General features: G+C 37.4%; 1 long non-coding RNA gene across 1 annotated transcript; it reads left to right on the forward strand.

The window, feature by feature from the left end:
* The first annotated feature begins 21,705 nt into the window (after positions 1-21,705).
* On the forward strand, positions 21,706-79,637 carry LOC310902785. Its single transcript, XR_014586999.1, has 3 exons — positions 21,706-21,969; positions 22,063-22,151; positions 79,076-79,637. It is a non-coding gene; the product is annotated as an uncharacterized lncRNA (long non-coding RNA).
* Positions 79,638-144,179: the final 64,542 nt, after the last annotated feature.

Raw genomic sequence — 144,179 nt, forward strand, 5'->3', positions numbered from 1 at the left:
TAAGAAAGAAAAAGAAAAAAAAAAAAAAAAGGAAATTACATAAGGAAATCAAGTGAGACTGGCCAAAGTGAGAACAGAGAGAAGGATTTGTTTTATGGAAAGCTATATGTAAACAAACAAACAAACAAATAACAACAAAAAACACAATGTTTTTAAAATAGAAGAATAATCACATGTTTATTATTAGCTTTTTAAATGGCCTGTGAGGAAAAAGAAGTGAAGGTCAATTAATATTGTATTAGATCTTCGCTTATTGTGGATGCATTTTTATTTGTTATTTCTACTTGGAAATGTAAGATCTGTTTTTGAACAAGATAAATAATGAAAATAAAATAAAATAAAATAAAATAAAAAATAAAATAAAATAAAAATAATAAAATAAAATAAAAATAATAAAATAAATAAATAAATAAATAAATAAATAAATAAAATAAAATAAAATAAAATTAAATTAAATTAAAATAAAACTCTGGCCTATGTAATTTACTGTCTAATTAAAAATGTTAAGAGGTAGAATGAGGTGCATAGTGTGGCAAACTGGCACAATGCAAGCACAAATACAATCCTGTTTTCTTTTATGATCTTAGGATATTCCAGTTTTTTTCATTTCAATTTTTGTAATTGAGGTATCTAAACAACATTAGTATACCTAAAAGAAATACCCAACCAGACATGTATGCTTCATAGCTGATGAAACACTCCTAATATAATCCATTTGTTTTCAAAATAAACTGTCCAGTGTCAATATGGTTTATAATCTAGGGATTTGATGATGTGTTTTAGGTTTAAAATAGCTTTCAACAGGTTTAGCTACATAGTGATATATGAGAACAGATGAAATAACTGCAGTGTGAGTAGAAGCACGCCAGGTCCATATACGGGCATTTTCAGTAATGAGTAATGAATTCTGTCATATTAGTACAGGGAATTTCACTTAAAACATGGCTCATAATCACATCTACACAGAGAAGCCATTGCCTTGTTCAAAGGTCGGTACTTCTCCGCAAGATGATCACAAGAGCATAAGTTCTGATCCTGAAAACATCCAGATGGATGGATGGGACCTGATAAGTCTCATTTAAGTCTATTTTTTTATATATATATATAAACATATTTTAATAGGATTTTTATGAGACCGTTTAGCAGTTCCATTAAGTTTAGTAGGGCTACACACATGCATGGAATCACATACTTACGTGTTTCCAAAATCACCTTTCTCTTACAATACACTTTTAAAATTAGCTTTCAAATTTTCTGTTTGATGCAAATTTGAGAGGAACCTTGTGTATAAAACCACCACTTTATCAGTCAGATATTACAAATTTTTTAACTTATGTTTGTACTACTGAGTTTCTTTAGTTTAGTTGGACTAAAAATATACTATTATATACTATTATAATATACTATTTTGAGATTATTATGTTTCTTTTAACATTTCTGATATTCTAGGTGGAATATATGAGTCTCTTTCAATAAAATGCTACTGTATGATGTAGTGGATAGGGCGAAGGTTTGCTTTAGAGTGAATCAGATCTACCACAAAATAGTAACAATGTGAACAGATAATTTTTCCAATTGTACTTCAGGACAACTCTCTGACACAGAGGAAAATTGCTCTAAAACTATTTTTAAAGCATGAGACCTATGATAAAAAGTGCTTTCTAATTAACTGATAGGTTTAATTATTTGAATACAGTTTTGTAGACTAATTTTTAACTGTTCTGGCTTCACAGACTTTCCAAGAGACAATACTGTGTAGGCTACCATATACCACATGTATTTTTTATAAAGATTCTTTAAAAAGCCTTTTTGCCCTCTGCAAATAAAAAAATTTTATCTGTACGTTTTTGGGTTTTTTTTTTGATATATTTTGTTTTGTTTTTAAGTTAGATAAGTCATTCAAAGATTGACAGCATTTTTCAAGTAATTGTTCCTTAAAGTTCAGGACTTTTTTAACAGCATATTTGACTTAGGAGTTCACTTCAATGACCGAACAAGCCTACAAAAAAGCATTCTTGTATCAAAAAAATTGCTTTATTTTTAAGTTGCATACTATTCACATTGTAAGGCAGCTATAGATTCTTACAAAATACCTAAGTGTCCTTTAAATTGACACTTGTCAAATTCAGTTAAAACCATAATAATCTAATTTGTCAGATATTCAGATCTCTTACGGGCAAAAGAGCCACTAAAAGACGTAAACAAAACTAAAATTAGAATTTAAGTTTTGTTTGGTGTCCTGATTGTTTTAATCTGCCTTCTTTTATTGGTTATATACTCTTTGATGTGATTGCATAATATTTGTTTATTAGAATGTTTCTGATTCCTCACTAATACAAAAGTATGAGTAAAAGTTCCAATTAAACGTTTCTGATGAATTTTAGATGGTGAGAGAGGGATTCACCTCACCTGACTTTGTACATCCGGGATTTGATTCAGTTGCCCACAGAGACACCAGTGGCCCTCTGAGATGTTCAGGGAATTCCAGCAAATTCACTTTAGGCTTCCAAATAAGACATGGGACACATAGGGTACTCAAGCCTTTTTGAAACATTTAGTATGGGATTAAGCTCATAGATTAAGGTACTTAAATGTATATATCCACATGTAAGGTGTCATTACAGTCTAGAATCTCTTTATAATCAAAAGAAATTTATGAAACTGATAGTTATTGAAACCCACAGAACTATTCAGTTTAATCTAATCTAAACAATTGACCAAATATATATTTATTGTAGAGTAATTTGCATAGCACTACTGATATCACTGTTTCTACTAAACTCCATTGACTATATATGAGGTTAGGTATCCAGTTACCATGGCAAGATTTTTTGTTCTGATAAGATTCCCTAGGGTACCATGTCTGGCCCACAGCTACTGCTGCAGAAGAACGTAAGTCACCTGTAGGTCTTGTGTCGTAATTGTTAACAGCACGTGGATATCACACAAACCTTTGGTCATCTAAGTATATACTTTTGAGGGTACATGTAGGCAATAGAAACAACCCATGCATACAGTTTCTAATGGCTCAGACACATAATCCTGGTTGTCTGAACCCAAAACTTATATTCCCCCATTGAGAGAGATGGATAAATTTCTTGATAATGCAGTGAAACAGGCTTTTCTAGAACCTTGCCCTCTGAAGTGGGGTGCATATACCCAAGGAGGTGTGCAAGAAAATCTGTTACGTGCATGAAGAAAATATTTTTTGTATTGTTAACAAATAAAGTGAAAATTAAAAATACTTTAAAAATAGTATTTATTTCATCTTTATCTCATTCATTTTTTGGTGTGCATGTATGTAGCTTTTATAATGTACATAAAATATTTGTACTCTAGTATGTGTATATATAATTTATAAATAAACTAATATGCATACATTGGGGGTTCATGCTCTTTTTTTTTTTTTTTAAATTATAGGTGTTGACAATCAAAAATGTTTGGATACCACTGTTCTAGAGTATTATTTATTTCATCCTCTAAAAGAGATCAGGTGGTTTGTGTCCTAAAGTTATGTATTTCAATCCCCTAAATCTAGCTCAGATGTAATCTTTCAGAGTTAGTTCTGATGAATCGAATTCAGAGGGCGCTTTCCCTAAACACTAAAAACTGGGCCAGGAAAAACGTGTCTGCCAGCATCAATTGTAGTCAACTGAGGCTTATGTTAGCAGCAGCTGTTTTAGTAAATTATTTGATTTGCTACAAACTCCTCACTCAAGAATCTATGCTAGACAAAACTCCCAAAGTAGATGAAAAATTAGAGTCAGAACAGCTTCAGAGGAGACAATATTTTTAACCATACTTAATGCCATACTTGGTGTTTTGAACTTTTCCTTCATCTGATCCACTATCTTTGGCACAATCTCTTCTTGGGATCTCTGTAGGGTACAGTGTCTGAAGTGTCAGCACCTTCTCATGTTTCAGTCCTATTCCTGGCACATAACATCTATCAGCCTTATAGGAGGCTACTCTGAAGACAGAATTCCTCACCTTATCTTGTGCTAAGATGTTCTTCTCTAATTGATTTATTTCAGACTATTTACATAACATGAACTAAGTAGAATTTTATTGAGTTAGATTCAGTATTTTTATTGTTCAATATGTTCTAAAATACAGTTTTAAAATAAAATTTCTTTTAAAATACAGTTAGACTCATTGATTAAAATGGTCATAAAGTTCACATGCATGGTCTACAGCATCCTCAAACTAAGAGGGTGTTAAATTTAGTTAGTGAGAGGTAAAGAAATAGTACTTTTTGTCTCTTCAGTACCTCATTTTCTGAGATTTTACAGAGTTTCACTAAGCTTGGAGTGAGAAAGGGTAGGTGCTTAGCAGGAAAAGACCAGTTAATAATTAATTGCAATTTTATAACTAGCTGCACATACATATGAAAAAATCTGCACTCATGGAAAAAAATAATTCAGCAGTTAAGCATTTACTAGGTCATAAATAAAGCACAGGTGCTAAAACAGTCCAACATGTTTCCATTAGCAATATTATTGCTATATAAATTATAACATAGTCTTTTTTATTTTTTTTTAAACAGATACAATTATTGCAATATTTGTGTCCTGTAATGGTCACAAAAAAATCAGTACTGTGTCCCTCTCATTGAAGCATGGAAGAGAATAGTCCAAGATTTACTAAAACCAAACTGGTCTGGAGCTACTGTGGTGCACAGAATAATCTTTCTTTGTAGGGAGAATTTATGCTGCTAAATTTTGTAGTGATATTTTGGAGATAATAGACATTAATTCCACATCACCTTACTTTTCCTTCAGAAAGCTCTTCTGATGCCTTCCACAGCAATCAACTGCAAGAGAAACATGAACCCCTCTGAATTTTCCTCTCTTCTTATATATAATCACAGCATGAGAGCTAGGTAAGCTTCTCTTTTAAAGAAATAAGATAGAAAGAACTCAATAGGTGGGAAAAGTCCTTAGTTTTCATTTGGCTGATCAACAACAGAAGAAACTAAAGAAGCATAGAAGCTAACAGGAAATTATTGATTAAGCATCATATCTGATTATTTAGCAAAAATGCAGATCGTAGTTGATCTTATGTCAGCAAAAATGTAAATTAATTCACCAAAATAAAATACAGAAGCTAAGCAGTAGATAGTAGGCTATGTGCTGCAATTTAATTTATTAACGTCAAGCTGGACAAAGTTTAAAATTTTTAAGAAAATATGCTTGCTCCCTTTTACAAATACTTCCAATTTGTTCTTATGAGTAACATCGTCTGCCAACAACAACAAAAAATAAAAATAAAAATAAAAAATAAAAAAATCCCCATGCTTTCTCAGTACAGATGTATGCAAATTATTTCTGCTGAAAGAATGTTCAGCCTTATTTTTCTACAGAATTTCACCTCAGTGCCTGTCAGCATGCAAATTTTGTTCTCAGTGGGATTACTCAGAACTCTGCTGCTGAGAGCTGTATTTGCTCATTAACTTAGGGCTGATTACCCAAGACCAACTGGACAAGGGTAAGAACAGATTATCGTCACTGTCCAATGTAGCTTAATAGTTTGTTTATTATGTAAATATAACTCTATACTGATGTAATTTGATATTGTGCTATTGATATAATCTATAATTCCAAACATCTGCTAGGAATATTATATAAAATTAAACCAGAAATGACTTAGACTGAAATGTGGCCTACTTCTCTGTTTTCGATGGTAGTAGGCATAACCTGTACTATGCATAAAGTGTTTATTATATGTATATTCCAACCTGTATTTTAAAATAAGGAAATCATGTAGCTTTAATTGGAGTACATCTGTTTAGTTAATAACTACATCAAAATGTTTCATCCCTGAAAAAATACATCTACCATTGCTTTATGAAAAAATTTTGAAATTCTCAATGTAGTCCCTTGGACTTATTTTTAGTTGTTTTCAGAAAATAACTGGGCTGTAAATGATCAGTGAAGAGGTCATACATGATTTTAACAATTTATTTCTTGGAATCTATTGAGTATTTACTTAGGTTATCTTATGCCACTTTGCTTACCAAGGAGCATAATTTACCTGACTAAGCAGTTTAGCAAGAAGTAGAAAATGTATGTATTTATAGCTAAGTATACAGTCATGAATACAAAAGCATTAGAAGGTAAACACTAATGTTCTGTCTCCATGAGTCAGTCTTGGACTCAAGCTAAATTTTGTGAAAAGTTAAATCAAAATTAACTTTCAAATGTAAATAACTACTACTTCAATTCCTTCTGCATCCTACGCTGTTTCCTCAGTCATAAAAGCAGATATTATTTTAAAAAATTGTGACAGAAGCTTTACTCACATGCTTAACTAACTTGAGCTGACCTCAAACATGCAATTACAAAGATAATTGGTATAAGGCTCATTATTGGGCAACAATATCTTCTTAAGGCACTCCTAAACTATTTCCCTCCCTGTCCTTCCCCACCTTCAGCTCATAGTTACTTGTTCCTGCTTGTGAATCCAAGCTTGTCATTCCCTCAGCTTTGTCAGATTGATTACTGGAGGAAGAAGGGGAGATGGAGACACTGCAATACATTCTGGACAGAAGAAAAATCTGCTATGAGGTTGTCCTTGAAAAGGAAACCCCACAAGAGCAGAATGACCAATATCAGATGGGAGCAACATGCAGAGCATGGGAAAAGTCTGTTGCCAAGATAAAACCTACATGGTCTGAATTTTACTAAGATTAAAGGTCTGATCTAAAGCTTTCAGAAGACATTAAACAAATTCCTGTTGTACCTTCTGATTTCTAGAAGAACTCAGCAGAAGTTATATATATATATATATATATATCCCCCTTTCTGTGTGACAGTGATTTAACACTGAAGAGTTCACCTTGATGTTCCCTCGCACCTCTATACCTGAGAGACATGTAGGAAATATTTTGACCAAGGCTTTCCAGAAGCCTCATTTTTACTTAAAGCAACTGATAACCTTCTTTAGAACATGAAAATCTGATCATTTGTTGTCTTATTTAAACATATAAAATATATAAATAAATATATAAACATATAAAACATATATAAACATATATAAACATATATAAACATATAAAATATATAAATAAAAATATATTTGTTGTCTTATTTGTTGTCTTATTTAAACAAAACTCTTCCTCAGAACCATAAACAGGGAGAGAGGAAATATCTCTTGGTAAACACACATGTATTAAGAGTTCTTTGCAGGAGACATTTGTTCGTTTGCTCTTAGCAAATAAATAGAAGATGACTCATTTCTTGCAAAGGCATCTCTCTCTGCCTCATAACTGTGTGATTACATGATTTCGGTGGAAGCAGTCTGAACAATGTTAAAGCTGTGCACAATGATTCCTTACAAGAGGGAGTCCCATGACAATTTGACATTGTGTGTGCCAGAAGTACCGTGAGCAGGAGAAGAGTGCAAAATAAGATCTGAGACATTCTGGGAACAACAGAAAAAATGTATATGTGCTGGTTTACAGTGTTTACCAATCTGAATTCATAGATAAAAACATTCAAACTTTCCTTTCTGAAGCATCCACAGGGTGAGGAATTGTAATATTACTTTTGCTTTTAAACACACTCATAGATACACGCCTCATATAACTGATGATGAGTAATAACCACAATACTTCTCTCTTTGTAATTGCTCTGTTGCAGTATAGTGAAAAATCCTAACCTGCTGCACAGTTTGAATGCTAAGAGCAATGAAGTGTTTGAATGGTGTTGTCAAAGTAGCCTCAGTAGGATTTTTACAGTTCTGCAGAATTATCTGGAATGTGAAAGCCCTTTAATAGCCTCAAGTGCCCTCTGGCAACCTTTAATGAGTTGAGATACCTCTGAACAACATCGATATCTTACAGATAGCATTGAGGTAATTTTTAGTTATATGGAATTCTTTTGAAAGTGATTAAAACAAAATAGTATAGGCTTGCTGTCTAAGTTATGTAACAGGCTCTCTACTATTTCATAGTTTCACAGCCCTTCATACATATAACTTGCATCAATGTGTTTATGTGATGTAAATCTGAGCAGAGGCCACATCTTGCTTCTTGAATTTACGGATTTTTAATTTCCTCTGAACATGAAGATTTGAAATGAAAATTGAGAGGTATTGGCAAAAACTGGGGAAAATATTACTTTGGTTATTTTTCATACTATAGTAGCACCTAGAGTATGAATACAGGGCACTCCACATGTATTTTGCTAGGTACTTTATTGTTCTGATAGTCTATCAGAATCTAGAATCTAACTTGCTGTACTGTCAGATAAATAAATGGATAACATTCGAAGGAACACTGGATGCAATCCTCAGACTGAAATCGGGGTGGGTTGTCCAAAGGGTCTGTCAGTGTTGGGTACAAGCTGCCCTCTGCAGTGTTCTGTTCATTCCTGGTGTGTCTTACATAATGCAGCCAGTATTAGACAGAAGAAAATAGGTTCAAGATTAAGTTGGAACTTACTTGTCAAACTTTTCTCCATTTTGAAAGCACGACACAGTTCAATTTTTGGTTTGTTTTGTCATGTGTGGATTTTAATTGCAGCTGTAGTCACTTTTCTCAATATATGGCTTATCACAATGCCTTTAATGCTTTTATGATAGTCATCATAATTGTTGGAGATATCTTCAGAAATCACTCACATTCCTTCAAGCTGGCAGCATTCCAGAGTTTGCATTGTTTTGTTATGAGAATAGCTACAAAAAGTGTTATCTGCTGTAAACATTTCCTTCTCTGTTTGAACTTTAAAATTGCTATCTGATTAGCTTGCTGTAAATTGCAAAATTAAATGCGATGCAATGTGCATAGCACTTTGATCTTTAGTGGTCATTAGAATTACAAATGCACGCTGTGTTGACTCCTGACCCTACTGCACATCTGAGAAATGGGTACTTGCTATTCTGTTTTGCAGATATCCTACACCCATATGAAACTTGGCTGACATAGAGACTTAGACTGTCAGCCCTGTAGTTCACAAACAGCTGTCTTTCCATGAAAATTCATTACTTTTAAAAATAAACGGAGTGTTTTTCTTGTTGAATTTGCCTTACTGGTAGGAAGGCTATCAGTTGATATTGCCTCATAATAAGCTTGTAAATATCTCCTAAAAGGCTTAGAAAGACTGAATGATCTGTATAAGGGATAGCTGGCTTAGCTACATATTTCATGACCCAATTCTCAGTCTGGCCCTGACCTTTCACAGGAAGGTTTAAATGCCCTTCACATTCCAGCTGTTTCAGCTTACTAATTATGTCAAAGTGCTGACTTCTGTTTTTCACTTACCTTTTATGCTTGCACACATGGAACCTGTTTTGTGCCGTTGGTTTAAAGGTTCACACAATGGACTTCCATGGTTTTGTAAATTACACCTCTTGGAGAGGAATTTTCAAGACAGGATCACTGAGCACTTTACTGGGGAAGCTCTGAAAAACATCAGGCAGTTTTGAACCACGTTAATTTTTGAACTACTGAATCTACGTGCTTCCAAGAAGGTAATTCCTTCAGGTGGCTGGGAAGTGCTGAAGACAGTATGACTCTATGGACACTGACCAGGCACCTTGCAGCAGCTCCTGCATGAGCACCTGTTATATCCTTATTGCATCAAGACAGCAGCCATGCACCCAGCCTTTTCCTCTGTGCATACAAATTTCAATGGTGTATTAATTAATGTCTATAATGCATCTTATTCTTTCTCCTTTACCAATCTCTGCTTGTGTAAACTAAAAAGCAATAAACCCCCTAAAGTCTTTGCAGTCTTATGCAATGTGAGTGACTTGGATGTTATAAACAGAAGATTATAATAATCTAAGACTGAACAAACAAGAAAACATATTGACAAATCATTCTGACACAGCTATTTATGTCAATAAAAGTTGTGACATAGGGAACAGAAAAAAGTGTTTAACTGGAACAGAATTTACATTCAAAAGTGGCTCTGGGCAAATTTCTTTGACCAAAATACAAAATTCTAAACAAAAAGAAACAAAAAGGAAAACACTATTAAGGGAGAACCATTCAAGTGTTGAGAAAAGTGAGAATTAAGATTGAAATCTTAATGCATTTCCTAGTATATTAAAGAACTGTTTTTAATGTTTTTCAATTACATGAGCATATAATTTTTTCACCTCATGAGAACTCTGCTTCAATAATTGCAAAGGATACATTGTGTTTGTTGTTGTTTGTTGGTTTTTTTTTTCGTTTTTTTCTTTCTAAATGAGAAATTATTTCATATTTTGTTTCATTGTTCATTGCATGGCCCAATACCTTATTTCATGAACATTATTCAAACATTGTTTTGTAGGAAAAATATTAATTTTCTCATGTGTTTCATTATATTTATCACTATCATATATGAATATATTACTAATTGAGGAATTAATCTTCAAAATGTTTCAACAAAGGGAGAGGGGATGATATTATTTCTTCTGCATAAATTCATTGGTTTACGTATTACAAGGTTAAATAAAGGTCAAATATTTTCACTAATTTAGGGTGCCTCATTAGACAATCCAGGGCTTGATTTTTTTGTCAGATAAATTAACATTCTTAAACACTTAAAATGTCAGCATGCAGCTCAGTTTAAATCAGGAGGAAGCTGTTAATGTTCATTTTTTTTACATATCTGGCACTGGGATATCATGTTGGATACCTGAAAAATGGTAAATACCAAATTCATTACTGTCTGTTAGAGGCTTGCATATCAGTATGTTGGATGCTTGGAGATGCCAAGATTCCCCTAATTTAATTGAAGATGGCCTCAGCTCTTTGACTTTTATTGTTTTGTCCAGTAAACAGTGAAGTTTCTTCAATTAAAAAAAATGGAGGTCCTTTCACTGCTCAGTCTTCAACTCTGTTTCACCTCTGTAACCATGTGACCCTAGCCACTGAAGTAAGCTGAAAAATAATGGCTGTGAAATAATTAAAGACTGTCAACATGTGCATACACACAAAAGTGATGAATTCAGATTGCTCAGAAAAACATTATTTTGATGTTTCTTAATCTTAGTTTGCAATCATTTGGAATAGGGTAATTATACTTGACTGTGTTTTGAAATAGTTGTCTAATATTGTAAGTTTGAAAAAAAAAAAAAAACACACAGACATACCAATCCCTAAAGCAGTTCCTATCCAGCAAAATTTCTATTTGATGACAAAATATAGATGGTCACATGCATCCTTTGTATGGTTGAAACCATTAAATTTGCAAATCTAACCACCAGCACATGAACTAATCTCTGATAGCAATAGGAAGCTGTCATTCCACCATCCCAAGAATATTTGGTGGAAACAGAAGGAAGCACAGATACTGTCCTTTTGGCTCCCATTTTTTGATCTAAACATTTTCAGTTTGACCCTTCTGTCCTGTTCTTTCCAGTCTATTCTGTTCTGAGATCCAACTTTCCTTCCTTTAGCGTTATTGTCCTTTCCAGCCATGCAACTTCATAGAGTTGCATTGTTCCATTCCTCAACAAGGGAAAATACTAGGAGTTTTGAAATTCTAATTAAGCTGTTAATATTTTAATTCTCAGAAAAATAATATTTGGCATGATTCCTATTTTCCTTTGTATCATGTCACCCTGGTTATATGCGTTGGTACATTTATTCAACTTGATTGAAAAAATATATATTTTTTAACTTTGTATGTTCCCTAGATTTCTTTTGTTTTCTCTAGAGTTAATGTTCCTCCATTCATCTGGTAGCTATAATATAGATAGCATTTACACTCTTGCATGAGAACTCGGATTCCAATTTTCATTGTGTATATATACATATATTTAGATTAATAATTGCTTGCATATATTGGAGCATTCAATAAAAGCTTTTATCTGCTCCAGTCTACAAACATCCTGCAGAGAAATTGAGTACAGAAACATGACCATTCTAAGTCTGCTCCTAACCCTAATGGATACTTTACGTGGAGTTTAAATACCAGTAATTTCAAAGCAGCATTTCTGAATGCACAAGAAAGATTTATGGTCACAGTTCTGTCCTCAGTGAAGTGCATGAGAGTTGAGAAAGGAAATTGGGTGTTCTACTGACAAAGAAAGCTCCATGACAATTCAGACTCCACACTGGTTCATTCTGTAGTAGAATTTTTATTAAACAGAAAGGATGTCATTAAGAAAAAAAAAAAAAAATCAAACAGCATGGGCATATTGTTAAACTGATATTATCTCTCCTTTTATGCTTCCCTTCCCTTTTCTCTATTTACTGGAAAACACACACTTGTTCTGTCTTGTCATGTGAGGCAATTGAAAGAAGACTAAAGTTGAACTTCTAAACCTATGATGGGACATCTATTTTTTTTTTCTAGTCTCATAAGGTCTTCCTCTGTTCTTTTGTTGCTTGTGAAGAAAATACAAGCAAGATCTGACATGTCAGAAAAAAAATAAATAAATAAATAAAAAAAAAGTCACTCAAGACCTTGCTAATGCTCACCGAGCCAAATTCTGAACTTCCAGGAAGTTCAGTTAAATTCCTGGAACTTTTTATGAGGGAGTTCCCCTGATTTTCACAGACTGTTCTTCCGTGTTACAAGCAGCATCAGAAGTGGAAAGTTATGAAACTACTCTGAGAGAGGATAGTGTCTCAATATTTTCAGTCACAGCAGAAACCGGAAATTCCTCCAGATATCTCATCAAAGAGGAACAGATAAATATCAAGGCTCACTAGATCATTTGAAGCCCATCCAATAGTAGTTTAAATTAAAGTTTTTCTTTTAGTACTTCTGAAAGCCAAGTGATGTCTGTAAAGAGGACAGGGAATCAACTGCCTGAGGTCTGATTTCATATCTGTCATGTAATGTTGAGAAAGCTTTTCTGCCGGATGAAAGTAATATCTGCATCACAGAAGTATCATTATCTAGAGGTGAATGCTTTCAGCTGGCATTCATTTTCCCATTTTTTTTGCACCCACATTGTAAAATAAAGCATGGTATTTGCTTTTGCTGCTTTATTATATAATTTCTTGTTTCTAAAGCAGCAACTACTATCTCATTCTGTTGCTATTCTTCCAGATCACATCTACAAACATTAGCTAAGGAATTGTGATTTATTTTATTTCCTGTATATTTTGATCCAAGAAATTCTGTAGAAAACAAGGTATACAAATGGCTTGAAGAGCACAGAATACATTAGTCTGGTGCTATGTGCTTCTAAAGACAACACATACACTGATAGACTCTCCAGACCAACTGAAATGAGATCATTCAATACAGGAAATACGAGGTTCTCTACTCTTCTAGATCAAATGTGCAAGAGTTGCAAAGTCAATCTGTGTTTGCAGAAGATATTTTATTAAGAATTTTCTTCTGAACGGACTGCTGGTTGACCAAACTGTACCTAGATTTTACAATTCCTACCCAAACAAATTTTTGAGGTAGAGAAAGAAAACTCATTAGGAGAAAAACGGATTAAGGAAGTTCTACCTATGAGACACCCCCAAAGCGACCTCTGCTATCATCTTCATTACCAGTTTGAGGAGTGACAGAGATTTAGCAACTGAAATGTATAAAGTGTTTCAGTTTATACTGTTTACAGTCTTATTTTGACACATACAGTGGCATAAAATAGCATGTTAAAATATGTAGAGAAAGCATGCCACCCTGCTGTATCAAAGAAAAATGGGTAGAGAGGAAAATTCTAGGGGATTTGGGGCCTTAAAAGAATACAGGAAATATTAGCTGGTGAAAGAATGCAGTTTTGCTGTGTAGTGTAGCTTTGAAAGCGTAAATGTGTTTCATGTTGAGAAGAATGTGATGTATATTTAGATCATGAATTCATCTTGATCTTCTGAATTAATTTATAACATTAGCAGAGAGGCAGACATGCTCCTACAGAAGGGTGGTGATTTGGGACTGGAAAGAGTTTCTGCATAACTGTGACTGTGCAGTGTTTTAACATCAATGCCCCAAACCCTGAGCCAGATGCATTCAAGGCCTTGCCTGTGGCTTGATGACACATACCCATTTCACAACAATTGGTGGATTTGTGGTAACAATCAAAAGGCATTTAAAATGCTTGGAATGTGGTTTATAAACCCGCCTTGGCATCCCACTTTTCATGTCTTAGCATAAATGTCTCAACTGTTTTTATTGTTCTGCAACTGCTCGTTTATTTTGAAAGAAAGAGCTTGGCCTGCAGTATTTGCATTCAACAATACTTGAAACAAGATGTTAAAGTCTTTTTTGATTATGCCGGTGAAATATTTCTTATGAATAATGCCAACAGCTGGGTCAGACCTTTTGGTTTTAAGTAAGAGTTTATTCCAGGGTTGCTAACAGAGAGGTTCTTTTTTTTAGAGAGGCAGTTTCTGATAAACTGCCAGCTTGGAAATATGTTACAGAACAGGAATGCCTTTTTGATATGTTTCAGTTGTACTATATTCATAATGTATTTCTGATTGTTTTTCCCTTTATGTCTGTATTTTAACTCTTTACATAATGAATTATCCTACAACTAGTGAAAAGGTACATAATTACTTTCAATAATATCAAGAAAAGAGCAAAGTTAATGTGAAACACATTTAGGAGAAAATTCTTTCATTTTTTATTGGGACAAGGCAGAAACAAAGATAGAATTATAGGTGGGCAAGGTATTATTCAGTGTGTTTAAGAGAGATTGATGTATTGGTTTATAGATCAGTAAATCAACAGATAGGAGGATGGAAATATCCTGTGTAATCTTACACTATAACATGTTTTAACATTGACAAAGCAGCCAATAAGCTTTCTCTCCTCTGGGTTGTACCTTATTTGGCAATTAGCTGTTAAGAAGAATCTTCTAGATCTTAATAAGTGAGAAATCAGTATAAGGATTTATGAACCCTCTGAAGATGAAAGAAGGTCTTGCTTAACATCAGAGTGAAAGGAAGTTTGGTTTAAGCAGCTAAACTTTATCAAAGACTTTAGTGGACAATTTCTCCTTTAAAACAAAAGAAGTCTTGAACAGTTTTCATGTCCAAATATTTGCTTTCTGGTATAGAGAATGAGATCATCAGCTTTTATGAATTCACTAGACAGTTAAACTCATCTGCTTTTAAATCAGAGGACCAGGACAGGGAGAACCACTATCAATTTTTTATCACTCTGCAACACATTTAAGTCAATCTATTGGCTTGGCTAATGGAGATGGTTAGCCTGGGGACAGACCTAGAAGTTCCTGCCACCTAGTGCCAATTCTGCTTCTCTTGCAGATGAAACTCTTGCTATGCATGTAACAGCTATTTAACATAGCATAATAAGAAAAATCTAAATAAATGGTCCTTCAGGTTAAGTGTAAAGTGTTTAAGTTGTAAAGTGTCTGGAGTACATATCATTAACTTCAGCAAACTCCAGCTATCTGTTTCTGTGTAGTTTTTGTAGTTTTTCTTTGTACTTTTTTTTTTTGTAGTTTGTTCAATACTTTTGTTCTTTAAAATGTGAGAACATGCCTTTATTCCTTTATTCTTCATTGCTTCATTCAGTTTACAAAAGAACTGAATTGGCCCCATTTTCCACAGTAGACACTGTGGTTCAAACCATTTTCATTCAGTAACTCATTCATTTGCTTTGTTCTATTCCCAGATCATGTGATTTTTGTTCCCTTTGTGAGGCTGTAGGACCAGTCACTTAAAAATTCCTTTTGTACTTTTTTTTCATAATATTTCTATTTTCTTTAATTTAGGCAGAAAATTTGTTTCCGATACTACCTCAGTCTGTCTGTCGATGCCCATATCAATGGCTGTGATTGTGTGTAGAAGGTCATTTTTGAATGACAAACTGTTAGACCTGTACCTGAGATTGCAAACAGTATTGACTGTGATTTGAACTAGATAATTTATTTCAACTATCCTGTCAACTTTTAAAGGTTGATATGAACTCTTTCCAAGAAGAATATGAACTTTAATAGTAGCAATTGAGAAATATAGCATCCAAGGCTGTTTTTCTTATTATTTTTTTTTCAATTACATCAGACATATGGCCTGTTCTAGAAATATACTTTGTCATGATATTACTACATCCATTGCTTCAGCACCCTCATGATGGAAATAGAAAAGGAGAAAGTTCTGTCTACCTTCTTTCCTTCTTTTGTACTATGTAGCACCTTCTCACGACCTGTCAGTCTGGCTCCAAGCACTTCTCAAGGGCTTTGTTACACATAGCGGCACATGGTACCATCTGTAAATATAATAAAACAATAACAAACCCATTATAAATATAATAATAAATAAATTCAATCTCTTCATAAGTAAAACTATTAATATGAAAGATATCAAAAAATAAAGAACTAAAAGAAATTGTAGACTGAAGATATAAGAAGTATAAATAGAAATGTGGTGTGCAGGTTGGAAATGAAATCAGGAACACTTTATACTATCTGAAATACTTAGAAATATGTGGAAGACAAACTACAAGGGAAGTGTCTTTAAGATAGGAAACTAGTAATTCCTAGTTTTAAAATACCTATGTCCATACTAAAATCTGAAAGCATCATATAATTAATTAACAGCAATTCATTTCCCGTGTGAAAGGCAAATAAATAGGAGGAAAGCAAAACTATGTTGCCAGCAGTAAAAGAAGTAGCGATGTGAGAATCTTCAGGCTACCTGCCTCAAGGACTTTCCACTAATTTTTAAGTAAATTTCAAGGATAACAATCTACTCTTTGCTGATCAAGAACTGGGATTCTTATTCTTGTAAATAAAGAACTTTCTCTGAAGATATTTTGATTCTCTCATAAACAGTTCAAAATTGACTCTATCACTGTACAGAAATGGACTTGATTTCAATGTCTCTTATTCTACTGCCATTTTTAACATACTTTGTGTGATAGCTTCAGAATGCAAAATTTAATGCATTACTGTGATTAGTACCAGACCGAAAAAATCATGTCTAAGCTGTCTACAAACTAGAATAACATTTCTGTAATTTCTGACACTGGGCTTTTCCAGTGAAGTGTTGGTGTAACTGTGCTTGTGCCAAAGCTATTCTGTTTTCCTGCTCTGAAGCCAGCTTAGAGTATTCTACCAGAAATGCGGTGGAAAACTGTAGTTATCAATAATTTATCTTCCACACATGTAGTTCAAGATCTGCTTGATGACTGATAATACCTTATTTTTTTAACAACATTCATTGCATTCATATTATAGAAATAAATGTCAAAACATGAAAAGATTATCCAAGTCATGTATTAATATACTTTTTCTCTGACTCTAACTAAAACACACCATTACTTCAGCAAAACAGTTTGAGGAGCTTAATCCAGCCACCTCAGCTGTTCATAGGAGTTGCAACGAGGTTTGTCTGTGCTGAAAATCATGTTTTTATTATTAATATTATTGTATAGTTAATATCCCCTCATACAACTTAAAGTGTTAATTTATTTTCTTTTTTTCTTTTTTTCTTGAAAATATAGAAGTGATCTGTGAAGAATTTGAAAACTTATGAGAATGGCTCTTATTAAAGCTCGAAACACTGTCCTGGCAAAGGCTTTAAAGGGAATGAAAGTTCAAAGTTTGTTGCAGCAGCATAAAATAGTTAGATCCTTATAGCATTTCTCTCCAAGGAGAAAAGCGGAGGGGAGGGGAGGGGAGGGGAGGGGAGGGGAGGGGAGGGGAGGGGAGGGGAGGGGAGGGGAGGGGAGGGGAGGGGAGGGGAGGGGAGGGGAGGGGAGGGAAGGGAAGGGAAGGGAAGGGAAGGGAAGGGAAGGGAAGGGAAGGGAAGGGAAGGGAAGGGAAGGGAAGGGAAGGGAAGGGAAGGGAAGGGAAGGGAAGGGAAGGGAAGGGAAGGGAAGGGAAGGGAAGGGAAGGGAAGGGAAGGGAAGGGAAGGGAAGGGAAGGGAAGGGAAGGGAAGGGAAGGGAAGGGAAGGGAAGGGAAGGGAAGGGAAGGGAAGGGAAGGGAAGGGAAGGGAAGGGAAGGGAAGGGAAGGGAAGGGAATCCTAGCATGCAGCGAGAAATTTAACTTTGACTTATTATTAGGCAGAGAAGTGTAACAGCATACTTGATATAAAATCCTTGTTAGTCTTAAACACTGATTAATAGCAACTTGTATGGCTATGGTTGATGTGGCTTCCTTTCCTGCCTGATCTTTATTAAATATAGATATGCCATGTCCTCCAGTCAGAAATGACTTATTTAACAAGATCGCTCTTGTTTACTGTCCCTTGAAGGATATAGTTAGTTTTCAGTTAATTACTTACATTAATTGTCTGTAGGTATTCTGGAATTATAGCTTCATTGCACAGCAACTACAGATTAATGCAACTTGAATTCTATGAAGCTACTGGGCTAAGTTCAGATATGGAGAGAATTACCCTGATAGAAGTTGCAAGCATACTTCTAAGTTCACTAGTCTACTGAATCCATCTCATTCTAAATGGATTTACCAGGATTTTTTTCGGTTTCTAGAAACAGCTGTCATGGTATCAGCTTATAATATCCTTCAAAGATACAACTATTTTTACAAATTGTGGATATTAAAATGTGAAGATAAATATAATGTTCTTACTGATTAAAAGACTGAAAACTATGCACAGAAAATATAACCTGTCATTTTGCTTACTGTTGAAATCAGTGGGACTTTGTGACAAGATGGAAGAACTGACCCTGAAACAGGTATTTCAGTGGTAACCATATGAAGACTAGCATTCTGCTTAAAAGATTTAAAGAAACCTACTAAGCCACGTCTTTTATAAGGAGACTAGTAAATGAGTAATTAACTGCTAAGCGTGTCAATATAAAATCAACTGAATTATCATTCTAAAAACTGTGATCTCCAGACAATGGACAACATACAATGCTGTCATGCATATTATTCTGAAAGTTGTTTTCCACCCCTAGTATCTCTGTGTGAACTATCAAAACAATTGTACTTACAGTAAAAGGATGTGAAAGATTAGGATTTATTCAAGTGTGTAGGCACAGTGTGATGACCGCATATTATTCTATACTGACTGTTCTGTGAAAAATGTAGTAGCATACTCTTGTATAGTTCAAGCAGAAAGATGCTGCAACTGGTTTGACATGTTAACATGACAGGGCAGCACCTTAAGCAACCTTGCATTATTGTTTTCCCTGACTTGCTGGCATTCAGTTACCATTTTGCAATGTCTGGTATGTCGTACTATCATTTGATTTACAATGAGGAGATGAGATTCACATGCTTGCTGCAGTTAACTCTTAGCAAAAGAGATCTGAGTGCCATAAAAACATCTAAAAGCCTCAGGTTTAGCCAAAGGGGAACTCAAAATATACAAAAAGCAAAGGATGTCAGTGTTTGCAAATCTGAATACAGAGCTCAAACTCATGAGTCTTGAACTGAAAAGATTGGGCTGATGCATAAATTAACTATCTAAATTTCAACAGGAGCTATTCTGGACCACTAACCAGCCCAGAGAGACTAGGAGACCGCAGACAGCCCTTGTAAACTTCCCCCTTCCTGGGCTGAGAGAGCTGTACAATGTGCTTGAAGTACAGTACTAAAAACTTCCCTGAAGGTTCGTCCTTTGCCTATAAGGAAATAGGTTTTAGTGGACCAGCATAGCAATTATTCATTTTAAAACTGCTCTATTTGGTGCTAGTCCTTGATAATTTTATTTCTGAGTGTTAAAAGACAGACAATGCCCATATTGTGATGAAGAATTCCTCTCCTATTCTTGCTGAACAGATCATTCTTAAAAAAAGTAGAAAGGAAGTTCTTACATAATCAGCTACTGGTTTCTCATCCAGGAAACACAACCTCATAGGAGAGAAGTTATAATTTTAAAAAATACTCTTCTGCAGACTACTTTGTGAGCACTCTATATCCACTGCAATGTAAGTGGTGGTATCTGCAATCTCTAACTTCCATGAATCCACCACTCATAGTGCTACTTCAGAAATAGCTTCCAACTTGTGCTACATAAAAAATTATTCTATCTATTGTGGGTTAACATCTGTTATTTTATGTACATAATATTAAGCTGTGTTTGAAGTGTTTCATAGCAATATGGTAGGGCCCACAGAAACAAACAAAACAAACAAAACACCTTTATTTCTGAAAAAAAAAAAAGTGCAGAAAGAAGATAGAATCTTCTGCTGAAGATGCTGAGGTGCTAACACATCCCTCCTCTGCATATGTTAATTCTCAAAAGCAATTTATGAATTCTGAAAATTACAGTGGACTCATAAGCGTTAGAACAGAGGTCCCTTGTTTATGGCTACAGGCAAAATGCTTGATCCTCTGACATTGTTCATTGCCACAGGAAATAGAAAAAATATATTTAGGCACTCATCCAGGTTAAACAAAATATGATGTCGCTCACAGCACACTTCTCGCTCAATATTGCTGTCTAGAGACAACAGAGCCAAAGGAACCACTGAGCTACCATTTAATGTGTTTCCATAAGAGGAAATGTCTTATAAGCACACTAAAAAAATGAGAATGGCTAACAGAACCCATAAGGAGTAGAGTAGTAAAGATTAGGATCTTAGATGTGATCTTTAAATATATGAATTGAAGAATCTTGGGTGAACCCCAAGATTACACTTGCCGAGTGTGGGATGCTGCTAAAGTTTTATGTCCAGTAGATGTATGAGGATTATAAACAACTTCAAATTAAGACTGAAATGCACATATTTAACAGGGCAATTAAAAACACGAATAACATGTCCAGACTTTGGATGATTTCTTTATGGTCCATGTGGGAAGGCAGTTATTTGTTCACCCATTTGATATGCAATCCAGTTCAAACTAAAAGTAGTTCAGCAATGTCTATGTTAGCCTGAATTAAGGAAGGGAGTTGAATAAAGATTGAAATGAATTTGTTCTGTTCCTGCAAGTGGGACAAATCTAAAGGTGAAAAGAAATCTCTGAGGTAATTTCCGTTTGTTGAAAAATTTCTTTCTAACAGAGGCTAAGTGAACATTTTTTTTCAGATGTAAACTCCTTCTTCAGGATTCCTCTTACACGTTAAACTTTCTTTTTTGATGGTAGTATGTAAAATTTAGGGCAAATAATGGTCTTGTTTCTCACATAAAAATCTTTGCTCTTTCTGATTTCCACCTCCTCACTCAAACCTTCCATCCCTCCCCCATACACAAAAACACAAACAAGTACTATGTTTTTCCGTTTTTCCTCAGCACTTGTTGCTTACTTGTCTGATAAAATCAGTGCTTTGGTATTTAATTTTTATTAAAATCTAGATTTCATGAGTTTTAATTCCTGAGTATACTTTAGGACCTTTTTTTTTTTTTTTTTCCTGGTGAAATTACTTCTTTGTATCATATCATATTTTGTTGATACTTATATCAAGTTTTATTTATGGCCAGATGCTATCCCAAAATCATGGATTACTTTAAGTGTGCATTTTATGCAACTATTCAGGTTCAATTAAAATAATATGGTATCATTATCATCTATGGTTATTTTCTGCTGTGTTCTTCCAAGTTGGATCTCTATGATGGATTCACTTGGTCCTACCATCTTTGCAGAATGTTCTCTGGTCACTGACAAAAGCAAAAGAGACAATGGACATGCCTCATTCCTTTCTGCAATTCAAACTAGAAAAAAAATATAATAACTTCATTGATTTAGGCAGAAGTTTTTAGTCTTAACTAAAGAGAAACAATCAATTCAATTAATTGGGGAAGTGGGAAAGGCCACATGGAATGGGACTTTAAACAGGATGTTCTGCTCTGTTCTATTATATGTATAGTGCACTCAGTGAAAGAAATAGAAATTGATTTATTTTTTATTTGGCACCATGAACAATTCTAGCTACACTGTGATTATTACTTGTGAAATGTCCTGTACTTTGGGGAGGTACTTTGAACTATGTTCAAATGAAAGGAGAATGTGGACTTTGATTGGGCTGGTAGTATTTTTCTGTTTCTCTTCTTGTAATTCACAGGTGATTAGGCCTGTTAAATCATCACTAGGTCAGGATTATTGTCGCTTTATAGAAAAGGAAAATGTAACATAAGGAAGGGATCTCCACAAGGGAACTCCTGAAACATCCAAGAAAATCCACAGGTCCTGGAGTCTTATTTTTGCTTCAGACTTGTTATTTGGCTTACATCTCTTTCTCAGTTATTTTATTATTTTTATTTTTATTTTGTAATTTAGAAAACACCCTGGGAACAGCCTGTCATTTCTAGAGATTTAATTCATAGTTTCAGAGCCTGGAATATCTGAAGTACTGAAACATTCATAAGGTAAGTAAAAGACTAAGACTTATTTGCATGCAAAGTTTACCACATTTAATTGGTGGGATAATCTGGCATCTTTGACTTTCTCTAGCATAAAAGTCATTCTTTTACTACTGCTATTTTTTTTTTAATGAAATATCTACTTTACATGTATACTACCTGTTTAGGTTTCCTTTCTCAACAGCATGTTCAACCTCTCCCCAATGTAGATAACTCGTGATAAACTCTATGATAAATCTTTTTGTTCACATTCTAATGTATCTGTACCTTTTTATCTCCTGGTCTACCTTGATGTTTATCTTGGTTCTTTATTCTTTTTCATCAAATAGGAGACAGTCTTCATTGACTGTATACAGAGATTTCCCTGTATGTTGACTTTGGGCAGTATCCCAGAATGCCTAAGTCAAATGCCTCAACTTGTCCCTTGCGGTGTAAGTCCCTTTGGGGGGAGAGGGGAGTGGGAAGAGAGGGTAGTGAGGGAAGGGGGAACAGGGGGGAGGAGGCATGGTGTCCTCATCATTCTTCTGAATTTCAGTTCTTTTCTATTAGGTATTTACTGGAAACTAAAAGGGTACAATTAAAATAATTGCAAAAAATAAAAATAAAAATAATTACTTTCTCTCTCTCTCTTTTTTTTTTTTTAACTGTTATTTTTCCAACATTTTTGAGATATATTTCAGAAAGCATTTAAGGTTTGCTTTGAATTTATTTTTTATTGGAAAAATATAGTGAGATCACAATTATTAATTACCTCATAAATAAGTAAACCCCATAATTTCTTCCTCACCTGTGAATGACAAATGCAGGCCTGGGTTACTAGTCCCCACAACCAGAATTTATTAGTTGTACAGACCACCAGCCTAGCTGAGCTTTACTGATTAAGGTATCCAGGAAGTTCTAACTAGTCTTAGCATTGTGTTTTTTTAAACATCACTAGAAGAAATACAGTCCCTCACTGACTCTGGATGAAAAATTAAAGTGAGATGGGCCCTGATCCAGGAAAATAGATTTAAGTAGACATCTTTCAAAGTTAAAGTTCTGAAGTAAATGTTTTGAAAATTGAAGTTCATGTTTTGTTTTTGTTGTCTTGGAATAAATTAATTTTAAAAGAGTAAGGTATACAAACCAAAAGGAAAAAAAAAAATTAATTTCTTTATCTCCTAAGCAAACGATTATATGTTCTACATGAATTAGGACAATTTGCTAAATTAGGATCAGATATGCCACCCAAGACTTTGTCAGATTTGAAAAAGAATTATTCAGACAGTGTGGAAATATAAAATTAGCTTATGCCACATTAATTTAGTCAATGATTTTTTCTGTCTCCCATGAGTGTTGTGAGACAATAATTATCTCATTCTCAAGTAGCCGGACATACAGTAATTTAAATATCCAATTTAGTTATCTTTGTTTCTTTGTTAATCACTTTAAATTATAACCATTAATTAATTTGAATATATCAGATGTGAATAGAAATCAGTAGTTTGGAGCAGTATTTTCTTTGTAATGTACAGTATGTTGTAATTAAAGCTAGATGAGCTCTTTAAAAAAAAAAAATCCCTTAATTTGTCATATATAAACACATGGTGAGCTTAATTAATGTCAGTAGGGTAAAATCGAGCATTTAAAAGTGCTAATTCAGGATAAGAGAATATGAGCTCCTGCAATTCTAAAATGTTCATTCATTTCTAATTGTGTGGTTTATTTCTGAAGCTTTTCATTGTCTTAGACGCAGAACAATTGAACTTGTAGGAAGAAATAGTGAACAATGTTTTAAGATACACTTTCTGGTAGTCTGAAAGCATAAGGGTCTTAAAAATTTCAGACAGAAATATTATAAATTACATTTAGCAGACTATAATCAGCTCTCTGTTATCTGGGGAAATGGAGCATAATTGGGGTAATTACTGTAAAGATCACTACAACAGGGTTCCACCAGATTCTGAGCAGGAGAACAGCCTTTGCTGCAACACTGTGCTAACAAGTTATCCCTGGGGTGGCTTGTCTATTCAGAAAGTTTCTGTCAAACCCATTTCAAGGACAAGTAATTTTTGAACTCTGTTTTCATTCCTCAGCTTTCTGTGTTTGAATTCCAGTGTTTCTGGATGCAAAACTGACTGAACAGCTGGGTCTAGAAGGTAGTGGTCAGTGGCACAAAGTCTAGTTGGAGGCCAGTAATGAGCAGGCTACATCAGGGATCAATTCTGTGTCCAGTCCTGTTTAATATCTTCATTAATGATCTGGATTATGGGGCAGAGTGCACCTTCAGTAAATTTGAATATGACACAAAACAGGGGTGAGTGGCTGATTCACTAGAGGGCCATGCTGCCATCCAGAGTGACCTCAACAGGCTGGAGAGGTAGGCTGACAAGAATTTCAAGAAGCTTGACAAGGAGAAGTGCACCTGTGGAGGAACAACCCCAGCTGGACCACAGAGCTGAAAGGCATCTTTGTAGAAAAGGGCTTAGGAGGACACCAAGTTGAACATGAGTTAGTGATGCAGAGAGCAGCCCTGCACAGAAGGGCTTGAGGGTTCTGGTGGATGAAAAGCTCAACATGAGTTGGCAGTGTGTGCTTGCAGCCCACAAGGCCAACTGCATCCCAGGCTGCATGAAAAGAGGAGGGGCCAGCAGGTGGAGGGAGGTGATTTTCCCCCTCTGCTCTGCCCTTGTGAGGTCCCACTTGGAGTGCTGCATCCAAGTCTGGGGTCCCCAGCACAAGAAGGATGTGGACCTGTTAGAGTGAGTCCGGAGGAGGGCTACAAAGATGATCAGAGGGCTAGAGCACTTCTTCTACAAAGAAAGGCTGAGAGAGCTGGGGCTGTTCAGCCTACAGAAGAGAAGGCTCTGGAATGACCTCATTGTAACCTTTCAGTACTTAACAAGGACTTACAAAAAAAATACAGAGAGCGGCTCTTTGCTCAATCAGATATTGACAGGACGAGGGGGGATGGTTTTAAACTAAAAGAAGGGAGATTTAGATTAGAGGTTAGGAGGAAATTCTTCACTTAGAGGATGGTGAGGCATTGGAACAGGTTGTCCAGAGATGTTGTGGATGCCCCATCCCTCGAGGTGTTTAAGACCAAGTTAGATGATACCCTGAACAACCTGCCTAGGCATCCCTGCCTATGGCACGGAAGTTGAAACTAGATGATCTTTGAGGTCTCTTCCAACCCAGGCCGTTCTAAGATTTTATGATTCTGTGTACCTTTGCTGCTAAGAAGGCTAACAATACACTGTGCTGCATTAGTATTGGCAGCAGGTCCAGAAAGGTGATCCTTCCCCTCTACTCAGTGTTGGCAAGGTTGTACCCGGTGTACTGTGTCCAGTTCTGCATCCTCCCCCCAGTACAAGCCATATATGGACATACTGGAAAGAGTCCAATGAAGGGCCATGAAAATGATGAAGAGACTGGAGCACCTCTTCTATATGGAGGGACTGAGAGAGCTGGGACTCTTCAGCCTGGATAAAAGAAGGCTCAGGGGATTCTTATCAGCATGTATAAATGCCGGAAGGGAGGGTACAAAGAGGATGGAGCCAGGCTCTTTTCAGTGGTGCCTAGTGTTAAGACAAGAGGCAATGGGTTCAAACTGGAACAAGGAATCTGATTATCAGGAAGCATTTCTGTACTGTGTGAGGGTCATGGAGCACTGGCACAGGTTGCCCGGAGAGGGTGTGTAGTTTCCCTCCTTGGAGATGTTCAGAAGCCATTTGGACATGGTCCTTGGCAACTTGTTCTAGGTGGTTCTGCTTGCACAGGTGTATTAGAGCAGATGACATCCAAAAGTGCCTTCCAACATCAACTATTCTCTAATTCTGTGACCATCCTTGATCCATCCCCCAGCCAGGTACCTGGGTGATTCTGTGATTCTGGAAACATGAAGAGCCATCCTTCCTGTGTGGAGCCAACTTCTGTTGTGCTGAGTCTGATACAATTATGACTATGTTACCTAGTCAAGTTAGCTTTACTTACGTGAAATTGTTTAGTAATTAATAACTCTACCAAAACCTAAACTGGCTTTCACAGTACAAGAATCACTATATATCTGTATTGATGGAATTCTCTGTCTGCCAATAGGGTAGCACACTTTTTAATAAAGAAGAGTTGTCTGTTCAAGGGCTGGGGGTCTACTGTATGGCTTGCTGCATGGTTTAGTGTATGTTTTATCAGATGTCTTACAAAGTAACCTCAATTTTAAATAACCTCTGTATCACTTTTATTCACAGAACCTTCCCCCCTCATCCCCCCCACCCCCCCATACAACAGGAGAAAAGTAGCCAGGAGGTGGATACCAAAAGCTAATTGCAGATCATAGCAGTTATTATTTTCAGAAGCATGTGAATTTGTACAATAAATATAAAGAGCTGTCTCACTGGCTTAAGATTGTTTATAGTAAGCAATACTGCCAATCAGCAGGTTCAAAATATCAGTAGTTCTGCAGTACAGAGTTAACCATATGATTCAGAAGAGATCATTCTTAAATGGATAACTGGAACAGAATGCACTTACTACAAGAATATCTTTCAAAACAGTTTCTAAACATAAGGTCTGATTTGTTCCATTTTGACACTGTGGATTTTCCTTAGAAATTTTCATGGAATTAAGTATATTTCTTTGGCTGAAATGTCCTGACTTCTCACTGTTGTGTTACATATTGTATGGATGAGTTTCCACTTCATTAGTAGTTGCATTTCAGTAGTGCCTTTTACACTTATTTGTAAAATTCTCTGGAAGCTACTAGAGAGAATACTGCTATATAATAGAGAAAATATTATTATCATTGTTTCTGGAAAATCACAGCAATCTTCACTTAAAATATTTCAGCCAGATCAGTGACTTTCTGATGCATGACTGGTGATACAGTTCACAAGAAGCATTTTTTCTACCACTGACAGCTGATGTATTTTCTCTTGTAATCAGAGGTCTGTGTGCTAAATAATATCATTTAAATTAATTTCTAAGGGTAAGATTTTGTTACCCCAGGAGAACAACTGAGAAAATGATGCTTTACATTGAGAATCTTGTTATCTTCTGGATATTTAACCTTGTTCACGAGAGTTATACTAGGGCTAAATAAGGAAAAGGCTCTTTAGCTCTTTTTTTCTTGTAGGAGATTCTCTTCCAGAATTTTGAGAAAAGGTAGTATTTTAATACATTAGCTGTCCTGATAATTAGCACCACCATTTCTTCAACATGGTTCAATAATAAGGTGTAATCTATCTCTCTTCTGTCAAGCCAGGAATGCTGTACTTGCTTTCTGTAGCCTGTTATTGCAATTTTCCCAGCTAAACAGAAACATAGACATCAGAAATTCTGCCACAAGCAGTTCTTGTGATGGTTCAAATGAGTTTTATAAATCCAAACATTTTGATTAAGACCAGGAAAAAAAAATCATATTTAAGTATTCAGCTGACATAAATCTCCCAAACTTTTGAAGTTCCTCCAAAATACAAAAACAAACAAACAAACAAACAAAAACAATAATTGTTTAGAATACAAAAGCAGAATTCAAAGATATTCATTGAATTTCAGGTGTAATTGCTTTCCAGGCATTAACAAAGATCTTTTCAGAAACTGATGATAAAACAAATAAGTCATTGATTTGTAGGTTTTTTGCTTCCTTAATGCAAATTCATAGAAAGCAAAATGAAATATCTTCGGTTCTTGTACTCATTGCTTGTGGAAAAATCGTGGTATGGATAAATAATTTGACTTGGTGATAGAAACACAGTAACTCTATTACAAATGGGATTTTCCTTAGGTTTGTATATAAGGGCAGTTTGAGGACAGATTTACCATTATGAATTCAGAGAAGCTTTTTAAAATTCTTAAATCCCTTAAAAACTTTTGTGTACACATTTATTTTAGTAGTCTATTTTTAATATATCTTAAACCAGTGAGTTAACAAACAAACAAATAAAGACAAGCAATTTTTTTTTCCTGCTGTTATAGCAGTCTGCACAACTGTGCAAGAGTGAGGTGGAGTCTATTTATGTGCCAAATTAATTCTAGTGCTGAACACACAGAAGCAACTTCTGATGGCAATAGGACTTAGTGCTAAATGAGTGTGTGGGGAAGGGGGTACACAGGGGGGATGGGGGGACGAGACAACATCCACAAAACTACAATTTTTGCATCATTTCCCACTCATTGGCCTTCCTGTGTTTCTCTGAGGAAGTCATGATAAGACATAGTTTATAATCAGACAAGTTTTAATGCAAAATTTTTCTGACATGAGCTTATCCACTTACAGTTTACCACTTTGTTACAATCAAGCTTTGTTAAAAAGTAGTAGTCAGTTTGCAGACATAGTAAAAAATAAGAACAATTATAGCTTTGTTTATTTCTTTCAAAATAAACTTTTTTTTTTATATATATTATTTGTAATTTGAGTATCTGTAGCCCAAAACAACTGAAATAATTCAAAAATGTTTATACCATGCAGATCATCAGCTTTGGCCCAGAGAAATTTCATTATGAATCTAATTTCTATACTTATTTTCAAACAACATGTTGATTTGATTTAGAAAGTTTTAAAATATTTTGGGCTTAATCATCACTACAAAATACCTTGCACTGAACCACTAGAGTTAAAACTATTAACTGACAACATTCCATAATGTTGCACGAAAGTGAGATAAAATAACCACACTAATAAAGTGGGTTGCAGTGCTGCTACAAAAGTATTATTTTTATTATTATTGGTTATTTTTAGACCACATGTTCATCTATTTTACCTCCAAAGTGAGAAATTTCAGTTATTACTGCCCCAAGAAATAAACCATCAAGGCAGTAAGAGCTCTTTAAGATCAGTATCAGAAAAGTGTTAAAATCACTGTGAAAATATCTCAATTTGGAAAAAAAATATGTAATAAATGACAGTACAATTATTTTGCTCATGGAAGGCAGTCCTGTGGAGCTGTACCTCATTGTTGACCAAGAAAAAGCTAGAAGAAAGACATAAAAGATTTTGCTACTAATTATCAGCCAAAGGAAAAATATTCCTTTGACAGAAGGAGATCCAGGAGCGAAAGGAGAAAATAATATTTATAGAGCTGTGAGGCAATAGACTAGTAACATTAGCATTTATGAAAAAATTTTGTTCTTCAGTAGATTCTCCCTTCTGATCTAATATAAGTGAATACTTTAAAGTACACTTAGCGACATTAATATGACTGACCAAAATTTCTCTTAAAAGAGAATTAAAAAAATAAAAATAAAATAGTTTTAACTCTGATGGTTTTAAACAGCAACTTTCATTACCTGAGGTTTGAATTTTCTATTAATTTTAAAAAGATGTTTGCTGCTGAAAACCAACCTTTTCTTAGAAAGAAAACAACAAAATAAAACAAAACAGAAACCTAAAAACAACCTGTACATAATTGCTGAACTATCAGTTGCCAATACCTCACTGGAAATGTCTTCTGGTTTTGTATCTCCTTCTAGCAGCCTGACCAAAGAAAAAAATTTTGCTTCCCAAGATGCACTGCAGCCATGTGTCTGTTGAGCTCACCTCTCCAAAAAAAAAAAAAAAAAAAAAAAAAAAAAGGTGGTAAAGAAAACAGAACATTAGAAGAAAGATGCTACAAAGAATTCAATTTAAACATTCACTCAGCAGTGTTATGGTTTGACATTTAACATGAAACATTATTCTTCCAGGGGAGATTTCTACTATTTCTGTAAGAATAAGATTCAGCAAAATATATTTTCTAATTTATCTTGTAGGTTATTAACTCCTGCTCATGTCAGTGATAATTTTAATAAACTGTAGAATCATGGAATGTTTAGGATGTAGTGGACCCCTGGAGATCATGTATTCCTTCTACTCCTTCAAAAGCAACTAGACCAGTTTGGTAAGGATCTTGTCCAGGTGAGATCTGAGTATCTTCAAAGATGTAGATATCACTGTTTTTTGTCCTGTATTTGGCCACCATCACAGTGACATTTTTTTTCTTTAATTGGATTTTTCTGCATCGCAGTTACAGTAATATGTAACATGAATGTTTCTTTGTGTATACATATACACATTTATATGCATATGTCTGCTTAATACATACTTGAATTGTCATGAAATATGATTTTTCCTGTTACCACTGTTTATCTCTAAAGGTTAACAGTTTCCTGTTGACAAACTTAATATCTTTCATTTATGAAAAATATTGTTCTGAAAGTAAGACTACAGCACACTGTTATGCTTCATAACAAATCTGCATATCTCTGTTTTCTGTTCGTTTAGCCAACAGTGCACAAAATGAGATTTTCAGTAGAGTTCTAGTTTCCTTCTTAGATCTATGGGAACATGGCAAATCTGTGATTTTTCAAATAGCCTAAGGCTTAAAGTAGATTAACACTTTACCAATGTTTCCATTTCCTGGAAAGTTTATTTTCTCTGTAACTGGATTTGAAGGCAATGGAAGGCTCAAGGGCTTGAGACAACACCTACAGTATACAAGAAGAGATACACTTTGTCAAAAGTGAGAGAATTATGATATTATTTCAAATACATATTAGTAAAAACAAAATATTAGAATGCCAACAATGTATTAAAGTACCAATATTGAATTTATTTTGTATGAACCAAATGCAGTCCATTCTACTTTGATAAATCTGCATAGTAAGTTAAAAATACTCAAAAGCAATAACTGAAATCACTCAGTTTGTTGCTATTGGCTCTATCTTTGTTTCTAACTGTGACAACTACCAGAACTGTCGGTTTGTATCTAACTTGTATACTGTAATATGACTAGTCTTAAAACTGAGACATAGCATGAAAAAGTGAGAAACTGCCCTGTTTTTGACCTGGGAAATAGAGTAAGAAAAAAATAGCTTATGGTAAAATTTAGAGGGATTGCTTGATTTTATTGTAGTTTAGAGAGATCTGAGGCTATGGTGTATCTATCCATATATATATATATAATTCACTGAAAAAGTAATTCACACTAGTGAAGGTATGGACTCAGCCAAAATTTAAACCCCATGTCTCACAACTGCACCATAATATAACATTAGAATAGGTAGGAAAATGATTTCCTGTACCTGGAAAATTGGGCTACTTTAAAGAAAATAATTACAGATTCAGGAGACCCAAATGGGAACACATAAAATCCTGATCATCTAACTGAACACTCAATTCACTGAGAAGCATCCTGAATTCCCACCACTTTATCAAGTACCTTTCATCTAATGAAAAGTTATTGCAAAATACCCAAACACTCCTTCAAAGTAAAAACAGAACCTCTGATGGCCACTAAGAACTCTGAGCCAGCCTGTCAAGACACAGTAATGTGATGAAATTTCAAATCCTTCCCTGTATGACAGTACTTTTAGTGTGTGTATAGAAAAGAAAACAAATCTGTCAGGGACTATTAAACACACAAGCATGAGTCTTATGAAGTTCCTGAACCATGAAGTCTTCTAGGACAATGTCACTGTATGCTTGACCTCTTATAACATTCTTTGCTAATCTTTCACTGTTGGGCACTGTCACAACTTCATGTGATATTCACCCTCACATTGATATGAAGTTTAATCAGTGGATTGTTGGACAAAAAACACAACTCTGTTCCCCCCCTTTTTCTTAATCTTTTTTTTTTAAAAGTAAAATCTTTCTTAATTTCCCATATAATCTATGGTAAGGAGCCAGTGTGGCTCCTTTGTAATTATGGATTTCACTAACTGACAATGAAATACCATGTTCAGAACAAAACAAAACAAAAAGAAACACAAATCTTTTGCAGAAAATGGTCCACCCTTGTGAAAGAGAAGGAAAACCTGTAGGAAGAAAGTTCATCAGTAATTAGGCTAGGAAGAGCTATTGGGGCAGTCTATAAAATAATTAGTATAGATTTATATCTAGTTCTGGACAAGCAAAGCTGTTCCAACTTTTTAAGGAGCGAGACCTAAAAATAACTAGTCCAAAGCTGTACAGTAAGCATATGGGTTGCTACCACTGCATAATTCATGCCTGACCCACAGTACTCTTCCCTGATTTTCTGCTTCAATGTGGGTACAGGCTAGGGAAACTGAGGAAGAAGCAGAAAGCTCAGAACATTAGCAGCCCATTAGTAGACATCAGAGTGCTTCAGATTAGTTTCTTGGAAGCTGATAGCCAAGCTACACTGGACTGCTAGACACTGAAATTCCTTGGTAAACAATTACTCTGAATTCATTGTATTTCCTATATGCATGTTGTATATGTTGCATATGAAGGATCATTGACTTGCTGTGGATGCATGGTTACTATATAAGCACAATGTAGGGGGCCATATGCATCTCAGAAATCAGATTTACATTGAAGATTGACACAGACAGATCCAATTCACCCAGGACTCACAGACATGCTGATAATTCATTATAAATTTGTGCCAGTCATTCAAAAGCTGCTCAAAATTTTGAATAGACTGGATACCTCCACACTAGCTGCTGGTGACATCCAAGGGGGACGTCATAATAGATCAGGATCTGTTATGGTTCTAGCATCATATCTCTGCATTCTATGTTGATCATCAAAATTCACACTAGTTATACCTAAGCATATACCACATCTCTACCTAGCCAATGGAAAGCACATTTCTATGGTGACACCCCAAATAGCCTTGTCATTACAAGCAGGTATCTGTTCATGTATAGAGAGCAAGCTGGTGGAGAAACATGAATAAAGTGTGCTTATCTTCTGAGAAAGGTACCTTGTGTCCATACTGCAAATGGGGTACTCTAGATGGTGACTCCAACCTTACTTCTACCAGGAGAGAAGCTGCAATGAACACACCACTAGCATGCTTAGTGTTTACAGCAAGGCTCCAAGTTTAAATGTCAAGAAAATTGCACCAGTGCATGAAGTTGCTAATGTAGATACACTCATTGATATTGACATATTTATAGCTATTTTGCTTTACATTAGCCATTTGTAGCTGTATTCCCTGGACAGAAATATAGGAACAATACATAGATGCACTACAAAACAAAATTTACAATTCAATTTAAATTTATTCCTTTTTTTTTTCATCTTCACACCTTTCAGATTCTTTTATTTTTGTTTGCTTCACAAGTGGAAAATAAAAATACTTCCCTCTTTGTGTTTTAAGCTTTTTTTTTTACAGTTTTTATCTTCTGTTATTTTAAAAAAGTGAGAAGTATAGAAAATATAAAAAGGGAAGATATCTAATACACACTTTTAATGTGTTTAATTATTTTTATCAGATTATCATTAAGAAGTCAATATTTGATTCTTTCACAAACTGTGATATGCAATATTATCACAACTGCAGCTGATATAAAAGTACATATGGTGGCTGCATGCTTACAGTTGGCAAATGTTATTTTCATGGCAGCTAGAGTTTGTGTTTAAAAAAGATTTGAAAATAAAACATTTACTATATCTATAGACATAATATGTCCTAAACAGTCTTCTGCCTAAATAAAATCTTCAGCAATGTTAAGTTTGCTCTTTTCCTTTACGGACGTGTTGAAATATTTCAGAGATTCTCTAGGTCAATAGTTCTACCTCTTACCTGAGCTGAACTACATTAGGTACATCTCAGTAAACAATACTAGCACAGTAGACCTAGCGTTCACTGGTACTTCTCTCACATGACCCCTATTTAGCACGGAAGTTAATCTGCTAAAAAACAGTGATAATGTTTACGTTAATGCAATTATTTAATTGTATTATTAATTAATTAATATTGTTAATTAATTAATATTATTAATTAATTAATGATTAATAACCAATTAGCATTAATTAATTAATATTATTTAATTAATGTAAACAGTGATAAAATACATTTCTTCTAATTGCGATATGGTGTTTAGGAACCAGATAATGGTTGAACATTAAAAATACATACCCTTTAGAATATGTGAATACATACCTTTTAGAATAACCTGAAAATTCAGTACATAATATATTCTGAAAATTATATACAGACTCAGTAATAAGAGCATTGAGCTGCAGTCATCCAAAAATGGTGCCATCACGTAATTTAGAAAAAAAATAGAATTTTCTAACATTTGGGGTTCTTAGATCCCTAACACAGCACATACAATCTATGCTTTAAAATAGTAATAAGAACATCTGCTAGCCTAGTGCATGGACAATAATTCCTTTCTTTTTCTTTTTTTTTTTTTTTTTTAGCGTGTAAACATATATGCTTTGCATCTTAAAATTTAAATTGAAACTGAAAATATATAGCAATAAGAATGTGAGATGCACAAAGCAACAAAAAACAAAAGCAAACAAAAAAGTGTTTTTTCCTTGTTTGCTTGTTTTATTTACTTAAAAACAAACAAACAAACAAACACAGAATAAAGGCCTCGGTCAAGTTCTGGTAAATAAATGTCCTTATGTTGGGAATGTGACTTGACATCATTCACAGAAACTAATTTCTTTGATATCAAATTAAAACCATGTGAAAACCTGTAGTCCAGAAGTGTAAAGCAGAAATTCTTAGGTCTTAAGAGAATCAAGTCTATGAATTTATCACTGAATATATAATCATAGAATTATTAAGGTTGGAAAAGCCCGCCAAGATCATCTGGTCCAGCAACCACACTACCACCAATATCACCCACTAAACCACGTCCCTAAGCACCACATCCAACCTTTCCTTAAACACCTCCAGGGATGGTGACTCCACCACCTCCCTGGGCAACCCGTTCCTATGCCTGACTACTCTTTCTCAGAAGAAATGTCTCCAAATTTCCAAACTAAACCTCCCCTGGTGTAACCTGAGGCCATTAACTCTTGTCCTAGCCCTTTTTATCTGCAAGAAGAGGCTGATCCCCAGCTTCCCACAACTTCCTTTCAGGTCGTTGTAGAGAGCACTAAGGTCTCCCCTGAGCTTCCTCTTCTCCAGACTAAACAACCCCAGTGCCCTCAGATGCTCCTCACAGGACTTGTGTTCCAGACCCTTCACCAGCTTCATAGCCCTTCTCTGGACACACTCCTGTGCCTCAATGTCCTTCTTGTACTGAGGGGCCCAAAACTGAACACAGTACTCGAGGTGTGGCCTCACCAGAACAGGGTACAGGGGGACAATCACTTCCCTAGTCCTGCTGGCTGCACTATCCCTGATACAAGCCAGGATGCCATTGGTCTTCTTGGCCACATGGGCACACTGCTGGCTCATGTTCAGGTGAGCATCAACCAACACCCCCAGATCCTTTTCCTCTGCACAGCTTTGTAGCCACTCTGCCCCAAGCCTGTAGCATTGCATGGGGTTGTCATGATCAAAGTGCAGGACCCGGCACTTAGCCATGTTGAACCTCATCTCATTGGCATCTGCCCATTGATCTAACTTGTCCAGTTCCTTCTGCAGGGTCTTCCTACCCTCTGGCAGATCGATACTTCCCCCCAACTTGGTGTCGTCTGCGAACTCAATTCCCTCATCCAAGTCATCAGTAAAGATATTAAAGAAGATGGGCCCCAACACCAACCCCTGAGGGACACCACTGGCCACCACCTGGATTTCACTCCATTCATCACCACTCACTGGGCCCAGCCATCCAACCAGTTTTTAATCCACCAAAGAGTATAGTTGGCCAAGCCATGAGCTGCCAGCTTCTCCAGGAGAATACTATGGGAGACACACTTACTAAAGGCCTTTATGAAATCTAGGTAGACTACGTCAACAGCCTTTCCTTCATCCACAAGGCAGGTCACCCAGTCATGGAAGGAGATGAGTTTGGTCAGGCAGGACTTGCCTTTCATGAACCCATGCTGACTGGGCCTGAGCCCTTAGTTTTCCTGCACAGGCCGCGTGATTGCATTCAGGATGACGTGTTTCATCACTTTTCCTTGTACCGAGGTCATGCTGACAGGCCTGTAGTTCCCCAGGTCCTCCTTACAACCCTTCTTATAGACAGGCATCACATTAGCAAGTCTCCAGTCATCCAGGACCTCTCTGGATGACCATGGCCGCTGATAGATGATGGAAAGCAACCCAGCAATCACATCCGCCATCTCCCTCAGCACTCTCGGGTGGATCCCATCCAGCCTCATGGACTTGTGACAGTCCAGGTGGAGCAGCAGGTCTCTTAACTGTTTCCACCTGAATCATGGGGGATTTCTTCTGCTCCCTGTCCCAGATTTCCAGTTTGGGAGGCTGAGTACCCCAAGGAGAAATGGTCTGATTAGTAAAGACAGACATAAGGAAGTCATTAAGATCCTCAGCCTTTTCCTTATCCTCAGTAGTCTTGTTCCCCCCGTGACCAATAAATGATGGAGATTCTGGACAAGTCTCTTATAGTTTCCAGGATGAACTGGTTTCCATTGTACCCAGAATAGTTCATTTTAGGACAGACCTTCTCCACAATGTCTGATCACAGATTTTCTAGACTGAGGTCCCCCTTTCTCCAGTGATCTCCTTCCAGTTTTAGAAAATAAGGAAGTTATCTTTGAGCAAGGGTCCTGAAACAAAACAAATAGATTGAAACAGGAATCTGACGGTACCAGAAGCTGGAGAAAGAAACAAAACTAGGGTTGACTAGCATTGTAGACAAAAATAGATTAAATTTTTGTGGCACATAATTGGATTCATGCGTATGGGGGGTGAATATTTGAAACTGAATTTCAATTGAATTTCTGAACTCTAAAGTAGAGATCTACTACCTGCTGGGTGCAACTGGTGCAAGTGGTTGAAAATTTTGGTAACACCTGGATGAAACACAAGTAACACATTCTGAATCCCCCAATTAGTAAAGAGGCATGAAACAGAATCACCAATTAGGAAGTGGATCATGTGCTGTGCTTCTGCACACACATTATTTTGGTGAGAAAAATCAGTACTTGAGTTCCTGAAGAAGAGATGTCAGAAAGGAAAATTCCTGAAAAAGAAGTGGTTTCAGAAAGAAAATGGGGTCTGGAAAAGGAAAATATGATAATACTGACTGACAGAAACATCCTGCAAGTGGGAGATGATACTGGCAACCAGACAGCTGAGTGGAGATGAACCGTAGCAGGTAGTGTATGGGACTGGTAGCTGCAAGCAGCTACACAGCATGAACTTCTATGGGCTTCTGCCCAAACTTCCTGGGCCAGCAAGGACATCCCAGCAAAGAAGGGAAGTCCAAACCTAGTGAATGCAGTACTGTGGGAGAACAAGTATGCAAGATCATCAAACTCTTAGAAGCTCTAATCTTGGTGGTTCTTAAATTTCAGTACCAAACTCCATTATGTGCTGTCATTCATTCCGTCTCATATTTGAAAGCTAGGCAAGAATGTGTGAACTGGGAAATAAAAGTAAACCACAAAAAGAATAAAAAAATTTGTTACCTGTTAATTCTGAAGTGTCACAGATTTACTGCAATCCACAGATGCAAACCTGCCAAGACTTCAGAAAAATTCTACTTTAAGATTTCTGCAATTTCACCCTGTTTTCTCTGTTTGCTTGTGTGTTTGTTTTGGTAGATGAAATACCACACAGAGGTACAGTAAAGATTTATAAAAGGATCAGCAGGTTCATTAGGTTCATAAGGTTTATAAAATTTAGCACATAAATGTTAATACATTAAAATTAAGATTTTGGGTGCATTCTGAATTTACCCTCTGTGGAATAATTGCTGGAGGTGACTTACTGAGGCTAAATGTTTGTCCACATCTTAAGAGAAGGTTCAGTGTTGAGGAAAATTCCAGGGTGAGATGTGGCAGATATGCAAGGAATCTGTTCCATGATAGTCCCCTTTGCAATATAGCCTGCAACCTTAGGTATCGGTGACACCAGCGAAGCTTGGTGTGCTGACTTTAAGAGATACGGTGCGGAGGGTGGAGAGGAGTGAAGACACTGTGGCCAGGCTCCATGCTATTACTGCAGGGATGGGTAACCGGAAGGTGTTACGGAACTGATAGACTGCATGGCCAGTCCTGTCTCTAACTGATAACCAAATCATGTCTTCTAGGTGAACTTTGCTCACTATAATCCCATTATAATGCCCAAACACACCTCCATCCCAAAGGCTACCCACCTACAAGGTGTGACCACCCCTCACTGAACATGTACTCTGAATTTGTCTGAGCCTATTCCTTTAAACACAGGCAAGAAAAATTTGCACCAATCACAATGAAGACACATATGACTAGGGTCACTCAAGCTCCACCTGAAAGCAAGAAAATAGTATAAAATGGCCCAAGAAAAGGAAAATATGAGAGAAGACACCATTGCAGAGAAGTTGGAAGGACATCGTTTACTTCTGGGATCAGCTGATGGGCTGAATGTCTTCCCCTTCCCCCCCAAGGATGCCTATTGGGTGAGATTCAAACTCTCCATTATACCCAGTGCTTCCTTGGGAAACCTAACATTCTCTATAGGGCTGTTTCATAAGTCAGCACATGTGTAGTTGGTTGTATTAGTCATATTCTTGGTATTTGCACATGCTTTGCAGACATTTGCACATGCTTTGTATTTATCACTGGCAATCCAAAATAACTTGTATTCCTGTTGTTTCAATAAACAACACCAGTCATTTACTAGACTGAAAGTGTATTGCGCTATTTGTGAATCTGTGATCATGATTAGTGAGACCAGATTTAAAGTGCCAACTGCACTATTTGTGCATCCATGATCATGATAATTCAATATACAATGAATGTGATCAGACTTATAGTGCCAAACTGGGCATCACTCAGAATCTAAGCCCGGCCTCCCCCAGCCCCTCTGATATCTGAGAAATTTATGTCCTGCCAAACTTCTTTACCCTTTAATGCACACCTTCCCCACTGTATGTAGTATGTTTACTTCATGATATGAGTCTTTTTTATCTATCTATTTATTTATTTGTTTATTTATTTGTTTATTTATTTATTCACAGCATGGGTATTTGAATAACCATACATCAGTGAAGCAATAGACGCTGTTCACCATGAAAGTCCTGCGGAGGTTAGGCAGAGTGCAGAGAATGGCAGAAGGGAATGGCTCTTCTTACTGGCCAAGAAAAGCTGTATCGTATTTGTGGGAGCTGAACATTGCCCCAGAGAAAATCCTATTCTATCATAGTCAAAACATTGTTGTGTGATGTTTTTTCAAGTCACTTAAACCAAACAGGTCACTCCTTTGGTGTCCTTCATTTTCTGGTTGCCTAGATGGTTTGCTGCTGATTGCTTCAGTTACAGGAGAAGTTAGGGGGAGATATATTTGAATAGTCAGAGCTATCATACAAAACTAGATTTAGTTGATAAAGAGTTCACAGTTGCTTGAAGCTGGCCATGCAACAGAATTGTTGGAACTGAATCCTTTCACATTTCCAGTCTCCATCTCTGATGGGGATGACATCATCCCCAGTATCACAGAGATCACAGAGTGCTGAGGAGACTTCTGTGGTATATTCTTATATATGATAGTGAAGTCAGAAGAGAAAAGTCTGTGAGGAAATGAATAGTTCTCAACAGGGATCTGGATTGTTAGTCTAGTAAATAACAAATAGAACCACACATGTTGAACAATGAAACATAAACAGAGTATTGAGCAGCTGCTCATTAAGTAATCATCTACTATGTATTGTGAATAAAACAGTGGTCCCTAGGGGAAAAAAATAATAAGGAAAGAAGGAAAGAAGGAAAGAAGGAAAGAAGGAAAGAAGGAAAGAAGGAAAGAAGGAAAGAAGGAAAGAAGGAAAGAAAGAAAGAAAGAAAGAAAGAAAGAAAGAAAGAAAGAAAGAAAGAAAGAAAGAAAGAGAAAGAAAGAGAGAAAGAAAGAGTTTAATTAAAATTGCAATTATTCATACAAATCAGAAATCTTCACAAAAGACTGCTGAATTAATAGTACTCGGGTAACTCACTTCCAGCATTTCCTAGTCTTCAAATATACGATTTTGCTTCTTTAATAAAGTAGTGTAACTTTGTGTGGTTTTGTGTGGGGGGGGGGTGCTGCATGTATTTGTGTATTAAGTATAAACGAGAGTTGATATATTAATAGGTTGTAAAATACAGAGAAATATACATCTGATGAGGTTTCAGTCCCTCTCTTTTCTGCCGGTCTGATTTTCTATGAAAGCTGAGCTAACTTCTCCATTTCTTGCTTTGTATCTTTTAACAATTTAAATCCACTTCAGTGGAAAATAGAAAGTGTAGGCTGGGATTTGGGGATAAATGTATTTGTGATCTCTATTCCATCTGTACCATAAAATTGGCATCAGAGGGGTGCATGAAGCAAAGTGTGTTTGCTGCAGCTTTGTATAAATCTATATTATTCCTGCTAAACACAGAAAAAGCATATTGCTTTATGCACATATTTATTCCATCTTAAATTCTGCAGCATGCGTTTCAGCAGTACATAACAGTGGTGATCATAGTTCTTATAAAATGCCAGCATAACAAGCTTAATTAATTCAGATTCAACAGATTTTTTATTTTTTTTCAAAATGGACTATGACACATGGAACTCATTATCGTTATAAAACAAGTTCTTTAATATAAGTCTTTTAATGTCATTGTTTCACATCTCATGTTTTGGAACAAAACAATGTTGTATTATATGTAGAACCTGTATCAAATCACAGTTATAACAGAGACAATTATGACTTTATTCTCTGTCTCATTGTGCCAAGGTACGGTACTGTAGTACTTTAAATATCTTACTTTCTGTCACATGGCCATAATACCAAGGCACTGGGCAGAGATCCAGGTCAAACTTAAGGGAGAAAAATCAAAGACACAGATTTTTTTGTCTTAAGTTAAGCCTCCTATTTAACTGAGATTAATAGAACTATCTCCATGCCAACAGACTTGTAGTTAAATGGTTAAATGCATTTCTTTTAATAAGAAGGAAAGAAGGAAAGAAGGAAGGAAGGAAGGAAGGAAGGAAGGAAGGAAGGAAGGAAGGAAGGAAGGAAGGAAGGAAGGAAGGAAGGAAGGAAGGAAGGAAGGAAGGAAACAAAAGAAAAAAGAAAGAAAGAAAGAAAGAAAGAAAGAAAGAAAGAAAGAAAGAAAGAAAGAAAGAAAGAAAGAAAGAAAGGAAAGAGAAAGAGAAAAAAAAAATCAGCCTTGCCTGACTTGACCTCTTACTTTGCTCTCGTGTCAGTTCTGTTCACTCTTAACAAATTTGCAAGATTATATAAGGTAGATGTAAAAAATGTCCAAACTAAACATAACCTTGTCTTCCTATGAGTTGATTTTAAACTGTGGTTGAATGTCATGGCAGGTCAGTATTAGGTTTTTATTTGAGTGTATGTGACTACAATGTTTTGTGATTCAACCTTTGAAAAATTTCTAAACCTATAAATCTGATAGAATTAAAAAGATACAGCTTATTGCTTAGTCAAGCAAGGATTGAATAAACTTATTGTAAACAAGGAATCCTCATTTAAACAAATTGGTGCTCTTCAGTCACTTCCTTGTTTGCTTAGCTGAGGATCAAGACAGGTCAATTGCTGTAACCCAAGTGTTAAGCCTCTTTCTTTCAATGTGAACAAGGTGTTTGTAAGTCTTAACCCTGCTTTTTAGAGTTCTGTATCAGCACTGGTAACCCATTATTCAGTTGACACTAGGCCAGATAGGCTTTATATTTCTCCTACTCCACCATATTTGCTGAAGTTTGAGTTTATGCCCATCTGTTTGCATGCACCTCATGGCATACCTGAGCTAACCTGAATGCTCATGTCCCAAGGAGCCATATTTGGCTTTCAGGTTCTCTGGTTCAATTCTTCGTTTGTGTTTGTTAAGATAAGAACTGTCAGAGTTATCAGTTATCTCAACTGACCTGCAACTTAGGTATACTCTGTCGGATTCAGAAGGAGTTTCTTAAGCATAATGATAACAAGAAGCTCTTCAAATATAAGTTGACATAAATAAAATGATAATATTATTCCTTACCCTACAAAAAAAAAAAAAAAAAGTGGAATTTAGTAAAAGGAGTCACAGAACTGCTCCAACCCAGAAACAGCCTATGTGAGCCATTCATTCCCTTCCTCTACTCCCTCCACTCTAGCTTTAGGGAAGAGGGATAAATTGATGAACTTTAGACAACGGTATCCATCTAAGCCAACAAACAGAGGGAGATGAACTAAATTCAAGGTCTTTTATTCACCACTGTTTTGCTGGGGACAGTTTTTGTTAAGGAGAACTGTGCCTCATGTTGGATCACAACTTCACATCAAGAGCAGAGACCCAGCCACAGTTATGTACTTGTTTGTAGCTCCATGGTTTTTTTGGTCCTTTGTTCAAGTAGATTCAAGGCGTTAATATTCATTTCTTGAACAAAGATCTTTACTGTAGGCAGGCATCTTGTTGGTATTGTCAATATTACTAACAGGAATTATTTCTCAAAAGTAATTATTATTTTGCCCACTTACAGAGGAGTAAATAAGGACATAGTCAAAGTTCTTGAAATAATCCGTATAGGAGGAAAATTGGAATAACCCACCCAAAATGACTTTGTAATTGGGTTCTTCCCCAGATGCATATCCTCCTTCCCATCACGAATTTTTGCAGATCATAGAACAGTGGATTGCAGGGCAGTAGTCTCATCTCCACAGGTGATCTTTCCTATATTGAGATTATTTCATTCTTACTTTAGTTGCTTTAATTTTAATTGTAGACTAGGATCTCCATAACTCAGGAACACCAAAATCTAGACCAAAATACCTAGCAAAAACATTTCCATCCACTTACTGAAGAGAAAGAGCATTCACTGCTTTTGGACCAGGAACTGAATTTGTAGGGCCCTGATTAACAAGATTGACAGTCATATAGCACCAATTCCTTCCTTTACACCACTTTGTTCCCCTAAGGGAAACATTTTTTTTCCCATATATTTCTATAATTAGGTGTCATAGGTTCAATGGTTTGTAGCATACACTTGATATATGAAAACAATTCATGTGTTCTGTTAGAAATATATAAACAGGAAGTGTCTTTCATCGTCTTTTTTTTTTTTTTTTAACAGGATATAAAATGACATTTTTCCTGACAACAGCATTATTTAGTGAGTTGTAATTTAATTCACTTTCCCATCCCCATTAAATACATATATATATATTTTTTTTTTTTATTATTTTTTTGGGGGGGGGGAGCAAAGTCTTCTAGAAATCTGAGATCTTAGAAATCCTTATACCATCATAACTACTTGAGAATCAGAGCAGAGCATAAAAATCTAAAACACATGTGCTTTTCACAAATTCCTAGGCACTTGTTATGTACTATAATGTATTTGCAGGCTTCCTTTGCCCTAGTTGTCATTAACATACATCCTGAACAACCAAGCATAGTCCTGAAGTCCATACTAAGGCTTTAATGGTTTCTGGAAAAATTAACACTTTAAATCTCAGAAAAGCACAATATTTAGGATGGTTCTTTCACCTCCAGTATTGGAAGGCAGAAACTTTCATCTGAAACATGATTTGGTCATTTGATTCGGTGTATGTCAAAAAAACAAACAAACAAAAACATTCTTCAATCAAGTCATATTCTCATCATAGAAAAAATATTCAGGACTACGTCTTGCATTTTTCAGCTGGAAATCTCCAAGTAATTTATGACAGAGATAAGAACTAAGGAAAACACATACTCCATCTAGAAAAGAAGTTAGTGTTACCACTTTGTGGCATGTGAAAATGTGAGCCATACTGTCCAATGTTAATATAACTAGTCCCTCTACATGTCACCTGCTAAATTTGTGCTGGCACATTATCCCCTTTTCACCTCAGTGTCATCGGGAGTGAAGTGGAAGGTAACTATTCATGGTCTCTCCTAGTCTGTCCTAATCCTTGGTAGCATACTGTAGCTTTCTAATTCATACTAACCAGGTTTTAGAACTGGCACATTTTGGGGGATTTTATTTGGCTTGATCACACTAGTACTTCCCCACGTAAACAAAGCACACAGTGGGTGATGATTATGATAGCTGATTAAAATAAGTAAACAGATTGAAGGACATTAAAGTTTTATGTATCCGTGCCATCTGCTTTCTCTTCACACTGTACATATTACTGTACATATTGTGCACAATTGATTTTGTTTCCACTTCAGTAGCAACAGGCACTGTAGCACACAATCATTGGCTTGAATAATTCACACAAATGACTGCCATGACTGCTCTAGATAGCTGCATATCTGATATTCTCTTTCTCATATGATTCCAGCATTGAACTCATCACAATTTATCTGAATAAAGATATTGAGAGGAAAATGGGACCAGAAGAATGCTCGCCTTTTCCAACACCAAAAAGAACTTCTTAATGTAAAACAAGACCCATGCATGTAAGGACTTACTCCATTAACTGTTGTAAAGTTAGTGGCAGGGGAATCAGAGCCATCAATTCTTGCCTTTTAACCTCAATCATCATGGAATGGCTTGGGTCAGAAGGGACATTAAAGAGCATCTATTTCCAACCCCTCTGCCATAGGCAAGAATACCACTCACTAGATCAGGATGCCCAGAGCCCCATCCAACCTGGCCTTGAACACTTCCAGGGATGGGGCATCCACAACTTCTCTGGGCAACCAGGTCGAGTGCCTCACCACCTTCTCAGTAAAGAATTTCCCTCTAACCTCTAATCTAAATCTCCCTCTTCTAGTTTAAAATTATTCTCCCTTGTCCTATTATCTGCCTAAGTAAAAAATTGCTTTCCGTCTTTTCTATAAGCCCCCTTTAAATACTGAAAGGCTGCAATGAGGTCTCCCTGAAGAATTCTCTTCTCCAGCCTGAACAACCCCAGCTCTCTCAGTCTTTCCTCATAGGAGAGGTGTTCCAGCCCTCTGATGGTCTTTGTGGCCCTCGTCTGGACCCACTCTAACAGGTCCATATTATTCTTGTGTTGGATGCCCCAGGCCTGGATGCGGGACCCCAAGTGAGACCTCGCAAGGACAGAGCAGAGTGGGAAAATCCCCTCTTTGACCTGCTGGTCACTCTTCTTTTGATGCAGCCCAGGATGCAGTTGGCCTTCTGGGCTGCAAGTGCACACTGCTGGCTCATGCTGAGCTTTTCATCCATCAAAACTCCCAAGTCCTTCTCCGCAGGGCTACTCTCAATGAGCTCTTCTCCCAGTCTGTACTCATATCTGGGATTGCCATGACCCAGGTGCAGCACCTTGCACTTGGATATTTTTAACCTCTTTATGTTCATATGGGACCACCTCTCAAGCTTGATTTTGCATGATTTCTTACTCTTTTAAGTTGCATTTACAGCTCATTAACACAGATTTTCTATACAGTTTAACAGCAAATGAACAGCATATATAAACAAGATAGCAAAATTGCTATGTTGAATAGTATCTTGTACATAAAGCTATCATAATGAAAACAAACATTACCCTGCATCAGGAAAGGAACACTGCCTAGTCTGAGAATTGCAATGGCACCCTTTATTAAGGAGTTGTGTCAAAGAACAAAAAGAACTCTGCTGTTCAATCAAGCAAGGAAAAAACAAAACAAAACAAAACAAAACAGAACAACACAAAACAAGACAAAGCAAAACCAAACTAAACCGAACTGAACCAAACCAAACCAAACTAAAGAAACTTCAAGGGCATGGAAAATATTAGTATGAGGAATTTGTAGGTAAAGATGGTAAAATGGCCAAAAAGCCCTACCGCCTCAACGTTTGATGTGGAAATATAGTCTACAACCCCCCTTTTTTAATTTATTTATTTTTTTCTGACGGATTTTTCAGTATGTAATTCCAGTAATTTCAATGAAAGGTTTTGTAGACCACAGAGAGGAAGGATAGTCATGTATTCAGACATTTGACTACTTTAAAAACAAAACAAAATAAGGGTTCATTTACAAACTTTTTTTTTTTTTTGGGGGGGGGGATTTCCATTGTGAATTTAATGAGTCTACCATAATCTTCTCTATTAATATAGCTATAGTAATATTTTCTCAGATGGTGTTGTGAATAGAATCCAGCTAGTGTTCATAAAGTTATCAGAATGTAATTGAGAACATAAAGAAAATGCGTCCTGCAATGTTGACTTTCTCATTAGTTTGAAGCAGAGACTGAGCACCTGTCACACCATTGGAAACTACAACTCTTTTAGCCTTCCCTTGTAATTGGGCTTAGTAGGGCAGGTATATGGAGCAGCACTCATTGCCATGAGTTAGAGTTACCCTTTCCTTGGAGAGAAATCTCATGTCATCAATCTTTTCTTCAGTTACAAAAAATGAAATAACACTTAAACATAAAAAAAAAAAAAAGTTATAAACATGAAAATACATGACTGTTCTTCAACAGTAAGAAGAATCAGTCCCAAATCTTGGTTAGAAATGTCCACAATCTCACTGTCAATTTTTCCCATGACTATATAAATGTAACACTGTGCCTTTAAATCTGCTGGATGAATGCCTCAGAAATTTGGATAAGTATATAATTTAAAGGCAAAAAATATAATTATTACTCCTTTATGATCTCTGGAATGTTAAGAAATAACAGTGTTAATAAATTAATGTTGTTTTTATAAGTTGTGATTTTTTTTTCCTGTAGTATGTTAGCAGATTTATAAATGTAATTATCTATTCCACTTGAGAAATTAATCAGGTTAATAATTTTAACAAAGATTTATTAACTAGATTTATAGATTTATAACATTTATAAGGTGTCATTTGCAATCTTCTTGAAAAAAAAAAATAGCCCAATCTTGATTCATCTTTTATGAGCCAACAGGTTACTTTCATGCATGAATAAAAACTAATAGTTTTTAGATCATTATTGTGCTACACTTTCTCAATACAGATTATTTCTACAGTGGTAAGTTATCCACTCAGCTTCAGTTTATGGAATTCCCGAAGAACCAAATAACATTCATGCATTCATGACTGTGGCAAAACACACAATCATCCTTTATTTGAAATATAGCTGAAATTTGGTGTTTTGTAAGGATCTGAACTGTGCATGCATGGGGTCCTATCCCAAAACTATATGTTAAAGACCCCACATTTTCCTTTGGAATCAAGACAGGGTTGAGTGTTAATGGGTAAGAATCAAGGGGAAGGGCAATGAGGCTGATGTCATGGTGGGAACCTTCTATAGACCACCTAACGAGACCAAAGAGGCAGATGAAATATTCTATAAGCAAGTGGGAGAAGTCTAGCAATCACTAGACCTTGTTCTCATGGGGAAATTCAATTTACAATATGTCTGCTGGAACTACAACACAGAAGAGAGGAAATGGTCTAGGAGGTTTCTAGAGTAGGTGGAGGATAAATTTCTGACACAGCTGGTGAGTGAGCCATCTAGAGAAGGTGGTGAGTGAGCCATCTAGAGAAGGTGTCTCACTGGACCTTTGGCTTGTAAATAGAGAAGGACATATTGGTGATGTGAAGGTTGGAGGCTGTCTTGGGCATAGCAATCATGAATTAATAGAGTTTCTGATTCTTGGAAAAGTAAGGAAGGGAGTTAGAAGAACTGACACCTTGTACTTCCCCCAGAGAGCTGACTTTGGCTTGTTTAGGAGACTGGTTGGCGGAGTCCTTTAGGAAGCAGTCCTGAATAGCAAAGGAGCCCAGGAAGGCTGGACACTTTTCAAGAAGGAAATCCTATAGGCACAGGAGTAGGGTGTTCCCAAGTGCTGACAGACGAGCTGGCGCAGAAAAAGACTGGCGTGACTGAACAGAGAGCTTTGGCTAAAGCACAGGAAGAAAAAAGAGGGCAAATGACCTTTGGAAGAAGGGGCAGGCCGTTCAGGAGGACTACAAAGATGTCATGAGGCTGTGCAGGAAGAAAATTTGAAGGGCCAAAGCCCAGCTGAAGCTCAATCTGGCTACTGCTATTAAAGACAAAAAAAATGTTTTTATAAATACATAAACAAGAAAAGGAGGACTAAGGAGAATCTCTATCCTTTATTGGATGTGGGGGGAAACACAGTGACAAGAGATGGGGAAAAGGGTGAGGTACTTCATGCCTTCTTTGACTCAATCTTTAGAGCAAGACCAGTTGTTCTCCAGCTACCCAGCCCCCTGAGCTGGTAGATAAGGACGGGGAGTATAATGAAGCCCTCATAATCCAAGAAGAAATTATTAGTGTTACTCCACTTAGATGTACACAAATCTATGGGGCCAGATGGGATCTACCTGAGAGTAATGAAGGAGCTGGTGGAAATGCTCACCAAGCCACTTTACATCATTTATCAGCAGTCGTGGCTATCAGGGGAAGTCCCAGTTGACTGGCAGCTAACAAATATGACACCAATCTACAAGAAAGTCCAGGAGTATCTATTAAACTACAGGCCTGTCAGTCTTACTTTGGTGCCAGATAAGGTTATGGAGCAGACCATCTTGAGTGCCATCACACAGCACCTACAGAATGATCAGGTGATCAGGTTCAGTCAGCATGGGTTTATCAAAGGCAAGTCCTGCTGATGAACCTGATCTCCTCCTACAACAAGGTGTTCTGTTCAGTGGATGAGGGAAAGGTTGTGGATGTGGTCTGCCTATACTTCAGTAAGGCTTTTGATACTTTTTCACACAACACTCTCCTGGGGAAACTGGCTTCTCATGGCTTGGATGTACGTATGTTTCATGGGGTTAAAATCTGTCTGGGTGGCTAGGCCCAAAGAGTCATGGTGAATGGAATTAAATCCAGTTGGAGGCCGGTTATTAGTGGAGTCCCCCAGAGCTCAGTACTCGGGTCACTTCTCTTCAATATCTTTATCAATGATCAAGTGCACCCTCAGTCTGCAAATGACACCAAGTTGGGCAGGAGTGTTGATCTGCTCAAGGAAGGCTCTGCAGAGGGATCTGGTTAGCCTGGACTGATCGGTTGAAAGCCAACTGTATGAGGTTCATGAAGGCTAAGTGCTGGGTCCTGCTTTTGGGGCACAACAACCCCATGCAATGCTACAGGCTGGGGGAAGAGTGGCTGGAAAGCTGCCCAGTGGAAAGTGACCTGGGGATATTGGTCAACAGCTGGCTGAATATGAGCCAGCAGTGTGCCCAGGTGGCCAAGAAGGCCAATGGCATCCTGTCTTATATCAGGAATAGTGTAGCCAGCAGGACCAGGGAGGTGATCGTTCCCCTGTACTCTGGTGAGGCCGCACCTTGAGTACTGTGTTCATTTTGGGGCCCCTCAGTACAGGAAGGACATCAAGGTGCTGGAGTGTGTCCAAAGAAGGGCAACGAAGCTGGTGAAGGGTCTAGAGAGTAAGTCTATTGAGGAGCGGCTGAGGGAACTGGGGTTTAGCTTGGAAAAAAGAAGGCTCAAGGGAGACCTTATTCTACTTTACAATTACATTAAAGGAGTCTATAATGAAGTGGGAATCAATCTCTTCTCCCAGTCACCAAGTCATTAGACAAGAGGACATAGTCTTAAGTTGTGCCAGGGAGGGTATTAGGCTGGATACTAGGAAAAATTTCTTCATCGAAACGGGTGGTGAAGTACTGGAACAGGCTGTCCAGGGAAAGTAGCTGAGTCACCATCCCTGTAGAGCTTCAAAAAATGTGTAGATGTAAAGCTTAGTGACATGATTTAATGGTGGACTTGGCAGTACTAGGTTAAAGGTTGGATTAGATGATTTTAGAGGTCTTTTCCAATCTTTTCCAATGTGAAAAATTCTATGATTCTGTGATTCTATGAGTGATTTTAAAAGGAACAGCACCATTAAAAACACAGATTCAGATTTTTTTTTTCAGTTTGAGTAAGTATAACATCATAGTGGGACTGTCATGAAGAAAATTGCTGTTAGAACAATCTGTTCAATAACTAACATATCATAAATATACTACACACATTACAGAGTTTTATTTCTGTTGAGGCTGTTGGGTCATACTAAAAGATGTGAGTCTTTTAACAGAAGGTTTTGAACTTTTTGCAAATCAGTCCTGCAAGTTCCCCTTGGCCTGCAACTATTGGCTAGGATTTGTGTGCATGGGTTTCTCTCAAAGTTTCCAGGCCTATTATTTGTTTTGTCAATAATAATAAGAAAATAATAAATAGTTAATAATAATTTAATAAATGATTAATAATAATAATAATAATATCTTTTTATTGTTTGTTCAGCATTATTTTTTTTAAAATTATTGGGTAATGTGTATAATATCACAGAATAGGCCAAATAACAATGAATAAAATGACTAAAGACAAGAAATAGGTATAGAATCATAGAACAGAATCATAGAATATCCTGAGTTGGAAGGGAGCCACAAGAATCATCAAGTCCAACTCCTGGCTCCACATAGGACTACCAAAAATCAAACCATATGTCTGAGAGTGTTTTCCAAACACTTCTTGAATTCTGACAAGCTTGTTGCCATGTCCAGTCCCCTGCAGAGCCTGTTTCAGTGCTTGAATGCCCTCTTGGTGAAGAACCTTTTCCTGATATCTAACCTGAACCTCCCCTGCTGCAATTTCATGCCATTCCCTTTGGTCCTGCCACTGGTTACCAGAGAGAAGAGATCACTGCTTGCCCCTTCACTCCCCCTCATGAGGAAGTTGGGCCTCAGAGAGAGGAATCTGTAGGCTGTAATGAGGCCTACATCTCTCAGACTGAGGCCCTCAGTCTCCTCTTCTCTAGGCTGAACAAACCAAGTGACTTCAGTTGCTCGTCATACGCTTCCCCTCTAGGCCCTTCACAATCTTGATAGCCCTTCTTTGGTCATTCTTTAATAGTTTTATGTTCTTCTTATATTGTGGTGCCCACAACTGCACACAGTATTTGAAGTGAGGCCACACCAGCACAGAGCAGAGCGAGACATTCACTTCCCTCGACCAAGTAGTAATGCTGTGCTTGATGCACTTTTGGCTGCCAGGACAAACTGTTGGCCAATGTTCAACTTGCCATCAACCAAAACCCTAGATCCCTTTCCACAGTGCTCATCTCCAATTTTTTGTCCCTCAGTCTGTATGTATATTCAGGATTGCCCCATCCCAGGTTCAGAATCTGGCACTTGCTATTATTAAACTTCATAATGTTAGCGATTGCCCAGCCTTCTAGTCTGTCAAGATCTCTCTGCAAGGCCTGTCCACTCTTAAGGGATAAGATAGCCCACAGCATCAAAAATGCTCAGCATCTTTTCTACTTTACAGAAATTTATGACTCTGATTACCCTGTTTTTATGTGTAAAGAATTCACAAATTTTGTAATAGTTTCTTTTTCTCTCTCTGCACCTTTCTTGTGGACAAAGAAGGAGATGAACAAGTTCATTTTGTCTTTATTTACAGATTTTTCATGTAAACTGTAAATCTGATCCTCCCCGATATGTTCGTGTTTGGATATATACAGGTTGATTCTGCCTTGGTGCCCAGAACTCCAAGGAGAAAGAATCGGGAAGTTCTTATCTGTCAGGGACTGGAGAGTCTGGAGGGTTCAGCATGCAGAATGTTTGGTCAGCAGAAAGACGAAAGCTTGTCTGACTTTACCAATGGGAGCTTCATTGCTGCAGCAGCTTCATTGCTGCTCTAGCACAGACACAACAAGTAGTAACCGAGAAATGACAGAGCACTGAGTGACCTGGTCCCAAGCCACAAACAGCTTTGCTGGCTGTACTATTGTTGATTAACCATCCTATTTTTACTCAATCCTGTTTGCTAACTCACTAAGCCACAGACAGTTAACAGATTTTTTTTTTCTTTTTAAACTACTGGCTGTGATTTCATCTAGTGACAGCTGAACTCAGGAATGTATAAACGAATATATACCAACCCTGAGTTTAAGTGAACTATTTATTCAGACCTTGTAATTTTATGAAAATGCTTGCAACATGAGACTTGAAATGACCTTCAGTTCATCAAACAACAACAACATTCCACTGTCACATTCCAGTGAACATAAACACCCGAAGCATGGTGAGAAGCAAAACTTTTTAGCAGGCTAGGAAGACAGTATACATAAAAGCCTAGCATACTTCACTAAAGCAGGTTTATTATATCCTTGTGATCTCTAAACACCACAAATGAACAAAGCTATGCCAGTTCTTGGAATAATACACTATAATTTGAAAATCATCTTGTCAGCTTCAATTGCATTTTTTTTTTAAATTAAAGGACAGCTGAGACAAAAAAAAAAAAGCATTCAGTAAAAGTACTTTTTGACTAAGTCTTCTCCTTAGCCTTTGCCTGATTTAACTGCAGTTAGTTTTCACCTCCATATTTTCCATTTAACAAGCACTGTGATCAAGTCATTATTTGCATTCTTTTACCCTCAAATTAATAGGAGTATTTCTTCTCATGTTGCTGAATCCCCTAAAAGTTTTACCTGCAGAGACTAATTCCTAGGAAATAGTGCCCCATAAGGCCTTGAATTGTCACTCTCTGTATTATTTTTATTTCCAGTCATATAGGCTGTTGGAGAAATACAACATATGGAAAACTGCAGTTTTACCACCTTTGTCATGTAGTGATGAATTTGGCACATTGTTTGTCCTGCAACACTGTCACTGATTGCCTGGCCCCACCCTTATGCACACATCACAAGTACAGAGTTTTATTCAGAACATCCAAATCACCACCTACTATCTGCAATCTCTCTATAGCATTTTGGCTCTGGAAATAGAGGTACAGCACAAAAAAAAAAAAGCAACTTCTTCAGGACTGAACAGTAAATCAGGGTGAAAAGCTAAGATTAGAGCTTTTCAAAGTCAGTTCTAATACATTAAAGAGATCTCTGTATAATTTTCTGTATAACTTCCAGGCTTTGTTCCTCTCCCCTTCACTTTTTCTTACTCTACTGTTTTTAACAATACATTCACCTTCTAATCTAAGGGATTTTCTTCCTTCAGGTTTATTCTGTGAGATTTTCAATGAATGCCATCTGTGTATAAAGAATTAAGCAGTAGAAAATTAACCAATGGAAAATCTGAGACATACCTGCATTCTACTTTTATCTGAAGTGTACTTATTTATTTTTATTTATAACAACAAAAAGGTGGGGAGGAGTTGTTTGTTTAGTTGATTTTTTACTTTTTTTTATGGAAAGTACTGAAATTTTCATTTAAAAACATAATATTAAACAGTAAATTTTATACAACAAAAAATCTATATGGGATAGTTGAAAGACTGATACTCAGATATTTCACACCAGTAGTTTAAAGGAACTATGACTAAGGTGCTACATGTTCCAGTGAACACTCCAGTAGTTATGCTGTTGTAAGGTTTCCCTTTGTCCTTTTTTGATGTAGGGGGAGAGTTCTGGAATCCAAAATCAATTTTCAGACTACTGAGGCAATTTCACCCATGTGAAAAGTATATCTTTCAATAAATATTTAACCATTATGCATATATATACACTTTTTTTTCAATAAAATCAGGAAACTGAAATCATCATGTGATGATACTTCTCTTTCTCCATTAGAACTCATACAATGAACAATAACAATTATTGATATTGATAGCCTTCTGAGGAGACGCTTCTGAGGAGAGGCATTTGCATTTCTTTATACATTTTAAAGGCACTGATTCATTGAATAAACAAACAAAACTTCAGTCTGTCATCTCAAAACTGTCCCAGCAGTGCCCACTCCTTAACCTTCCCACTGTCCTGTTCTTTCAGGTCATGATTTTTTGATGTTGTGATAAATTTGTAATCTGATATACCTGTCAGTTGTCACTATAACTGCTCTTTTTTGGTATGTGAACTTATCTGTATTTTCATTTTATAAATTCAGATAGACACTCCAGGAATAAGTAGTTGGTCAACGGGAATAAAAAATGATAATAGTCTATGCTCCTATACTTGATCAAAGCTGTGGAATAGAAGGTAGCCTTAAATTGAAGTCTACTTCATGAGAAAAGGTCCCAGGTACTTCTTATCTTATATACAACTTTATCTCATGCTCACCTCATACTCTCACTTGGGTCTTGTTCAAAAATACAAACTAAACCAAGAATTAAGGTTATTTATAGATATCCTATTTGCAGACTACACAAGGACAGTAATCCAAGTTACCTAAGAATATCTGTCCTAATCTTCTACATGGAAAAAAAAAAAAAAAAAAAAAAAAAGAAAGCCAGAGCATGCTTTCTTGACTAATTGACTAATTTAGTGAAATGTAAATAAGTAGCTCTTATTATTTCAATTTTTAATATGACCGTAAATTATATATTTATGTTTCCTTGAGCCTAATTTTTTTTTTAAAGAGAATATGTGCAGTTATCAATATAGTCTGTAGTAAAATATATAATTGGATAAAGAACACTTCTTAAAGTGTACCAGGGTCACGTGTAAGAAACCTTGAAGTAAGTCATTAATCTAATCAATGTTCTCATACAGTTGACCACAGTCAGGTGACTGGAGTTCAACTTGTTTTAGCAACTCTGTAAACAAACATCTGTGCACTACATCAAATCAACAACTAAAATTGGGTCACTGATTCACTGCTGTCTTCTTTAGATGATCCTACTATTTTTGTATGGCTACTGTCTTAATGCATTTGTATATGCACTACTTCTGCTCAGGTCAAAGCAGCAAAACAATATTGGTCAGACTCATGCTTATTCCATAAGTTTCCTTCTTGTTTACCCATCCCTTGAAGTGTTCCTCCTGGGAGGCTGTGGCACTTCCAGTTCAGACTTTGCTCTCCATGCTGAAGCTCCCATTGTCATTCCTCCCATAGTTTATTGATTCCACTTCTTGTGTCTATGAGCCAGAACACACTGAGCAACAGGGTGGAACATATGGCTTTCTGAATGTTGGTCATGCCATAGCTTCTCCCTTCACCCTGCTCTGATCCCTGCAGCTTGCATAGTCTGGCACGTGATAAAACCTTCAGACGTTAAAGATTCAGCTTTGCAAAGATCCATTTATTCGGTATTTAAATGTGACTTAAAGCCCAGCAATCTCATGTCTTATGTTGTTTTTCCTGTTCTGCCTGTCAGATGCTCAGGCTTTTAAGATTATAGACAGCTTCTTTTCAGAGCCTCTGTACATCTGAACAAACTAATCTGGGAATCTTTTGCTAGTATACTCTGTTCTTCAGGATCTTAATCTTAATCTTATTAGTTTTAGTTATTTATTTAATTATTTAAAAATATATACATATGTGTAAAGTGGGAACATTTTTTGTATATATATAAACTTTTCTTTTTTATCAATCCAGGAAATTTTGAATCCAAACAAGCCTGTAATGTTATTTACATACATAAAGCTGGTATCTCATTCTACTACTTTGCTAATATCTAAATAAAAAAAAAAAAAAAAAAGGCAAATGAATTAAAATAACATTATTTTAAAACCTACCAATTGCACTTACTTACTGTATGTATCATTTTTTTGTGTTTATTTCATTATTTTTATGCATTAAATTATTTTTAAAAATTAACTATGAAAAACAAGTACTATATCATATTTATAAATCTAAAGTACTTTTCAAGGTTTTTAATTGTTCCACTATGTTTAGTGCTGTCTCTTTATCTATCTGGAGACTCTTCTAGGCTCAATGGCTTAAATAAAGATGTCTCTGAAGTTATAGTTTAGGAGAGTTAGAGAACACTAAAACATTTCAGTAGCAGATGAACAAGTAGAAGGTCATTCTAGATTTTGAGGAAGGTAGTAGATTATTTTTTTTCCTGGATTTTAGTTAAGATTGGATTAATATATTGGTATAGTTTTTAAAGTGAAAAATTGAGGAATGTCATTATAATGTTCAAAGAAGCAAAGCACTCATAAATAACTACTTATGTAATTAGATTTTCACATACTTAAAAAATCCTAGCAGTGTATTTCTATTAAAATGAACAATCACGTGACCTCTTTTCATGTTTTCTGTACAAATTGCTAAGTTTTAAAAGCTAAAGGTTTCAATACTTTTTGACTGTTGTGTATCAGAACTTATGTTTTATACCATACATATTTGACATATTAATTTTTAAGAACATCTGAATTTTTAAGAACTATTTACTTAGCCTGTATGTAAAAATATGATTCTTTAAGCTCTGGGGTATTTTTTTGGATAGGATTATGTCTGAGATCAATATAGGAATCCCATCTTTTCTTCTCACTCTGAAAATAGTTGATCAGTAAAAGCAAAATAAAATGCTACCATTTGACACTAATGCAAATACCTGCAAGTTTACATGCTTTTCTGAATAAAATACTGATTTTCTTCTACATAAAGTAAGGTGTGTGATACGCAGTTAGCTAATGTACCTTTTAAAGTGCTGCATAGAACAAAGCAGATAAAGAAACAATAAAAGAGAAATGTGTTGGGAAATATATTTTAAGAGGCATCTCAAAAATACTATTACTGGCCTGCCATTCAAAGAAAAAAAAATGCTTTCCATGTGCCAGATAGGACATGGGACCCATTCTGAAAAGAGCAATAAGTGAAAACAGAGACGAAGAGACAAGAAGGATTTTAGTCCTGTTTAATTTCCTTTCATTATCTACTAATCAATCTTACCAAATTCCTATGAGTATCAGGCAGAACTTTAACTTAAACAAACAAACAAACAAACAAACAAAAGAAAGAAAAAAACCAAAACATAATCTTTTCATATCCAGCCCCATCATTAGGAACTTTAATTTGCAAGAATTAACCCACTGACATCAGTGTAATGACTATTTTAAGCTCATTGGTAGTTTCCTCATTATGTATTATACAAAAAATTTAACGAGTAATTATTAGTTTAAAAATAAAACTTTGAAATATTTGAAACATGAAAATATAGTCAAGAGTAGATAATTTTCTTATTTAACATAAACTGACAAATATTACTTCTAAACTCTTTAATTGTGTCTAATGACTTTAGTTCTCTGACATAGTGTGTATTTTCATTTTAGTATCACGCTTTCTAGGGACACAGATAATGTACTGGAGCACATCACCAATCTTTCTGAAACGCACTGATACTGTTGAATTAAAACTAAGGAGAATCTAAAAGAGTAAATGGATTTGTAGCAGTGACAATCTGTAAAGACTAACTATACTACTCAATTACCAAACTGAAATATTAGGATGGGCAAAACCCACGTTTTATCTATCTGTCTGCCTGTCTGTCTATCTATCTATCCATCTATCTATCTATCTATCTATCTATCTATCTATCTATCTATCTATCTATTTATTTTTATGCAGTGACTATTTCAGCATTGTAACCAACAACATTGTGAACATTATTCCTAACTGAGCTTTCAGTATGCATAACTGATAAGAAGTAGGGCATGTAATTCACAGGAACTAGGGCGTTGAAATAGCAACTTGGGTGTTGAAACCGCTGTCTTCCCTGGATGCTCTCCACTGGTTTGAAAATCCTATGGTCAGAGAAGAGCTTCCCCCATCGTAGTTTTCTCAGTAGGTGGCTTAATTAAACTTCAACGGAGAGTACTGGCTTGTTGGTCTCAGCCTGCATGCTTGGCTTTTCCCAGAAGCTGTGTTAATTCCTGAAATGTTGAAACAGATTGTTTCAAGCAGGTCTTAAAAACATAACTTGTCAGTTTCTCTAAAACTCCAGCTGCTACACACAACTTTCTGCCCACCCTGAAGACAGACAATTGTGTTTCAGCTATTGTATTAGTGGTGATGTATTCTGCACTCAGCCTTGAGGATAGCTGGATACAATGTTTGTTATTTATATGTTAGAAAAGAATATTTTCCATAACAGCTTTAAGTAATGGCATAAAACGTTCAGTTTAATGTGACCTTCAGTTCTTTATAAAAGATCTTCTAAACTATCGTACTGAAATGCCCACCTGACCAAATTGATGGACATCTTGTTATTTGTTTCAAATTGCTGTGTGCAAATACTACTTGTAAAATATTTCCTCTAAAATACATTGTTAACATTCCATTTGGAAAGCATATTCACAGACTTTTCAGACAACACTTAAACTCTGATTTGGAGGCAAGATAAATTTGCCAATAACTTAAACCCAAAGAGCGGGGAAAAAAAAAAAAAAGGTGTTCTGTTTGTTTATTTCATTCTCATGGGTTGCTACTGATAATATATTTTTTCAAATGAGTAGTTTTAAATTGTTTGAATTCTATATAGCATAGAAGCTATATTTCTCGTACATGTATTGCTAGTTACAGCAAGAGTCCCTATGTGATCAATAATGTGTATGTGAAACAGTTTTGTGATATTTCACGGTCTGATATTTCAAGGGTCTTAGAGATGAGGGAAAGAATGCAGCAGTATGCCTCCTTTTTTCTTTTTTTTTTTTTAATATTAAAATACAAAAGTAAATATGTAAATATTTCATTCCCAAAATTTGAGCAGAAAGAAATATTTGAAAAAATAGAGCTTTCAAAAACAATTACCTGTTTTTGAGTCATTTCTCTCACATTGTATAACTGCATGAATATATTCTTTAGCTTCATTTATTTGATATTTATGTTGAAATGCTACTAAGAGGAAATTGTTTAGAACAAGGAAATGCTCTTTCTAACACCTGCACTCCCAATGAAAGCACAGAGCAATAGTTTTTTTTTAGATTTTTTATTTTATTTTTTTTGAATGAATGAAATGGATTCTGAACTTTAGGTCAAAACTGCATACAGAGAACAAAGTGAGGAATAAATTTACTGTATCAGTTCAGGCCTGGTCTAAAACTGTTAGAAAATAAATAATAAAATAAAATAAAATAAAATAAAATAAAATAAAATAAAATAAAATAAAATAAAATAAAATAAAATAAAATGCTTTGGGTAAAGCAGTAACTAAAGTTTTCTAACCATCAATTAATTAATATCTCAGGTTGTAACGTTCCTCTATCTCTACAGTAAGATAATGGCAGAACATTTGCACACCTTTATTTCAGCCATACAAGGCATCCTTTCTGCACATTTTGTACTTAAGAGACTCAGGAGCCCTCCATGGTTACCAGTGATAAGACATTCATGGAACATGAAATTATCAGAAACTTTTGTTTTTAATTTCTCTATAGTCATGGTTATTCAGAATTTCACTTTAAAGTTTTGGCTATTAACTTGGGCTGACTGTAAACAATTTTCTTTTGTTCTACAAAAACACAAAAAATATACCTATGCTCCTTGTTATTACCTGTTATCAGAAGCTTTGCATAGCACTAAATTCATCTATTGAACTCACTCTAGTAAAAAGGAAAAAGAAACTATCCACAATTATTTTTTATTTTCTGTTTATCCATGTAACCTCTCCAGTTCACAGTTACACTGTAGATCACAAATTGTAACAACAACAAAAAATCTATATATTTCAAAGAAAAAGATAAAAAATGTTAATTTCTCCAGTTTCACTTCCCTTCTTTTGAAGAAAACAAGAAAACAAATAGCCCCCAAAATATGTCATCAAGATAAAACATCCTGCCTTTATACTTGTCAAAACCTGGGCTAGCCTTGCAGACGCAGATTTGCAACCACAGTCAACAGTGAGATCTCCCAGTCTAAGTCTCCTTGTTTACTGCAATATCATCCTTGGTTAGTTTTCTCAGCCAACAGAAACAAGTCTTCTCGACAGGACAGTTCAGAGCAAGTCTATTTTAAATCACCTGAGTCACTCTCTGGAGAACCCTATATGTCAACACAGACATTGAAAGAAACAATAACAGGCTATGAATACACCTAAGCAGTTAAATGAAAACAGGCCAAGGGCTGATAGCTGGCTCAGAGACTAAGCTGTTGGGACTGCTTATGTCCACACTAAATAATGTTTGACCTTGGCCTCAGCTGGACTGCAAATGGTCCCTTGGAAGCTAGATACTACCCTCATTAATAGCTATAACTACAGTAGTTAAAACTATATAATAATTGCTGTTTTCTGAGTATTTTTTTTCACTTTAACGAGCCTGCAGTACTCAGCTGTGTCAAAGCCTATCAGAGTGGGGCATTATAGGCTGAAATACAGGGGCATGAGAACTCCTACAGGAACTCTCCAAAAATTATCACCTCCAGTAGTGGGTCTAAATCATACCATGTGTGAACTAAGAATTAAACATTATGGGTCTTTGCTGTGAGTCTTTTCTTTTCCTTTCTCCCTGTTTTGTTTTCTACAGAAGTTTGGCTAGTTTATCTGGTTGAGTAAGGTATCTGAATTTGAGCATTATGAATGCTCCCCGTATCTTTCTGTTATTTTTATTTTATTTTATTAATTTTTCATGATTAAATATTGTTCTCTGTATTTTGTGAAAAATTGCTATCAGCTACCTACATTTCTAAACTGTACAGAACATCCAAAAAAGATAAATGTGTTATATATTGTGGATAGAGGTAGATATTTTATCTGTATTAATAATTCATCACAGGAAGATCCAAAATTCCTGTAGCAAAATTGCCACCCTTGGAAAAGTGTAGTTAGTAACAATCCAGCACAAAATTTCGGTGGTTTTCAAAGTACTACAGTTGCATGAACCTGCTGTTTACCAAGGTAAACCTACCACAGGGAAAGTTTTTTGGTACTAGAAGGCAGATGTGAAACTCAGCAGCTGAGCAGAGATACCTGGTTGAAATTCTTTGTATACTTTACATGCAGTATTCTACGTTAGCCTTTTTCATTTCTGTTCCACCAGAATGAATTTATTCCAAGTGTTCCTCTACACACTTATCTACTATATTTTCATTTATGATCAAATTTTAGCACTAATAAACAAATCCATAATCTTGTTCAGATTTAAAAATAAATAAATAGATACACTTTCACCATCCACTGCAGAAAAGGAGAGTTTTCATTTCTGTAGTAACAGAATAGAAGGAAAACAAACAAACAAACAAACAAACAAACAAAACTACAGGTCTTGCATTTTGCCAGCCTGTTAGAGAAAAAGACAGTGATGGAAGAGAAGCTGTCATTTATTTATCCATACTCTGAAGTTTACTGTAGGGTCCAGCACAATTCACCTCAAAAGAAAACTATTTTCTGCATGTTTACAGGAGTGAAGGAAACACCTAGATTTCCCCTGCAACACAGCATCTCTTCAACTCTGCAGGCCAGTGGTAAAATTGCTAAACAAAGCTGTGCAGTGTTAAGGTATACAGTTTTCTTTCTGCCCACTGACCAGCATTCTACACTACCAATGTGCCAAGCAAGGAAGGCAGTTTTAACATGCAATCCAATAGTAAAGTACAAGCATACACGGTCATTCATGGCATACATCTGTCCAGTTTTGACAATCACTGAATTTGCAGTGTAATTTTTTCTTATTAACCTTCTTACTATACTTTCAATAGCTGACTGATGATTAAGGTAATAAGTGGAGAGAGCTTCCTTCCCTGGATTCTGGTTTGTATAAAATTTGACATTGGCGTTATTTTGAAATGAAAAAAAAAAAAAAAATCATTCCATATATACGGATATCATTATCATTTGTCAAAATGTGGTCAAATTTGATTTGATTTTTTTTTTTTTTAATAAACAGCACGTTGCTACCAGTCTCAGATGTTCTATTGAGGCACTGAAAAATTAACTCAGCCGCCACAGGAACATTCACTGGAAGAGAGAAGGTCTCAAATAGCTCAGACACAAACTTTGGCATGCTTTGCTGATGAGAATGAGTAGGCAAGAGGCCAACATACTTCCCATAAAACTATATATATATATATATATAAATATATATATATATATATATTTTTTTTTCCAGCTAACCTTGTTTGACAGAAAAGCAGACACATTTTGTAAAAGTCTTGGAAGTATATTCTGGATATAGAAGAACTGGAACTATTTTAATAAACCAGAGTTAAAACTTCTGGAAATCATAATGAACACATAACACAGCTCAGTGCAAAGAAGGACTGCCTTGGACATAAGTATCATCAAATGCAGTTGCAAGACATAAATAAGGCGGCAGCACAAGAAGGCATTGGTTCCCTGTAACGTAGGTCCTCTAAAGCACTTTCTGCATTAGGTTGTGTTACTGTAACCAGAAGGGAATTTTTCACCCCCCACTGAATCCCCTCTGGCAAGAACTGCTCAATATTCCAATAATTATGCTGGAGAACTGTGATGATATTGAGCAAAACTAACAATAAAATATTTAAGGGTACCTGACAACTTCAGCTGACATGTCCAACAAAGTTAAGAAATATTAAAGTCAACAGATGCTGCCGAATGTTCTGCTCTTTCATTACATGATAGTAAATGGTTAACAATAATAATGGATAATGGATAATGGACTTTTAACACATTTTTACACTGCCAATTTTTCTGTTGCTCACCTCAGCTCTCAAGGAAGGTGAGAAAAAAAAAAAAATCTGGAAAACCAAAGAGAAGAATCCTGGAAAACCTGGACTACATTTTATAGCCTTTCAGTTCAATTTTAAACTCTGAAAAACTAAAGACCTCCAGTTTGTGGGATCCACTATTTCGTGAATAAGACAAAACTTAGGCAAAGATGAAATCTGGATATGCTGTATATTATGTGCATGGAGGGTTGCATAGCTACCTGCATGTACCCAAAAGCTCTGTTCCAGTTTTAGCAATCTATCCTCCCCCTCAGTCCCAGGAAGGAAAGGAAAGTGTATGCAGTGGTTTTGGTGTTTTACCAAAGCGCAGCTGTTTCCTTTTTGAAATTTCAAGCTAGGTTTAGTTAACTAAAAGGGAGAAGGTATTAAATAGGCCACTTCCTGGACAGTAGACTAAATTAAAGACTAGAACAACAGAGGCAGATATTAGTGTCCAAGACTGCAACTTAAAAGCAGTAAAACAAGGAAGTTTGGTCTGACATTCCATCATAATAACATGAGGAAAATCAGATGAAGGACAGGGTGGTTGTCATAGTCAAGACATAAGGCAGTCTGTGATTTTACTATGAAATGTGACAATAAGAGGTAAAATCTCACATCTCTGAGGACTTGAACTTATATATATACACTTCAGGATTGTTGAGGTTTTTATTGTTGTATGTGCTCACCATTTTGAAATACAGTTTCACACAAAGTGTGATGAAATCTAGGCAAATTATTAACATGCACCTTGCAGCAATTACAATAAGTTATGGAGTTCATTCAAAACATATTTAGATTGTTAAGTCACCATTTCTCTCAATTTATACAGAAATTGTGTCTGGTTTGTTATAATGCAAGGAAAATACATGTTTTGAAAATTAATCTTGACAGCAGTGACCAACATAATAAAACCTATCTGTCTCATTTAAAAATATTCTCATGATAGTTAACACTTTTTACTAAAATTATGCATCTTTTTGTTATTATTATTATTAACACTGTAACCTAGTCACAATTATATACATACATAAAAGTGAATAGGAAGAATAAAGAGAAAACAGCTTGGGTATTCCTCAGAAGCCCTGTGAAACTCTGCAGTTAGGGACTGCCACCTGTTTAGAGACTTCAAGAGATTTTATCTAGTATCATATTTTTACTGATCCATGACCTTCACTATTTTCTTTGACAAGTAGTGAAAAACTGTGCAAATATCAATTAATACATCAACATGAGGATGTTTTACTCTTTTGTTACCAAAAATGCAAACAAAAGAAAAAAAGCCAGCAGCTACTGCACTTAATTTCTTGAGTTTTCTGGTTTTGTCCTTGAAATGTAAGTTGTATTCTAAGGAAAAGACAGGATAGGGTGAGTCAGCAGTTCTGGGTCAAGCCTTCCGTTCTCCAGAATTTTCACTTGCCAAGTTCGATGGAAACTAAACTAAATGCTTTAGTTATTTTCCTTGGAACTACACTTGGATTTGAAAAGAGTCCCAGAAGAGAAAAAGGTGAGTAGTCCAAGAGTTGTTTATAAGGAAATAAAAACTTGGAGATCAGTATGAAAGAACAACTGTGCAATTGTCGTAACTTTCGTTTACATTTAGTCTTATTTTATTAGGATTTTTTCTTTCTCTTATGCATCATCAAGAGAACGTTCCTATAGAAAATTTACATGTTAGCAGACCAACTGGATAAAAAACTTGAACAAATAAATGGGTATTCATTTCACAAAATAAATATGGAATCAGAAACTGTCCAAAGCTTTCTCTGTAATTCTAGTATTTTTTTATTCTGAATTGTTCTCTATAAAATATATAACATCAGACAGGGAGATGAAACAAAAAATAATTATGCAATACTAAATGTGAAAAATAGCAAAACAAACTAATAAGATTAAATCACAATTTTTGTTAAACACCCAAAAAACTATTAAGAAATTAAAAGCTGAAGCTTTTTTTTTTTTTTTTAACCCTAGGAAAAGTGAAAACACTTCAAAGTTTTTTATCTGGTAAAATCATATTAAAAATAATTATAATTTAGAAGAACAAAAATCAAGTCTTTTTTTGTCTTTTTTTTAAAGACAAGTTCAAACCACAGGGTATCAACTTGAAATGCTAAGAGAAGAATACAGATTTTAGAATAGTGATCTAATAGCACGCAATAATGACTTTTTTTATTCTTATCATTACATATACGTTTCAGCAAAGCACGAGGGGTGCAATCTTAGTTGGAAAGTAAACAGTTTCAGGGATCATTGGGCCTCAAATAGAAGTGGTTGCTATATAATCTGATTACTGAAGGACAAATTGCATACTAAAAAGATGTATCTGTTAAAATGACCATTACAGTTCTCGTACAGGTAAGTATTAATCATATTTATATTTTGGTGTGCTTTTTTCTTTTATTCCATATTTTCATACTTCCTAAACATTAAACATTGCTGTTCTTTTGAGTGTACTGCGGCAGAAATAGTTCTCAAGAAGGCATTGGAATGAGGAAAGGAATTATATTTTGGGGTCCTTTCACAGAAGGCTGAGAAGAAATGAGATTATTTTTTTCTCTTGTCGGTTTGGTGATTTGTGATTTCTGCTTTTCTTTTTCCTGTTGAAAGTGGAGGAAAGCTGCAAGTGACGTCCACCACAGGGAGGGATAAATATTTCTAGAAGGTCTCTTAAATAGCTATATTTGATTTCTGAAAGTCACAGTCTCACTCTCTGTTGACTCTCTGCAAGAGATCTCTGCAAGATCTTTGATCTGGATGGGCTGGACCGATGGGCTGAGGTCAACTGTATGAAGTTCAGCAAAGCCAAGTGCCAGGTCCTGCACTTGGGGCACAACAACCCCAAGCATCGCTACAGGCTGGGAGATGAGTGCTAAGAAAGCTGCCTGGCAGAGAAGGACCTGGGAGTATTGGTTGATAGTCGGCTGAATATGAGCCAGCAGTGTGCTCAGGTGGCCAAGAAGGCCAACAGCATCCTGGCTTGTATAAGAAACGGTATGGCCAGCAGGGCTAGGGAAGTGATTGTCCCCCTATACCCTGTTCTGGTGAGGCCACACCTCGAGTACTGTGTTCAGTTTTGGGCCCCTTGTTACAAGAAGGACATCGAGGTGCTCGAGGGAGTCCAGAGAAGGGCAACGAAGCTGGTGAGGGGTCTGGAGAACAAGTCTTATGAGGAGCAGCTGAGGGAGCTGGGATTGTTCAGCCTGGAGAAGAGGAGGCTCAGGGGCGACCTTATTGCTCTCTATAGGTACCTTAAAGGAGACTGTAGCAAGTTGGGGATTAGTCTATTCTCCTACATGCCCGGTGTTAGGACGAGGGGGAATGGGCTACAGTTGTGCCAGAGGAGGTTTAGGTTGGATATTAGGAAAAACTTCTTTACTGAAAGGGTTGTTAGGCATTGGAATGGGCTGCCCAGGGAAGTGGTTGAGTCACCATCCCTGGAGGTCTTTAAGAGACGTTTAGATGTAGAGTTTAGTGATATGGTTTAACGGATGGCTTGTTAGTGTTAGGTCAGAGGTTGGACTAGGTGATCTTGGAGGTCTCTTCCAACCTAGATGATTCTGTGATTCTGTGAAGAGTTAGACTAAAAAACTAACTTTTAGGTGTCTAATATGAAAAAGATGAGTCCCACCCAAAGTGCAAGATCCTAGCTCATCTGTAGTTATTCCCTGCTGCAATGAATGTGGAAACAGGAGTTCCCAGGGCTGCTCAGGCTCTGTCTGCTGAATGTCCTATGAAGAAAAAGTGGTGTAAATATACAGATTTAGAAAATAAAAAGTATCTATCAATGTCAAGCACTTTCCTGAGTGCTTACCATGCTGAAAGGCATGATATTGCCTTATTGGGAGGTCTAGATTCCATGGCATGTTGGAAGAACATAAAGCCAACAGGCCTACACTAAGAAACAGGTCAGCGTGGGACTAGACACTGTAAGGCCAACTCCACCAGAGTAATGAGATCCTCTTGACACTGAGCTGCCAAGCCGAGTGGACCCTTATGGAGCTGCCTAAATTTGTGAGCAGGTTCAACTGCCAGCCTATATATCTCTCTTTACTTGACTTTGAGAATAACTCTTCCTACAGTGAGCTAAAACAGCATGTGTTTAGATGTGTCAAGGGACTGACGCAAATAGTTCAGCAATTGCAGAACCTCAACTGGCATGCAACACTTCCAGTGGCATACTCCATTAGATCTCTAAGGACTGGATTTCAAGATGGGGGGGAGAAAGGCATTTTTGGATTTATTTATTTATTAATATTGGAAAGGATGGGGTTCTGTGGTATATTATTTTAATCCTATTACTATCATTGTAGTGTTAGGTATTCTTAATTCTTAAATCCTGGTAATAGTATTTTTTCCAAATTACTTTAGATATGATCGGAATAGATTTTTTGTTGTGTGATGACTTCAAGTACCAACTTTCCATTTCAATTAGGTCAATTCCTTGGTCAATAAATGAATATGTATGTGCATGTGCGTGTGTAATTCTCACACCCTTTTTCATGTGGTATTAGAAAATTTTCCCTCTCAGATTCTGTTGGGCTGAAATTGTTTAATCTGATATGGTTGAGTCACCATCCCTGGAGGTCTTTAAGAGACGTTTAGATGTTGAGCTTAGTGATATGATTTAGTGAAGGACTTGTTAGTGTTAGGTCAGAGGTTGGACCAAGTGATCTTGGAGGTCTCTTCCAACCTAGACAATTCTGTGTGATTCTGTGATTCTCTAATACAATTTAACGAACATATTTATCAACATAACAATAATTGCCAATTAATAAACAACAGTTATGTTGTAATTCCATTGCAAAAAGACTTTAGCAAGAACCTTTGAAAGTGTTGCTATGGGCACCCTACCTCAGTGTCTCTAGCACTGTGTTTTTGCTAATTATAATACTAAGATCAGACAGAGGGCCTGAGAAGACAAATAACTTTAAACATGAACTTAATCAGATTGGAATCCCTTTTCTAAAAATACTAGGTTTATTGAGCAAGATATAGCGAGTTTATTTACTGAAAACCCTGACCATTGCTAAGTTTCTTATATTCACTGTGCTTTCATTGGTTATTTTTTATCTGTGCCTGTATTTGTCACAGAGTATTTGATGCTGTTGATATGAAACATTACTGAGGGTAGAACCAAGAATATAACTGAGAGGAAGTGACACTTAGGGCAGAATTTTTAGCATGGATATTAAGTGGAGCGTGCTTTCATCCTCTGCTTCTCATTCATGCCTTTGCTATGGCAATCATCAAATGCTGCTTTTTTTAATGCTAGAGAAACTTTAGCTGCCCCCCTTTGTAATAGTGAACCAGTTGAATTCAGTTAATTGTCTCAGAGATCCCCTTTCATCCACCTGTGATCAGTTAGCAGATCAAAAAAAGTCAGACACCATTTGAAGACTAGAGGGTCCTAAATCAGTCTTAAGCTGCTGCTTTTAATGGTTTGTTTTGACGGCGGGATGGGGTCACGTGCTTTCTGTGTTATGTCTGGCCAGCCTGGAAGCAGGTCAGGGCAAGTGCGCTACAGGGGGACATGGCTGTGCCTCTCATCTCCCATGCAAGTGCATCAGCCTAGCTCCCTGCAAATTGGAACCACAAGGAAAAAATATGTAAGGCATGAACAATCCCCAGAGCTCAAAATATTTAGACTGCTGAGAAGGAAAGCAAGCGTCTATAAAAGGAAAAGGCTCCTAAACATGGGCTGGTAGTTAAAAAGAAAAAAAAAAAAAAAAGTCATTTGACTTGATTTTTTTCTGTTTTTCTGTTTATTTTGGGACTGAGGTTTTCTTCAGGTACAGATTTCCATATTAGGCTTCTTTTTTATTACATGTATATATATATATATTGCTTTGAACAATGGCACAAAAACTTAAATATAGTTCCCCTATATATCCCTTCTGCAAAACATTTTTGGCAAATGAAGTTTGATGTTGAAAATATATTTTTCTTCCAGCAAAGCACTTCAGCACAAATTATGGACAAAAAAAACCCTCCACATTTATCTCTTTTTAGTGCTGCAAATATTGAATAATATTAAGTTTTTCAGCATGTTAAGCATTTCACAGAGTGATATAAAACTGCAGTGGGAAGGTCGTTTATTGTAGTCTCTGATCATGATTCAAAGGCAGTTCAAAGAGTACAAGACTACAAAGACAATTGTTTATGTCCTCTAATTAAAAAAAAAAAAAAAAGAAAAAAAAAGAAAAAAAAGATAAATTCAACATTATAGTTAAAATTTAAAGATGGGTCTCTCCTTTACAAAAAAAAATAATGAAAAAGAACAACATAACAAACTCCTTCTATATACATTTTTTTAAATTCTTTAACCAGATAAATAATGAAGAAAATATTTTATTGTTACAAAATATTTATACTACAAGAACTCATTATAAAATTCCATTTTTATTAAAGGCATTTCTAGTGATGGTATGAATTTGGCCTGTACTGAAACTTAACACGAGGAAATATTTATTTCTAATTCAAATGGAATTTACATATTTGCTGTAGGATCTGTCCATTGCTACCAAAAACTACACTGTTTTCTTTATTGTACCTACAACCTTGTTGACTTCCTGGCAGAGATCTAGAATTTATCCTACTGTGATAAAAATCTTGCTCAAGTAGAATATACAGAATTGGGATAATAGGAGGAAATGGTACGTGGAAGTGCACAGCAAAATTAACTCCTACTGCAATAAGTCATAAGTATCTGATCCAAGGTTTATTTAACTCTCTGCTAAACAATTTGTGTTGGACTCTAGCTTGTCATGATATAAAGTTTAGCAAAGAAAGCTTAAAAATGGCTTTCTTCCTGTGACTGTATTCCATCATTGAACTTGATTTTGGTCATTTTAAAGCATTACTGAATTAAAGTAGGTTTAGAATGCTAAAGTTCATGAAGACATTTAAGAACTGGTAGGATTATGATTTCTGTACAAAGTGCAAATTATTTGGTTCATGATAAAGCTTTATGTTTAAATGAATTATAGCTGCCATTTGTAGTGGAGCAGATGTGTATTATATATTTTCCTTACGGTCTGATGACTTTTTGTCATCAGGGAGATCTTTAACACCATCTTCAGCAATGAGCCAAATTCATGTGGAAAGGAAATTACAGCTTACTTTTCTCCAGAGGAGATAGTCTTTATTCTATTGTTTGTCTTTCTAATTGTGTGTGTGTTTTTCCTATCCTTCATATGTTGTTCATTGTTTTTCTGAGCCCTGTGTTGTCAAATGACTGATTAAAACAGTCAATTTTTTCACCTTTAACTCTCTCTCTCTGATCTGCATGGTAAATTTTAAAGTCTTTGCTTTGATTTCAGTAAGAAATATATGCATAATGAAACAGATGATAAAAATGAAAATTTCTTCATTGCCCACTGAAAAAAAGATGAGACTAGGTGTTGGATATTTCAGAAAATAAATAAATAATCTTCTTATAATTCTTTTTAATTTTGCCACCAGAATGGACAGTTTCTACATGCACCAAGTTGGAGAAGAAATAATCTGATGCATAAGTAATAATTTAATCCTAGGCCATTATCAGGTCTAGTTCTAGGCCTGTTGATGTGCTCTGTATTTCTTCCATGTGTCTGCCTGTCAGACACGTCACAGAGATTATAGTATATGGTATATGGGGAGATGTAAAAACGGTCATCTGTAAAAACGGTCAAAATGGTCATCTGATGTTGAACTGGAATGGATTTTCTTCCATCCAAGCTGACAGAAAAGAGAGGTACCTATTTCTCAAATTTTAACCAGATCTCTACATTTGTAGGGACACTGAAAGCTGAGGAGACAACACCTGTGAGGTTATCTGCTGATGCAAGTCTGAGGTAGTCGGGCCAATAGCCTGTTACTTGCCTGTCTTTAACAAGCATGCAGTATGTAATAAGGACAGGTTTTTAATCAGTTAGTATTGTAATTTAGGCCACTTTTACATAAGATTATATTGTCACTTTGGCAGTGTTTGTACTGTGTGATCCTTTATCGATTCTATTCTTAATCGATCCTATATCGATTTATTTATTCCCAAAAGTAAAAGAACAATACAACTGGCAGCTATATTTGTATTATGGTGAATATTTAATACAAGGTAACTCAAGTATGTCTTGGAAGGGGAGGGGAGGGGAGGGGAGGGGAGGGGAGGGGAGGGGAGGGGAGGGGAGGGGAGGGGAGGGGAGGGGAGGGGAGGGGAGGGGAGGGGAGGAGAGGAGAGGAGAGGAGAGGAGAGGAGAGGAGAGGAGAGGAGAGGAGAGGAGAGGAGAGGAGAGGAGAGGAGAGGAGAGGAGAGGAGAGGAGAGGAGAGGAGAGGAGAGGAGAGGAGAGGAGAGGAGAGGAGAGGAGAGGAGAGGAATAATACCCAGTTTTCTTTGCAGACTATCAAAGATTTACTTTAAAAAAATGAAAAAATAAAAAGATCTACACCTCAAATAATACTTTCTAGTATTCTGTGACTGTAACAATTAACACAGAGTCAATGTCAGATAGAGGAATCTGTTAATTAAAATGCTAGTTAGATCATATTTTAGGATAGGGCATATAGTCCACAATTTTGCAAACATACATATTCTTGTCTTTATTTCTGTTATTACTACAATTACCAACAACTTCAAACTCACCTTTTGTTTCTAATAAAGCCATTTCATGCTGAATATAGGATCACTTTCATTCCTTTGCTTTAAGCAAATTGTAAATCTCTCTCTCAATTTCAGTCATGACTTTGGTACTTGAGCTCCTCTTCTGCTTTTACAGGGTTCTGATCTCTCTTAAATGGTTGTTGTTATACTAAAAACATTAACATTTCTGATAACCACTGGTATAGTATCAAAAAATAACTTTAGTGAAGTATAACATTCAAAATCAACATCAGTCTAGTCCAAATTCTAGGGACCATGTCTACTTACCATGTCATGATTAATTTACTCAGGCAGATATAAAGCATAGAACTGAGGTCTGTCACAGTATAATTTCTAACGTTGCTAGAAGATAGGTTTTCCTAGCACACAGCTAAGTCCCTTCATCTAAGAATAAAATGTTCACTACAGCTAGAACTCTATGGACTTTTTCTTAGTCATAACTGTTTATTTTTTTCTGCCCTTGTTCTACTTCAACCGTTTCTCTATGATCACCTTGTACTTTTTCAGAGGTGATAAAAACATGCCAAAAAATAAACCTACTGTACAGTACCTTGGCTAAAAGTCAGCTTTTTGAGCCAAGGATTTATTCATTCCAAGATGGAACAGAGTCATCAGGGCACCGTGTCCTTGGTTTTCTTCAGTGATTTATATTGTTTTTAACTCTTCTGGAGATGATTGCAGGCTGATATACTTCTAGAGTCCAGGACTGATTCTACTGTACTAATACAGGAGTATATTGTGTTTCTGGAGCATTTCCCAATGAATGAATTTCTACAACATTAAACAATTGTACTCAGAATAAGTGGAAAAACAAAACCTTCCATCAAGACTTTCCAGAATTACAGAAAACGCTAGGTATTTCAGTCTCACAATACCTCTGAAATGCTCTTTTCCAGTTGTTACAGGTGTTTTACATGACTTTTCTTAGGTTATTTCTATTTCATAAAATAAGAAAACAAAAAGAACAAGAGGTTAGACACTTTTTTAGGAAATTATATGTAATTACTATAGACTTAACTGCCTGAGTCCCATGGGTCTGAAGTCTGCCAAGAATCAACAGGAGTGCTTCTGACAAAGGTGTTTCACGTTTTGTTTTTTGTTTTTTTTTTTTTTTTTTCCCAAAAGTATAAACTGTCACCAAAGAACATCCAGAGTGTGATCTATCAGGAAAATCTGGGAGGTAAAAGGTACCCGTTGACTGCATTCTTAACTGTCTTGCGTGCCAGGAGCAGAGGAAGTAGAGTCAAGCCTATAATTCTGCAAAGAACAGACATTTCATTATTTTGAATGTAGCTTCATTCTAAATAACAGTAAACACTGAAACTGTGAAACTCTTTATGAAACAATTTCACATGTCATACTATTACTACTTCGTAGTCTATTATTCTTAATATTATGGATAAAATTTTATATGAAATCTAACTACAATTCCAGTATTAAAGCAATAAAAACAAGAGAAAGGTTTAGTATTGCTGGATTATTTATTTATTTATTTATTTATTAAGTATTGAAAGAAAAGTTCCAAAAAGTGGCTGTGTTGTGAGGTACTTCAATTCTCACAAAATTTCAAATTCCCCAAAATATGTTTGTCTCTATTCTTCTCAGCCTATTACTGCCTTTTAAAAAAATGATGTGTTCTTATGTTTTCCTGTGAATTTGAGAAATATTTTTAATTTGTCAAGCATTTTGAGTAAAATTACTTGAAGCAACTAAGGCATTAAGTCACTCAAAGGGATTTAGCTATTTTAGCTAGATATTTTTAATTATATTTTTATGTTTAATGACAATATGTGAAGCTATTTTTAGTGTGTATATACATATATATACATAAACACACACAAATACCTATTAAAAAGTCTATTTAATATTATATATTTTTTCTTCTAATATCAACCTCCCTAATGTTGCTTTTGATATGAGACTGGTATCTCACTGACAATGTAAGTTGGCCAGATAATCCTTTAAAATTCATTTAAACAAACCGCTTAATAGCAATTGCAGGTTTTCACCAGAAAAAATCTTTGACTTAGATGACATTAGCAAGACTTCGTCTAGTCTGAAAGCATTCTGGTCACCACTTCCTGCTAAGGTATTTTCATGTCAGAAACAGTGGTGAGGGAATGCAAAAAAAAAAAAAAAAAAAAAAAAAGTCAGAAGAATAGATTTGCACAAATGAAAACATGACATTTTGGTCTAAACTAACTAACTGTGTGATCCTTAGATAGCTTTGCCCTAAAATAATCTTATTTTTCAGAAACTAGTGGCCATCTAGTTTTGATAAGTGCTTCACAAACATCTGTGATTTCTAAAGATTCTATTTTATCTCTTTTATTCTTTCTCTTTTTCTCCACTTCTCTGACTCCCCCCTCTACTTTCCTTCCTTTCCTTCCTTATCCTCTCTTTTTTTTCTCTGTTTATCCTTACCCCTTTTCCTCTCTTTCCCTTTCTCTCTCGTTCCCTTTTCCATTTCTCTGTTTTCCCTTCTTTCCTCCTCTTCTTCCTTCTTTCCAACCACTATTCTCTTTGTTATCTGCCCACCATGGTTCTGTGCTCTTTATTTTGTAAATGTATTCGCCAATAATCCACTATTAGTGGGTTCTGTTATTATCCCTAAATAGATATAATCTGAGTCTACCAGCTTTCACGTGTGCATATTTTCCATGTGAAACTATGGAAAAAAAAAAAAAAAAAAAAGAAAAAAAAAAGTTATTTTAACTTCAGCAAATATTCTCCAGCATTCTTAAAAAGTGCTTTTTTTCTTTTTTTTTTTTTTGAGTGCCATTGAAATACTGTCATAAGGTGTTTTATACTAAGATTTTCATACCATGCATGACACAGATTTACTTTTTCCCTTAATAGGTTAGTTTTATTATATATTTTGGCCTTCTTGGCATACCTGCTTGTCATGGTTTTGGCTGGGATAGAGTTAATTTTCTTCATAGAGGCTTGTGTGATGCTGGTTTTATTGTTGTTGTTGTTTGATGAAAATAGCGGTGATCACATAACACTGTTTTTAGTTGTTGCAGAGCAGTGCTTACACAGAGCCAGGGACTTTTCTTCTTCTTATGCTGTCCTGTCAACGAGGAGGTTGGGGGTGCACAAGGAGATGGGAGGGGACACAGCCAGGACAGATGATCCAAACTGGCCAAAGGGATATTCTATACCATATGGCATCATGCTTAGCAACAAAAGCTGAAGGAGGAAGGGAGGGGGACATTCAGAGTGATGGTGTTTGTCTTCCCAAAAAGCTGTTACATGAAATAAGCCCTGCCTTCCTGGAAGTGGCTGAACACCTGCCTGCTGCTGTGAAATAGAATTCTTTGTTTGGCTTTTGCTTTACCTAGTGAACTATCTTTATCTCAACCTGTGAGTTCTCACACTTTTACCTTTCTGATTCTCTCCCCTATCACACCTGAGGAGAGCGAGTGAGCATCTGCATGGTACTTTTCTGCCTGCCAGGTTAAACTACAACTCTATTTTTTGAATGTCTCATTGTTAAGTTTTCTACCCATTCTTCATAAATTTAAAAGAAGTTACATTCATTATGAAACATCTAGGCATTATTATTGCTCCTTTTGTCCGCACACATTCAAATGTTAACAACAGGTAAACATAATTCATTTAGCACTCATGCATATTGGCAATTCTTATATATTTCAGAAATAGAAGATAGCTGTGAAGACACTTTGGTAACTATCAGTCTCCACTAGTGAAGAAAGTTATGAGATAAAGGTCTTTCTGATTTTCACAGCATTCACCAAGAAAATATACCAGGAAGTATTCATCAAGTGTCATTTTCTACTTTTTCCCCCCCTCATTTTTTTCTCTATTCATTTTATTTCTTTGGATTAATGTGCTTCTGTTAGATTATTTCAAAAAATTTTCCTACTCGAAGAAAATATTTATTTCTAACTAAATAAGAAAATTACAAGGTACTTGTCCAGGCATCAACTATCTGGCAGTAATTTTTTCTTCCTCTGTAGTCCAGTTCCAATGGTGGGGACCTGCAGTAAACCCTGTATGTAGATGAAAGTTGCCATCAGGCCTATGCTACTACATTGCATCTGGGAATTCCTAGAAACACCTGGCCATCTCTGGGGCTATATCCCATAATTCAGTTCACTCTCAATTACTGTCTATCACAGTATGTTGGTGGTGGAGAGAACCAGGAAGAGGTGAGGACTTCCTTAAACCTAGTCCTGGAAGAATCCCTTCTTCACTTTTACCCAAATTCATTGCCAAGAGAAGTCACCAGTTATATTCCTCCCCTCAGCTATGCCACAGGCAGAACCAATTCAGCTCTGAGTAATGCAGCTCATAGTCCACTAAGAAACATTGACAATTTGATATCTGTGGGTTTGCCCCCAACTTAATTTGGCTTTTTTAAGGTAAATTTTCCTCACAAGAGGGAAAATTGACCAGGCATCAGCAGCTTTTTCTGTATGTTATTTTGTATTCTCTTAGCTGAGCAAATCCCAATTACCTAATTATCTCACTTTTTTTTTTTTTTGGCACTATGGCTAATTTTTCACTTATCTCATTTTTTCTTGATGATCAGAATATCTTCTCCCTTTTCTACTCACTACAGTTACCTAAGATCCAAAGGTTCATGAAAATCCTCTTTTTTGAACCTCGTACTCTTATACATAGACCAAGATCATTCCTTTGATAACTTTACTAAAACCTACAGACATGGTTCTGCTAACCTCATAACCAACCTCCTTTCTCTAAAGACTGGAAAAAAAAACACATAATGAAATAAGATGGCATATGATGGTCTAGTGATTATTTACAAGAAAAAGATCTTCCCAATCACCTGTCTTCATATTCTGTTTTTTCATAGTTAGTACTTAGAGCTGAAGAACTGACTTACTTGGCCCTAATGTCAACTTTGAATGCAGTTAGAAACACAAATGGGAAGAAGTTACCAGGCGATTAACTCTATACTGTCACAGAATACCTTTTAACACTGTATACTAACATAATTGATGTCCTGGCTCTTGTTGCTGCAGTTCAAGTAGTTTTTTAATCAACCAAGAGTGAACTCTGCATGGTACTGTTGTACATACTTGAAATTCCCACACCTTCTGGAAGTTTATAACTCTACATACTAGTCAAGGTTTTGTCTCTTTATAGTGTTGTTCTTTGTTTCTTTTCTCATTGACTGAAGAAATCTGTTATAAGTCCTTTCTGTGGGAACACTAAGACCTGTAGGGCTTATGTTAGTTGTTGTCTTCCCAAGAAATCAAGACAAAACATATGTCCCATGTTTTCCTATACAAAACCAAGACTAAAAACCTGAAAGGGTTTTTGAAGAATTTTAGGTTTGGAAACTTTATAAAATTAGTTAATTAGCTTTTAGATGCTTGAGTTCTGATTCTCAAAATAAATAAATAAATAAAACAAAATGAAAATAAAGGGAAAAAATAAGTGATCTTCAATAAAGATTATTAAATACATGTTTCTACTGCAGAGTTGGATTTTAAGATATTTTTTTTTTCTCTAAACCTTATCACCTTCAACTAAAAGATTTGAGCAACCTGGTTGAGTGCAAGGTGTCCCTGCCCATGGCAGGAGGGTTGGAATTAGATGATCTTTAAGGTTCTTTCCAACCCAAAGCATATTATCATTCAATGATTCAATGATTTCCTAGGGTTTTATCTATCTATCTACCTGTTTGCCTGTCTGTCTATCTATCTGTCTGTCTATCTATCTATTCATTTATTTATTTATTTAAATCTAGGAGAACTGAATACCTGGAGAGGTATGACACCATATTTGCTGCTAGAAGCTGATCTAGCAGCTCTCTAGGGTTGCACACATTTTAACAAAATCTAAAATAATCTTACTGATCAAAAATCAGCATGCTGAACTCACTTTATACTAAGAAATTCTACTGCCAGTATTCTTTTTCTTGTGCCAGTTCTGTACTTCACCAGCTCAGTAATGTTACGTTTGCTTTCTTCAATATATGCTTGTTCCCCAGGCCCTGAACCTTACAGACTTGAGTTACACATAAAAATAAAATAATAATAATTCCACAAATACAACTATATACTTATAGGGTTGAAAAGGACATGGAATTTAATTTAATCTGTCCTTCTGATTCAGTACAGGATCATTTTAGGTCATGGTGACAGATGTTTGCGTAGTTGCCAACAACAAAGGCCAGCAGTCTGCTCCAGCTGTTCTCCAGTCTTCTGGAGTGTTTCACTATCTGTATCATTAGAAAGTTTTTCCTCATGACTAGCTTGTGTATAGGCTTGGTGACGTGGCATAAACAAGAGTTAAGCACCCAGTTCTCACTGAATGTCAGTGAGAGACCATTATCTAATTTCCTCATATCATGTGTGCCTTTAACATCTCTCTATATTTATAATCAGATTTATTTTATTAATGAATATTTTTATAAAGATTAGAATTTAAAGTATGTTTTTCTCCCTGAACAAAGACGTTTTTAAACTGCTTAATTTCATCTAGAATATTTAGAGCTGCCACAAATAAGTAACCGTGAAAATGTAGAGATTCATTAGAGAGCAAAGTAACAGATGTGAAGAACTTCCAGTAGAGATGGGATGGAGCAATGATTCCCTTTCATAATCCTTGAAATAGAAAACAGACACTTATTCATTATGGTATGCCAAACAGTCTTTGGGTAGCAATCTCAGAATGCAGAGGTGTCAAATTAGCTGTGGGAGGTCTCCTGACTACAAGATTACAGCAAAATAATCATGAGACATAACAAAGAGTCACACAGGAGAAGAATGCTACATTAATTAGCTGTGCTTGTCCTCAGACTATTTTTATTCTGAATCTGCATTTACATTCTGTTGTGCTGCTGCATCTCCATAGGCTGACCCTCCCACCCTCACCACCTCATATGGACCGTTTTGCTGCCATATTATGTATACAGAGGCAGTACAGGATCTCAACATCAGCCACTGTTTTTTTTTTTGTTTTGTTTGTTTCCATGTGTCATCTTCACTATTTAAATTACTTGAAGTTATGACAAATCCCTTCAAATTGTTTATCTAGTGTGAGGGATTTCAGTATATATATATAATTATAATTAAAGTTCTTTGTTGATTCTCATTTTATATATAGACATTGGCTCTGCAAGCTTTTCCAATTTGAATGTTAACAGCTCCAGCAGTCATTTACATTCAGCATCAAATGCTTTTGTAGAGCTTTCTACTATGTTAGATTTCCTTTTTTTTTTTTTTTTTTGCCATTGTACACTATGTTAACTATTGTGTCTTTTTATATTATGGACTTTATGAAATAGGCTCTGCACATTATATCACAGTCCTTGCCCTGAAGTTGTTAAAAAACATCTCAGTTGCAAGCAGATTCAGTGTACCTAGATTCCTTTTTTTCCTATCAAAATATGGTAATTAGCAACATTCTTTCCACTTATACTTTTGTAATTTCTTAAAATCACCATTTAACAAAATGTAATGACCACATCATAAAGTACTACCGATTTTTGGAATATTTCTAATAGAATTCAGAGGTTTTATATCAGTTTTCTGAGGACTGCTGGGTCAGAATAAGCTCTATCAAGCACAACACCTGGCTGTACACGGAGGCTTAAGAGGAAATATAAGAACAGGCACAACACATAGTTACACTTTTATGACTACATATAATAGTGCTCTTCCTGACTGCTTTTCCTGCATCTGGTTACTGGTGGCTCAACAATTTCTTGATGATATAAGGCAAAGTCATTGCAAAGTCCTTCACACATTTCTCTTCTATGAACTTTTCCATACTACTCTTGAAAGTATCTTTTTCACATATCCTTCCTTCATCAGGGAATTTTGCAGCTTCACTACATAGTTTGAGATGAGCTCTCTCTTCTTCTCTGCCTTAAAATAAATAAATAAATAAATAAATAAATAAATCTATGTTTACGGTCTTCAGCTCCTAGTTCTTCTAATGGAAGAGAGAGAGAACAACTGATCCTTACTAAGCCTCTCAATGTTACCTACAGTTTCTGAGATATGTGACATATCTCCCCCTTTCCAGTTAAGACTCCTGGTTTATTTAGTCAGTTTTCCAGTGGGAACGTATTCTGTAACTTTGAACAAACTTCTCACTTTTCTATGATCCTTTCACTGCTCAGCTATACCCTTTATGAGAAGGGGAACCAGAACTGCACAGACTGTGTGATAGGACACACTCTATGGATGTATAGAGGTATAATGACCTTTCCTGTTTATATCTCTATTCTGGCCTCAGTAATTTGCTACTTGTTTTATTGATCTGTATGTAAGACTAATTTGACGTTTCCCTAAAATTGTCTACAGCAGCTTCAGAATCGTATTCCAAGGTCATCATAGAATCACAGAATGGACAGGGTTGGACACGACCTCTGGAGATCATCTAGTCCAACCCCTCTGCCAAGCAGGATCACCTAGAGCACATTGCACCGGATGTCATCCAGGCAGGTTTTGAATATCTCCTGAGGAGACACCACAACCTCGCTGGGCAACCTGTTCCAGTGTTCTGTCACCCTGACAGTAAAGAAATGCCCTCTCATATTCAGCCAGAACCCCCTGTGCTTCAGTTTGTGCCCATTGCCTCTTGTCCTGTTGCTGGGCACAAATGAGACTGGCTCCATCCTCTCGACACCCTCCCCTCACATATTTATACACACTGCTGAGGTCTCCCCTCAGTCTTCTCTTTTCCAGGCGAAACAGGCCCAGTTCTCTCAGCCTGTCCTCATACAACAGGAGCTCCAGTCCCCTAATCATCTTAGTAGCCCTCCTCTGAACTCGCTCCAGTAGTTCTACATACCCCCTTGTACTGGGTAGCCCAGAACTGGGCACAGTACTCCAGGTGTGGCCTCACCAGGGCTGAGTAGAGGAGGAGGATCACCTCCCTTGACCTGCTGGCAACACTATTCCTAATACAGCCCAGGTTAAGGACATTTTTTTCTATGTCCCATTTTCTGTTCATTTGTAGTGAATGGTCATACCCTGTTAGCCAATGTGCCTCACAGGTAACCCTCATCTTTACACTGCTTGTATATGATAAAACTATTAAAAAGTACTGTAATTTCACTAGAATATTTACGAATACATGGAACAGCACTGATCCCACTACAGACTTTGATATAATGCAGGACTGACCTTCCTTCACCACAGAAAAAAGGTAATTTACAATTACTAATTTTTCTGTCTTTTAACCAACATTTTTATTCATTCACAGCTCTTCACTATCTTCTAAGAGCTACTTAGTTCCTTTAAAAAATATTAGTGCAGGACCTGTTTGAATGACCTCCTAGAAATTATGGTACTTTTCAATCATTTCTCTACTGAATGTTCTAAAATATTCTTGTTAAAATCATATAACTTTGATTTTTTTTTTTAAATAATATTATCCATTTTATAAGTATCCCGAAGCACAACAGATGGTGTTAAAGGGACAAACTATGTAACTTTTGATACCATCTTGTACTGGAATATATGCACCAAAATATTTGAATAAAAAAAGATTAACTTGTGTCACAGAAGAATGTTGTAGTCATATCTGTGGAAAAAATATAAAAAATCACAAATATTTCTAATAATTTTTTATTCTATATTTTCCAAAATTTAGCTTGCATATACTTTAGCTTGTTCTATAAATTTTTTATTTCATAAAAAAAAGGTATTAATCTGATAAAGTGTAAGAAAAATGTTTTACATTGCTTGTGAGTGCTTATGTACTTCATTGAATAAAAAAGAAAAAATCCCTATTAATATCGCTTTTTCTATGATTCCTCTTTTCTCCTAAAATTAGTATTTTTTTTTTCCTCCTTCCCTAATATATTCAAACACTTAGCCAGTCTGGACTGAGATTATAACATTTCCTGTTTAGATTTGACCTAGCCAAACAGGGTTTTAAGATTTCCAGTTTCTATTGTAGTACAAATAAATATCAGCCAAAGAATCATCACTGAATACATTTTTGGTACAAGGAACACAGTCATAATTACAGAAATTGAAATGGTTTCTTGGAAATCAGAGATTCTGCAAGAATTTTGAGGCCCATTAGTTAAGTATTAGTGTTAAGCCCTCATCAGTACTGTGGGAAAAAAAAAGAAAAAAAAAAAAAAAGGTAATATATTTGGAATGCATAAACAGGGCATGAGTAGAAAACCTCCAACATCTGAAAACTTTCTGCGGCTTCTCTTTACATTAATGAGATATGATTCATGTTGTCTTAACACAGACATTTAAAATAAGCTAAATGAGTCATAACCTGAAAGTGCCTGTTTCTTTCAGTTGTCTGTAAAGGGAGCCTGTCTATCTGTTATAGAGCCTGTGGAGTGGATATCTAAATTAGGTGAGATTAATCCTTTGCATAGCTTCCTTTGCCCTTCTGATACTGGGGGGTTGGGAGGGCGGGTGTTTTCATGTTTTAAAAGAATGCTGTAAAACTGGATAACTGAAAAGCTGGTAAAGAAAGAAAATGTCCCTCTAGGAACCGTGGGCTATGATGAGGCACAAAGAGGTGATTGTGAACGAAGCATGGCCTAAATTCATTGAGATTTACTTTAGTCAGTATTGCTGCTGGGATAAATCCAAAGGTCTATTAGTAAACATGGAGGTCAGATAAAATTATCTAATGAACTCTACTGACCTTATACTCTTAATCTTTGTGAGAAGAGCAAGAAGAGGAGGAAAAATACAATAACACAGTTTTTAATGTTAAAATACACTTTTTTTTTTCTAGCTGAGAGCAGAAAATGTCCTCAACAGAAACATTTATGAATTTAGCTTTACAGCAGCCACTTCAGACTGATAACAGAAATGAATCTTTTTTTGTTTCTCCAGGAATTAAGGGAAGAAGGTGAAAAAGCTCACATATATGCCTAATAACTACCACTGTCAAAAAAAAAATGACTCTATTTCATGTAGTATTTGGGAAAAAAAAATCTCTTAGAAGATGTAGATTTTAGAGAAAGAACAACAACAGTAATCTTACAATATTTTTTCTATGCCATTTTATATTAATGAGTCATGGATGCTACGTGATGCTATATGGAAGTATAATTACAATGGGTAATTTAGTTTGAAACAAACTTGATCTATTTTTGGTTCTAAATCTACCTTTCAAACATGCCTCTACTAGTTCATCATTAATTTAAGTATTGCTACAGTCTGTTTGTGCCTACTTAGAAAATCCATGCATTGGAGGTTCACTGAGAGTGTCATTGTACTCCAAGTGCCTCACTCATAACTAAACCCCAGACATAATGCCTTCTGCAGCAGTTTTACATGGAGTACAAGAAAGCATTAAATAGTCACAGCACAGTATTTTGCCATTACATATTTAAAGTGTGAGAATAAAACACTAATTTTTTTATGTTTTCCTCCAACCTGAAAAATGAAAGGGTAAAATATGTTAGAGGGGAAACAAGTTATTACAATGCCAAACTTCAGGAAAGAGCAAAGTCTTCTGCTAAAGCCAATAATCATTGGCAGTGAAAAAAAAAATATATGTATATATATATATATATATAAATCCCTATACAATGGAAGAAAATCTACAGAAGAAAGTATGATGAGGATATATTATCTCTACGGTGAAGATATCTAAGCCATTGACAAGACATGAGAGAAAGATTTGAAAATGATGACTAACATATTTCTCTGATACTGATTGTAGTAAGTAAAATATTTTGTTTTAAATTTGAGGATGGAATAGCAGATGGAAAATAAACAAATAAATATACAGAAAGGCAATAAAAGTTTTAATACCCTTAGCCTTGTAAATCACTGAAGGGTCACATAGAGAACGTAATTAAATGTAGTATAAATAATTTTTTATTTTAATAAGGGAAACAGAAATAATTAGATAACAAAACAGCCGTTTATTCTTGTCAGGAGGTATTTCCTCCATCCTAGAAGAAATTGAATGAAGAGTGCAGCTAACATGAAAAAAATTGTTCCATTTTCAGCTGCATTGAGATATGCTGAAAGCTTTACAGACTACTTTTTAAATAAAATGCAGACAATGAAGGATTGAGATAAAAAGATCTTTCACCACTGACAACTGAGGAGTAAGAAAAGAGAAAAGTGTAAAATTATTTTTAGAAATAGGTTCTGCATAAGGAATAACTTGTGATTTTAGGCTGAGTCCTGAGTCATGCAAAAAGGTGATGTGTTGCAAAAATATACTTACAAGTTCTTTGCTGTGGAAAGAAGATATATCTGATTTACTTTGGTTCAATACCAGAAGAAATTGCAACCTCCTCCTACTCTCTCCCCCCTCCACCCTCAATTCAGCTGTGTTCAATAAACCTGCTGGAAGACTGTAAGGAGCCAACATCCCACCAACACTGAAAGAATAAATAAATGCACAGCTGCATCCTCTCCTGAAAAGTGTAGGGCCTGTACACCACTCTAGTGTACAGCTCAGACAGATCCAGTCACCTACCTCCTAGGCTTCTTCTTATAGGCAAGCCAATCATCCAGGTTATTTTCTATGCATGGGGAAGAGTAGTCCTTCCCAAAGGAGTTTTATCTCCTCTATATAGAACATGCTCTGGTTGAAGTATCTATGTCACCCCATTGACTTTTTGGACAGCTTTAATATCTAGCATGGAACAAATCCCATGTAGGTGGTCAACGTGAGATAGAATGCAGACACTCCTAATGCATGAGGTGAATTAAAAACAATCCTTTACTGAGGAGGCTTAATGTTAGATCTCAGTTTGGAAAGCATATTGTTGTTACCTCAAGAGTCATTTACTTTTAGGTTTCTTTTTTATTTACTTTGCATCCATGGACATTTTTAATAGAAGAAAATATTCCTTGCTGTAGGTGGTCAGTACAGTTTCTCCTGATTTTAGTACTGTCATGAGGTCCTCATCTCACCCCTTCATCCAGGCACTGCTGTACTAAACACTGAATTTGAATTGTTTTTCTCTTGTTGCACCGTACTTTGTCCAATGCTATAGAGCTATGGGGATCTGCAAGGGCAGCTAAAGCTGTTTGTCTGTAGTGTAACATTGTTATTATCACTTGTTTAACATCAAGAGTCCTCCAGCTGTGCATGTGCATAATTTACACCTGGGTTCCTCTCCAGGGTGAGCTAAATATTTCTCTGGTGGGAAAGGAGGGAAGTAGATGCTGGAGCCCAGTCCCCACATCCAGGAAGATCTCAAACTTAGACAGAACATGATAAACACAGAATTCAAAATTCAAATCATATTTCATTCTTCTGGCTTCCTACAAGTCTAGCACTCACACATCAGGGAAAAAAAAAAGAAAAAAAAAATAAGGAGAGAGAGTAAGAAGGAAAGAAAAGGAAGGAAGGAAGGAAGGAAGGAAGGAAGAGAAAGAGAGAGAGAGAGGAAGAGAAAGAGAGAGGAAGAAAGAGAGAGAAAGAGAGGAAGAAAGAGAGAGAGAAAGAGAGAAAGAGAGAGAGAAAAAGAAAGAAAGAGAGAAAGAGAGAGAGAGAAAGAGAGGAAGAGAGAGAGAAAGAGAGACAAAAAAAGAAAGTGAGAGTGAGAAAGAGAAAGAAGAAGAAAAAGAAAGAGAGAAAGAGAGAGAGAGAAAGAAAGAAAGAAAGAAAGAGAAAGAGAAAGAAAAAGAAAAAGAAAAAGAGAAAGAGAAAGAAAAAGAAAAAGAAAAAGAAAAAGAAAAAGAAAAAGAAAAAGAAAAAGAAAAAGAAAAAGACCAAACTGCTGGCCTCTTAATGTATGGTGTAGGAAGAGGTTGAGCAGAGCAAGAGCCCATGTAGACAGCTTGGTCTCTGAACCTTCTCTTTGTGCAAGCTGAACAACAGCTGAGGAACTTCCTTGCCTCTCTAGGTGACAAGTAGCCTCTCGGGCCAGTCAGTGCCAGGACTGCAGACCTTGAAGAATCGAGACCTTATATATCACCCTGTATCAATTCAGGAGGCAGTGAGAAATTCCAGACATTCCCAGAAATACTTATTATGTATCTAAAAAGCTGCCAAATTCTGCACCAGCTCTGTGAATTTTTGAGAAGACTTTAAAGACAGTCACATACAGACTGCATTGCAGAAACCAAATGTAAAGGGACAACCTTATCTGTTATACTAGGTACTTATTTTTCTCAAGCTGAGATTGTATGTGCATGTATTCAAATATAAGTTTCATCCTTTTAAGTCATATATCAGTGCTGAAATGCTAGAAAATTTTCATGGCAAAATATTTTACTGGACCGCAGAATCATATTACTCGGAAAAAAAAAATGTTCTTAAACTTTTCCTTATATAATATTCTAAGATCCGAAGTTTGATAATTTATTTTAATTACTTTTGGATGAGAAGATAGCCTTAATAATGTAAATGCATGTACTTTTGTCTTTGCTGATATAGAAAGATTGAAACAATAGCACTAATATAATTCTACACAACCTCCACTCATCTTAATTAGAGAAGTTGACTTTGAAGACTAATTTAAATGTCAACATTGTTAACTATTTCACTACTGGTTGTTATTTCACCACTATCAGTTGTAGATGAATGTACCTGTCATACTATGATGTTTTATTAATTTAAAAGAACCTTTCACAGAAACATGGCAGCAGGTTTATGTGGAATATGCAAATAACAGTTAGGCATTAGCAAGTATTCTATTTCATATTCTTTCAATTAGTTGGATAATTGGGAATCTTCTGCCACTCTGACAAATTAGAGTAAAATGTTGCTTAAATAGGCAAGAGCTGAAAAAAAGTATTATACTTACTGAAAGGGTTGTTAGGCATTGGAATAGGCTGCCCAGGGAAGTGGTTGAGTCACCATCCCTGGAGGTCTTTAAAAGATGTTTAGATGTACAGCTTAGTGCTATAGTTTAGCGGAGGACTTGTTAGTGTTAGGTCACAGGTTGGACTAGGTGATCTTGTAGGTCTCTTCCAACCTAAATGATTCTGTGACTTCTGTGAAATAAGCTTGCTTGATACAGACAGATTCTTCTGCAGAGCAAGGTCAGTTTCTTTGCTCTTATAGACAGTGCTAAGTAAGGGAAAAAGGACAAACAACGTATGTTAAAAATATTAACAAGAAAGTTAATCAAAATATGGTTAATCTGTTAAAATTTTATAAAATAAAAGTTAATTAAAAGAAAACAAAATTTAATTGTTTTAACTGATTGTTGTTCAAGGAAAAATGTTTTAGAGCTAAGTGTTACTGCTGATTTTTAAACAATATTCTTTTGTTTACTGATTTACCTGAGATTTGTCACGTCTTCAACATGGAGCCATTTGTTTAAAAAAGATTTCTAAATAGTAATATTTAGAAACTAATTTGTTATTTCTGGCCCTTAATGTTAAGAAATATTTTCTCCATATTACAGATGAAAAATGAAGAGAGGAATTAGTGTTCTGACATTCAGAGACAAAAGAAGAGAGACATGCCCAATTGTCTGTATGTGTTTTCCTCTATACAGAAGACCAAAGTTCATCACAGTTGTTAAATGAATGCTTTCATTTGGTATCCTTTTTTGAGGAAAAAAAAAAAAAAAAAAAAAGAAATATTCTGTCTCTCTCCAAAAAAAGTTTTATTAGCAGAAAAAGAAGTCAAACTCCCTCAGTCATTAGTCCATTTACTCAGTTACTTCTTGCCTTTAACCTTAGGTGTTCTTTTCAAGAACTGCATCCCACTTTGTACTTAAGGAACCTATTTCTTCTAACACAGAAAGCTCATATTCACAGATATTCACAGACAGCTGTATTGCTTTCCTATGTCTTGCAACACTGTGGTGAAGTAATGAAAAGCAGCTTTCCTGCAGCTTCCCAGGATTTGATATTTTAGTAGCACAATCACTTTTCATGTTGCCATTTTTTTTACACTATTCTATCATATGCAGAAGTCACTTGATGAGAATTTGGTGTTTGAATCCTCCATAACAAAGGAAGAAATGTTATTCTCCCAAAGAAGGGTAATGAGCTATTATGACTACTGGATTTTGAAAGCCAGACAAAAAGCAAAATATTAAAAGCTCTGATTCGAAACCAGCCAATATTCCTTCACCTAATTATTGTCACTACATCTAACCAGTTTCTTCCATTTAGCGAGTTAAATCAGTTCTTTGAGAGGTCTAACAAGATCATGCTATTATTCTAAATGATAGAGAATCTCTCATCCAAGGACATGGAGCAAGTGAAAGTGAGACCTTTTCCAGTGGTGGAGAGTTGTTATATATCCATTCTCCCCATCTTATAAAATCATATTTTTGCATATAGGACTGTTTTATGGACCAGGCTATTTGCACTGAAAAGCTAAAATCCACTTTTTTGGATTTTTAAAAAGTAACTTAATTATTCTATAAAAATATATTTTGTTTGCATAAAGTTTAGATAGACTTTTTTACACTCAACTGTTTTGCTGGCACACTTAGATCTGTATAGTTCTACCCACGAAGCTTAATAGACTTACATATTTGTGTAGAATGCTAACATAATGGAGTTCCATATCTTCCTAGGACCTCTAGAAATATTTTTAATACAAGTGAATTTTAGCAAATCCTGATAATGCTAAATTTTGTAGCATGCTTAAATGAAATTAGGAAAATAATAATTTATAACTATTTGGTGATGAGACATATGTATATAAATGGATTTACCCCAATTTAATTTATATATACAAACTTATACATATTGAATATATAGGAAAACCTAATCTATTTGAGAAATAAAATGTATACAAGTAATTTGTTTGATGTCTTGCATACAAACTTTCAAGCGTAATGACAGAAAGGGATTAATATTGTTAGCATAAATGATTCATCCTGCTCTATACAGAATTTTTCTTTTTCATAATCTGTTACTTACATTTATTGATAGAGAAAACAGCAGGCGAGTGAAAAGCTTAAATAGGTGAAGCAGACTGAAATTAATTAAACAGACAGTGCAAGCTGAAGCATCTGCACACTGCAGAGTACCCTGACCTGGGAACTGCACTTACCCTCAGGCCCCATGGCACAGACCCACTGTCAGATCTAAAGGCCTTTGTTAACAACAAGCTTATTGGTGAGATCAGTCACAGGGAATCGGTTTTGGTTCATTCCAAGGCAGCGAGGTTTTGTTTGTAGATGTCAGGAGGGATTTAGCAGAGGAGAGGTTATAGAGAAATATCCATAGGTTAACTAATTAAATTGAAAGATTTTCAGCCGTTGCTGGAGGAAGGTGCTTAGCCTGGAGGGACTCACAGCTCTGGAAGTCACATGGACCATTCAGAGACATTACTATCACAACAGAAGAGATGTCTGCTCAAGGTATAAGCAAAAGGATTTGGCATCATCAAATGTTCCATTGAGCTAATCTGTGGTGAAAGGTCTTTTCTCTTTCAAAAATTAATGAAAATATAGTACGTAAGTACGAAAAGGTTTTGCCTAGTATACTGTTTAGAAAATAATCTAATAGTGTTGGAAATACAAGTCTGAACACCTTGAATGAACACTGACATCCAGGGAGATACAGCTTATACTTGACCTACACAGATAACATTATTTAATTAAAAACAGCATAATGAAAGTATGCAAAATGATTAATAAAAATAATCTGTGAGACTGTAAAGTGTTTGGAGTAGTAAGAACCTTTACCCAACATAGCTGTAATTTGCTGCTGCAACATATTGTATTTCTTTGTTGTTATGAAAAAAGAGAAGAAAACTTTTTCTTGTTATTTTGCTTGTTTCTTCAGTGGCTGAAAAACAGATTTTAGGCTTGCAATGCTGAAGTTTTGTGGTAACACTGCAGAATTTCAATCTGTACTTGGAAAGACTGGTGAGCAGGAAATGTCAGAAAAGAGACGATCCAGATTTGGGTGACTCAGCTGAAGCAAGAAAAAGCACTTCTGTATGCTGAAACCGATAAAGCCCTACTTCCTATCAATTCATACTTCCTGGGGCTGATAAGGCAGAAACTCTGATCAAACTTTTCAAGCATTTGAAAAACTGAGTACCTCTTTCTGCCTGTAAATTATCAAGTGTCTAATAAAGAGTGACTTTACAGAGTAATGTCTTCACTGGAGATATTAATAGGATTACTTAGTTTTGTCAAATTTCTAAGAACTTAACATTTTTGGAGATCTCTGTCAACCTGGCAAACTTCGTTATACTCAGTTAGGTTCAAAGACTGGACAATGCACACACAACACAGATTTAATGCTTAATGGCTTTTTTATACAGAACCAGATGAAAATAAATAAATAAATAAATAAAATCAGAATAGTCTCACATCAGAGTCTATTACAAATAAATAATTAAAACAATCATTTCTGAGAATATCTGGTCTGTGGTTCTTAGCAATATTAAATTCTATTATTAATTATGTACCATAATTAGTATAACATAAATTATGTAATGCAAAACAATTACAAAACTTTTTACACAGCATGAAAAACACACTACATTCAAGAATGTCAGAACAATGCCTAGTGTTTTAAAGTAAAGGTTAAAGTCATAGAATTACAGAATCATTAAGGCTGGAAAAGACCTCCAAGAGCATCTGGTCCAACCATACCCCTACCACCACTATCACCCACTAAACCATGTCCCTAAGCATTAGGTCTAACCTTTCATTAAATATCCCCAGGGACAGTGACTCCAACACCTCCCTGGGCAACCCATTCCAATGCCTGACCTTGTCTTATATTATACCATAAGAAGATTTAAATGAAAGATCTATTCTATCTACTTTATCTGTTGGTAACATCAGAGGCTAAAACCAAGAACTGATCAAATATACAATGACTTTGTCACTCTGTTGTAAAAATATACTCCAGAAACTTCTGCCATTAACATGTAGTTCAAATACCTGCTGAGTCAGTAATGGTATTTTAGAATTTGAGTCCTTGATGTATTTTTTTACAGTTAATTCTTCCAATAGCTTTTCAGACTGATGCAAAAATTTGTGGTTTTGTTGGAAAATTATGTGGAAATTAGTACCTCAATTTAACTACCCACTGACGTGAAATCTGAGGGGCTCCCTAGATTGTCAATTATGAGAAATAGCAATTAAACACATCCTATTCACATTTTCTGTGGCACCTGTGATATTATAAACCTATGTGTCATATTTCAAGATACACATTTTGCAATGGGACAATGTCAGTACAAGAAGACAGAAAGTGAGAAAGCCTTGTCCCTTCTGCTGTTTAACTAACTTCATGCCCTAATTTTGCCTAATGTAAAAGGTCACCTTGCTGAGTGTTACACCATGGTATTGAACAAAGCAAAGGAATCACAGAATCATAGAATAGTTTGGGTTGGAAAGGACCTTAACATCATTTAACTCCCCCACCCCACCCCCCTACCCCCACCCCTCCCCTGCCATGGACAGGGACACCTACCACTAGACGAGGTTGCTCAAAGCACATCTAACCTGGCCTTCAACACTTTCAGGGGTGGGGCATCCACAACTTCTCTCAGCAACTTGTTCTAGTGCCTCACCATCCTCTGAGTAAAGAACTTCCTAATATCTAATTTAAATCTACCGTCTTTTAGTTTAAAGTCATTACTCCTTGTCTTATCACTACATTCCCTGATAAAAGAGTCCCTCCCTAGCTTTCCTGTAGGCTCCCTTTAGGTACTGGAAGGCTGCTATAAGGTCTTCTGGGAGCCTTCTCTTCTCCAGGCTGAACAACCCCAACTCCCTCAGCCTTTCTTCATAGGAGAGGTGCGCCAGACCTCTGATCATCTTCATGGTCCTCCTCTGGACTTGTTCAAATAGGTCCATGTCCTTCTTGTGCTGGGTGCCCCAGAGCTGAATGCAACATTCCAGATAGGGTCTTATGAGAGCAGAGTTGAGGGGGAGAATCACCTCTATCAACCTTCTGGCCATGCTTCTTTTGATGCAGCCCAGGATATGGAAGGAAAAAAAGGGGAAAAAAAAAAAAAAAAAGATAAAACAACCTAAGTAACAGTTATCTGCTTATTTTTTAATTGCTGTTACAAGTTAAAACAAATTTCCAGAAAGGCTGAGACAAGTCCAGACAAAGCCTGAGAGGTCTTTAAGCTTGTGCTGTTAGCTTAGGACTTAGCCTGTGACCCAATACAAGCCATGACTACTCCACATTTATTGACCTATAAGGTACATATCTGTTATGTGTATTTCCTTTTATGATTCTGGGTTTTATAGAATATTAGCTAATGCTTGCGAAAATTTGCCACAGGCCTTATAAGAAAAAACATGTTTCTCATTATGGTGAAATGTCTCTATTAATAAGGAACAATTTGCCTCCCTCTAAGTACTCTTGAAATAGCTTCTTTCTGTCATGGAAATATGGAACTGTCTGTCTGTCAATAATGTTTTATATGACCTCCCAAAAGAAAACAATGTAAAACTACATATTAATTAAGATATATACTTTTCTGAGTATAAATCGATTCTTTTATCGTGGCTCAGTTATGATATTCAAATAAGCTTCTGCCTGTTCATACGTCATTTACTTCTTCTTTTTTCTGTTTTGCCTGTTTCCAAACCTCATCCACCACCTTTGACCTGCTCTTCTTACTCACTCCTTTGCTTTCTGGAGTATCGTTTCTATAATTATTACTCTTCCACTTCCCTTCATGTAGCTGCTCCTTATAAGATCCTCCTTGTTGGACAAGCTTAGCTCTTCCCATGTACTGTCAGGAACCTATAGTTCTTCTGTCAAATCTCTCAGTTTCCATCCAATCCAATCCAATCTGTTGCAGTGGAACAGAAATAAATAGCACGACTTCCTTCTTTCTATAGCATTATCCTGAGACACCGCTATATGACTCCAAAAAAGTTTCAGAACATAGTATAGGAAACTGTGGATGGTACTAAAGTATGAATATCTAACAAATATCTTGAGCAAATTAAGTTAACGCTGAATTAATTGCACAAGATCAATATACCAGGAAAACAGAAGACATAACAAAGAATGTAAAAGTTAGTATTATAACTGTTATAACTATTATAGATAGCTGCAAGTCTTAATGAAGATATTAATCTAATCAGATTTTAGATGGCAACAAGTTGATTTCTACATCTCAGCTAGCCATCCTCAGCTCTCTTTACAAAGATTGCAAATAGTTTTTTTTGTTGCTGTTGTTCTTTGAGGTTTATATCCTAATGTGAATTGTGGCTAAGACTCCATTGTCTGTATGTGTAATCTCTAACTATAAAGGAGAGCTAAGGTAAATAGCTCCCCACAGATGTCTACACCAGAGACACTTAATGAATCTCTTACCCAAATGACATCAACCTATGAAAAAAATGTGTCTTGTAAAGTAAGCTAAAGTGATATGGCATAAATATCTTAAAGAAATTGAGAAAATTTAATTAAGTGTAAAATGGACTTTAAAAATCATATTTTCTTTTATAAAGAAATCCAGTTTTATCTGCTTTTGAACAGACATAAGTAAGACGTCTCACAATTTGACAGTGACATATTCATTCTAGCAGCTGAAAAGACAAATTCTCAGCAGAGCCTCTGATAACAAAAACTGCTCCTGTGATCAGAAAAGCCACTGAATAAAGCCACAAGTAATTGCAGATACTCGGTAAGAAATAAAACAATTATTTTGTGTGCTACCTAACCAAATCTTAATGCCCATTCTTGACCTGATATATATCATTGTTCTTAGACAAAACTATTTTATGATTGTTAGTTTCAGTTGTTGCTGTAATTGATTTTTAGATATTATTTACCTGTAATAATGTTAGGGTATCAGATAAAGACTTCCAAATCCAAGAGTTTATTCTTTAATTGGCACAGGATCTTTTAATCCAGAGAAAATTCCCTGTGTGTAACTTGCCTATGTAGGTGGACAACCTGTACAAATTAACCCGATTCTTACTGTTAAATTTCACTTCTTGTACAAAAGAAATAATACTATATTTATGTCTTTTCTAAAGGAGAAGTGTGCTTCTTTTTCATGCATTTTCATTGTAATGAATATTTTAGCCTTTTATCTTAGTGTTCATTACAGAAAAATCCACTCAATCAAAAATTGGGCATTAGTATCACACCTTTCCCACTCCTCCTGAAAAATGGTAATCACAAGATTATGAAGTCTTCTTTGTAGTTCACATCAGTTGCATTTTACGTTAAAGATATTTAGAACTTGTTTTGAAAATATGAAGATTTTCTTTTCTGCTTTTCTGGTTGTTGTTTGTTTGTTTGCCAAAAATTTAGAAATATGCTTTATAATTTGAATGGAATTCTGGAGGCTGAAGATTTTTTCCCAATCTGTCCTGAGGCTTCTTTCATCACTGTAGATGAGTCCAAGGAGAAATGACTTCTTTAGCGATGTTTTCTGGAATGTGTCTACATGACCCCCTTCCTGGTTCAAGAGAGGAAAACTATTAAGTTTTACAATCAAAACTGACCTCCACGGTTAGTAATACAGGCGAATGGATTTGAACTTTTTTTTTTTTTTATCATGAGCACTGCACTCCCAACATTCCTGCTTTCCACTCTATGAATAAAGGTAGTTGTGAACATAGCAGAAAGATATAGAACCAAGATACTTTTTAACAGGTCACCAAGGAAATAAAACAACCAAAAAGTAAATAAACAAAAATTAAAAAATAAACAAACAAACAAAAAATGTATACCTTCAGAAAAAAAAAAAAAGTCAATTCTGAAACAAGATTATAGTTTTCTTTTGTTTTCACATTTTTGTAACTCTTATGAAGAAGTTACAAAATTCACAATGAATTAGTAGGTCTTTAAATTATACTCTCTTTTCACATTTCCTGGGAATTATCATTTTTTAAAATAATAATAGAATGAAATAAACAAGAACAGAACAGAAGAAAACAGAACCAAATAGTTCAGTTGGAAGAGATCTACAAAGATCATCAAGTTCAACTGCCTGACCACTTCAGGGCTAACTGAAAGATAAGCATATTATTAAGGGCATTATCTAACTGTCTCTTGGTCCCTGACAGGCGTGGGGCATCAACCACCTCTCTAGGAAATCTGTTCCAGTGTTTGACCACCCGTATGGTAAAGAAGTTTTTCCTAATATCCAGTCTGAACCTTCCCTAGTGCAGCTTTGTACCATTCCCATGCAACCTGTCATTGATTACCAGGGAGCAGAGACTGACACCTTCCTCTCTTCTTTCTCTCCTCAGGAAGTTTCAGAGAGAAATGAGGTCACCTCTCAGCCTTCTCTTCTCCAATCTAGACAACCCAAATATCCTCAGCCTCTCTTCGTAAGACTTGCCTTCCAGTCCTTTAATCAGCTTTGCTGTCCTCCTTTGGACAGTATCAAGTATTTTAATATCCTTTTTATATTGTGGAGCCCAGAACTGCAGGCAATATTCAAGGTGAGACTGCATCAATGCTAAACATAGCAGGAAAATTACCCCTTTTGACTGGCCGTGTTGGATTTAATGTGCTCCAATATGCAGTTTCCCCTGTTGGCTGCAAGGGCACACTGCTGACTCATATTGACCCTAAGAGCTTTGACCAGCATACCCATAAGCATATTATATATATTATCACATTTTCTCTGTGCATGCTAGAATACATAAGATATTGGAGTAATATCCTGTTCTCATAGAACTGCACAAACTGCCTGCTGTGAATAATATGGGCTGTTCTGTGACATCACAGCAGTCAGTAATCAGACTATATATAAATGGAGGCTTTGAAAATTAAAAATCAATAGAGTGACATGTGCTCTAGTTCAAATTACTTATGTCTGGTATTCTTCTGGTCTATTTAAAGTTATAAAATAATTCCAGGGAACTTTAACAATAATTGAATTCTAATAAGACTGTTACAATGATATAACTTTGAGAAAGAAATAATGCGTAACTTGATGGAATCAAAAATACATTCTACTATGAGCACAGTATACAGCTATTCCTGCATACCAGACTGCTGATCAGATGCAGTATTGGCCAGGCTCATGATATCTCACCTCACTTGCTCCAGATGTTTCAACCACCTACAAATTACCAGTTGCTGTACACCCTTTTAGAGCTGATAATTTAGGTGTTCTAGATTAGATTGTTGGTTCAGTTTATTGTCTTCTCTTTTACTTTCTGTTTCTTCTCCAGAGTGTGGGTGTGTGAGTGTGTGTGTAGAATGAGGATTTTATTATGTCATATATTATATATTTACTACTCCTGACTAGCCTCAAATTTCAAATAACCTCTGCAGAAGTCACTGTAGTGTTCCCACTATCCCTTATACTTCTGCATAGGGAATTAGGCAATCCCATATTTTAGCTCCAGGTAGCTTTAGAATTCTATCAAAAATCTTGTGATCTGCAGTATGTTTTAGAAATAAGTTTGTACAGGGGGAATCTAAGGATTTATATATTCCTCAAAACATTTTAAAAATAGGATCCTAAAATCATAGAATCATAGAACTGTTAAGGTTGGAAAAGACCTCCAAGATCATCTGGTCCAACCATTCCCTTACCACCAATGCCATCCACTAAACCCTGTCCCTAAACACCATGTCCAGCCTTTCCTTGAACACCCCCCAGGGATCATGATTTCACCACTTCCCTGGGCAACCCGTTCCAAAGTCTGACTATGTTTTCTGAGAAATTTCTCGACATTTGGATGACGGAATTGAGTGCAAGTTGAGGCCATTCCTCTTGTCCTATTGCTAGTTTTCTGTGAGAAGAGGTTGACCCACAACTCCCCAAAACCTCCTTTCAGGTAGTTATAAAGAGCAATAGCATTTCTCCTGAGCCTCTTCTCCAGAATAAACAGCCCCTGTTCCCTCAGCTGCTCCTCACAGGACTTGTGTTCCAGGCCCTTCACCAGCTTCACAGCCCTTTTCTGGACATGATTCAGGGCCTTGATATTTTTCTTGAAGTGAGGGGACCAAAACTGAACACAGTACTCGAAGTGCAGCCTCACCAGAGCAAAATACAAGGGGACGATCACCTCCCTGGTCCTGCTGGCTCCACTATTCTAAAAACTAGCCGTCCAGCCAGTTTTTAACCCAGCAAAGAGTGTACCTGTCCAAGCCATGAGCTGCCAGCTTCTCGAGGAGAATACTATGGGAGACCATGTCAAAGACTTTGCTGAAGTCTAGGTAGACTACATCAACAGCCTTTCCCTCACCCACCAGGAGGGTCACCTGGTCATAGAAGGAGATGAAGTTGATCAGGCAGGACTTGCCTTTCATGAACACCTGCTGATAGTGCCCGATCCCTTAGTTGCCCCACACATGCTGCATGATTGCATTCAAGATGACCTGTTCCATTACCTTTCCTGGCACCGTGGTCAGGCTGACAGGCCTGTAGTTCCCCGGGTCCTCCTTAAGACCCTTCTTATAGATTGGTGTCACATTAGCAAGTCTCCAGTCATTGGGGACCTCTCTAGTTGACCGTGACTGCTGGTAGATGATGGAAAGCGGCCCAGAAATCACATCCATCAGCTCCCTTGGCAGCCTTTTGGGTGGATCCCATCTGGCCCCACGAAGTTGTGACAGTCCAGGTGGGGCGGCAGGTCTCTAACTGTTTCTACCTGAATCATGGGGGGTTTCTTCTGCTCCTCGTCCCAAACTTCCAGGTCGGGAGACTGAGTACCCCAAGGATAAGTGATCTGGCTAGTAAAGACAGATGCAAAGAAGGCTTTAAGAACCTCATCCTTTTGCTTATTCTCAGCAGTCATGTTTCCTCCTGCGTCCCGAGAAGGTTGTATTTTCTCCTTGGCACTCCTCTAACTGTTGATATATTTGTGAAAATATTTTTGTTATCTTTTACCATAGTGGCCAGGTTGAGCTTGTACTGGGCCTTGGACTTCCTGATTTTCTCTCTGCCTATGCTGGCACCTTCCCTGTACTCTCCCCGAGTTGCCTGTCCCTTCTTCCACTGGACATAAACTCTCTTTTTCTCCCTGAGACTCAGCAAAAGTTCTCTTTTCAGTCACGGCCGTCTTCTTCCTCGCTGGTTCATCTTACAGCACATGGAGACAGCCTGCTCTTGCACCTTTAAGACTTCTTTCTTGACGAATGTCCATCCTTCCTGGACCCCTCTGCCTTTCAGGACTGACTCCCAAGAGACCCCCCCTTCCAGTGTCCTGAACAATTCAAAGACTGCCCTCCAGAAGTCCAAGGCTTTTACTGATGCCCCTCCTGACTTCACCAAGAATAGAGAACTCTACTATGTCATGGTCACTCTACCCAGGAGAGCTCCAGACCACCACATTTCCCACCAGTCTTCTGTTTGTGAACAGCAGGTTTATCAGAGCACCTCCCTCAGTAGATTCACTAACCATCTGAGTCAGAAGGCTGTCTTCCACATAGTCCAGGAACCTTCTGGACTGTTTACTCAGGGCTGTATTGTATTTCCAGCACGTGTCTAGGAAATTCATGTCCCCCAGAAGAATAAGCACTGGAGATTGAGCAACTTCCGCCAGCTGCTTGTAGAATGTCTCATCTGTCTTTTCATCCTGGTTTGGCTGTCTATAGCAGACTCCACCCCCCCACTCCCCCAGGATGTCCACCTTGTTGGCCATCCCCCCTGATCCTTATCCATAGGGACTCTACTTTACCATTCCCAGTTCCAAGCTCAACAACACTGAAACACTCTCTAGTATAGAGAGACACAGATATTGCATGCCCTTTACTGTATCTTAGATTTTACATGATTTTCTGAAATTCCTATCTAAGAATTTTCCCAGCAGTTTTTGAAGAGACTTGAAATGACAGTGTAAGTCTTTACAAAGGTCACAGTCTAAATGAAATGGCTAGACTAATTTCTTAGAATATTTGTTTGCTACTTGTTTTTAAGTGAAAACAAAACAAAAGAGAGAGAGAGCAGACTGTTTTTCCTTTTAATTGTATAGGTGAGATCATGTACTGTCCAAAGCTTTCACTAGCAGTTCTCTGATTTTCACTGTTTTATTATACAGTTTGAATGACAATTTGTCAAGTTAAACTGAAGAAATGTCAACATTTCCTTTTGTATCTGTGTATTCCCTATAGTGAAGAGCCAACACAGACGGATTTTGGCTGCCATTGGAGACTAGGGCCTAGCAGAGAAGGGAAAACCCTGGGAAGTAAACGGTATTGATTTTTCTCAAGAGCTGACTTTGACCTAGTGACCACACTTCAATGTTCAATTTGCCAAGGGAGAAAAGGACCTTCCCTTTTTGTTTTGTTTGTGTAGTGAATGTGGAGGAGTGCTGTATTATTCACCTTTTTTACCCTCTTCAGTATTCAATAAAAGTCCTAGGAACCTGCATAACATGATCAGAGTCTGTACTGGCTTGAAAACATACAGAAGAATGATTTTTCCAGGTTTATAAAGTTAAATCCTCTTAACTTTTTCCAAGCATCTGAGGTTAAATATTTTGAAACCATTAGGATCATTGTTATTAGTTACAGGACATTTAAATGCTGGTTTGTTTTTTTTTCAGCAATAGGTATAAAAATTGTAAAGGTAGTTGAGAGTTGCTGGCTGTTACCGTTACAAAACCAGTGGCAGAAAATGAAGAACCAGATCAAAATAAAATAAAATAAAATAAAATAAAATAAAATAAATAAAATAAAATAAAACAAAATAAAATAAAACAAAATAAAATAAAATAAATAAATAAATAGTGAACTTAACTCTTAATCAAGTAGATGACAATTAGGTGGAAAATAGCATTGTGGAACATACAGTGTCAGGACATTAGTAAATCACTCATTCTGCAAAATTAATCATATCCACTTGAGATTCATATATTCATATGGAGCTTCTGTTAGAATTGAGGATCAAATAGAGCACTGATATTTCTAAAATGTTCCCTTGCTGATAGTCTGGCTGGTTTACAAAAACAAGTGGTTTTCATTCCTTTTATTCATGTTAGATCAGCTTTGGGGATGGACAGGAAAATGCATGCCAGTATTCTACTTTTATGGTAACAAGGTCAAAAACAGGAAAAAAAAAAAAAAAAAAAAAAACAGTTCTGGTAGACAATATAGCAAAAGAAATATGGTCTTCTAGAGATACAATAAGGAAGTTTTATGCTCTGGTTTTATGTTCTGCCTTCAGCCTGTCAGGGTACCCAAAAGAATGAAGTCTTGTGGCAAAATTGCCAAACCTCATGATATTTGCAGTCCTTTCTGAAAGACTAGACATTGCTGTTACTTGAATATAACACAGTCTATAATTTCAGAATAAAAATAGGCTATTTCTTGTCCTCAGAGATAAATTTAAAAACAAAACAAAAACAAACAAACAAAAAAACCAAACAAAATAAAGCAAAAAGGCAAACAAGTAACAACAACAACAACAAAAACACATGAAAAAGAAGGTTTAGGAGTAGCTGGGAAAACAGAACTAACAGAACTAAATAAATCCCTACATGTACTATTTTTAAATCTCTTAATTTTTAGCTTATTTCATAACATTTGCATCATGACTCATGAACACTGCATAGTGGTAATTGCAACACAACACTGTTCTGGTAGCTTTGGGTAAGATTTACTTGAATTCCAATCTGTATAAAATATGACTAATTGAGTGATTCATTCTGGCATAAATGTAAATGCATAATGACTCCCAACTCCTTAAACTTGTATGGTAGGCAGACTGATCTTGGCAGAGAATTCCTCTTCTGTAGGCACTGCATTGGGTTGTCATATATAGCTGCATCTGGGCTTCTTTCCAGGTCCCAGCACAGGCAGAACAGGGAGAAGAATGAGAGAGTAACTCCCCTTATTGTATTTTTAAGTACAATGCCTCAGCATGCACAGCTCAGAGTCAAAGGAAAAATACACTCTGACCATCTCTCCTTACACTGGATCTTACACTTCACGGAAATACAAAAGCAGAAGGACTTCTGCAGTGGAAAGCCAATAGAGGAAAAAGGTGAATACAGAGAAGTGAAGTAAAGGAAAGGAAGGTTGGTTTGGTGAAACACTTGGGTTTACATGGCAAGGTTTTGGTAGCGGGGGGCTGCAGGGATGGTATCTGTGAGAAGAATCCAGAATCTGCCCCATGTTAGATAAGGGCTAGATTTAGCTGGCTCCAAAAGGACCTCCCACTGGCCAAACTCAAGCCAATAAGCGATATTGATTGCGCCTCTGGGAGAGCATATTTAAGAAAGGGAAAAAACAAACAAACAAACTGCTGCACAACAACAGGTGGGAGAGAGAGGAGTGAGAAATAGCCTTGCAAACACCAAGGTCAGTACAGAAAGAGGGGGAGGAGGTGCTCAAGGTGCCAGAGCAGAAGTTCCCCCACGGCCTGTGGAGAGGCCCCTGGTGGAGCAGGCTGTCCTCCTGCAGCCCATGGGTCCCACATGGAGCAGATCTCCACGCTGCAGCCTGTGGAGGAGCCCCTGGTGGAGCAGGTGGATGTGGCCTGAAGGAGCTTGCAGCCTGTGGAGAACCTCCGCCGGAGCAGGCTCTGGGCCAGAGCTGTAGCCTGTGCATAGGAGCCCACTCAGGAGCAGGAGATCTGGTGTAAGCTATCAACCATGGGGAATCCATGTTGGAGCAGATGGACACCGTGGAACAGAATCATATTTGAAGCAGTTCTTGAAGGGCTGCTCCCTGTGGGAAGCCCATGCAGGATCAGTTCGGGAAGGACGGCATCCTGTGGGAGGGACCTCACACTGGAGCAGGGGAAGAGCGTGACCAGGAAGAAACAGAGATGAAGCATCATGGACTGACCACAACCCTCTTTCTCCCATTCTCTGTGCCACTCGGGCAGGATGTAGAAGAGGGTGGATGGGGCGAAGGTGTTTTTAGTTTGTTTAGAATTTCTCACTCTATTTGCTTGTAATAGACAATAAATTACATTAATCTCCCTATGCTGAGTCCGTTTTGCCTGTGATGATAATTGTTAAGTGGTCTCCATGTCTTTATCACAATCCTCGAGGCCTTTTCATCATGTTTTCTCCCCCTTTACCTTTGAAGGGGGGGAGTGAGAGAGCGGTTATGGTGAAGCTCAGCTGCCCACCTGAGTAAAACCACCACAACCCTGAAAACAGATCAGATAAGAGGATGAAAAGGGTGAAAGAAAATAACAACAAAAAAGACCATTAGCCTCCTTGGCTCTGTTAGGGAGAGCATCATCAGCATGTCATGGGAGCTCTGGTGGGATGTATCTGGAGTGCTGTGTCCAGTGCTGTCCTCCACAGTACTAGAGAACATGCTGCAGAGCCCAACAAAGGGCCATGAAGAAGATTAAGGGACTGGAGCATCTGAGCTACATGGAGAGGCTAAGAGAGCTGCAAATGTTCATCTTATTTCAGCTATTATATTATATTAATCTATTTCAGGCAATAAAGATGAATCCAGACTTCTCTCAGTGGTATCCAGTCACAGGACAAGAATCAATGGACACAAACTGAAATGCAGGAACTTCTGTTTAAATGGAACAAATAACCTTCTATAGTGAGGACCAGTAAACACTGGACCAGCTTTCCCAGAAAGCAACTTTAGTAGATACTCAAAAACTGACTGGACACGGCCATGAGCAACCTGCTCTATCTGACCTTGCTGTGATTAGATGATCTCCAGATTACCAAGTCCGTGCCAACCTCAGCAATTCTGAGATAATCAAAAGGTAGGATCTGAATCTGAATGAATTTTTGAACACTTATTAATTAATTTAGATTCTTATGCGTGAAGCCCAAATATACGTAAAACTGAATGGGAAACTCAGTCCTGTATCCCAGTCTCCAGATGGGAACTGTGCTGCAATGGAAAAAAGAAGGAAGAGAAGGGAGCTAAATCTACTCTTGTAGTTTTATGATATGTGGAACAACTAAAACGGGTCTTTGAGGAGCCCTTCAAAAGGAAACAAAACCTTCTACTTGTTCCTGTTAACAGTGTGGAAATTAATGAAGAAAGAACACAGTACAAGGGGAGTATTTGAATAGAAGCTTAGCAAATTCTCCTTTAGAATTTATTTTTGTCCTTAATAAGTTCCTAGCTTTTGGGCTGGTTTAGAAGGTTGGGAATAACTGAAGCCGATTTGGACCATTCTGAAAGCTTCTAGCCAAAGTCCAGCAAGATTAATAAACACAAATTCAGTATTTAGGCTTCATAGTATTTTGTCTTCTATCATGACTCTTCCTTTAGGAAACTTTAACCTGGCTAGAAAATAGTAAAAATGAAATGGAAAGAGAATGCAATGGGATGGAAAGTTTTGGAAGAGAAAGACAGTGGAGCATTCCCATCTCATCCACTTATTACCTATAAAGTATTAAAGGCTTTATAGAATAGTATTCATAATCAAATAACTGTATTTTTAATCTAACTGTGAACAATTGGAAGATTGAAAATGAATGACTGATTAATGACTGACATAAAAACCTGTTAAAACCTTTTTAAGTTCTCAAAAGAGAAAGGATAAGGAAGCCTGCCTATGATGGTATTAACTAAGACTGTACTTTTTCTGATGTTTTTTTGTAAGCTTCCCTTTCTCAAATATAATTTATTTGAAAAAGAAAAATAATGATAGCAACTCCCTTTAAAATGAATGGTGATCTAAGACACACAGTTTCCTGGAAACAGCATTCCAACTTGAGGATATACCATTAATGCTTGTCTATTCTCATCCGTCATGTCAAACTATTTGTTTTAGTCATTCTTAAGTCTGATGCTATATTGGCATTGAATCAGCATTTTCTGGTAATGGCAAGTCAGAACTGGTGGAGAATCACACAGCATTACTGGACAATAGAGCCACACCAGCAAACTAATAAATGATTACAAACATACTGGAAATTTTTACCTGTGTGGAAAAAATAAAAATAAAAAATTAATTGCTTATGTTATTCAAACATTTCCATGCATTCTATTTCTATTATGGGTTGTAATGGTGAAACAAATCTTCCTTCCTTCCTTCCTTTCTTCCTTCCTTCCTTCCTTCCTTCCTTCCTTCCTTCCTTCCTTCCTCCCTCCCTCCCTCCCTCCCTCCCTCCCTCCCTCCCTCCCTCCTTCCATTCCCCCCCTCCCTCCCTTCCCCACTCCCTCTCTCCTTTCCCCCCTTCCTCCCTTCCTCACTTCCTCCCTTCCTTCCTTCCTTTTTCTATGTACATTTTCTATCCACACATTCAAATTAAGAAATCTACCAACTTCTCTCTCTCTCTCTTTTTTTTTCCCTAAATCAGGCACTAGTCCTAAAGCCATCTGCTTACAAAATATGTTGGCTTTACATTTTTTTTTTCCTGACTTTTAAAATGGAATTAAGGAATGAATTTTATCTATAAGAAATTATCAAAGTTCCTGAATGTTCATCTCTTTTTTTTTTTTTTTTTTTAAAGGTCTACATCCAGAACAGGACAGTGACATGCATTACAGAGGACTGAGACCATCTTACATCCCATGAAAGAAAGAGTTTTCTAAAATTGGAATGAGTTTATTCTGCCAGGGGTACTTGACCAGTACCAGTTTTGGCTTCCCAGGGGTATGTGAAGAGTTTGCTGCTGTTTTGTCTATATCCTGTTCTTCTCCATTCAATCACCAGTTCATTGCTCAAAGTTTGTGAGGAAGTGTAGGCATTCAGCATATATTTTCTGCTTTTCCATACCACTGAAAGTCTAGTAAGGGTGTGATGGATAGAGGGGGAGAGTTAAATCATTTTCTACACAGTTGAGCTATATGGAATAAACTGAGCTGTGTCATTCATATGCTCATGATTCTTATCCAAATTAAACCACTTTCATTTCTCATCAATGAGTACAACTCTTTTATCAGAAACTAAAGAAAGAATGACATGTTGGTATGTGGTACAACTTCTCCCCACTCTTATTATTCTTCCATAATGTATATATATAAATGTTATGTGCTGCTGCTGTACTAGAAAGTTTTTATACTTCTCTGACCTATATGCTGGAGGATCTTTTGGTGGCTATAAAGTATGATGGATGGAAAGCAGAATTTGCTAAAATTAATTGCATTAAGTCCTGATGGCTTGTTAACAAATTCAAGATAAGTTCTAATATATAATAGGCATTTTATGCACTAAAATGCAAACATTTCCCCTATTCTTTAAATATGGTACATCTTTAGGTTGAGTTAGTTCCTTGGGTAAATAGCAGAGAATTTGTTAGTCCTGCCTATTTTTCACTGTTTTTCCAACGTTCAGCACTATCCAAATCCCCTGGGAGTCATTTAGCATATCTCTGTCTAATAAACTTTAAAAACACAATTTTTTAAGATATCTATGACATGTAAGTTGCATTATTAAAGACTAAAGTAGTGCATATGTTTAAACAATAAGGGGCTTTATCAAACAATGCAATAAAAAAAAGACAGCAAAATATACAAAGTTTATATGCTTTGCATGTGTGATTTTCTGTCATATTTCAGACTCCTGTAGGTATTGTGTGTCTCATTCTGGAATGCAGTAGGAACAAAAATACATAAAAATTCACTAACAATTTTCTAATGAACTTCTTAAAAGAAGGCATTAGAGACCTTTTAGTTTTACTGCTACAATGTATATAAAAGGCTCTGAAGACGGCTTCAGAATACAGAACGTGGGGAAAAAACACAAAACACTATGTAGTTTCTTTCCAGCAATAATTTCTTCTGTCTTGCAATACCTTACAATTCTGTTTCAAAAGAGAGAAGCTGACCTTCATTTTTTATTCTATAATGAATACCTTAATTATTATCAAAGCACTGACCTACTGCCATTTACAAGAGCTGCAGTGGCTGATAATCACCATAAATAATAGATTGTAATCTAAGTAGGTTAACTGCACAGATTGAAATGCATGGCCATTCCTGCCTCCTTAATTCCACCTAGAGGCCTGCCTGAGTGACTGCTAATAATGCTGCAGCAATATCTGCCAAGCTCCTGAGGTCAGATGCTGTACACCTGAAGAAATTATGCCCAAAATTGTTCCATTAGCATGCATACAGGATTGTTTTCATTACCATCAGATTTACTCCTGTAAGAAAAGAAAAAGCTATTGTTTAAAAAACTCCTTTCAAATTATACACATTACTGGAAGAAGGAAAGGGAAAAGGAAGGGAAGGGAAGGGAAGGGAAGGGAAGGGAAGGGAAGGGAAGGGAAGGGAAGGGAAGGGAAGGGAAGGGAAGGGAAGGGAAGGGAAGGGAAGGGAAGGGAAGGGAAGGGAAGGGAAGGGAAGGGAAGGGAAGGGAAGGGAAGGGAAGGGAAGGGAAGGGAAGGGAAGGGAAGGGAAGGGAAGGGAAGGGAAGGGAAGGGAAGGGAAGGGAAGGGAAGGGAAGGGAAGGGAAGGGAAGGGAAGGGAAGGGAAGGGAAGGGAAGGGAAGGGAAGGGAAGGGAAGGGTTATAAGAACAGTAAAAAGGAGAAGAAAAATACAAGAATTCTGAGGAATGATTCCTTTTTGTACTTATACACAAAAGCAAGATGAATACAAAATTTATCTAAAACAGTACCAGAAGCTCCCTTAACATTGCACAATTTCAAATAATTTTGCAACATATATGACTGGTCAATTAAGTCCACAGTCTCCTTTGGATTTAATTTTCTCATCCTTGTCTAAGTAAAAAGAACAAGTATAATTAATGGTTGTGGCTAATGCAAGAGCATGTGTGTATGTATGAAATCTGACTGTTTCTAGAATAACCAATTAGCAACCCCCAAATGTTTTTCTAACACAATAGCTGGATTTGAATTTTATTTAATGGAATATAGTTGGTTTTGCCAATTTATGGGAAGAGTGGTGTTAAGATGCGGAGATCTCTCTGAAAGCTCGTTGGTGCATTGTTTGGTGAAATGATTCAATGGTGGGTCTAACACTTCTAACTGATATGTGGTATAGTGTAATATTTAAAGTGTTAACAGTCAATAAATATCCTCTATCTTATTGTTGTATGAATATATGATTTCCTTTTTGTCTCTAAAATATGGTGTAAACAATATTTTTAAATGCACTCATTTTTGCACTCATGAATGCATCTTTCAAAAGAGGATGATTTGCAATTTACCATTTGATCATCAATCTCCATATCTGTAAAATAATGTCCATAGACTTCTTTTCATGGCCATCAGGTAGACCAAATAATGTTCACAGGATCTGTCACTGAGGTTTTATGCTCCTCCTCTTCTAAATAATACTTTCTCTACTTTGTGTCATAGAAATAGATCATAGAATGGCCTTGGTTGGAAGGCACCTCAAGGATTAACTAGTTCAAATCCTCCTGCCATAGGCAGGGATGCCACCTGCTAGATCAGCTTACTCAGGGCCTCATCTAACCTGGTCTTGAACGCCTCTGGGAATGGGACATCCACAACTTCTCTGAGCAACCTTTTCCAGTGCCTTACCACCCTCTAAGTGAAGAAGTTCCTCCTAAACTCCAATCAAATTCTCCTTTCTTTTAATTTAAAGCCATCGAATAGAAATGCCCTATGGTTATTCTAGACATCTGTATAAGGCTAGCATGACTAGCAGGTATGACATAGGGCCTGGGAGAAACCCAGGAATAGCAGCTAGAGCCCAAGAATGTGGTCCCACAGTACTCCAAATGATAGTAGATAATGATGTTTAGATGAATTAATCCTGTTGTATGAGCTTTCTACACTGGATTACAGAAAGATTTTTTTTTTTTTGTGTAATACTATAATCACGATTCTCTCTAAAAAAAAATTAAATAACAATAATAATAAAAATAACACTCTTACTCTATCACAATATATAATTTACCTTTGTATGCTAACTCTATTTTTCTTTTTAATGTCAAAGAATGGAGGTAAAAGTTTACAGTCTGCAGTTTCCTAGGTTCCTCTAGAAAGATTAAAAATATTGATAATTGTTATTTAATATAGGTTTCTTCTCTGATGCTGAGACAACAGTAAATAATGTTTCATACAGTAATCTATATCCACACTATCGTATCTGAGCTTCTTGAAACTTTTGAATGAACACTACCTACTAATGGTAAGTTTGCTTTTCATTTTACAAATTAGTTCTGCAATCCTTTATTTGACACTTCAGTTTACAAGATATCCTCAGGACCATAAAAATAAGTCCAGTCTTAAAAACTCTCATTTCCATGGTAAATCCCAATGCAAATAGTTCATTTAAGCCTTATGGCATAGTCTTATCAACCCAAACTCCTCCTTTCATAACTTACCATTTGTAAATTATCAGTTCATAGAAAAAAATCTATCCTACTTTTTGGTGTAGTTAATTATTCACCATATTCACCAGTCTTTAGCGGCAAAACCAGTTGTTCTCTGGATATCCAGTACCCTGAGCTGGTGGAAGGGAATGGGGAGCAGGATGTGGCCCTCACTATCCACAAGGAAATGTTTGGCGACCTGCTACAGCACTTGGATGTACGCAAGTCGATGGGGCCAGATGGGATCCACCCAAGGGTACTGAGAGAACTGGCGGAGGAGCTGGCCAAGCCGCTTTCCATCATTTATTGGCAGTCCTGGCTATCAAGGGAGGTTCCAGTCGACTGGCGGCTAGCAAATGTGACGCCCATCTACAAGAAGGGTCGGAGGGTAGACCCGGGGAACTATAGGCCTGTTAGTTTGACGTCAGTGCCAGGGAAGCTCATGGAGTAGATTATCTTGAGTGTCATCACGCGGCACTTACAGGGCAACCAGGTGATAGGCCCAGTCAGCATGGGTTTATGAAGGGCAGGTCCTGCTTGACGAACCTGATCTCCTTCTATGACAAAGTGACACGCTTAGTGGATGAGGGAAAGGCTGTGGATTGGTCTACCTTGACTTCAGAAAGGCTTTTGACACTGTTTCCCATAACATTCCCCTCAAAAAACTGTCTGCTTGTGGCTTGGACTGGCGTACGCTTCATTGGATTAAAAACTGGCTTGATAGCCGGGCCCAAAGAGTTGTGGTGAATGGAGTCAAATCCAGTTGGAGGCCGGTCACTAGTGGAGTCCCCCAGGGCTCAGTACTGGGGTCAGTCCTCTTCAATATCTTTATCAATGATCTGGATGAGGGGATTGAGTGCACCCTCAGTAAGTTTGTGGACAACACCAAGTTAGGTGCGTGTGTCGATCTGCTCGAGGGTAGGAAGGCTCTGAAGGGGGATCTGGATAGGCTGGACCAATGGGCTGAGGTCAACTGTATGAAGTTCAACAAAGCCAAGTGCCAGGTCCTGCACCTGGGGCGTAACAACCCCAAGCAACGCTACAGGCTGGGAGACGGGTGCTAAGAAAGCTGCCTGGCAGAGAAGGACCTGGGAGTACTGGTTGATAGTCGGCTGAATATGAGCCAGCAGTGTGCTCAGGTGGCCAAGAAGGCCAACAGCATCCTGGCTTGTATAAGAAACGGTATGGCCAGCAGGGCTAGGGAAGTGATTGTCCCCCTATACCCTGTTCTGGTGAGGCCACACCTCGAGTACTGTGTTCAGTTTTGGGCCCCTTGTTACAAGAAGGATGTCAATGTGCTCGAGTGAGTCCAGAGAAGGGCAACGAAGCTGGTGAGGGGTCTGGAGAACAAGTCTTATGGGGATCGGCTGAGGGAGCTGGGATTGTTCAGCCTGGAGAAGAGGAGGCTCAGGGGCGACCTTATTGCTCTCTATAGGTACCTTAAAGGAGGCTGTAGAGAGGTGGGGGTTGGTCTATTCTCCCACATGCCTGGTGACAGGACAAGGGGGAATGGGCTAAAGTTGTGCCAGGGGAGGTTTAGGTTGGATATTAGGAAGAACTTCTTTACTGAAAGGGTTGTTAGGCATTGGAATAGGCTGCCCAGGGAAGTGGATGAGTCACCATCCCTGGAGGTCTTTAAAAGATGTTTAGATGTTGAGCTTAGTGATATGGTTTAGTTGAGGACTTGTTACTGTTAGGTAAGAGGTTGGGCTGGGTGATCTTGGAGGTCTCTTCCAACCTAGACGATTCTGTGATTCTGTGGTTCTGTGATATTTGACTTTAAGTTCTCTTTACATTTTAATGATGTCTTTCACTAGTGTAAACTATTTTGCCATTTCTATATAACCAATATCATAATATTGCAGCATACAAAGGTTATTTTCCTTCTACTAATATTATGAGATGCTAATTACATTTATATCGTCAATTAACAGCATATATGAATCTTCATACCTTATCAGAGGAAATTCAGGAGTTTTCTGTTTATACCATCTGTAATTACTGAGAACTCCAGTTTTTCACTACATTGCATTTGTCTAAACTATTAATTTTTCTCATGCATATTATGTGGGGCTGGAGAACCACTTGATTTTCATTATACAGGTGGATGATAACTTTGGACAGAGGGACAAGATAAAATTCTTTCTGAAACAATTAATCCAACTGCTTCAGTATGTTTGAGCCAATCATGATGCTATTCAGCCCCTTGCTAAGTTCCACAAATGGGTATTAAATTGTTTGAATTAGAATTATATGGGCACAGGTTATGGCACTTTCTGCTAATTTGTGCTTGTTCTACAGTGGCCTGTGTTCTTTGAACAGCTCAATGTCTAAAGAAATGGAAGGAGAAAAGAGGAATAAGACAATAGTCCCTTGATATTTTTCAACAGTATCACTATTTTTCTCAGATCGGCAAGATACAGCCCATTGGCATAGATGCAGTGTTTAACAATGGTGTCTGAATAGAAATGTGCCAATTTTGGCTCCAGAGTTTCTGTAGCGGTACTTTTCTTCATTTTTAATGTGCACCCTTAATTATTTATTCATTTTTAAAGACAAAAATTAGCAGTTTGATTTCATGGCACTGGCTAAGAACCATAAAAAAATTGGGAAACTCCATGAGCATACGTTACTGCTACTGTCTATATAGCTATTGCTGTGTTGCTTCTTGGATTAAAAACCAAATTAAAAAAAAAAAAAAAGCTGAAGGAAAATTAAAAACAATAATTCATAAGAACTGTATGTGAATATCTTTGTGTATATATGGATATACATAAGTGTGAATGCTGGAATAATTTCAACAAGTATGGTTCGTACTCTTTTGCGAAAGTCACTGCAAAAAATAATGTTAAAAATTAACTATATTAAAAATGGAATATTTTCCCTATTTTAGTATTTGATGTTGCTCCAGTGTGTGTTATCAACCTCAGGAAAAAAACAAGAGGCAATATCATGAAAGGGCTACGAGAAATGATCTGAGAAAGAACTAAGAGGCAGGAATATAAATGTAAAAATAGATAAAGATCATGAGTTTACTTTGGATGCTCAGCATGTCTCTTGCTTGTGGGTTTTTATATTTAAATAGCTTTTAGTAATGCCATGTCCTAAGGTAATAAAAACAACTGTAACACAGAGTACCTAAAACTTCAGGACGAATGACTACAAAACAGTTTGGGGAGTGTTAACATAAAAGTCAATAATGATTTATAGAAAGGGATTTTTTTTTTCATTTACCTAAGAGATTTCATTGGCATTAACAGAAAGTTATTCTCTTCTGTGAACTGCTCTGTGGCAGAAGATGTCTTCTGTGCTATCTTGTTTTATTATTATTATTATTAATATTATTATTATTAATTATTAAACAAATCGGTGAAGTAGTGACTTCTAGAGCAGATTTGTTAGAAAGTGATTTTTATTTGAACCTCATGTGACGCGTTCAAGAAGGATAGGCTTTTCAATACTGAGTGTACAGGATTCTTACCAGGTACATTTTTCTAGGTTAAATATTATTTGGACAGAAAAGAAATGATTGATTTAAGTATAAGTTAGCTACAGAGGTGATGAAATGATGATTGTACCATTGAAAGCTTACACAGTAATCCAGGAAATAATGGCTGGAAGAACCGTCATCCTTCCTAGGACTTCATGCACACACTTGCCAAGTGATCGGTTCCGAGGCAGTCACGTGCTGCAGCGGAGCAGGGGGTCACAGCGGGCAGGCACTTTACTGCATAGAGGCCAACTGAGGCAGACAAGGGAGCCACCAGGACCCGGCAGCCCTTGTGAGGGCAGCTGACGGGGCGTGTGTGGAGCCAGCAGCCCCCTCTGCCGTACAAAGGCAGCCCCTGGAGAGCACGGGCAACCAGGCGTGGAGCAAACAGCGTGGGCAAATAGGTCATGGTGTGGTAGTTTGCTCGGGCAGGGTTAGCAGGGAGGGCAGAGGATCCCTCCCCAACCCGGAGACTGGCTCACCTACAAGCTACCTCCTGGACAGCAAACCCAGCCATGGTCACCACCAGGCAGCAAAAACTCGCTAAAACGCTCACCAAAAAGACTGTGGCGACCCAGACCGGGTGCCTGCCCAAAGATGCTGCCTGAGCCTGTCACTGCCAGTGGTGGGTGACAGAGATACTGCCTGAGTGAAATGAGAGTGGGTGGAGGATCTCTCAGGTGGCAGAGCTCAAGGAGGAGGTAAAGAGATCAGGGAGTGTGAGCAGGAGTTGGACCGTTTGAGTCACTCCCTGCCATGCCTGAGAGAAAGGCACTGGGGCAACACACCCCAGACAGTGGTGGACCCCTTGCCCCATTGCTGTTGGGCAGAGGAAGGGGACCTGAGAGATGGAGAGGAATGGAAACAGGTCCCTGCTTGGCATTGCAGGCAAGGCCCCTCCCTACCTACCTTGCCTCCCCAGGTGCCCTTATGCAATAATAGGTTTGAGTCCCTGGAACTCGAGGGACAGGGTGGTGAGGATGGGGAGGAAAGACAACACAGGAGGCTGTCTAGAGCAAGGAAGCCAACACCATGCCTCCAGACTTTCTCCACCAAGAAGGAAAGAAAGGTAATGGTCTTAGGCGACTCCCTTCCAAGGGGAACAGAGAGCCCCACATGTCAGCTGGACCCTACCAATAGGGAAGTCTGCTGCCTACCTGGGACCCAGGTCAGAGACATTACAAGGAAACTTCCTGACCTTGTTTGCCCCTCTGATTATTATCCATTAGTGACAATTCAGGCTGTCAGTGACAAAATCTCTGAGAGAAGCCTGAAGGCTATCAAAAAGGACTTCAGGGTATTGGGGTGATTACTGGATGGAGTGGGTGTGCAGGTGATGTTTTTCTCTATCCCTTCAGTGGTAGGGAGGATTACCGAGTGGACATGGAAGGCCCAGCTGATTAATAAATGGCTGAGAAGCTGGTGCCATCACAGGAATTTATTTTTTTTTATTTTATTTTGATCATGGAAAGGTTTACTTGGCACCTGGACTGATGGCTGCCGATGGGTCCCACCTGTCCCAACTGGAGAAATGGCAGGGCTCATCGAGAGGTATGAAGGGGGATGGGGGTGAAATGAGGCCCGATAGAGATGAGCCTCGGGGAGTGGTCCCAGGGTTAAAGGTGAGGGTGATGGCACTACACGAGTCCATCTACACCAATGCACGCAGCATGGTGAACAAAGAGGAGGAGCTAGATGCCATTATGCGGCAGACAAACTATGACATAGCCACCATCACTGAAATGTGGTGGGACCACTCCCATGACTGGAGTGCTGCAATGGATGGCTATGAGCTCTTCAGAAGGGACAGGCAACTAAGGAGGGGTGGTCGCATGTCTCTTTATATCAGAGAGTGTTTTGATGCTGTTGAGATCAGGGTAGGGAATGATAAGGTAGAGTCCCTATGGATAAGGATCAGAGGGTTAGCCAACAAGGTGGACATCCTGGGGGGGGGGGCGGTCTGTCACAGACCACCAAACCAGGATGAAGAGATGGATGAGGCATTCTACAAGCAGCTGGCAGAAGTTGCTCAATCTCCAGTGCTTGTCCTCATGGGGGACTTTAACTTCCTGGACATATGATGGAAATATAACACAGCCCTGAGGAAGGAGAATAGAAGGTACCAGGTGTGTGTGGAAGACAGCTTCCTGACTCAGCTGGTTAGTGAGCCTACCAGAAGGGATGCCCCACTAGACCTGCTGTTCACGAACAGAGAAGAACTGGTGGGAAATGTGGTGGTCTGGAGCTGTCTTGGGCAGAGTGACCATAATGTGGTAAAGTTCTCTATTCTTGGTGAAGTCAGGAGGGGCATCAGTAAAACTGCTACCTTGGACTTCTGGAGGGCAGTCTTTGAATTATTCAGGACATTGGTAGGCAGGGTCCCTTGGGAGACAGTCCTGAAAGGCAGAGGGGTTCAGGAAGGATGGACGCTCCTCAAGAAGGAAGTCTTAAAGGAGCAGGAGCAGGCTGTCCCCATGTGCTGTAAGATGAACCAGCGAGGAAGAAGACGGCCGTGACTGAAAAGAGAACTTTTGCTGAGTCTCAGGGAGAAAAAGAGAGTTTATGTCCAGTGGAAGAAGGGACAGGCAACTCGGGGAGAGTACAGGGAAGGTGCCAGCATAGGCAGAGAGAAAATCAGGAAGTCCAAGGCCCAGTACAAGCTCAACCTGGCCACTATGGTAAAAGATAACAAAAATATTTTCACAAATATATCAACAGTTAGAGGAGTGCCAAGGAGAAAATACAACCTTCTCGGGACGCAGGAGGAAACATGACTGCTGAGAATAAGCAAAAGGATGAGGTTCTTAAAGCCTTCTTTGCATCTGTCTTTACTAGCCAGATCACTTATCCTTGGGGTACTCAGTCTCCCGACCTGGAAGTTTGGGACGAGGAGCAGAAGAAACCCCCCATGATTCAGGTAGAAACAGTTAGAGACCTGCCGCCCCACCTGGACTGTCACAACTTCGTGGGGCCAGATGGGATCCACCCAAAAGGCTGCCAAGGGAGCTGATGGATGTGATTTCTGGGCCGCTTTCCATCATCTACCAGCAGTCACGGTCAACTAGAGAGGTCCCCAATGACTGGAGACTTGCTAATGTGACACCAATCTATAAGAAGGGTCTTAAGGAGGACCCGGGGAACTACAGGCCTGTCAGCCTGACCACGGTGCCAGGAAAGGTAATGGAACAGGTCATCTTGAATGCAATCATGCAGCATGTGTGGGGCAACTAAGGGATCGGGCACTATCAGCAGGTGTTCATGAAAGGCAAGTCCTGCCTGATCAACTTCATCTCCTTCTATGACCAGGTGACCCTCCTGGTGGGTGAGGGAAAGGCTGTTGATGTAGTCTACCTAGACTTCAGCAAAGTCTTTGACATGGTCTCCCATAGTATTCTCCTTGAGAAGCTGGCAGCTCATGGCTTGGACAGGTACACTCTTTGCTGGGTTAAAAACTGGCTGGACGGCTGGGCCCAGAGAGTAGTGGTGAATAGAGTTAAATCCAGTTGTTGACCAGTCATGAGTGGTGTTCCCCAGGAGTCGGTGTTGGGGCCCAACCCCCTTTAATATTGTTATTGATGATTTGGATGAGGGAATTGAGTGCACCCTCAGTAAGTTTCCAGATGACACCAATCTGAGGGGAAGTGTTGATCTGCTGGAGGTTAGAAGGCCCCACAGAGGGACATGGACATGTTGGATCAATGGGCAGATGCCAGTGGGTTGAGGTTCAATATGGCTAAGTACCAGGTCCTGCATTTTGGCCACAAAAACTCCATGCAACACTACAGGCTTGGGGCAGAGTGGCTGCAAAGCTGTGCAGAGGAAAAGGATCTGGGGCTGTTGGTTGATGCTCACCCAAACATGAGCCAGCAGTGTGCCCAGGTGGCCAAGAAGGCCAATGGCATCCTGTCTTGTGTCAGGAATAGTGTAGCCAGCAGGACCAGGGAGGTGGTCATCCCCCTGTACTCTGCTGTGGTGAGACTGCACCTCGAGTACTGTGTTCAGTTTTGGTCCCCTCACTTCAAGAAAGACATCAAGGCCCTGGAAGATGTCCAGAGAAGGGCTATGAAGCTGATGAAGGGTCTGGACCAGAAGTCCTGTGAGGAGCGGCTGATATGGAAGTTGAGTGCTGCCTTAGCTGAAGCAACCATGAGACTGTCCACTTTAGAATGAGATAATTAGGGCAACAGCAAGCATCAGAGTCATGGGCTTAAAGAAAGCAGATTTTGGCTTGTTCAGGGATCTGCTTGGTAGGATCTTATGGGAGACTGCCTTGAAGAGCAAAGAAGCCCAAGAGAACTAGTTGATCTTCAAGGAAAACCTCAAACTCAAGTGGTCTATTCTGATATGAAGGAGGCATGGCAGAAAGCCAGCATGGATGTACAAAGATGTTCTGACTGAGTTAAGTATAGAACAGAAGGATGTAGAAGGTGGAACTGGAGAAGGTTACCAATAAGGAACACAGAAATATTGCTTGAGCATGCATGGGTGATGTTGTGAAAGATGGAGATCATCTAGAGTTGAAGCTAGTGAAGAAGGTGAGCAGCAACAAGAAGATTTGCTGTGAATGTCTGGGCAGGAGAAGAAAAGATGAAAAAAAAAAAGTAGGGCTACTGCTGAATGGCACGAGGGACTTCGCAACATTAGATAAAGGCACTGAGTGCCTCAACATTTTCTTTCTTTACTTCTGTTTCCAGTCATATGATTTTCAATGTGGCCTCCCCAGACCATACCAGCACAGTCTGTAGGACTGGAACAGATTAGGGAAATGGAACACTTAAAAAAGCTGGACAAGTCCATGGGACATGATATTCCCATTCAGGGTTGCATCTATGGGTGCTGAGAAATCTGTCTGATATAATTTCAGAAACCTTTCTATCAGCTTTGAAAGATCATGGCAATTTGGGGGCGTTTGTGATGAATGTCAAAATTCAAAGGCCACATCCCCTGCAAAAAGGTCATAAGGAAGATCTGACAGCCCAAAGGCTGCTCAGGTTATCTTTAGTCTCTGTGAAGAATACAGAAAAAAAACTCTTCAATGCTATTTACAAATCTAAGGACAAGAAGGTGACTATGAACAGCCAGCATTGTCTAAATGTCAAGGTCAAACCACGCCTGGCCACAAGATTGCCTTTTATGAAGATGTGACTGGCTCTGTGGATGAGGGTAGAGTAGCAGAATGTTGTTTACCTGTTTACCAAGGCCTTCATCATAATCCCCTGTAGTATCCTTGTTGCCATACTGCTGAGATATGGACGGGATCAATGGATGATAAAATGGCTGGACCATCCGCCTAAATAGGTGGTGGTTAGTGTAACAAAGTCTAGTTGGCACCTGGTTACTAACAGTAACCAGTTACTAACAGTGTCCCTCAAGGGTCTAAATTGGAGCCAACACTATTTAATGTGTCTATTAATGCGCTGAAGAATGGAGCAGAGTACACTCACGAGACTGCAGGTGACAAGGATCTGGTGGAAGCAGTCAGCAAGCTGGAGGGCAGGGCTGCTCTCAGAGATGCTTGAATAGCCTGGAGGAACAGACTAACAAGGAATTTACAAAAGTTTGACAAACAGGAATGCAGAGTCTTGAATCAGAGATGGAGTAACTGTAAGCTGTAGAAAAAGCTTGAAAACAAGCTGAGCATGAGACTACAGTGTGCCTTTGTAGTGAAGAAGGACATCCACATCTTGGGTAATATTAACATATGTGATTATCCCTTTCCTTTTAGCAATCATGAGACCTCATCTGGAGCTCTGTATCCTGTTTTGTTGTTTGGGTTTACATGGCAAGGTTTTGGGTAGCGGCGGGGCTGCAGGGGTGACCTCTGTGACAAGAATCCACAAGCTGCCCCATGTTAGATAAGGGCCAATTTCAGCCAGCTCCAAAGGGATGACTGAACCGCTGGCCAGAGATGAGCCAATAGGCAATATTGTTTGTGCTTCTGGGAGAGCATATTTAAGAAAAAAATAATAATAATAATAAATAATTAAAAAAAAACTGCTGTGCAACAGCACCTGGGAGAATGAGGAGTGAGAACCAGCCCTGCACACACCAAGATCAGTGCAGAAGGAGGGCAGGAGGTGCTCCAGGTGCCGGAGCAGAAGTTCCCCTGAAGCCTGTGGAGAGGCCCCTGGTGGAGCAGGCTGTCCCCTTGCAGCCCATGGGTCCCACATGGAGCAGATCTCCATGCTGAAGCCCGTGGAGGAGCCCCCGGTGGAGCAGGAGGGGCCTGGAGGAGGTTTCGGCCCATGGAGAGCCTCCACAGGAGCAGGCCCCGGGCAGGAGCTGCAGCCCATGAGGGACCCAGATTGGAGCAGTGTGCTCCTGATGGATGGATTGTGTGGTACGGACCCATATTTGGAGCAGTTCTTGAAGAGCTGATGCCTGTTGGAAGCTCACGAAGGATCAGTTTGGGAAGGACTGCATCCTGTGGGAGGGACCCCACACTGGAGCAGGGGAAGAGAGTGACTGTGAAGGAGTAGTGCAGGCAAAGTGTTAGGGACTGACCACATCCCCCATTCCTCTGTGCTGCTTGGGGGCAGAAGTTGGAAGAGGGTGGATGAGGTGAAAGTGTTTTTAATTTGTTTTCTTGGCTTGGCTGCCCACCTGAGTAAAACCACCACATCTGTATTGCTGATACAAGAAAGATCTTGACAAAGAGACCTGGACAAATTAGAGAGCTGGGCAATCACCAACAGTATGAAGTTTAACAAGAGCAAGTGCCAGATTCTGTACCCGGGAAGGGGCAACCCCGTTTATACGTACAGACTGGGGGCAAGATGCTGGAGAGCAGCCCTGCAGAAAAGGATCTGGTGGTTTTGACTGACAGCAAGCTGAACGTGAGCCAGCAGCATGCCTTGATGGCCAGGAGGGTGCACCGTATCCTGGGTTGCATCAAGAACGGCATTGCTAGCCAGTCACGGGAAGTGATTGTCCCACTCTACTCTGCGCTGGTGCGGCCTCACCTCAAGTACCATGTGCATTTTTGGGTGCCAAAGTATAAGAAAGTCATAAAACTGTTAGAGAGTGTCCAAAGGAGGGCAACAAATACTGTGAATGGTCTAGAGGGGAAGACGTATGAGGAGTAGCTGAAGTCACTGTTCAGAAGTCACTGTTCAGAATTGTTCAGCCTGAAGAAGAGGAGATTGATTTCTACAGCTTCCTCATGAGGGGGAGTGGAGGGGTAGGTGCCAATCTCTTCTTTTGGTGACCAGTGATTGGATCTGAGCGAGTGGCTTGAAGCTGCAACAGTGGAGGTTCAGGCTGGCTATCAGGAAAAGGTTTTTCACCAAGAGAGTGGTTGGGCACTGGAACAGGCTCCTGAGGGAAGTGGTCACAGCACTGAGCCTGCCAGAGTTCAAGAAACATTTGGACAGTGCTCTTAGATGCATGATCTGTTTTTTTGTTTGTTTGTTTGTTTGTTTTTTTGGTGGTCCTTTGGGGACCCAGGAGTTGGACTGGATGATCATTGTGGGTCCCTTCCAACTCAGATGTTCTATGATTCTATGCAATTGTAGCAAATCCAGCAGGTATTGGAAGATATGAGATCCAAGGAGATACGAAAGGAAACAGGTTAATTTGGCTTTGAGAAGGCCAAAGTGAGACCTTATTGTTGTCTTTTGTTTCCTAATGGTGTCTAGTCTCCCAAATCCTACTATTTAATCTTCTTACCTGATAGAGAAGATGAAGTCAGATTCTTCTCAGATGTGAGCAGTAATAGGACAAGAGGCAAGAGACACAAGTTAGAACACATGAAATTGCAACAAGATGTGAGCAATAATCATTTCATCGTGAAGGTGGTCAAGGTTAGGAACAAGAGCCCAGAGATACTGTGAAATCTCTGTCCTTGTGGATACCCAAAACTCACCTGGTCAAGGCCCTAAGCAGCCCAATAGAGTTGAACTTGCTTCAAACAAAGGGTTGGACAAAATAACTTTATGTCACTTAGAAGCTGAATTACTTAATGATTCTGTAAGTCTGCATTTAGTCTGCACATCCCTCTCTAATACTATTGCATAATGCATTGTATGCAGTGAATTGTAGATGCATCTTTTTATACTCTGTATATGCTGGAGAATTGTATTAGGATGATGCATTAGGATGATTGCTGCTTCTAAAGGGGTAGAATGTGTTATTGTTTGCCAAGTAAAAAATAATAAATAAATAAATAAATATTTTTTTTCTAATTCTGAATAGAAACAGTTCACCTCCAAAGATCAGAAAGGCACAAAACCAGAATGAGAATAAAATAATTTATCTGGCTATATTTTCAATTAGATACAAGAGATGTTGATCATATAGTATTATCTAAACATCAAAGCTGAAAGCCATGAGATTATGAACTTAATTGCTGTGAGAGTGTAGTGCCAGTACATGCCATTTTAAAGATGAAGGATGCAGACTTCCTTTTATACCTAGTTCTTTAGTATGTTCCTTTACACTCAAATTTCCCCTCCCGCTTCCCTGAAGAATTCTCAAATACTGAGCCATTTAGAAAGTAGTTTTGCCACTCTGCCTATGGACTGTGAATTGCTCGTACCTCTGTTGAAATTTTTTTGTCTTTTTCCTTGTTAAGGTAATAGTTTTCCCATTCCTCATGGTAAATCATTTAACAATTTGAGGCTTGACTAAACTATAAACAAATTTGAATCCAATATGGTGAAAAAAAATCCCTTTCTATCAGTTTTTATATTGTTTAAATTTGATTCTTTTTTTCTTTCATTTACTTTCTTTCATATACTATTTTTTATATTTCATTCAAGCATGTAAATTGATTAATATTTTTAATATAAACATATTAATTTTGTTACCGTATAGAGCTAATTATTATGTCTTGATTAAGAGTAAGCATATTGGTATTTAAACACTGTTGGTTATAAAAGGTTAGGAGGGACTGTCCTCTCACTTAATTTTAAGAAATGTACTTTTGAAAAACTCTGCACCTACAAAAATCCCAGCAAGGTCTTGTGATATCCTCAAGGCAAAACTGCCCTTGGGAGTTTGTATTCTGTGGAAAGAAATTTCAGCACATATAATATAGTAGTGAATGAATATTTTGCTGAAAGCAAATACATTCGCTCATGAAAAAAAGATGAAAGCAAGGTTGTAGAAAGCGCTTAGCTATGCATTCCATAAAGACTTCATAAACATTACATGGGAAAAGCAAGATCCAAGGAATTATAAGCAAGTTCCCAACCCAACGTATTCCCAAGAGAACCAAGTACAAATCAGATTTCTACCATTAAATGCACACACACACAAAAGTGTACTCATCACAAACATCGAAATATAGATTAAAGAAAAAAAAATCTCTATATATGCAGTGTTGGAAAAAGACAAATTAATCATAGCACATTTCTCAACTTAGTGCAACGTCCATAGGATTCACTTCAAGAAGTTTATGCTTCAGTGTTGGCAACAGTATAGTTGGTGTATACATATCTCCATCTCTCTCTCTCTGTATGCTGAAGTAAATTTGAGGGAGTCCTTCATAATATTAAAGTAAATTATAGAACTAATATAATTTATCTGTATTATATCATTACTTTCACTCCTTTGAAGCGTATTATGGAAGAAAAGTGAGAGACTGTCACCTTGATCTATGTAAAAAGGAGTAACTCCCTGGGAAGTGACAGATGATGATGGGATCAAATTCCTGTGATTCTCACCTGGTACTGAGGAGAATCAATGGAACTGCTTCTTGGAGTTCTTCACATAAATAGCTACAGTGTGCAAGATCAAGCCCTCAAGAAGCAATTCAGTAAGCAAGGCTTTCATTAATATTAATACAGCTGACACTTTTGCCAAATGCTAAATTAAATATTGCACACGCTACTGGATTTGTCCAACATCTCTGCTGTAGTGCCTCTGCACTGCAATTTTTCTTTGCATTATGGAGTTACTGAAGCTCCTCTTTCCTGATGGGAATAAAAAGACATAGAGAAAAATAATAAGTTTGAAAACAAATCAACAGCACAAATATTTGTCTTTGTGATATTTCAGTTGCCAGTAATTTTATTACTGATACTTCAACAATCCAACATCTTCAGCACAAAGGTTTTTTTTTTTTTTTTTTTTTACTTGATCACAGCCTGATTAAAATCCTCTACCCCCAATATTAGTGAAAATCAAAGACTATGAAGAGCAAAATTCTCAGAAATTATGCCACTCCTTTTCTGTAACAAAACTGTCTATAAGACAAAGAAAATAATCAGAAGAGCATTTGACTGGGCCTGCCAGAAGCAGTCCAAAGCGTCTGGGCTTCTAGCCAATAGTCCCTGAACCTAAAATCATGGGTTAACAAAACAGCTAAAATTTCACATCACTCAAGAACTTTCTTTTCCTTGACAGCTATAAATTACCAGTGCAGCTCCCCAGGTATACTCACTGGTCCAAACGATGCTATTTCACCCCCGGAACTATACTTTCTGACTTTTTTTTTTTTTTAACTGAAAAAGCTCTAATTAATGTGACAATAAGGGAAGAGAAAATATTAATATTTTAAGGTAATAGTAATAGTTAAAATAAAAGTCAACTGATATTTGATTAAAATAAAAGAATTGAGTATTTCTAAACCTTAGGTAATTTGGCTTCAGTTAATAGGCTGAAGATACAGGTGCATGACCGTGCTCTGAACAAAAGCAAAGTTACAGGATTCTCAGAGCTGCTGGGGCACTTAGTTTTGCTGCCTAGAGGATATTCCTTAGGCATTTATATGCTTAGAATATCTCACCTGTTTAGAACACATTCTGCTTATTTTTTATGTGAAGTATTTATTAGGGAAGAAAATGACAACAAGTTGAGTTTCTAAGCCCGAAAAGGTAAAAGCCATCTCCCTTCATGGTCCTGATTTTTGATAAACTGTGAAGAAGTAACTTGGGATCCTTGTTTCATCTTATTTGTTTGTGAAAAAAAAAAAAAAAAAAGAAAAAAGCTTAGTAGGAAGACAAGATGGCAGACTGTTCATGGATAGAGTATTTAGGACATTGCAATATGAATTAAACTTCTTGTCTTTACTACAGTTTTGGCATGGCTTTGAACAAGTGACATAGAGCAACTTCTACAAATGAGTACAACAGTCTTAATACTTAACATCATGTAAAAGCTTACTGGTAAAAAATTTTGTACCATGGGAGATCAGACTTGAAGAAAGCCAAGTACCCTCCCAATTACTTCTCAGTAGCTGAGCGGTATTTTTGAGGATTGTAGTCTCTGCATTTAGCTGTTTAATCTCCCAGAAAGTTTGAATGCTAGATTTTATACTTAATTTGAAAAATACATGTCTTTTTGTACATATAGACCTAATATTCCATAGACTATTGTGAAGAGAAATACTGCTGCATTAGGGCATGAGACATTACAGTCTTGGGTCAAAATGGTAGCTTTGTAAGTAGTTAGTGTAAAAAAAGAGTCTTTTTAACGTAGAAAAAGGGTTAATCTAAAATCTCAGATGCATCTAAGTCTGGGATTTGTTTGTGAGAAAGCAGCTGGGAACAAGAAAGTGTAAGGCTGCTGGAAGCAGGATCAGGCAACATGGGAGGAATACAGGTATGCAGTTCGCATTTGTATCCATTCATGCAGCCAAAACCCAATTGGAGTTGAAGCTGGCCAGGTCTATGAGAGACAATAAAAACTTTATTTTTTTAAAATATGTGAAGAGAAAAAGAGTAACAAAGATAACATAGGTCCGCTACTTGATGGGAAAGGTCACCACACAGGCAAGGACATAGGCAAAGCAAAGACAGTTAATGCCTTCTTTGCCTCTGTCTTCAACACTGAAGATGGGCTTTGGGACCCCAGGTGCCCTGAGCTGGAGGACCGTGAGAGTGTGAATGATAAACTCCCAACTGACCCTGAACGTGTCCAGGATTTGCTGCTACACCTGGATGCACACGACTCCATGGGTCTGGATGGGATTCATCCCAGGGTGCTTAGGGAGCTGGCTGATCTCATTGCAGGACCTCTCTCAATTATATTTCAACAGTCTTGGGAATCTGGAGAGGTCCCAGTAGACTGGAAACTGGCAAATGTTGTTTTATTGTAGCTTCTTATAGGCTGACTATGGATATCTATGTATCAGACTTTTGAATGTAAGTGACAAAAGCCAGGTCTCTCCAGCTAAAGCTAGGAATGTAAATATATGATTGGGTCATAAAAATCTTTGAGAATTAGGTTATTTACTAAATATACCTCAATATGTGTGTTAGGTACCCACCATTGAAAAATAGGCCCTATATATTTATCTTTCACTACATATACATTTAAGTTATTTTGAGTAGTTGACAGCTATTATCAAATAGTTAGAAAGAATCCAAGAGATTTTTTCCTGCATTTTCTACAGTAAATCTTTTTTTCTTTTGTTGTTGCTGTTTTTATTTATTTCTATTTTCATAGTTTGCTTAGCTGGGCAAAATTGTACTATTTCCTTTTTTGATTCCTACTTTACAAAGTACAAAAGTAGAAGGAAAGAGTCAAATATACTCAAAAAGGAAAAGTCAGAATAATCTGAGGTGAAACTGGAGAAAGACAAGCAATGTGAATAAGAACAAAGAAGATCAGGTTTATTTAAATATAGGTTTGAAACAATTCATTTTGAAGTTATTGACAGTCTGAAACATTTTTCAATATTTTTTCCTCTAAGTCAATTAAATGTGACTGTTTAATTAAAATTGTCAGAATAATAATTTAGAATCATAGAATCATAGAATGGCTTGGGTTGAAAGGGACCTCAAGGACCACAGGAATGAAATCAGGCTCAATAGAGATGAGCCTGGGGGAGCAATGCCAGGGTTGAGGGTGAGGGCACTGGCGCAACGAAATGACCTCAGTTTGTGCTGTGGGAGGTTTAGGTTGGAAATTAGGAGACATTTCTTCTCAGAAAGAGTAGACAGGCATTGGAATGGGTTGCCCATGGAAGTGGTGGAGTCACCGTCCCTGGGGGTGTTTAAGGAAAGGTTGGACGTGGTGCTTAGGCACATGGTTTAGTGGGTGACATTGGTAGTAGGAGGATGGTTGGACCAGATGATCTTGGAGGCCTTTTCCAACCCTAATGATTCTATGATTCTTTGCATTCAAAGTACTTTGATCTATGAGCTTATTGCTATAAACACCTTGGCTTTGGTTTTCATCCAATGGCAGGATTATTGAATTGTACTAGGAAAGAACACTTAAAGGATAATTTTAGTGACCAACGCACTTTTATCACTTGGTACCATGGAAAGGTTGTTCATTATTTCTCTCTCCCATAAATTGTATAAAATTTTCCTGTATCTACCTTTCATAATTCCTCACAACAGAAACTAAACACAGAAATAAAAGCTCAAGAAAATACTCCACTGGATGTTTGAATTCCTTGACATTGCATATCATTAATGGGGCTACAATAGTTTGTGTTCAGCTGGCCTTCTTACTAAATACAAGCTTTGAAGATCAGTGAGATATCTTTCAATATTTAGTTATTAAATTGGATTTTGATATTGGAATATGTTAACAATTAAGTGAAACAAAGTGAATCTAAGCTGACAGAAAACTTAACAAACTTCTTCCTGTTTCTGTAAATAAGTGCTCCATTCTTGCATGTTCCCGATGCTTCTTTGCCTCCATACTGCTGATGAAACAAAGCAGTATTGTTAACTGATGATCTTATTTCAGAACTTGCTATATTTAAACTATGTTTTCATGAGATGCAAAATGCATTTTTTACATAATTGCTGACTTACAAAAATGCCATTTTTGTACAGTGAAGACCACAGCATTGTGGAAACATAAAGTGTAATTATATAAAGAAATAATAACTTGGGGGTAACATTCCTGACATCCTTTATAATCAGTTTACCTTTTAGATATCAGATATTCTCTTGAAGTCTTGAAGTCAGCGTAAAAGCAGCAATAAATAAATAAATAATCACAATATATTATTATATGTTCTTCTTTGCTTAAACTAGAACAGATTGTCTGCTTATTCCTTTTCTGACTAAAATAAGTATCAGTAATTCTGCAGAGTCTAAAGGCCTCATTAGTGGATATTGAGTAAAGGGTTACTGCACTATTTAAGCATTGAAGTCTGGTGACTTGTAATAAATCTTCAGCATTTATTTATAAGGTAATATTCTAGGTTTAGTCAAAAGGTGGAAAACATTAATTTGGAAGATTCAAAACCTACAAAGCAAATTAGAATGACCCAAATTGTTTTGGTCTCCAATTCCATAATCTCTTTTAAGTTTCACTAAGAATGCTCCAGTGCCTGGAGAAATAAATATACACTCTTTGAAAAAAAAAAATATATATATATATATATCATATTTTGTTTTTCCAACAAGTGTATAAAGCATAATTAAACAAGGCCTTTGTCTGGGTATCAGCTGCTGGATTGCTAAAGACAGAATAGAAATAAATTGTGAGAAACACTTTATAAAAATTAAGTACGGTTTTTGCAGTTAAATTTGAGAGGCTATTTAGCATTATTTCTCTGTGAAACCAAACAATAACATATCACAATATTTTCTTCTGATTCATTGGTTGTTTTTTTACATGTAAAGTTCCTGAAAAACAGAAAGCCTTCTCAAGAATTTGTTACTTATAGGTTAAATAAAATTAAAAAAAAAAAATAAGGCGGGGTATATTATATTATATGGTTTATATATTTTGTTTTATTACTTATTCATGAACATTTTGAATAGTTGAAAAAGTTCAGCTGAGCTGCTAAGCATCAATGTCACACCGAGTCATAAAATCATAGAACCACTAAGGTTGGAAAAAACATCTACTATCATCTAGTCCAGCCTTTAACCTGGCAGTAAAGTCCACCATTAAAACATGCTACTAAGTTGAAAATATGCATGCTTCTTGAAAACTCTAGGGATGGTGAATCAACAACTTCCAAGCAGTCTACTCCAATGCCACGCAACCTGTTCAGTAAAGAAATTTCTCCTAATATCCAATCTAAACCTCTCCTGGTACAACTTGAGGCCTTTCCTCTCATCTTATCACTTGATGCTTGGGAGAAGAGTCTGATCCCCACCTTGGTATAGCCTTCTTTAAGGCAATTGTAGAACACATCTGTGTTTAGCCATATGAAAATGTGATCAGTACATCTCAGTCCCAAAGTCTGTAGATCTATATTATAAACTAAAATAAAGCAAAGATAATGACCAAATATAGTTGAAAAATAAAAATCACAATAGAATTATAGTAGAATCATGGATATCACATGGGTCATGGATACCCTTAATATTTTTACAAAATTTCCTACTCACTTAAATTGAGATCAAACTGACATGTTCCTCTCCTTTTGACAAACCATTTCAAGTCTATCACTGAATAATTAAAGTAGCAAATACAAATATTTCTGTAGTAAGTACACGAATATTCATATTGTGGAACTATTATTCCTAGGTAGATTACTGGAAAGTTGTAGCTGGCATAATGTTATTTTTATGAAGGGATGCCAGTTTACCTCATGCAAATACTTGTTGTCTCTGTTCAGAGGGAATTAATTTTGCTACTTTTTCCTTTCATTAGTAAAATAGCTTCTTAGAGGTTAATTCATTGAATCATAGAATGGCACGGGTTGGAAGGGACCTCATAGATCATCTAGTTCCAAACCCCCTACCATGGGCAGGGACACCACCCACTAGGTCAGCTTGCTCAGGGCCTCATCTAACCTAGTCTTGAACACCTCTGAGTGAAGAATTTCCTTCTAACCTCTAATCTAAATCTCCCTTCTTTCAATTTAAAACCATCCCCCCTTGTCCTGTCAATATCTGATTGAGCAAAGAGTTGCTCTCCATCTTTTTTGTAAGTCCCTGTTAAGTACTGAAAGGTTACAATGAGGTCATTCCAAAGCCTTCTCTTCTGTAGGCTGAACAGTCCCAGCTCTCTCAGCCTTTTTTCACAGGAGAGGCACTCCAGCCCCTTGATCATCTTTGTGGCCCTCCTCTCGACCTATTCTAACAGCACCACATCCTTCTGGTGCTAGAGGCTCCAGACCTGGATGCAGCACTCCAAGTGGGGCCTCACAAGGGCAGAGTAGAGGGAAACAATCACATCCCTCGACCTGCTGGCCATTCCTCTTTTGATGCAGCCCAGGACACAGTAGGTCTTCTGGGCGGCAAGTGCACACTGCTGGCTCATGTTTAGCTTTTCATCTATCAGAACCCCCAAGTCCTTCTCAGCAGGGCTGCTCTCAATGAATTCTATTCTACTCCCAGTCTGTATTCATATTTGGAATTACCCCAACGCAGGTGCAGCTCCTTGCACTTGGCCTTTTTGAACCTCATTTTGTTCACATGTACCCACTTCTCACGCTTTTCCAGATCCTCTTGGATGACATCCTTTCCTTCTATTGTATTAACCGTACCACTCATCTTGGTGTCGTTGACAAATTTGCTGAGGGTGCACTCAATCCCACTGTCTATGTCCTTGATAAAGATACTAAAGAGTACCAGTCCCAGGGCAGACCCCTGATGGAAAACTGTCGTCACTGGCCTCCACCTGGACAGAGAGCCATTGACCACTACTCTCTGGGTGCAACCTTCAAGCCAACTCCTTATCCACTGAATGGTCTGCCTATCAAATCCATCTCTCTCCATTTTGGAGATCAGGATGTCATGTGGGACCATGTCAAAGGCCTTGCAGAAGTCCAGTAGACCACATTGGTCGGTCTTCCTCTATCAACTAAAGCAGCCACTCCATCATAGAAAGCTACCAGATTGGTCAGACACAATTTGCCCCAGGTGAAGCAATGTTGGCTGTCTTGGATCACGTCTTTGTCTTGCACATGCCTTGACATTGCTTCCAGGAGGATCTTTTCCATGATCTTGCCAGGCACAAAGGCGAAGCTCAATGGTCTGTATTTCTGCAGGTCCTCCTTTCTACCATTGTAAAAATGGAAGTGATGTTTCCTTTTTTTTTGTCACCAGCAACTTTGCCTACCTGACGGGACTTTTGAAATATGATGGACAGAGGCTTGGCAACTACATCAGACAATTCCTTCAGGACACTGGGATGCATCAGGCCCCATAGGCTTGTATTTGTTTAGTGTCACTAGATGGTCTCAAACCTGATCTTCACTTACAGTGGGTGGGACTTTTTTCTGCCAGCCTCCATCTATGGGTTCAGGGAAATGAAAGACCTGGGAAACCTGTCTGTCAGTGAAGACAGAGGCAAAGAAGTTGTTGAGTACCTCAGCCTTGTCCATGTCTGTCACTGCAAAGAGAGTAAACTTTCCTTGGCCTTTCTTTTCTGAGCAATGTACCTATAGAAGCCCTTCCTTTTACTCTTTGCATCCCTTGCCAAGCTCAGTTCCATCTGTACCTTGGCTTTCTTGATCCCATCCCTGCACATTCGGACTACATCCCTGTACTCTTCCCAGGCCACATGCCCCTGCTTCCATTGTCTGTGCATTTCCTCCTTGTACCTCAGTTTGACCAGCAGGTCCTTGCTCAGCCATCCCATTTCTCTGTCCTCCTTGCCCACTTTTTTTACGCAGGGGGATGGAGAGATCTTGTGCTCTAAGGAAAACATCCTTAAAGTGTCGCCACCTCTGTTCAGTTCCTTTGTCCCTAAGCACAGTGTTACAGGGGATCTCATCTGCTAGGTCTTTAAATAGCTTGAAGTTCACTCTTCAGAAGTCCTGACTTAAGGTCCTGACTTAATTCTAAATTAATTCTAAAATAGTTTTACACACAAGGGAAAAGTGAAAAGTGAAAAGACAGATTATTTTGTGCTACAATAAACAGTTCTACATAATGTAATCATGAAGATCCCTGTGCACAACAATATGCAGAAGACCTCTGGACAGAAAGAAAAAAAATCGTAAAAAGATTAACAAATTTTTTCCTTAACTTGTTTTCTTTTTGCATTTGGTGTTTCTTCAAATTGTTCTTTTGTTCTTCTTGTCATTTTTCCAATGCATGAGCAGGAGAACCTTACCATGTAATCTTTGTGCTTTCATTTTTATTTTCATTAGCTTTAATAAAATAGTCTTAAATCACTGAACTTTTAAAAAACATAACATTGTGCATTTCAGCTATTTCTCTTTTTTAATAACATTTAAATAGCAAAGACTCAGTTCTTGCTTTAACGTGACTAAAAGTCTTGTAAGGAGGAAATCCACATTGACATCTGTATAGTATGGTTTTATCACTTTGGGTTTGAAGTGTATGAAGAGCAAAGTATGGCAGATATAGAACTTGCATATAAGAAGTGAGAGCTCGAAGAAAAGAAATATCTGTATCGTTGCAAACACTCAAGCTGAGGTTTTTTTTTTTTCTTTTTTTTTTAATTTCACAATACTAAGGGCATTATTATAGGTAATTACATTTTCTTGTCTAGCTTATTAACAGTAATATTAGCATTTCTTAAATGTACATTTCACGTCATATTTTCTTGTTTGCTTCTGAAGTGGAGGAAGTTCCTGAAATTATTCAAATGTTTTCTCTTTATCTGTTTTATCATTACTTTGTAACTACCAACAATAAAACAGAAAACAAAGTGCTTGGATTAAGCCCTGGAGTTTGAGAAGAGGTAAAAGTGTAAATAACAAGGTCTGAATGTAGATTTTTCAACTGAAGCAATTTGCAAAGTGCCAGCAAAGAGGTACTACGTACTGCAGAAAGACTCAGAGCAGAAAGAATCTTATTTTTATGTATACTAATAAAAGATAAATGGATTCTGCAGTAGACCCCTAAAGCTTCAGTTTGGGAGAAAGGGGCAAAAGGAACATGGCTCTATTAAAATTAAAAGATAAAATCAGGCAGATTTTTTTTCCCCCTTTTTGCCACTTACAATAAAGGTTAACAATGCCAAACTCCCACCAGCTGGTGTTTCACAAAGAAAAAACCCTTGGGAAAATGACTCTCCTACTGACAAAGGCAGCCTGAAAGCTCTGCTTTAGAAGCCAGTGCTATTTACATAAGCATATAAAGGCAAGTCACAATGCAATTAGCCATATCAGGATCACACCGCAGAGTGTGAGAGTTCTTTACAGAGGTTCCTCCATAGACTGTCATGATGGTGCTTTATGCTTTTAATTAGAAGACTCTGTTGTTGACTTTTAGGCATTAATTCTCTGGGGTCTGGTGGCAATGAAGTTATGACAGGTGATTTTCTATGTTCAGCCTCTGGTAAACTACACTGCTATATTTATAAAAAACAGGGCTCTAAGGTTAGGTTAAAATCCTCTATTTTCTAAAATATCTGTATATCTAAAAGAAAAAAAAATAGGTGGTTCAGCAGTTTGCACAATAATACACTCCCCCTGGGAAATACACATAAACAAACAAACAAACAAAAAGCCATTTGATTTATTAAAAGAGAGAATGTGTCAACCACATTTTAAATAAAGAGGAATTAAAAGAAAGCCATAGGCCAAAAATGGGAAACAAACGTAACAGGTGATTAAAAACAAACAAAAATAAGACTGCAATTAATTATTTTATTTTATTGACACAAAATAATATGACTGCTTTGAGTCAGATTCTTTAACATTCTGTCATGATCTTTGCATAGTTTTGCTGTGACAGTTTTTGTTTACTAAATGTTTTATTATTTATATTTAGTGATTTATTATTCATATTACTTAGTTGAGAAACTGAATCACATGTTCTTTCTGTATTCTGACTGACCAAAAAGTTTGGAATATAGAATAACGGAGATCAGCCAGCAATAATGAATGAAAAACAACTTGGTTTTGCTACAAGTTTTCAGATGTGAGATACTTGTTCCTAAATTAAGACAGCTTTGGGGTTTCATTTTCATGAATACGATGTGATTTTTCTTTCCAAATATGTCTTGATAGGAAATGATACTGTTCTATCAAAAGTGCAGTGTAAAATGGGAAAATTCCTTAGGGAAAAAAAAAAAAAAAAAGATCAAGATAAATTAATAAATGATCAACTATATTGGGTCTTAAACACCAGCTTTGTCAGTAACTCGAGTGAGGGAAAACACCTGGTTGCTCTTTCCCATCTCATGTAGTGTAAGGTTCTTTTTGTCCTGTGTTCACATTTCTTTCACTGAAGTCTCATTTTATTTTGCTATGGTGAGATAAGAAATAGTTTAGAGCTCTCAAAGTAAGTGGCATGCCTTCTATCATGAGGATCATGAGGATCAACAGAAGACATCAAATACAACTGACAATTGAAATGGGCAAAATGAACAAAGGATTTTTTTGTATTATTATTATTATTATTATATTGCCTGACATTGAATTGATTTGTGGAACTCCTTCCTTTGGGATGTTCTGGATGGCAAAAGTTTACATGGATCCAGAAGACAAATTCATCAAACAGAAAATCTGCTGGGGCTCCTACACACAAACCACTTCTGGTTCAAAATGTATGTGAGCCATAGCTTATAATCAAAGAATCGTTTAGGTTAGGAAATACCTTTAAGATCATCAAGTCCAACCATCATCTGGCCTCTAGAAGGCCATTGTTAAACCATGTCTTTAAGTGCCTCATCAACACGTCTTAAATACCTTCAGGGATGCTGATTCCATCACCTATTGGATAGGCAGCCTATCCAATGCCTTGTCATTCTTTCCATGAATAAATTCTTCCCAATATCCAACCTAAATCTCCCTTTGCACAACTGGAGGACATTACCTCATGTCTTATCACTTGTCACCTGAGAAAAGAGACTGACACCCTCCTCACTGCAACCTCTTTTCAGGTAGTTGTTGAGAGTGATGATGTCTTTCCTCAGCTTTCTCTTCTCCAGACTAAACAGAATCACAGAATCACAGAATGGCCAAGGTTGGAAGGGACCTCTGAAGATCATCTAGTCAAACCACCCTGCCAAGCAGGATCACGTAGAGCACACTGCACAGGATGGCATCCAGGCAGGTTTTGAATATCTCCTGAGAAGGAGACACCACAACCTCTCTGGGCAACCTGTTTCAGTGCTCTGTCACCCTCATTGTAAAGAAATGTCCTCTCGTATTCAGCCAGAGCTTCCTGCGCTTCAGTTTGTGCCCACTGCCTCTCATCCTGTCACTGGGCACAACTGAAAAGAGACTGGCTCCGTCCTCTCGACACCCTCCCCTCACATATTTGTACACATTGCTGAGGTCTCCCCTCAGTCTTCTCTTTTCCAGGCTAAACAGGCCCAGTTCTCTCAGCCTGACCTCGTACAACAGGAGCTCCAGTCCCCTAATCATCTTAGTAGCCCTCCTCTGAACTTGCTCCAGTAGTTCTACATCCCCCTTGTACTGGGGAGTCCAGAATTGGACACAATACTCCAGGTGTGGCCTCACCAGGGCTGAGTAGAGGAGGAGGATCACCTCCCTTGACCTGCTGGCAACACTCTTCTGAATACACCCCAGGATACTGTTGGCCGCCTTGGCCACAAAGGGCACATTGCTGACTCATGGTCAGCCTGCTGTCCACCAGGACTCCCAGGTCCCTCTCTGCAGTGCTGCTCTCCAGCAGGTTAGACCCCAGCCTGTACTGGTGCTTGGAGTTATTCCTCATGGGTGTAGGACACTGCACTTGCCTTTGTTGAACTTCAGGAGGTTCCTCTCGGCCCATCCCTCCAGCCTGTTGAAGTCCCTCTGAATGGCAGCACAGCCCTCTGGTATCAACCACTCCTCCAAGCTTTGTGTCATCAGCAAACTTGATGAGAGTGTGCTCTGTAAAAAACAGCCCCAGTCCACTCATCTGCTCCTTATAGGTCTTGTTTTCTGACTCTTTACCAGCTTCATTGCTCTTCTGTGCACACACTCGACCAACTGAATATCTTTCTTGTAGTGAGGGGCTCAAACTGAACACAATATTTGAGGTGCAGTCTCACCAGAACCAAGCACAGAGGGACAATCATTTCCCTAGTCCTGATGGCTGAACTATTTCTGATTCAGGCTAGGATGCTGTTGGCCTTCTTGGTCACCTGGGCACACTGCTAGCTCACTTTCAGCTGGCTCTTGAGGAGCACTCCCATGTCCTTTTCTGCTCGGCAGCTTTCCATCCACTCTTACCTGAGCTTATATCACTGCATGGGGTTGTTATGAACCAAGTGCACCACACAGCATTTAGCCTTGTTGAACGTCATGTGATTGGACACAGCCCATCAATCCAACCTAATCAGATCTCTCTGCAGAGCCTTCCTACACTCAAGCTGATCAAAACTCCCACCCAACCTGGTGTCACTGCAAACTTACTGAGGGTGCATTCAACTCCCTCAGCTACATCACTGATAAATATATGAAACAAAATCGGACCCAGTACTGAGCCCTGGAGAACTCCAGTTGTGAATGGCTGTCAAACAGATTTAACTCCATTCACAATGACCCTTTGAGCCTGCCATTTAGCCACTATTTTACGCAGTACATCCACACAAGCCATAAGCAGCCAGTTTCTCCTGGAGCAGGCTGTGGAAAAGAATACCAAATGCCTTGCTAAGTCCAAGTAAGCAGCATGCACAGCTTTTCTGTCTTCCACCAGGCAGGTCACTTTGTCATAGAAGGCGATCAGATCAGGCAGGAGGAAGTGTCTTTCATAAACCCATGCTGACTGGCTCTGATCAGCCGGTTGCCCTTTACGTGCCATGAAACGACATTCAAGATGATCTGCTCCGTGACCTTCTCTGACAACGAGGTCAGACTGACAGGTCTGTAATTCTCTGGATCTTCTTCCTTCCTGCCCTTAATGTAGATGATCATCACATTCACCAGCCTCCGGTCAACTGGGGCCTCTTCAGTTAACCAGGAGCGCAGGGGAATTATTGAAAGTGGCTTAGCAAGCACTTCTGCCAGATCCCTCATTACGCTTGGATGGATCCCATTCAGCCTCATAGATCTGAGGATGTTCAAGTGGTGTAGTATATTGTTAACCACTTACCTTTGGATTACAAGGGATTCTCGGAGGCAGAAATAACTATAGTGTTTGCTACTGGATAATGAATAAGCCAAGGTACAGACTAGATAGCTATTTGATCTGTTCTAGTATAACCATTCTTTTGAATGTCATTCCTACATTGAGAGATAAAAGAGATCAGTGAATGTGGGAATAATAAAGAGAAAAGGGAAAACAGAAGCACGCAAAGGTAGGGTGTGCAACAGTATAATATTTCAGTTGTAATTAATAGCAGTTATTTCAGCGTTGAGATTCCTATCACTGTATGTGATGTGTTCATAAACATTTCTTGCTGCTGTTGTAATAAAGATGATGGAATACAAGTAGATATCCCACCCTCTAAACTAACCCATAATTTTGACTGCATCATATTTTCTTTTGATAAGATTAAATGTGTGATTTGATTTTACGGAGAAAGCAATATATTCCCCAAGATAGAACAATACTGCTGTGGATCAATTAACACTTGTCTTGCTAGCTGAGGAATCATTTTGGTACAGATGACTATTAGCATGAACAGTTTTATTTTTTATGCAAACATATTTTAGCTAAAATTAAAACCAAAAGAAATTCTAAAAAGCTGCTTAGCTATTTTTTACTTACAAAAATAGAGCAGTGTGTGTTTTGATATATAGTAGTTTATATGAAAATATAATCATATAGTTGCCCATAATAGATATATTAACACTTGTATTGTAGCTGAAGAACATTCCAAAACTGTATTTGGTGTAAAATTTCAAACAGGGTACTCAATGCAGTTAACTTAATTTGTTGAAATGTAGTCAGTCTGGACACTATTTCACTATCTCTTGGAACAAAAGAGATCAAAATTTCAATTTTTTTCCACTGTAAATACTTGAACAAGTTTACATCCTGATTAAGAAGCAGAGCAAGTCCTATCATATGACATTTTTATCAAGAATACTCCATCCAATAGAGTGATGAACAGAACAGGAATTTTACATGTTGAAGTAGGCAGACGTCCTCTTTTTTTTCTTGTTTAATAACAAGTTTAATAACTCCTACATCAGTCGCAACAACCACACAAAATAGACTTTGTTATTCACTGCTTTTGAGAAGTCTTTTTTTTTTTTCTTACTGTAAGCTCTTATAAGACAAACAAACAAGAAAAAAAAATAGAAAAGCTATCTTTATAATGATTTTTTCATTGTAATTCCGTGTAGCTCCATGAACTGGATTCAATATCATCATTAGTCCTTTACAGTCATTTAGACTTCAGAGTTAAATGAAGGATCTACTAGTATTATGTAACGAATTAAAGAGGTGAGCATATCAGAAGAGTGTTTTATTTTACTGAAAATGTAAAACAATGGAAAGCAGTTCTCCAGGTTATGATAGATTTCATAGACACCCTGTGAATTTTCACATCAAGAAGGCATTTCATGCATTTTGGGGGCATTTTTAGTTTTAAGGGCTGCTGTGATCTCATCGATATATATAAATATACAAATTGTAGCTGCTTACACAACACAAATACATCAGGAATTACAATCTCAGTTGTTTCTATACATACCAAAAGCTGTCAGGCATCTCTTTGTGTCTTCAGACATATTTTTAGCAAATTCTAGTCTAAAATATCTGTCAAATGACACCTATCTTGAATGTAACTATAGAAGAAAACAGGGGCAGTAGAAAAGCTTTTGTTAATGCTAACATAATATGCAGTGTCTTCATCATTTCTCTTGTACACATTGCAACTTACTTCTCTAATACTGTGGATGCATTAGTGTGTCTTAATAAAGATCTCTCTCTTTCCAAACAAGTTCTGTCTCTTTAGATGCTAAGAGTTTTCTTTTATTTTGTGAAGTTCAGAAAACCTTTTTTTTGTTATGCATGATTTTTCTGTTTGTCAATTACTTACTACTTTCCAGAGATATTACTATGAGTCTATTTAAAATAATTAAATAAATAAATCCCATCTTTCAGTATTAACATTTTCTCTGTCATTTTCTGAGAATGACATGTTGTTGGGATGCTGCCCAGCTAAGCTGTGCCAGCATGTTATGTCAAACAGTGTATTGAGAGATGTCAAAACAACTCAAAAACAATCACATTTATATCAACAATCAATAACGTGGACAATAAATGATGAGAAAACAATCAAAATATAGTCAGTCAATGCAAATTGGTATAACTATTTACTTTGGCACCAGCTGAGCTAGCCCATATTTTTTTAAAAGCTGCTGTATACTCAAACCCATTAAACAACAAATCATATTGGTTTCCAAATAATGCATATTGTTCTTCTAAAGGTACATTTGTAAATATCTCAACTAGGGAAATTGTTCCTGAAAGTAAAGTTCTGAAAGGGATGAAGTACATATAAGATTGGAGATTGGAGATGTCTTCAAACCTTCTGAGAAGTTTGAGAACTTGCAGAAAATCTCTCTTTAGAGTTGCTGTGTTTGGAAAAAACCCTGATTATGTAAACTTTAGTTTAGATTTCTGCAGCCTTTTCATCTTGTCTGGTGTCCCAAAACATCTAACTACAGGTGCCATAATCAAGTTTTGTCAAGCCTTCTAGAGCATGAAAGAAAAGACAACACTAGAAATGCTGGAAAAGTCTTAAAAACGCCAGCAAAGATTCTTATAAAGTGACTCGTGAACAAGAACACTTGTTCATTCGTGAACAAGTGAACAAGAACAAGTGTTCAGGTGACTGTAATTCTGTCACACCTTACAGCATGTTTAGTGGTATCTCTTCCAGCAAGGTAGCAAAATAAAAACAGATAGGAAGTGATTAATGAAGCAAATCTTTACTGCAACTAACTCATTAAAGATCTACTGTTTCCATTCACTGTGGCAAGAGTTCTGTCAAATTTCTTCCACGAGGAGATACCACTAACTACATCCTGTCCTTATATGCTAAGCTATTGTTTTCTTGAGCAGAACCTAGCTATTGCACAGTCCCAGTACCGGTACCAAGTAAAGTAATTCTTAGATGAGACTAAATTTGTCTGGGTTTGTTTCGGTTTTTAGTACGGATTTTTTTTCTATCATAACAGAGTTGGTATTAAAGTAGTTTGTTGAGTATATGAAATAAAATAGATGAGTAATACAAGAAAAGAGTATAAATTTTCTACCATGCCATGAAGAAAGGAATTCATCTTTCATTTTGCATTGCTATTTATTTTTAATACAATATTTTAAGTGAAATATTAAACTCTTGCATATAATGAACATTTATTTTTACTTGTATTATAGGTCCTAGAAATTTGCCAGCGTTTGGTTTCTTACCATTTTTTAAAAAGCAATCATTATTCTTCAACTGATAGTAGAAAGGTTGTGCAAATGTGGAGTGGGGGCAGCCCCAAGCATATTATTTTATTTGTCTTGAATTATTGCATGCTGCCTTTACAGTACTGCTATGTGATGTAAACAATTCAATGCTACCACAAACATATATTTTACTATGAAATGCAGCTACATACTGCTACAGCTGCTATTGCTGAAAGTTCCTTTTTATCAGCTCAAAATTCTCACTTTTATTCAAGTTTATCCTTTTACGAACAGAAACTAGTTCTTATAAACCTACACCCAAAAGTTCACTGTCATCTTCATAAAAGGGCTTGAAACTTTTTGAATGTCTAGTTCCTGATGCTTCTGTGTAAGATGTCAAAATCTTAGCTAGACAGGGAAACCTCTCTCCAGACATTTCTACAGACTTGGATGACAACAATCCTAGTTTCCCAACTATTTTCACTGATTGTCTTCTATGTGGACATTTATTCACTAGAACATGAAATTAAACTGAAATCTGCATTCAGTTAAACAACTGAATAAGCTAATGAGGTAATGCTCCATTTTCTATATATAGTACTTCCCATTTGTGTACTACAAATTGTAAAGGACTCAAATGATTATTAATTCTTGACTTTGTGTTCTTAAGGGACCTACCTTATGATGTGCCGTTTCTGTTCTGTTTTACTGATAGGTAAATGTTAAGCTTAGTTATTTCATAATTCTGAAGGCTATGAAGGAGTATTTTGAAAATCTAACCTCCAGGTTCATTTTACTGAAACCTTGTTCTAACCCTTCCCCTCTCCTCCTGCTTTAACCTCAATATAAATTAGGTATCCTGATCTATTGGAAAGGATAGATATATGGTATCACCACAAACTCCTCAATGCAGGAAAGAAATCACAACATGCTACGAATGAGTCTTCTTAGTTTTGTAATTCTACTGTGTAAGGGCACTAGTCATCTAGTTTCTTCTGTTATGGTGTTTATCGTGGCCAGGTATATTGTCAATTAGAAAACTTGCAGCTTTATATTGCTGTTTCAACACATTGCAACTACAGCTGCCTGCATAACCCAGATCCTCCTTTTCTCAGGATGATAAAAAATGTGGTATCTAGGAGGAATGTACCTCACATACCCACAAGTGTGACTCACCTCAGCTAACCATAGCTGTAACAAAAGCAATGTCCTAAACTAATATATTTATCAATGACATAGACAGTGAGATCAAGTGTACCCTCAGCAAGTTTGCACCAAGCTGTGTGGTGCGGTTGATACAATAGAAAAAAGGGAAGCCATCCAAAGGGACCTGAACAGGCTGGAGAAGTGGGCCGATGTCATCCTAATGAGGTTCAACAAGCTAAAGTGCAAGGTGCTGTACCTGAGTCAGGGTAATCCCAGACATGAGTACAGACTGGGAGAAGAACTCATTGAGAGCAGCCCTGCTGAGAAGGACTTGGGGGTTCTGATAGATGAAAAGCTAAACATGAGCCAGCAGCACATGCTTGCAACCCAGAAGGCCTACTGCATCCTGGGCTGCATCAAAAGAGGAATGGCCAGCAGGTTGAGGGATGTGATTGTTTCCCTCTACTCTGCCCTTGTGAGGCCCCACTTGGAGTACTGCATCCAGGTCTGGAGCCCCTAGCACCAGAAGGATGTGGTGCTGTTAGAATAGGTCCAGAGAAGGGCTACAAAGGTGATCAGAGGGCTGGAGCACTTCTATGAAGAAAAGCTGAGAGAGCTGGGACTGTTCAGCCTACAGAAGAGAAGGCTCTGGAATGACCTCATTGTAACCTTTCAGTACTTAACAGGGACTTACAAAAAAGATGGAGAGCTCAATCAGATATTGACAGGACAAGGGGGGATGGTTTTAAATTGAAAGAAGGGAGATTTAGATTAGAGGTTAGAAGGAAATTCTTCACTCAGAGGTGTTCAAGACTAGGTTAGATGAGGCCCTGAGCAAGCTGACCTAGTGGGTGGTGTCCCTGCCCATGGTAGGGGGTTTGGAACTAGATGATCTATGAGGTCCCTTCCAACCCGAGCCATTCTATGATTCAATGAATTAACCTCTAAGAAGCTATTTTACTAATGAAAGGAAAAAGTAGCAAAATTAATTCCCTCTGAACAGAGACAACAAGTATTTGCATGAGGTAAACTGGCATCCCTTCATAAAAATAACATTATGCCAGCTACAACTTTCCAGTAATCTACCTAGGAATAATAGTTCCACAATATGAATATTCGTGTACTTACTACAGAAATATTTGTATTTGCTACTTTAATTATTCAGTGATAGACTTGAAATGGTTTGTCAAAAGGAGAGGAACATGTCAGTTTGATCTCAATTTAAGTGAGTAGGAAATTTTGTGAAAATATTAAGGGTATCCATGACCCATGTGATATCCATGATTCTACTATAATTCTATTGTGATTTTTATTTTTCAACTATATTTGGTCATTATCTTTGCTTTATTTTAGTTTATAATATAGATCTACAGATATCTATACAGATATAGATATAGATATCTATACAGATATCTATAGATCTACTTCAAACTAAAAGAAGGGAGATTTATATTAGAAGGTAATTCTTCACTCAGAGGGTGGAACAGGTTGCCCAGAGAGGCTGTGGATGCTCCATCCTTGGCAATGTTCAAGATCGGACTACATGAGGCCCTGAGCAAGCTGATCTAGTGGGTGACATCTCTGCCTATTGCAGGGAGGTTGGAACTAGATGATCTATGAGGTCCCTTCCAACCTGAGACATTCTATGATTCTATGATTTCTTGGGGAGAGGCCAACAGTAGTTCAACACTTTAGAGTAGCTGCATCATCCTGAAATTATTATTCCTCCTATTCCTTCTTTGTTTACTTTATGCCATTAAACATCTTACTATTAAGGAACTGATCTAAAAACTATGATCATTCTCTATAAAATCTTTTGCATATATGGTCTGTAAAATTAACTTAAAGCTATTTTCTCTTGAGACCATTTTTTAGAAATGTTCTTATGAACCAGAATTTTTATTGCAAAATAAATAAGGGGGACATTTTGAATGGAAAATGCTACTATTTTAGCTGCAGAACCAAGAATAAAATTGAATGAATTCATGGCATTGACCAATGTTTTTCTTCTGTGTAACAAAAACAAGAGATTGCTTGACAACTACAAGACTGCTGTCTCACTGAGGAGATACAAGGATTCTGTGCAAAATGACACAGAACTAGTTTGGATTGGAGATTGGGGAGATATAAAGAATGTTTTAGGCAGATTAAAAATAAAAAATAACAACAACACAGGAAGAAGGGAAGGCTGGAAAAGAGCATTAAATAAAGGAGCATAGGGAATTCAAGGAGAGCAAAAGCAGAAGGGAAGCAAAGGAAGAGAGAACTGCTTTTAGCAATAGAGTTGATCTTTTATATTACAAGATCTAGTTTCACTGAAAAACACTGACATATGAGCCTCAAATGTTTTGTCTGAAACATCTTGGTTTTTGTTAACTTTCATCTAATCTAAGCCTGAACTCCAGAAGGGCTGCCCTGAGGCTGCAGACTCTGAGAACTGCAGATTGACTTACTCTGTCCTGGTTTCTGCCCAAGAACCAGGTTCTGAGGAGTCCCAAAAGCTACTTGATAAAATTAGTATTCTTGTCCATTTGACTGCTCATATATACAGTAAAGCTAATATGAAAGTCAATTTCAAAGAGCAGTTGCAGGGGCTTTTCATTTCTCTTTTTTTTTCTGTAATTTTCTAACATTTTGGTTTTCTAGCATTATTAACTACTTTGGAATGGTTCAAATCCAAGTACAAAATCTTGACACTACGTGGAAATCAGACTCTTTTCTTTGTAACCCCAACTAGTCTGTTTATCTTCAACATTTCTAATGTATGTTCTGGCACTTTACAATCAGGGACTGTAGGAAAAAATCATGCTGTATGTCTGTTTTCTGTTTCTGACCAAATGAACTAAAGAATGACTCAGTCAATTTTATGAGTAAAGAGGTTTTGCTACATCAAACCATGCATTGTCTATTATCATATGAATATTTTACTTCCTAAATGAAACCATTACCTCTAGACCTGCAGCATCCTAAGGTTGCTGCTTCCCAGAAAGTCTTTGTCTTATTTGTGTGCTTTGCCATTCAGGTAGCAGGACAAGCTCTCAGAGAGTATCAGGAATATTCCTCCTACTGGTCCCCTCACAGCATGTCACCTAATGTGACCCACCTCAGCAAGCTATAGCTACACTGACGGTAATGTCTTAAATCAAAGCTAATCACATACACTCCACTTATAGTCAATGGAAAGGAATGGTTACCTCCAGAAGGGAATTAATTCTATTGGAATGGATACTTTCCTTTGGAAGGTAAGCAAAGAAGCAGGTGGAATAAATCATTTTCTGCTAATGCCTTTTTTTCTCCTTAGACTATAAAGGGGATCTTAGCAAACATAGCAGACATAAAAGTATAAGTTAGTGGAGATAAATCCTGCACCTCACAACTCCATCCCACAGGACTGCCTACACCAGGGTCAAGTCAGTATTTACCTATGGTCCTAGACCTAGACCTTCGACTGGAATTCAGACCAACAGAGAGCAAAAGTAGCATCAGTTCACCAGCACTGCCATGTCTTCATGTTTCTGATCAGATACTATTGTTCTCATATGCAACTTTCTGTCCTCCCTGCTCCATTAAAATGTTGCTTCTGTGTCTTAAGAGCAGAATCTTCTAAGACATGAAATAGGAAGTAGTTGTTATGGTTTAACATCAATGGTTACCACCAGATTTATTGGGTTTATTCTACGTTAAAAAAAAAAAAAAAGGTACCTGTTTGGGTGTGGCAGTGGCATGTTATTTATTATAAATGTGATTGTCCATTGGCAAGATAGGTTGTAACACATTACAGATCACATAATTATTTATCTTCTTGTTCACATGGCCTGACCTCAAAGCAATGCTTCTGCTTCTGGTCTATCCACGAAATTTTGCTTCACGGTTACCTTTTCTTTGAGTCTGTGCCTCATTTTCACAAACGTTTATGCTTTTAATTTAAAGACCTGAAGAAGCAAAGTATCCTCTCTGGCCAAAGAAAAACCAAACAAACAAATAAATAAACCCTCAAACACATACACACACACGTAAATCATAGTAGATATTCTCAAATTCCTGACTCTTTCAATCCGTCATACTCTTTCAATGTTTTGGAAGCTAACTGGAGTTTTCTTGTCTATGTTTATATCTTTTTATCTCTATAATAACATTAAACAACAACCAAGCACTTGCACCTTGTAAACTACAATAACTTTGAATAAACAATGGAAACTTTTAGTGTGTTGCTTAACTTTAATATCTTGTTTGTTATGATATGATTACATGGTCACCCAGTCTGCTTTATCTAAATTAACACAAAAGGATCCTGTTCTTTGCAAGCAGAATTCTGCTTTTGCACAGCACTTTCTCTTTAATAGCACTGGATGAGCAAGCAGTTAGTGAAATGACAGACAAACATAAGAGATAATCTGAGAGACAGGGCTAGTTAAACAAATGAAAAAAATTCACCTTTTTTTTTTTAAATAAACTTATAGTCAAATAGTTTATGAGCGTGTCTTTGTTGGTAACTAGTACATACATAAATGTACATTCAATGTACATTCAAAATGCTTTTATTTAAGATGTATTAAATATTATTTATTCAAATGAAAGTTTTAATTAGGATTTTGATAAAGGTTCTATGTTTTTATGATGTACATTTTATTGTTTGTGTCTTCAATACATAGAAAGACGTATAAATAGGAAGTTTTGGTTCTTATGGTTGATTTTCATTTTCAAAGATTCTAGCCAAAGGGCTCTGGGTTTCATTTCTTCTTTTCTCTTCCATTCTTTTTTCTCACTACTCTGAAAAGTGACAATATAGTTTACATGCAGTTCACGTCACCGTTATCTACCTATTCACCCTGTCTAGAAGCATCTTCCCTGATATTAGCACTCAAATCTAATGAAAGTCTCTGCTGACCTTATCTATACCCATTCACTAATTTATCCATTTTTTTTTTATTTCTATCTTTTCTTACAAAGATTTCAGAATCACATACTTAGGCTACATGGCTCTTCTGTCCACAAACATACAAAGCAGAGGTATCATGTGCTTGAGAAGGACTAAGTCAGTACTTCATTATAGAAAATGATGTATATAAACACTAGACACTATATATAGACACTAGATAGATCCTGTGAAAATGATAGCAGACACTTTGAATTGTTAGTGATTTTCATTAATACATTCTGATATCTGACAAAACTTCCTTGAGACCTTTCTGTTCATGTATTTTTTCTACTATCCTTATGCTTTCCAGTAATCTTTCCTAGAAGATCCCAGAAAGTGTCAAAAGACTATCACAGTTCGATCACTGACTTCTTTAGAAAGTGTAATGTCAGGGAGGGTGTGCCTTAAAATTCTTCAGATAACCTGGATAAATATATCAGTATGGCCAGCATTGAGTTAAGAGTTCAGTATTGTGCCCTGCTTTTAAGGACTGGAGCATCCACAAGGATACCATGCCCCTTGGCTTGTCAGATTACCCTGGAGTAATCTTATCTCAAACTAAAAGTAAAGGATAGAATGGTGTCTAATTATCTATGATTTGAGATAGAGGTCATGAAAAGATATGACAAAAAATCAGTATAACAGTTATATTTAACAATAAGGATTATGTTTGTGTGTTCCAGCATTTATCTAGCTGATCACTGCTCAGTAATTAGCCTATACAATTAGATGAGAGTTATTCTGGCTACTTCATTCTTTTTCCTGTTGTTGAAGGCAACTATCTGCAGCATCCAGGATGGCTCTACCTTGGGTGACTTGCCCTTTCTCGAACTCCACCTAGGATCACAGTATCACAGTATCACAGATTTCTAGGTTGGAAGAGACCTCAAGATCATCGAGTCCAACCTCCGACCTAACACTAAGTACTCCACTAAACCATATCGCTAAGCTCTACATCTAAACGTCTTTTAAAGACCTCCAGGGATGGTGACTCCACCACCTCCCTGGGCAGCCCGTTCCAATGCTTAATAACCCTTTCGGTAAAGAAGTACTTCCTAACATCCAACCTAAAACTCCCCTGTCGCAACTTTCGCCCATTCCCCCTCGTCCTGTCACCAGGCACGTAGGAGAACAGACCAACCCCCACCTCTTTACAGCCTCCTTTAAGGTAACTGTAGAGAGCGATAAGGTCGCCCCTGAGCCTCCTCTTCTCCAGGCTGAACAAGCCCAGCTCCCTCAGCCGCTCCTTGTAAGACTTGTACTCCAGACCCCTCACCAGCTTGGTCGCCCTTCTCTGGACTCGCTCGAGCACGTCCATGTCCTTCCTGTAGCGAGGGGCCCAAAACTGAACACAGTACTCGAGGTGCGGCCTCACCAGAGCCGAGTACAGGGGCACAATCACTTCCCTAGACCTGCTGGCCACACTGCTTCTTATGCAGGCCAGGATGCTGCTGGCCTTCTTGGCCACCTAGGCACACTGCTGGCTCATATTCAGCCGACTATCAACCAATACTCCCAGGTCCCTCTCGGCCAGGCAGCTTTCCAGCCACTCATCTCCCAGCCTGTAGCTCTGCTTGGGGTTGTTGCGCCCCAGGTGCAGGACCCGGCACTTGGCCTTGTTGAACTTCATACAGTTGACCTCAGCCCATCGCTCCAGCCTATCCAGATCCTCCTGCAGAGCCTTCCTGCCCTCGAGCAGATCGACACACGCACTTAGCTTGGTGTCATCTGCAAACTTACTGAGGGTGCACTGGACGCCCTCATCCAGATCATCGATAAAGATATTAAAGAGGACCGG

Source organism: Anser anser, assembly GCF_964211835.1.
Source record: "Anser anser genome assembly, chromosome: 1".
NCBI classification, from domain to species: Eukaryota; Metazoa; Chordata; class Aves; order Anseriformes; family Anatidae; genus Anser; species Anser anser.